The sequence below is a fragment of the Armigeres subalbatus genome, chromosome 2 (genome assembly GCF_024139115.2).
Source record: "Armigeres subalbatus isolate Guangzhou_Male chromosome 2, GZ_Asu_2, whole genome shotgun sequence".
NCBI classification, from domain to species: Eukaryota; Metazoa; Arthropoda; class Insecta; order Diptera; family Culicidae; genus Armigeres; species Armigeres subalbatus.
The window spans coordinates 378,466,058-378,573,757 of NC_085140.1; the positions used below are offsets into that span (position 1 = coordinate 378,466,058).

The window sequence follows — 107,700 nt, forward strand, 5'->3', positions numbered from 1 at the left end:
ATGATAGGCAAAGGCATAAGGGTCTTGTATAGACATGCTGGGTTGATTTTGGTTTGATACCAGGCGTAGTTGACCTTGTAGACCAATTGATCTAAAATTCAGAACAATTTGGAAAACCTAGAACATCTGCTTCAAACTTATTTGGACGGCACATAATAAGCAAGGACTTTAGGGCCCTCAGGGACATGCTGGGTTGATTTGATCGGTAAATTTCACTAATTTTGAATTTTATAAATCGAAATTTTGTACGCCGAGTTTAGAACGATGATCCCTCAGTAGTTGCTACACTCTAGTATGTGCCCTTTCTTATATATTGGACAGATGAGGCCATCCAACCAGCCCAGCCAGTAGGCAGCTCTTCACCCTCTCATATTTTTTTAAATCATGTGCTGAATCGGGTCTCCAGTAGCTGACCGATTCTCGGTCCGGTCTAGGATGTTTTCGAGTTGGAAACATTATCGACTCCCTGGGCATATATGCTGTAGTGTATCCGTTGTACTTGCCACACAAGGTACATACTCATGCAATGGCGGGCATAGAAAAGCTTTCAACTAATAACTGAGGAAATGCTAATAGAATACTAAACACCATTGAAGAAGAAGAAGAATAAGAAGAATGTGCTGAATCTATTATTGATGTAGCTGCTCACTTCCAAGTTAGACCGGGACCTCGTCTTTCCAAGCAGCTTCATTGTTTTTCAGCTCATTTAGAGCTGTTTTTACATCATCCAGCGTTGGTGGTACCACAGCTTGACCGTCGCCGACTATGTCCATCCTGCTCCTTAATACACCTTCGTTTACACCGTTCAACAAATTTTCAAAGTGCTCCTTCCACCTGACTGCCAACATAGTCTTGTCTGTCCGCAAATTTCCTTCTAGGTCGTTGACGCCACCAGATCCGTTGGCATCTCCAATCCGCTTGTCCAGCTTCTGTAGGTACTGTTCAGCAACCCCTTCAACTGCCAAACGTTGGATTTTGAAACGTATCGTTCTATTATAATTATTTCGTGAATTCGTAACATTAGATAGTCACACCCGATTTTTTTGCAACTACAAGATAGTGATCCGAGTCAATGTTCGGGCCTACATCTAAAACATCCAAGAAATACCGTCCATCAATCAGCACGTGGTCTATCTGTAAGCAACCGCTATTACTATAGTGATTTCCTCATGTGAAGTGATTGTTAGGTAGCGTGAAGGTAAAAGTGAATGTGGAATCCGTAATAAGGCGTGGGCCTCTGTCATCCATCAACCGGCTACGTGGCAATTAAAACTCTCTGCATATTAATGTTTCGTGTCTCATAAGTCCTGAGTTTTATTTTATATTTTTACATAAAACAATCATTTTTGTTACGGTGCTTGAAAGAAAACTTGACAACAGTTTATCAATGGATTCTTCAATGATAAATACTACATCTCCATTCTCATTGAGTTGTTCTACTTCGCTTTAAGAGTTGATGCACATATCACATAACACAGTTTTGCTATCATAATCAAACAATCAAACTAAACACAGCTCGCAGTGTGAGTGAAATACCAACTGCTTCTTTTTTTCCCTAGCTATAATACCAAATGACATCTATTTACTATTATTAATTCAAAGCTACCTCAGTGCCAATATTTTTTTCTGTTTAGAAACATTCTAATTCTAGCAGTGATGACATCAATTCGGAGTTTTTCTGGGATGTTTTTCTGAAGGGAATGTGATTTAGGGATAGTTCTCTATTACATATAACACTATTATGATACGATGCGTGCAAACTATTCAGCTAAAAGCTACCCTTGCAGTATAACAAACCTACTTATATTGACTGATAACAAATAGTGTAGTAGAGGTGTTTTTCTACAAGAATGTACTCAATTTATGATAATCCTATTCTATTTTGCTATCGTGTATGTTAAGGCACAGTAAGGTATTTCATTTTCTATAGTGTCTTTTCTCCTTAATACGCCACTTGAATGGCATATATTCTGTCGGTATATTAAGTAAATTTAAATCAGACAATATTTCTTCTTGTATAGTAAAATCAATTGTAGTAAAATTGTTCTATCAAAAATGATTTTCCTATGGATACAAAATAGTTGATTCATATCTGTTTTTAATCGTCAAAGTCAAAAATAATTATCCCCAGAACAACAACATAAACTTATGACAAACTCATTCTTCAAGATGTCTTTAGTATATAACCCATTGCCCCCAATAGAAGGATTTGCTTCGGTTCTGGTTTGGTGGTTTTGTGTGATTGATTGTATCGTTGTATTCACGTTGCACGTGAGATTAACAGGTTTCTTCTGTTCTACAGTTGGGAACTTTTGTTGCTGGTCAGTATGTTGTAGGCACACCCTAATGCCCACGAGATCTCATGGCCGTCAATTTTTTTGTAAAGCTGAAATTTTATAAGAGAATGATTTGTAAGATTGAACGGATGACTAATAAGAACTGTTGATGTCAGTCTACTTACTTTGAGCGGGGTTTTTGGCTTGAGACCGTATCCTTCTTCCAGAAGTACAGCAATAAACGTAAGATCGACGCACATAAAGGGTTGGTCGGTGTTGGCTTCGGCACATACCTCACGAGAACGGGTAACGAAATGACCCACCGTTGTCTCACCACCCTGAATGGGATCTGAAAGAAAAGAAACAAAGACAATACTATTAGGTCGGAACAAATAAATCATTAGTTTGGTACAAAATAATAAATGAGGGAAAATCTTCAAAGTTATATCTTGTACAAAATTGGCCCATTCTCACTCCTCACAGGGGTCGACATTGGGCCTAATAAAATGAAGTTCAGCGGTGATGATGCCACGATTCAATCGTTCATTAAAAATAATTGCCTACATTACGGCTCTTACCAACTATGTACGGCAAATCAACCAAAGGCTTGGCCCTATCTCACCCCTTTTTAGCATGCATTGCTCGTTGTTACGAAAAACCAGAACCGCAACATTAAATATCCATAAAATTCAATAAAACAACAACAGATTATCGTAACATGATTATTAGGGTGGCTCAAAAAACACTTTTTTAAATTTTTTGATGGGCCGCCCTCTTATTCGGTTCCATTTGATGCCCTGATGCTCTGGACAAAATTTCAGCCAAATCGGTCAACGTTTGGGCGGTGCTAAACTTGTTGGACATCCAAAAACAGTGATTTGCAGTTGAAAGGCACAATTTACGATCAAGAACCATGATACTCATTCAGTTCTTGTAGAATTAAATACAGAATGTTATGCTGAAAATCGCGAGAAGATTAGAGTTTATTACGCAAAGATATTAGCATTTTACTGAAGTGTTGTAGGGTAGAATTTATTTCTTTTCAAAGGTAAAAGAAACGAAATTTGCTCAAACCCCACTTCAAAGAAATGCTAATAACTTAGCCAGGCAAACTCTAATCTTCTCGCGGTTTCCTACATAACATTCTGTATTAAATTATCCAAGATCTGAATGAGTATCATAGTTCTTCATCGTAAGTTGTGTAGTCCAGCTGTAATTTACTGTTTTTGGATGTTTCTGCATATATGTTTGCATATAAACTTCCAACGAGTTTAGCACCGCCCAAACGTTGACCGATTTGGCTGAAATTTTGTCCAAAGCATCAGGACATCAAATAGAACCGAACAAGAGGGCGGCCCATCGAAAAATTGAAAGAAGTTTTTTTCCATAGTAATTTGGGCCACCCCAATGATTATCCAGGTATTCATCGATGTAAAAACTAGTTATGTAATAGATTTGTGGGGCATTACTGACACTATTTTAATACGAGTTCATTCGATCAATAATTTTACATTCATGTTCCAAGCATTATGGTACGAGCACAATTAGTTCTTGGAATTTGTTTTGTGATTTCCTAGACGTGAATTTAAATATAATTTCGAATCGTTTGAAGTTTTCATCAAAATTCGTAACGGTTTCTGAGATATTAGGAGTGGAAACATTTTTCGTTTTTGACCCAATCTTACCCCCTAGGCCCAATGTAATCCCGAACGACGGTAATTTAAATACCTATCTATATTGTCATTATAGCCGCTTAAAATGAAGCTACCCCGTTTGACATCAAGTCGTTTGGCATGATGGCCATTTGCAGTGGCGCCGGGAGTGAGTAGGACAAGTAGGACATGTACTACGCATAAATATTCCGGGATGAGACAGTCAAGGAATTGTCCTACCCATGATTATGGTAAGAACATATCACCTAGGTAACTATTTAGTTGCAATACTGTCTGGTAGGTCTGATTTTCAAAGTCTTAAAAATTTCGTCAAACGTTAGACAGTTTACGGTATGTAGTTTGGGTGTGAAGGCATCGTCTTGAAAGACCAGAAAGACCAGGGAAAGAAATAAAATATTTATCTTGTGTTCGGTGGCTCATGCGCATGTCGCGCGCGGTCGAATAGTTTGCTGTAGCCATCGAGCAAGAGCCATCGAGTAGAGAGTGCTGCGCTTCCGTACGGTCGTCCAAAACGCGAATCTCCTCAGTTTTCATATGCCACCGGGCGTGCATGTTTTACGTTTTAGCTTGTATTAGTGTTGTTTCCCATCCCATGCATCGCTTACCAAAGTGAATCCAGATAAATTATCCTTTGTAACTAAAACGATATCCTATCCCAAGACAATCGTGGAGATGCAGAGGTATACTCGATCTCTAGTAGCAACGAGAGTCGGAAGCTCCCGAAACGTGTACATTGAGAATGGGTAGCTACTCCCAAGCCCCATTCATTGCGTTCTCTGAACAATTTCGCAAGTTCAGTCAATCACGGAGTAGCAACTACGAATTGTGCGGTCATAATGCTCATGCTCATTTTTAGAAGTCCACAGGAAAAAGAAACCTGGAAGAGTTTATTCAAATCTATGGAATCACAATCATCCCTAAGCCCTCATGGAATATGGTTCGCAAGGGGTATGATCTCTTGATATTGAATCCCTAAGGTCCATGAAATTTTTTGAATATTAACCTCAAAGAAATTAGTAATAATTGCTTGAAACCATGAAAGCTTTGCAGTAATTTGTGGGGTCGGCAACAACTGCTGGAAGCTTGTAAAGATTTTCAAAAATCAGAAGCATTCCAGAATGGGCAGTGAGACAAGAAGATCGAAGACAAAAAGGTGAAATGACTAGAGGTCGGATAGGCAAAAGATGGAAGGAACAGAAGTTCGAATGAACAAAATTCAAAAATTCCTAATTTCATGTACATGACTGAGAAAATATTTTCAACAATAATTTTGGAAAAACTTCTAAAGCAAAAAGTAGTAAAAAGGCAGTTCTTTAGCTAATTTAAAGTCAGAGTGCAGCAGTCACCGGGCGAGCAATGTGTGGGTTGTTTTAGTCTTGAATCACGATACAATAAAGTTAAATAATTAGTGCTTGACGGATCGTCGTGCACTTGTAGTACGCGTCGTTTCTATCGAAAAAGCTTGATTCTGTGGTATGTGGAGTACGCAGGGTTTGCAAAAATAACTCTCAATATATAACAAACAACCTCTATGAATCATTATAAGTCATGAAAAACTGAATTGGATAGGCAGACCCACCGAAAAGTTATGATAAAACGCTTCGTCCTCGCTCATTTTCCGTTGAGGATGATATTTTTTTCGCTGTATAAAAAAAGTTGAAATAAATAATCAGAACCAGTGTCCCCCGCAATTGGGGCTGTTTTAAAAGCCCGTATTATGGAGTATAGCTCCCGAATCGTTACAACTTGCAGATTTTCGATATTCAGAGTTAATTTCATGAAAAATTTGCATCGATTTTTCTACACCATGACTGTTGCCTAATTAGTCATTTCTCGTATTTGTCCCACCCACGACTTGGAACGTGGATGCGCCTCTGGCCATTTGGTATAATAGTCGTTTGGCATTATGGTTGTTTGGCATAAAGCAAAGAAAATGATCTTATTTTCAATAATCATATTCTTTGCGAAAGTTAGACTTCTTCATATTTTTAATGAGGAAGGCAAGGCGCATGCTTTAAAAGAAGGCGTCATCAATTATTTTGCCTTGACCAATCACGTAATTTAAAAGAAGAAATGATTTCCTTTTGCATGGCGAATCTAAGTAGGTGTTGAGCGGAAAGGATGTAAAAGAAAAATTATCCGTCATTTTTTTGATGAATTTTCTAGCTTTCCACCTAAATTTAAATTTAAATGATTTTCGTGTCTGTGAAAAGTGAAATCTTAAAAGAAAACTGCAAAATATAACATACCATACGTCACAATTCGATAAAAGGCGAAGATGTGGTACCCGAGGTCGCCGCATCCTAAAGGCCAACGTGTACATATTTGTTTGCCTTTTGCCTACTGTCGGATCTCTACTACCTAATCCGGACATTGAGAAAGCTGCTGCCATCCCAATTCAGCACGGATCTAATGAAGAGCTGCTGACTGACGATCAATGTGGAATGTGTTCAAGATTGAATCGTAGTCATCAAAACTGTTGCATTTAAATCAAGCGATGGCGCACCTTCTTCAGCAATATTTCCAGCAGGGTTGCTGGTGCTATGGATTTGGTTGATCAGCCGTTTGTTTCGAAGGATGCATAAAATCATCGGAAGTCAGTTTGCATTTGGTGAGATCAATCCAATATTATTTTAAATTCTCTGTTGCTATCTTTTTTAACTATGCCATTTAACTGTCATATTCTTGATCTAATCTTTGGTTCTCAATTGATCCTTTTTCTCCAAATTTTTTTTACTGAATGGCTACGGTACCTCATACTCAAGCCGACTCGTAATAATCCAGTCATTTTTTTCTATTGTTCTTTGTTATTATTTGCTTTCATATTCAATACGTCAGGCGTCAGGCCAGGTTTTAGTCCAAATCCGTTTTTTAGATTTTATTTGTTTTTTTATATGCCTAATTCTATTATAATTTTCTGCTTGTTGATATTTTGTAATTAATCCTATTAACAGCTAAGCGTACTTGAGACATGTCCAAAACTAAAGCTATTTTGACTCAACTATTGAGCAATTTCCATTTTTTCCCTTCCTTTCTTTTGTTGCTATATGAAATTTAAAAAATTGAAATTAAGCACTAAATACGTACAGGGGATCGTTTGCTGCTATTGCCGCGGATATTGTGGGAGTCCCAGGTATCCGGTTCACGCTTTAGTTAGCAACGGTGGCTCTTCTCGACCTTCTATTCCCTGAGTAATTAGTACGAATAAGGGCGTCCTTGTGAAATTTTGCTGTACCTGTTATGAACAACTAGTACATCCCATTCCCCACACATTCTGAAGAAATTTTCTTTCTTCAGAAGTAAATCCTTTTTGTAGTACTAGTCTTCATAACAATAAGGGCACCATTACGTAGCATGAGATATGATCAAATTATTCGTAGTACTACTTGATCAACACCCCAGCTGGGTGAGGGATAGAGGATGACACACACACACACACAGGAATGATTTCCTTTTTGCATACCGTGAAGTACCCTAATTTCGCGCACTTAAGATCTGGCAAAGTTAAAACGTTCATTAAAAAACATGTAGTGGCCATTTGGAAACATTTGCTACTGCATCACGTAGTAGAAGGATTCTAGGTTCTCAAAAAATGTTACTTGCAAATTTTGCTGCTATTTAAAAAAACTGGAGTATGAATCCGAGACCGTTGTATGCTCCTTATTTCGCGCAAGAAAATAGGATAGTTCCTAATTTCGCGCAAAAGTGTTCCTAAATTCGTCCATGTTTGGAATTGAATATGAGTAATTCTCGCTGAAACCGGGCCACTATTTGCACGAGGTTCTTAAAAATGCCTAAATTTATATTCTTTCGAAAGCTTTCGGCGAGTATATTAAGGATCCGAGTTGAATTCATCAGAAATATGAACCCCTCGTTAGTTATACACGAAATCATTTTAATGGACCCCTCGATTTTCGTCAATTCTTGACTCACCAGAACTGTCATAACTCCAACATTTCTCAACCGATCATAAAGATCAGCATATCGTTGGAAAGAGGAAGAGTGTATCCTCAATTTGCAATAATAGAAATTCAAGCAGCCATATTGAATTTGGCCGCCATCTTGGATTTCTTTTTGAAAACCATGTTTTCGCCAAGTTCGCAACCAAAGATTTTGAATATTAATACATCGATGGAAAGCTTAGCTTATATTGTATATTCTGTCCAAAAATCTCAGGTGTATGTTTTTTCTATCAAAAGTTATGCACGATTTCCCAAATTATTTTTTGAAGGGCCATCTGACCAACGAACATTATTTTTATGGTTAATATGGTACTACGACGTCAGTTCCTTGATTTTGTACACTATTCTAAGCCAAATATGTTTCAAAAATCAAAAGCATATCTACAACGGTATTTCATTTGAAGGGCTCAAAAGTTTTGAGCATAATGGAGCCGTATTCAAGTTATTGTATTGAATAATTCAAGAATTTTTGTATTGGTAAATCGTACATAACTTTTGATAGAAAAAACATACACCTTAGATTTTCGGACACAATGCACAATATAAGCTAAGCTTTCCATCGATGTATATATATTCAAAATCGGTGGTTGCAAACTTGGCAGAAAAATGGGTTTTAAAAAGAAATTCAAGATGGCGGCCAAATTCAATATGGGTGCATGTATTTTTATTATTGCAAATTGAGGATACACTCTTCCTCTTTCCAACGATATGCCGATCTCTATGATCGGTTGAGAAATGTTGGAGTTATGAAAGTTTTGGTGAGTCAAGAATTAACAAAAATCGAGGGATCCATTGAAATGATTTCGTGTATAACTAACGAGGGGTTCATATTTCTGATGAATTTAACTCGGATTCTTAATATACTCGCCGAAAGCTTTCGAAAGAATATAAATTTAGGCATTTTTAAGAACCTCGTGCAAATAGTGGCCCGGTTTCAGCGAGAATTACTCATATCGTTATTGGTTTGATGAAATATAATCAATTAACCAATAGAGGCATGCATCCATTGTTCAAAATATTCAGATAACGGTATCAGACAGCCGTCAGTGACCCATTCTTTAGTCGAAATGGTATGTGCCTATATTTCGACCCTGGAGCTTTGCTTAGATTTTACTTTATGCATTTTAGTTGACACAAGTCATAATTCCTAAAATATCGTTTGCTTCTGAAATATAAACCATATTTTAAGAAAAAAGGCATTGTATGAGCAATGTTTAGCTGGTGTATAAAAAAAGTTTAAATTTTCGAGACGTCATGAAAGAAAGTCTTAAATTCCGCTATCTCTTACATAGGACATCTTCAAATATGTGTTTTATTCAAGACATCTTCAATGTTACATTATCGAAAAAGCTGCTGTAGTTTTATCTTAAGTTTAGCATCATTTTACACATCGCACATTTTAGCATCATTTTACACATCGGATTTGGTAGCAATTGCAGGCACTGATCTATAAGATTTTTCAAGTCAACATTAGTCGATGTCGGTGGTTATCCGCCTGAAAATTAGATAAAAAGCGTATGGGAATGAACTTTTCCGGTTCTATTCAGTGTAAAACTGTCCTGTGTATTATATTGCTTTTGTTTCATTAGAATGTTGCAAATGAAACTACGCAACAACAATAAACGAAATTAGGCACCATAATTACTCTCATATACCTTATTTCGCTCACAAAGCGAAAGTCTAAATAAACACAAAATACATAAAATTTTACACTTTTCAATAGTAATGCCGAATAAACATATCCAACAGAGCATAATGGATACAAATATTTCCAAAAAGTAGCCAGTTTTGTACAGTAAAATCATTTGTTTACTTGGGTCATGTTCTTCGTCGCTGTGCTAAGCACAAGCAAATATGGCGGTCGATGGGAGGATCAAATTGAAATAATTTTATTTGGTGTACTAAACCAAGTTTGTTTTTCAAATTTTTTCTGGAAAAACATTCAACAACAATGATATTTTGTAATCCTCCAGATTTTTCAATTTTGACTGGTACCTAAAAATTGAAAAAAATAAATGATTTTATAATGTGCGAAATTAGGGCACATCACGGTAGCACCGAGCAAACGAGTGCTTCAGAAGAAAGCATCCACTTTTTTTTCTCTTTATTTAGGTGTTTTTTAATCCTAAAATTAAGTTCAACACCGTACATCATCCACATAAAAGAAGAGAAGAGAAAAGTGAGAAACTTGCTGGATACCTCTTTCCCCAAATTCACCTAGAGAGTGCTGAGCCGCTATTCCCCAGACCAGTAGGCGCCCCGGACGAAGAACCGGGGCGCTGATGGTGGTCGGAGGAAGCACGGCGAGTAGTGAAAGCAAGGAGAAAAGTCTTGCGAACGCTCAGGAGGCTACATCCTGGAGACAAACGCAAGGTAAAAGCGTTGTTTTAACTTTATTTATGTGATTTTTTTTAATTCTAGATTAATAGACAGAAGCTGTACGACCGTAATCAGTTCAAATTCAATTTTATTGGCATATCGGTCTGGATGCTGCTCATATAGAGGTAGGGAGCAGCGTGTGTGGGTGGAATCCGAATGTTATTGCTAGGTTGCGATAAGTGTGAACATGGTTTGAAAGGTGTTGAAGTATGCGAGGGCCATTTGAGAAAAAAATTATTCTTTGCTTATAGGAAGATTTCTTTGACTCTGTAAACCAATCTGATTGCGCTGCTGGAGAAAAGTTAACTCCAAAGCGGATGTCTGTCCCCATCCACTTGAACGTTCAAAATCGAACCATCTCCAATGAGTACTTTGCGTCTCTTGTCACGGTAAGTGAACAGCAACCCCACCCTGGCAGGCGGGCGTAATGGATCTATCCATGGTGGTCTACGCAGTGCAACTCATAGGAAGCGTCGTTACACGCACTCAATTGGGATTCCAAACGGCGAAGCAATACCCCAGTATCGGCAGCACCAGTGAGCAATACAGATGCTTTAATTAGACAGTAAATGTCTTAATCATCCGAAAGATAAAGCCCACAGTTGTGGAAGCCTTAGGGCCGATGTCCACATAGCGGTTTGTTAAGCTGCGTTAACGCCGGGTCCACGCGAGGTATTCAGCATCAAATAGAGTAATGCACAGTACATTGTACGTGCATATGTACGTCAATCTTTGACATGACCCAGACGTTCTATGCTGGTATTCAAGAGCGTGTAGTCGAATCTAACCGGAGGTTTAATCCGAGAAAAAGTGATCGTCGAACATTTGGCCGGATTGATTATCATACGGTTGACGTTGCACCAGTTAGCAAAGGATTCTAACTGACGTTGGAGGAAACAGCAATCGTCGATGGAATGGATTTGCAGGAATATTACCATCAGTATACGATAGGCGGGGAACTACGAGTACGAAATGTACGTCTTTGAGAGATACAGTCCGAGAGATACGAACGGAACCATTCCAATAGAGGTCCATTCATTCTTAACTTCAAATTAGGCAAGTGATCTGTGTATACACTCAGTTTTTATTTCTGCAGCTCGGCAAAATCCGCACAGCCGTGTGCCCAGCAAAATTAAAACTGATATCCCGGCAAAAATGGCGTTTGTTAGCTGGGTTCCGGCAAATTATTTGGTGATTTTCAGCAACTTTGACAGAAATCTCAGTTAAGAAAATTATTTTGAGCTTTTTAGTGGAATGTCTTCACTTGTCATAAGACGAGTTTGTACAATCCCATTTAATTCCACCTCTTAATTGTACCTTGACAGATACGTATTTCGACATCAACAGTAATATCGTCTTCAGTGTCTCGTCCTTGACTCTCGTCTCGAGTCGAGTCAAGTACGAGAAACTGAAGACGATCTTACTGTTGAGGTCGAAATACGTATCTGTCAAGGTACAATTAAGTGATGGAATTAAATGGGATTGTACAAACTCGTCTTATGACAAGAGAAATCTCAGCAAAAAACATGTTTACTGGGGCTCGGCTGTGCGAATCTCGGTAAAAGTTCAGCAAATTGCTGAGATCCCGGTAAAAAAATTAAATGTTATAGATAACGTCAGTTTAGGCTCTTTTTGTCAAGCTGTTCGCGTTGAAAGAGATGAGGAACAGTTATGAATCCACGTTGGGTTTCGGACAGATACTGCTTGCAGTATCCATCCAGAGATTCCATCACGACGAGTTCGAGCAGTCGACCGTAGTTTTGATATTGCACTCAGTGATGTTATTCCTCGATAACTGTTTGCTCACAATTCTTTCATCTTATAATGTTTCAAAAAAAATCGAGACAGTTTTCACTTGAGAAAGTTCCGAATTTCTAAACTCATCCGGCACTTTGTTCCTACATTACCCAGCTCCATACCATTCTGAACAAACTTTTTTGTTTACCCCCAACTGACCATCAGAAATAAGAGAAATATGGAAGAAATTTGTGAATCAAATCACTCCGAAGAACAGCACATGAAGGATACCCATTTATGAATAGAAGTTTCTTCTATCCAAGCTCCTTAACCGACCGACCAAGACGGTCTTCATCGACCCTACTGACAATATCCATCAACGCTATTCAGATACCAACTACCAGCCTTGATAACACGGAAACCCCAAAGTGCTTTCATTACCACCGCCTCGCTATTTCCAGTTCCTGCTTCGACGTTATAGTAATAACAGAGACATGGCTCGACTCCAGAATACTTTCCAGCCAAATGTTTGGTCACGATTACGAAGTATTTCTCGCTTAACTTTTCAAAAGGACCTAAGTAACATTTTTTTCATGAATTAATTTGAATAGCGCAATCAACAGAACAACATGAAAGCTTTTAATTGCAGTATTCAAATTAATTCATGAAAAAAATGTTACTTAGGTCCTTTCGAAAAGTTAAGCGAGATTTCGTTGCGATCGAAATCAACACAACAGCAGGAAGTCTACTGGTGGCGGTGTCTTGATTGCCGTGCGTTCCGGAATCAAAGCAAAACCAGTTGAAAGCGATTCTTGGAGGAGTCTCGAACAAGTCTGGGTATCAATCGAGATGGGTGACCGAAGACTGTTCCTGTGCTCGTTGTATATCCCTCCTGATCTGGTCCGTGACATACAACTCATCGATACTCACTGCCAGTCAGTCTTCGCCGTCTATGAAACGGCCACTCCGTCTGGCGAAGTGCTTGTCCTGGGCGATTTCAACCTGACTGGTGTCTCTTGGAAGCAGTCCCACAGCGGTTTCCTTTACCCTGATCCAGAACATTCGATCCTGCATGCTGGCGCTGTCAACCTTTTGGATAAGTGTATACGACGTTAATGCGAAATTCACGATTTGTAATTCTTGATGTAATTTCCTACAGAATTCAACGTAGTGGGACAGGATATGCGATTACTTTCTCTTCCAACAGGCAAAGTAACCGCATATACGGTCCCATGGATTATTTTCGTAAAAATAAGCAAAAATCATTTTAATAATGCAAGGCATAGTAAAATATACATATTTTTACACCACACTGCGTGAAAAATGTTTGAAAAACATTTCTCGCTTAACTTTTCAAAAGGACCTAAGTAACATTTTTTTCATGAATTAATTCGAATACTGCAATCAAAAGCTTTCATGTTGTTCTGTTGATTGCGCTATTCAAATTAATTCATGAAAAAAATGTTACTTAGGTCCTTTTGAAAAGTTAAGCGAGATTTCAATCAAGCAACGCTGAAGAAAATATTGATTATATTTTAAATGCTCGTTTTCTCGATTTGCTATTTTTTCATATGGGACTGATATGCGGTTATAGGCAGTACAGCTCAGCCACTCTTAGCCAAATAAACGACATTGTGAATGAAAACGGTCGCACTTTGGACCTATCACACTTAATATTTTTTACCGGGATCTCAGCAAAATGGTCAACTTTTACCGAGATTCGCACAGCCGTGCCCCAGCAAACATGATTTTTGCCGAGATATCTGTCAAAATTGCTGAAAATCAGCAAATAATTTGCCGAAAATCAGCTAACAAACATCATTTTTGCCGGAATATCAGTTTTTTATCTTGCTGGCGCACGGCTGTGCGGATTTTTGCCGAGCTGTAGAAATAAAAACTTAGAGTGTATGCTTTGTAAGCAGACAGGACAATGCACCGCTCATCTTGCCAGCACCTTGCGCACTGGACAAAAATGCTGCTCATCACCCCCTACTTATCAGCATCGAATACAGTCATGTACACGACTTCATCGAATGTACTGCGCCCGTGTCATACGATTTTAAGAAAGCCGACCACTTAAGTATTACAGATGTATTATCGAGTATCGATTGGGGAAACGTTCTCAATACCCATGATGTGGATGAAGCTGCTCTAGCCTTCTCACATGTCATGATGTACGTCATCGATAGGCACGTTCCAAAGAGGATTACGAAAACTGAAGACAGTTAAGAGAGCTGCTCTGAGGCAATTTACCAAGTATCGGACACTACCACTGCGAGATCAGTACGTGAGGCTCAACCATGAATACCAGCGTGTCAGTCGTCAGATCTTTTTGCGTTACCAGCACAGCATTGAGCGTAAGTTCAAGCAGCGGCCAAAATCTTTTTGGAGTTACATCAACAAACAGCGCAAAGAATCTGCCATCTTCAATGCAGTACAACGGTGAAACAGCGTCTACCCCATCGGAGCTCTGTGGGCTATTCGCTGAAAAATTTGCTAGTGTCTTTAGCGATGAGCGTATTAGTGCTGACCAAGTTAGACTCGCAGCTAGCAACGTTCCAGTAAGCAACCAAACATTAGGCGTGTTAGATGTCGACGTTGACGCTATATCTAGGGCCGCAACAAAACTCAAGTCGTCCTATAATCCAGGACCAGACGGTATTCCGTCTGCTTTAATCAAAAAAAAAAATTTGGTTTGGTTATCCCTCTTTATCGTATTTTTCATTTGTCACTGTCTAGTGGTGCCCGGTGCACAAGAAAGCAAACGCAACGTAGACAATTACCGAGAAATCACGTCATTAAGCGCCGTTTCTAATTTTTTTTTAATTTTTCACAGAGAGATCGTCAGATATTTTAATTTGTTGAATGTGTTGATTGTTTATTTAGTAGGAACACTACGAAACAACACAATGTTGAGGATGCCTTTCCATCGAACCAACTACATTACGCAAAGTGCCATTTGTGGACTTCAGAGATTGTTTTCTAGCATTGTTCGATTACAACATTTTTATTATTGCTGGATGGTTCAACAACTTGACAGTCAATCTCGAAAACCACGTTGCTTAATGCCCAATCAATTTCAGATAGAAAGAACCCAGATTAATCCACCTAGCAGTGATGATGCCTTTCTCGTGCATTATAAAATATATTGAAATAATCACATTAAAAAGGTCAAAAAAGCTCTTTAGGAGAATAGATCACATTTTTTCAATCATTTTGCATGTTGTTGCATTGATGAAAATGCATTGCCACCATCTTTGAAATAGAAAAAAAAATCGCGTTTGAATTTTTTTTCCAAAACAATGATTTTTCAATAATTCCGAAATGCAATGTCCAATCGGGCCAAACAATGGGACCGCAAACAAAGGGACCGCATTCCCCGTCGAATGCAATTTGTTGCGAGTAAATCGGGTAATGCTAAGTTTCAAAAAGTGTGTCTACAAAATGTGTACACATACATACATACACACATACAGACATCACATCAGCTCGTTGAGCTGAGTCGATCGGTATATACAGTCAAACCTCCATGAGTCGATGTTGAAGGGACCATCGACTCGTGGAAATATCGAGATGTGGAATAAACATTTCTTGGAAAGCTGTTTGATGGGACCATCACAGTAGCCCAGAAAATATTTTTTAATATGCAATAATTTGCTTCCATGAGTCGATATCGAGTCATAGAACATCGACTCATGGAGGTTTGACTACACTAACACTATGGTCCAATGCACCGAATGAACACAATGACGTTTGAGACGGGCGCTGTTTACTAAAAATGAACACTTGCATGAACTCGATGAATGAAAAAGTATTCATTCTTAGTAAACAGCGCCCGTCTCAAACGTCAATGATGAACTCGGTGCATTGGACCATGGGTCTGGAGAAATCATATAGCCTTTTGATACAACTTTGTTGTACGAGAAAGGCAAAAATCACTCGAATAGTACCTATATTGATTCTAACATTTTACTTTTTCACCCACAAGTACCCCATTCATATCCCTTACTTACCTACTAATCCAGTCTCAATGGCTCGATCAAAGAAGTAACTAAACGCCGAAATTTCATGCTGCTTCAGCGTCACCGGTTTCGGATTCAACGTGTGTAGTAACTTCTTGCGTACGAGCGATGCGCATTTCTGGTAATCTACCTCCGGGTTTTCGACCGTTGCCTTGGGATTGTCCTTACCACTGATGTAAAATTGAGCTGTGCCATATCGGAACAATTTATCCTTTACAATGGAATTCACACATTCGCTTACTAGCTTCGTCTCTCCCTCAGCGGCACCGTCGGTGAAAACGGCATGCCGAACGGCCATCAACCCAGCTCCCAGATAACTTGTGGTGAATACGTCGACATACGAATTTACTGTAGGAACTTTGTGCATGAAATTTTTGTAGAGAGGAGTTTGGGAAACGTCCTTTGGAGCGAAAGTGACTTGCGTGCTTCCGCCCCCGAGATCCAAAGCAGCAACCGTATTACGACCGTTGAGTTTTCCCAACAGGAAATTGATTGTAAACCACGAGAAAATTCCCTCGTCAGTTCCGTCCATAATCTCTACTGATTGATCGTTGACTAAGAATCCAGATTTCGCAAACAAATCTCTGCAGGCTTGCAACAGTCCTTCAGCTTGCTCAGGTTTTAGCAATCTAAGCCCAGCCGTGGCTTTCAAAACTAGCGGTGTTGTGGCCATCTTTTCCTTGGGTATCACATTTTTGGCTTCGTTCAGTAGCTTGTCAATTGTGTCTGCACCCTCCTGGGGTTTATCGGCAAAGGCGGATAGTCCTGGCTTTGAATGTTTGTACAATTCGTAATCCAACACCAGTCGTCCGTCCAGATAGCCGCGGTGAAATTCGAATGCCAGGACACGGCTGCCCGTAGAACCGGCATCGATCACGACGGCGTACGTTTTCTCGTGGTAACCGAGCTTTCCAGCGATTGTATCGACGATCGGGTGGAAAGAGTCCGTGTATGCCAGGAATAAGAATATCAGCAGCGAGGCGCTGACTACCAGGCAAAAAAACGAAAACCGTAGATTGTTTGTGACCACCTTAGAATTAGATTTTCGGCGAGATCCAACCGGTGCTTGACTTCGTTCGTTAGCATCTTGCTGCTGGAGCTGAAAGGCGCATGAAAAAAAATAGATTAGAAAACAAAATCTTTGAGGTGAATATAAGATATAAACTGTAAGTTTTCTCTGTGTTTGATTTTTTAATTATGATTTCAACCAATCAGTGAATTCTGTCATTTGACATCAATGGTATCAAGCATGCCAGCGGTGGGGTAATGCTATGTTGTGGCAAAGCATGTATTATATATAGAAAACAATAATAAAACAACAGATATTTAAAAATATATATTTATGCCCTGTCTACTTCCAAATCATGCAAGTCATTGTCTCTTCCGTATCACGAACGTTCGCATGACACAGCATTTGTGGATGTCATCATTCAATTCTTCCTTTTATCAGCGCGCCTAGCTTTACTTAGTAATGATAGATAGGCTTCGCGAGATAAATTTAACCGAGTGAAGCATACGGTTCACTGTATTTCACAGCACACCAATGTATTAGAAATAGATACCAATGTAAGGTAAGATGAAGATTTAAATAATTTTAGAACTTCCCTGTTCACTCTCAAGGACAGCAAATATTTCAGCTTACGCCTTACATCTTTGACGCTATTTAATTTAGCCGCTTCAAGAGGACCATGCACGAAATACTCGAAGATGTTAGAAGGGAGAGTATTGGAATTATGTTGTAAGTTTGTATGAAAATTATTCTGTATTTATTATTCATCATGTATAGTTTGGCGAAGTTCTACCTTTACTGAGTAAAACACCGCTTGGAATAATCGCAGGTTTACCGGTATAAGAAACTGCGTTTAAAGTGACTGCTACGTATGACTATGCTCTTGACATAAATGGCCATATGGTGAAATAGATTAGATAGGTTTGACCTTCAAATGTATCAGAAAGTCGAATATTTTGTCTTGTCCGCCTGATATTCATGTCATTGTCTCATTAGTCTGCATGATGTTTTGATAAACTTAATAAATATTTAACGATTAGAAAAACGTATACAACGGCCTTCAACATTACGCAGTTTATAAATGAACCTCAAATGATAAACTACATCTACATGATATTAGAAAGGTGGTTATGGTTGGTGGTCCCTCACTGCCAGATTTGCCGAACATCGGATCTCTTCGAAGCTTATGAGACATTTTGTTTCATGAAGATATTAGGCGCAAACCCACTACATTTTTATTTTTCTAAAGACAGAAAATCAACGAAGAAAATTTGCTTCGGTGGCATTTATTAATACAGAGACTAAATATGAGCGTCAACCATTTTCGTCACATAAGTGCCGTAAATAGCGGAAGTGACCATGGACCTAAATACCGCACATATCAATCAAACGTAATTTTCATGTTGACCATTCTCAGTTATATCAGATTACATTCTTTAAAATACTTTCCACAAAAATCTTTTGCTAGTGCCAGATAGAAAAATTCCATTTTCAGCATCACTATTTTTGCAAGTTTCAAAAAAAATATGTGTAGTTGTGAGCTGTGAAGCATTGAAAACTGTATTATTGAGAATGACTTATAATTACCAGCTGATACTCAAATCGCTTCATTTGGAGATCAAGAGTTTTCGCCACCGCTAGAGTTGCTCGAATTACCTCTGACCTTGAACCCAGAGGTGGAAGGAAGATACACATACACTCCGTTCTAAATATTCAACAAGCAACCAGAGATAACGCGATTTATCACATTACATTCTTAAATCATTCTGATGATGATGTACAAAGTTTTGTTTTTCTTTGGCACTATCATTTTCGAAGGACAAAACCAAATCGTAACTTCAATCGTTGTATTCCTGTATTTCATGTGCTTCACAAACACATTATCATTTTAAAAGGTACACTCAATATTCTTTTTATACATGATGATATGGCACAAATGTTGGCGGATTTCTTATGAAGAATATGGTTTTCGTTTGCTTAGGTAGATATGAACTACTTTTCTAAACTATTTTCTCTGATTCCGCCACAACCATAACAATACTTGACATTTTGTTCACCTCTTTTGCAAAGTCATTCTTTCTCCCCTTTCTCCTCGCCACCCCCTTCGCAAGAAAAGACTATCACGACGTCGGGCGATGAACACGATTTTGTACTAAAAATCTACCTATATGAAAGCACCGAAAGCACTTACCTTTCGATTTCGTAAATTTTGATTCTGCGAAGGCATTCTCGCTTCTTATAAACTCTTCAAAAACAAAATAGGATAAACATAAAACAACGTTCAAATTAAAACAAATTACTATCACGTCACGGGGTAAACATGAAAATAAAACGGTGGTCCACAAAAACTGCTAATTGATTGTATTATTGCCCAGACCGGCCATCCACACGAACCTCACCGTAGTGATACCACAACAAAACTGATGGTGATGATGGCCAAGAGAAATGTTCATCACTTCCCAGATTAGTTCATCGGTTCATCGTTCATCAGAAAGCTACCCGCATCGGCATCGCATAAAAAGCGCAGGTGTTTGCAGAGTTGCCAAATTCAATTTTTCTGTATCCAGTATTTTGCTGCAAGACTTAGCAAGACCATGCTGAGGGTGGCTGGGTTCGATTCCCGGTGCCGGTCTAGACAATTTTCGGATTGGAAATTGTCTCGAATTCCTTGGGCATAAAAGTATCATCGTGTTAGCCTCATGATATACGTATGCAGAAATGGTAACTTGGCTTAGAAACCTCGCAGTTAATAACTGTGGAAGTGCTAATTGAACACTAAGCTGCGAGGCGGCAATGTCCCAGTGGGGGATGTAATGCCAATGAAGAAGAAGAAGTATTTTGCGCGGCGAGATTTCCAACTACTTTGACATTCAAGAGGTGGAAAACATCGGAACTCATCTAGTATGCTGCGGCTCAATGCAAAATATATAGTAAAAGAATTATTGTCATCTATTTCCATCATCTGCGAAACCAGTTTGCTTTTGGTTTAATTCATTTTCTGAATATAGAATAATCAAAATATAGAATAATCAAAATTCTCTTCATTTTAGGATCGTACGCTGACAGGGAAGGGGGGAGATTTAATCCTTTCCTGGGATCCAAATCTAATCGAGCGTCTGTTCTCCATGTTAGACCAAACAGTATTTGTCTGAGAAATGAGTTAATGTGATTCGTTCAGTTTTCAGTTTTCACTAGCTTTGTTAAATTTATTGCCCCTTGAGAATTTAGTTTAATGATTAGTAATTGATTGGAAAACCCTATTCACCTTTGACCAAGGGGTGGGACGCTGAGCACAATGTGCCATGCACACTTTTTAACTATGTGTTGGAACACTGTTAAACAACAATGAACAATCAATTCACAATGTGGCACACTGAGGCCTTTGACTGGTTTGAGCTAGAGGTCAGCAAAATTTATGTACATACATTTTCTCAATTATTTTGAAAGGTGTCAAAGGATATCACAGAAATCCAAATAAATTATTAAAACTATGATTTCGTTTTGGGTTACAGTTCATGAAAATCTCGTCAATGAAGAGCAATATGAAGATTGATTCAGATTTCCGTCAAAATTCTTAGGACACATGAAGTGTTCTGTAGTTCCTTCACTGACAAAAAACTCCGCATTATATTCATGAGTTCACACATGGATTTTTGCAATGGGGGTAGCGAAATGGATTCCATATTTTCGACACATATTTTCCATGCGCCCGCATGCATTACATGAGTGTTCACACATACTATCCATGTGGGTCATAGCATCCATGTGTGAATTTGTATGCAATTAAGTATGTGTCGACGCATGATATGCATATTTCAAAATACATGGTTTTTTGCCATAAAGTATGTGTCGATTTTCCTTAGTGTTGAGCATTCTTAGGAGACCATTACGATTCGTATTTGAAATTAAACACTAATTTTCATTGCTGGCGTATAACCATAATGAAATATAAGATTATTACATCACAGAACCATTCAGAAGACTTAATTTTATTGAAATCATTCTTATTTTTCACTCACAAATAGAATTTGCGACAACGATCATGAAATTAGTTTGGCGGGACAGTTATGCCGAGAAATAGAGCACTTGTTTTATGGTTTCTACGCATATCAGTCCCGTTCAATGTATGGTTTCGTGAATGACTACTGCGATTGACATATGTCTCCACATGCTTTATGGAAGTGAACCTGCCACGTAGTTGAAGTGATTATATCGCTTAGAATGAGTATTGTACAAATTGCCCCCTTTAAAGATCTTAGAAAAAAAGGCTATTTCAATGTGTGTTGCTCCATAAAATAACAGAATCCGCCATAATGATGAATTTAATCACCGCGAGACAATTATGCGTAGAAATTAAGCAATGGGACAAATAGACTTGATGTTGTTTTCAATGATTTTCCGAACAAAGTTCGAAATCTGTTAGAGTTTTCTAAAAGTATACATAAAAATAGACTGCTCTATGGTGAAAAGTCAAAATCCACAAAAACTAACATGGGGCAACTATGCGTAGAAGGGCAGGGTAGGTATAGGTAGGTTCTCTCTCTCAGGTGGATGGTACGTGGAGGAGACGAATAGACCACAAGTTGCATGAGCTGCTGGGAGAACCATCCATCGTTCACACCGCAAAAATCGGACGACTGCGGTGGACCGGGCACGTAGCCAGAATGTCGGACAGTAACCCGGATTCTCGACAACGATCCGACGGGCACAAGAAGGCAAATTGGACAGCGGGCAAGGTGGATCGATCAGGTGTAAGATGACTTGCGGGTCCTCCGTAAAAACTGCGTGGTTGGCGACGTGTAGCCATGGACCGAGCCGAATGGAGAAGACTCTTTTATACCGCACCGCACAGGCCACTTCGGCCCCAAATCCAATACAACGGAACGGCGATGGAAACGGAAAATTTGACAGAAAATATATGGGCCAACTGTCAAATTTTCCGTTTCCGTTGCCGTTCCGTTGTATTGCGTTTGGGGTTTAGTCTGAATAAATAATAATAATAATAATAATAATAAATAATAACACTATCGCTCAAGGTATCGACTAAAACCCACCCGTCTAAAAAAAGAACTGGGTGTACCTGAATCACTTAACCTGAATTTGGTTTTCCGATTCACGTAAATTTCATCTGAAAATACTAGTGGAAAATATACGAATCCAAGTAAAAATAAGAAGAAGACAAACGACGGTGTTAACTTTGACAGATCCTACAGGACCGAGGGGCGATTCACTGTTATTGAATAGTGAACCGAAAATACGTATATGAAAATAATACATGAAAATACAAATAATAACTCAAAACTCCAAATAATACATCAAAATACAAATAATACATAAAAATACAAATAATGCATAAAAATACAAAAAAAATGCATAAAAATAAGAATAATACATAAAAATGCATCATTACACGCGAAAGACAAAAATCATATATTAATGCAAATAATGCGAAAAAATAGCCACATTACGGATGAATACGTCATTAAATCAATATTCGGATAAAAAACATATCTATTTTCATTTGAATCCGATATTTGTAACACGTTTCGGGGACCTGTCATTTGCACTGCATTCCGGATTATAAAGATAATCTACGACCTTTGATAAACTACGTTTTGAATCAAGAATTTTGTTCCAGCCTTGGTTCCAGCAGAAATCAGAAATGCCCACAATTAAATGCAATGCGACAGGTGAATTATCACCAAGACGTGTTCAAATTTTCAGTGTGTTGCAGAGGAAAACATATAAATATGCACCATATTGGTTCGATGATTGTAGAATAAACAGGGATTCACGTGGATTTCTCGAACCAACCTCCATAGGGATATACGGATCTATGAGATTTTTCACAGAATTTTAATTTATGTGACTTATTCGGTCTAGGTGGTCTATCCACTCATTGTTTTATTTAACGGGACAGTAATCCAAGAAAGTATAATATCAGAGACTAGCCAGTCAATAAAAAAGTATAATATAAGTCGAGTCAAGTACAAGACACTGAAGACGGCCTTACTGTTGAGGTCGAAATACGTATCTGTCAGGATACAATTAAGTGGTGGAATTCAATGGGATTGTTTAAACTCGTCTTATGACAGGTGAAAACATTCCACTAAAAAGCTCAAAATAATTTTCTTATAGTATAATATTAGTTTTATCATTGGGAACAAAGGCGTAGCAATGCCAATCCGGAGACGGCGAATTCTTGGTCCGGTCTAGGATGTTTTCAGGTGGATAACATTCTCGACTCTCTGGGCATAGTGTATATCCATTGTACTTGTCACACAAGATGCATACTCATGCAATGGTGGGCATAGAAAAGCTTTCAATAATAACTGAGAAAATGCTAAAGAATATTGAAATGTAGTTATACAAGAAGAATAAGAAGTTTAATCATTGGAATGTTTCATCCATGTATGTAAATATAATGTATTAAAGATTCGAGGCAATTCATTCAGTAAAATTATATTTTTACAATTAGAAAACAATTTTGGTTTGATGTTCCATAAATTTAATATTGTTTATTTTTTTGCCAGAATATTGCAGATTTGGGAACCATGTAAGAATTCTGTTTTCACGGATAAAACACTATCGCCTGATTAGCGACCGCCTGCCCAACGATGATACGCTTTCGGAACGCACATTATTCCTCTCGAGATTCCTCTATCATCTGGGCTAAGTTACTTTGATTGCTCACCCATATCGTCTAGCAAAACAAGTTGATTCCGATTAAGTTGACTTTCGCATCTATGTTGGCATCGCTTCGAATCCGGTGCTCCTGTTGGAAGGAATCATCAGTAAAATTAGATCTTTCAAAAAGCCTTCGCGTGTTCTTACCTGTCACTGCACCGGTATGTCCGGGTAAGGATCACCTCCGATGGACGTCTCCAGCTTGAAGTAAATGCTGTCAGGATACATTTCTATAAAACCACTGACCAGAGCGGCCGTAGGCGTAGGATCTTTGGCATCCTATTCTGGATTTCATTTTACCTGCACGCATCAGGAGTTTTTGAGGCCATGATTTTCCGATCAACATGCTCCATAGCAGCGAAATCTGCGGAAGTTTGTTTTAGATTTTTAAGCTGGAAGGGAATATTTGTTCAGTGTTTGGTTACCTGAGACAACTTGTAGTACGCAGCAGAAAAGACAACGGTAAAAGCAATATGTACTATTTTTTATGCGATGAACCTGTCTACAGCTGAATAAAACAGAATAAAACTTGTGGAAAATGTCTGTCCACTTCCTAGCGAATTATGTTTAACAAGCCTGACGAATAAATAAACAGCTAATAATGAAAGATCGTAAATAATTTCATAAATAAGGGGTCGTTCAAAAATGATGTCACACGTTTTAGGGGGGGAGGGGGTCTAAGATTTTGTGACAGTACATGTACTAGGTATACAAAAAAGCGAGACAGAGGGGGGGGAGGGGGTCTAGAAATCCCAAAAAGTAGTGGACGTCATATTTGAATCGCCCCTAATATGGTAAATTAAATATCAAAACACTTGTTTCGTTGAAAGTCAAAATCGATGTCAACATGTACGAATATTCGATTTTAATCCGTTGAAGTTAAAAAAATACACTAATACAACATTAATGCACAAAAAATACTTTTATTCAACTTAATGCATTATTACATCTAATACGTAAAAATACACAAAAAATACGAAAATACATCATACAATACGTCAGACTGAATCGAAAATACACAAGTGAATTGCCCCTCGTACAGGACAGCATAGGGAGATCATTTTAAAATGCTTATAATAAATTCTAGACAAAATTTAATTAAAATCTGATTGATGTATGGTACGGAAAAAGTTCCGAACTGTATGATAGATACATTTTTGGAAAATATTCAAAAAATTGAGATAAGCTTCCAGATATGTAATTCAGAACTTTTTCCGTACCGTACATCAATCAGATTTTAATTATATTTTGTCTAGAATTTATTATAAGCATTTTAAAATGATCTCCCTATGCTGTCCTGTAGGATCTGTCAAAGTTAACACCGTCGTGTATCTTCTTCTTATTTTTACTTGGATTCGTCTATATCTATACGTGCTACGTGAAAATTATTCGCAGTGCAAGATAAATATTATCGCTGTCGTCGCTGTCCGGAACATCTTTTGCTGGCGAGGATAGGGCGCTAAATGTCAATGAAGGAAAAATCCATACGATTTGACAGTTTTTTACTCAACATGTTTCGGACAGCAGAACGAAGGGAACCGAAGGGACAATCTTTATCTACCCGCATAATCGCAGACCATAAGTGTGCCATTCGCCATATCATTGTCTACTATAAATAACTTTAGTTCTATGATTTCCATTATCAACCAGAAGAATGATAAACCTACCGTCTCATACACCCAAAAAAATCTGCACGTTGTTTCCACCTGAAAAAGTACGTAGATTCTTTTCCACCTGAAATTCACGTAACCTTTACCTGATTTGTCGATAGAATTTTCATTCTACGTGAAAATCAGGTAAGTTCTACCAGAGTTTTGGATAGAATTCACCGGACACGTAAGTTTCACCTGAATTTTCTGAAGCAGTTGCAGCTACGTGTGCACGTAAAATGTACCTGAAAATTCAGGTGGAAACAACGTTTAGATTATTTGGAGTGTAAGTAATGCTTACCATACGATTTGTTGTTATCTGACTTTTAACCACGTGGGGAATGGGCGGTTAAGTATAATTACCATTTAAAAACTAACATTTTCTCGAACCAAATTGTCAACGTATTACATACTAGATGGTACATGTACAGTCTATTTTATCCCAGCAAAACCTTATGACATGTGGATGATTTATGGTTGGATGATAAATTTATTATTTTTTGGTACTACAACCCTTATTGTTCAGTTTTTAATTGAATTATACAATAAATCAATGGAAATTAAAAGAACATGAAAATGCTGCATTGAGCATAAAAAGAATATAATATGTATATTTATTTATCGAAGAAAATAATATTTTTTACATATTGAAGGTATTATCTATTATGTAGTCATTATAAATGCACTTCTAAACCGAAGCCAGCTCATGCAAAAAGATCGAGTTCTTTTCCATTCCCAAGTGTCGAAAATCTATCGTGAGTAGTGCGCATGATAGCGAATGAATGTATTGCAGATACGTTCAATTCACGAGTTATTACGACATGAAGAAACTGGAGAAATCTCAATTGCTGGCAGTACCTTCCTCGGTTGCCAAATGCATATACGACTTATTGAATTATGAACCATCACGAAATAGGAACTAATCTATGGAAGGAAATCCCAGGGGAAATCTAAAGCATTTGGTGAGTTAATCAGCTTAGGTTCCTCCTGTTGACCATGTTGAGCTCCTCAGGAACCATTTAATTAGACCCGCAACTTGGATTTCTAAAACAAAAGGAGACACTATTTGACCGGATGTCCAATTCCAAAGACAACATGAACCTACCTTTTGTTTATACTGTGGTGGTAATGCACGACGCTCTCATGTATTTCATTCCTTATTTTCCCTGTAATGATGTAGGAAACTCTTGAGTATACCGTGTACCCCCGATAATTTGAACGGTACATCATTCAAATTAACGGGGTTCATTTTTAATTTGAACTTCTGGTTACTCTATTTGCATCAGAAAAACTTGTTTCTGGCTGCTCTCTTTGCTGGTTTGTTTTGATTCTGCATTCCGTTTCACGATGTTCCATTTTTCTTTCCTCGATTCCACGTGTTAAATGACGTTTGAACCAGAGCTTAAAATATTCATCTTCATGAAGCAACTTCAGTCCGAATATTGACAAACATCGCATGAATATTCAAAACATGGAATGAAATAGTTCTTTCGACTACTCCACGAACTCATTCATTCGACTGTCACTGAGTGTGTTTACTATGTGCAGAAAAAACGTAATTAGCATTGTTTATGTTGATGTTTATCGTCGAAAGTGCCTCGCGGATGAAAATCGGATTCAGTTCTATGTGATACATTACTTTACTCATTTGAAACATGTTCAGATTTCAGATAATTTATCAATTTGTAAAATGTGCATAAATATTCAATGACTAATATTCAACTGAATATTGACTGTCCAGAGCCGACTATGAATGTGTCGGAAGTGAACTGACAAATGAAGAAAAATGGACTTCACCAAAAATTTTCGATTATTTTACACTCTGGTTTGAACCATTTTTAATTTGAACGATGTTCAAACGAACGGGGTTCAAATTAAAAAGTGTTCAGATTAAAAGCGGTCATATTACCGGGGGTCCACGGTAGATACCCGAATAAAATGAAATTATACAACGATCTTTCTAGTTATCGTTTTTAGAGTATAGAAAATTATAATTGAATGTTTTATGGAATCATATAAAATACTGTACGTTAATTATACCTTGAATGATATTTACGATAGCCCTTATAATATTTTGGTTTTGGATGATACATTGAATGGGTTGTTAAGTATCGTTACCATTCAAAAACATCGACTTTTGCATGGATTTTTGCAAAGCAATTTTACCATGAATCATTGATTTATCTTCATTTTTGTTTCGTATGATCATTCAGGTTTTGATTATATTCAACAAAGACGATAAATAGTAAGATTCTTCTACGATTCAGCTGTTAATCCGAATTAAACGCTGTACGATAATCTTTTAATTATACGATTAGGGTATTGTAATATGTATAATATTATATTTCAAACTTTAGTAGGATAATGTCTTATTCTTTCCTCAGTAATAAAATTAGCCAGCACGAAAAAGTATCTGTTATATATTTAATTTATTGCCTAATATAGCTATCATAATCATATCAAAACATATTTTGCCACACTCACCGCCATTACCGAGTGCAGGACACTGGATACATAAGCTGCGTTTATACGACCTCTTCCGTACGGATGTCCACTCAACAATTTCACCTGGAAATTATATTAAATAAAAGAATTAATCCACGGCGCTTTCCTTATACACTATGATGTACAAACAAACATGCGTTTAGGTTCAGCCACTTTCGCGACTTTCGTTTTAAGATTTGTTTTATTTGCTCCCACGTCTCGTTCGTGATACTAAAGCCCTGAACCAAGCCCTGAACGCACAATGTAAGGGAATGGCAGAATTTGGGGTAATAACAGAATTCGACCGTTAGTTAAGCCCCAAACACAATGTCAGCGGAATGGCAACGGAAACGGCAAATTCGACAGTTAGCCCATATATTTTCTGTCAAATATGCCGTTTCCGTTGCCGTTCCGCTGACATTGTGTTTGGAGCTTTAGTCTGTCAAATTCTACTGTTTTCGTCACCGTTATTTTACATTGCGTTCAATACTTGAAGATCATGATCAGAACGGAGGAAGGCACAAGCGAGGGCACAAGGCATAACATCTAGAGACCAATCATTACCAACTAACATCGGTCCAATATTTGAATGGTTTTTGCGATTGGCCCCGCCGCAATGCGGCATCACACCGGATACTTCGCGATGGGGGTCTTAGTGTATGCATCAGGATTCTGGCACCCTGGCACGGTCTGTCAGAATACCGTTCTATTATTGGAACGACGTTAGGTTTTAACTTTTACACCCCAAAGACCACATACATTGAAGGACGGCCAGCACAGAAGATTATTACCTTCGGAAGCATATCACTTGGCCCAAGGTTGACCCCGATTAGCTGAATCCAGTAGAAAAGGCGGAGAAGCGTACAACCGGCGCTCGATCACGGCGCTTCCCCGTGTAGCGTATGGGAGGAAATGGATGATTCTAGAAACAAACAGAAATGGGAGAAACAAGAATAGATTCATTTAGCATTTAATATAATTATGTTTTGACTTACATGCATTTGAGATCACCACCAACTTGAGGAAAAACTATTTATAATGATATTTATAAAGTCTGCCCGACCAACTGCCGACAGAATTGACACTTCAACGTGCTTCAACACTGAAAATGAAAACACTTCTTTTTCTGCAGTCGGGTGTGGAAAGCTACCCAAATTATATCATGTATGATTTTTTTCTTATGAGAATATTTTTGATTTCTCATTCCAGGTATCTTTATTATAAGATGTACAATCTGTCAATAATTTGGTATGATCAGGGCGGTAAAAAACTTAATCATATGATTGCACATGTATCGTACAGCTAATGATGATTACAAGCGGAATAGAATACTTATAATATGAAATATTCAGCATACGATTTATTTCTATGCGGGATCAACTTAATCCTATTCAGGTTATTGTGCAAATATTTTGAAATAATAAAGTTCGCAATGTGTGCGTGAGATATTCAACCATATACAACGATATGATAAGCACATGCTGCGAAAGCACCATGCGGGTGATGGTCAGAAAACAATTGTCTATGGTTTGGAATACCAAGAAGGAAATTAAATAATTATTTTCTAACATCATATTGTAACGTAATTATAATTACGACCCAGTGTTGTATAGTTTTTTATCGTAATGTTTACAAAGTAGCATACGATATTAGTGTAAGAGAACTGTACCACATTTGTTACCGATAAACCATGTGTCATATTTATGGTTGGTACAATATTGCCTGATTTTCTCAAAATTACACGCGGCGAACCCTTCATGAAAGGTACCGCCGCGCTTTCTGCACCCCGTTTACTTGATTCTTATGGGTGAATAGCATTGCGGCGTATCGTTTGGCGCGGCCGTACCTTTCGACAGTCATTCGCCGCGTGAAGTTTTGTGCAAGTACCCATTTGGGAACACTACAAACGCCGCGCAGTGTATCATATCCAGAAAATCTGACAATACCATGGTTGGTTTTGAATTATGCGGGTAGTATTGCTGTTTGCATTGAAACTTTTCGTTTCGTCGTTGAAGACAATGACATTTGTCTCCAGCGACTGCTTCCCCGATAAACCTTTTATACATGTTTTTCACTCATACATGAATAATACTGTCAAAACTTGCATTTGACAATGAAAAATTCAGCTAAAAGCTCTTTTTGTCATCGGTGCACTCACACAAACAATCGACATTAATTGTCAAAAATCAGGGTTACCAACTTTATAACTTTCCCCTTGTCGCCGAGTCTTGCGCTGAGTGCTCGGCGCGGAAAGCCAAAGGTGGGAATAAAATTTTGGGATTTATGCGCAATAACTAAAATATCTTTTGTTCCGACCTCAACATGTTGATTAGATATTTATATTCTATGTTATGGCACCACTGTCTCGGAAACGAAAATCCGCATCGAAGCAAGCATCCCCTAAAAAGCTCTTAGCAGTCTGTCACTTTCGTACTTTTTCACACACACCGAAAACTCCATCCAACAGTTCTCCGCAACCAGTCAAGCAGGCAACACATCGTGCGAAAGAGCTCAGTTCGGAACCTCGGCTCAAGAGTTTGAAGAAGCAGAATAGTCCGGTTCATTATCAATCGCTTGGCTAGCTCAGAGCAGTAGAAAAAAAAGGGAAAACTGTCGGCTGATTTCTGGCCGACAAGGATTGGAAAACGACTGTGTTTTTTTACGTTCGGGTTCTTATCATCAACAGTCTTGTCTTCTTGACTGCCGTCGACGTCGCGCGAGGAACTAGCCAGCCTCAGGGGTATATTTTATAAAAGCGGTCAGCTGGCACCAAACTGATCTCATTTGCTGGGCTGGAATTGTCCCGTTTGGAGGTGTCGATTGAAAATCAAAGTGAAGCGAAAAGTGAAAAGATCGTTCCGGTCAATAGCTATTGTTGAAGTGCTGGAAGAATTGTCGAAGAAGTGAGAAATCAGTTTTGGCCAGCATGGAAAAAGTAAACGGAAGTGCAGAGAGAGAAGTTCGAGTATGGTGCGATGGATGGTGAGTGTTTCCTGATGACTATATTGTTCGGCTTAGAATTAAGTACAAATTTATTGATTTTTTCAAGGTCTTTGACACGGAACTTTCCGGGTTAGTTCGTTTAAAAAGGGCGTGTTCAGTAGTAGATTCGTCATTGACTCTTAAAATAGAACTTAACTGCAAATTAGAGGATCCTAAATTTGTGTTTCTATTTCACCTAATATTCATGCGTTATGGCAGGCATAAAAAATAGATGAAGAATTTTCAGAGAGTGTTGTGAATTGCATCATCAACTGAATATAATGGCACAAACGCGAATCCCGTTGACAAACAACTTTTAAATTGAAAATTTATTGAATGTGGAAAAAAAAGTAATATAGACCTTAGCGTAAGTTACCATCACTGATCGATCAATTAATTGATTTGCAATTATTTGTATTGCAAGTTTGGCACCGACGTTGATGAACTGCGTTAAACAAACCGATCACAAAGTATTGTTGAGGAAAACATTGCAACTGAAACTGGAAGGAAAACTGAAAAATTCCAATTCAGATGAAGGAGATAAATTTCTTTACATTTGAATTCACGTTAAGATACAAACGCACTAGGGATACTGAATAAAAGTGATAATGCTGTATCGTTACAATAATAATGTTTATTGATTTCCACGCTATCGTATATCTGCGGGATGTCTAAATATTATAATCACTTTACTATAGTCTGACGGATAAGTTGACTGCATCTAAAAATTCTTTCTTAAAAATTCTGATGAAGGAAGGAATGTCAAAGAAAAAAAAAGAAATGCAAAACAAGAGTCATGCGGCGGCTTGAACATTTTAAGGTGATGGTAGCGTTTGGTTTAAAAACAACTTGTTGCCAAAACAATCCGCCACACTATACTAAATATGAGCAAAAAACAATGATTCATTCATCCGTCTGCTGGTTCGATGGATGTATTTAAATCGTTATGCAGCGAGTGGATCGAACGATGATAGACTTTCGTAAATTACAGGCATTTGAAGCCGTCAATTAATCTGCAAGACCATTGAACTGGAAATTTCTCTTTAAGCTTTGAATTATGTCAATATCAGCGAGTAAAATCTAAAAAAAATACTTGTAAATGTTTATATCATGTGGAATCTTCATGTTTTTTATTCTCTACTGGAACCGCCTTTCACAACTTGTACACTGCCGCCTGTTCATTAAGAGCTTCCAAAGCTAACAAAAGTGAGGTGTCTGGAAAGTGGATGTGACAATCCAAGAAAAAAATCCAGGCAACTATTTTATAGACTAGACTGGAATTTGAGCTCAGCTGTCTTCAGTATGTTCCTGTTCCTACCTTCCAATCGTGCTACCGCTGAGTCACGGAAGGCCCCATTTGATACTTCTACAGCAACGAAAGGAAGGCGCCTATTATGTGTAGAACAATCTACTCCCGCGTGTCCTACGTATACGTGGTATTTGTAGAAACTCGACCGTCTCGTTCCACGCGGCCCTATCCGATAGCATATGAGCATGCGCCAACATTGTTGTATATGTTCCTATAATCAAACTCTCCCTGTTTCATTTGTGTACCCGGCTCGGTGCCGGCAGCTACAGCTTCTTCCCGCAATGCACTATAACAGCCAGTCAAGTAAGCACGCGCTCGTATCGTATGATTCCGTTTTCGCCTATCAGCGAGCTGCATTTTACTGCTGTATGGTGGATGGAATTGTCGCGGCCGTTTAGTTATAGGATGCGACGTTGAATGGATTGAAAAAGGTGCGCCCGGCGGGATGTGCTAAAATTTAAACTAAGGTGACAAATGCATAAACATTAACAATTTTAATAAAAAAAAAATTATCGTTAGGTTGAAATAAGAATCACATGTCAAAAATTGATTATTATAATATAGATATTGAATATTTGCGGTCAAAGTGTCCCAAGTATGTGAAAGGACAATTATACCATTTGCATTGGCTTCTAATTAGCAAACATTGTGCATTCACACAAGTGCATTCATTCATATATTCAATGAATAATTGACTGTCGAAATCAGATATATCTACGCAAAGAATCATCTAGAATGTCACGTTGCTGCTAAATTGGAATTTAGCAATCAATTTGCATGGAAGCGAAAATTTATGTTCTGAATTAAATTAAAGCTACGGTGATAAACATTTCACTTTGCATTCAGAAACTAGACACGACTCGATTCAAAGCTACAGTGAATCCTTCATTATTCAATATTGCAGGGAACATCGAAATGAAGGAAAATTTCAAAATTAGTTCGGATAACCTAATTAGAGTAGCACGGATGTAAATCGAATAAGAGTATTACTACCGGTCATTTGTTCTAAAGCCGCGTAGCTAGATGTCTTTTAGTGCAAGCTCATTTGGCCTATATGCCTTTTTTAACACGAACAGTTCTTTCCAGCATGGCGTAAGTGTGAATGCACATCAAATTGGTATCGATAGCGTATTAGAACGTAAATGAGAATACGGGTGATATCGATCAAGTTGGATATTTCCCATCATTTCTTGCTCAACTGGTCCCCAAACATTGTAGTTGAATTGGACATCATGATTCTATTCCTCAAGCTACAATTGAGTGACTATAACGCAACAACATCACGCAATGATGTGCATTTTGATTAATTAAACACCGTATTGTTATTATTGCTTGAGTTAAATACGTCAAGGTATTATGTTAATAAATAATAAATTAATAAATAAGTGTGAACTACAGACGAACTCTTTTGCGCAACGAAACCAAATTCATTAGAAATAACGCTGAAACTTGCTCGACAAATTGTGTACTCCTCATAATAACTTTCAATTTGAAACAAGAGCAAATAAGGTAGTTAGTAGCACATGCAGGAAGAACGAGAAGGAATTTACTACCAATGAGGATTTACCTATTCGTCGTCATCGCGGCGCCTCGTCAGCTCGTTGATATGGACAGATCATGTTTTGTGTGTGTTGAACGTACCGGTCATGGTCACGTTGCATTTGATTGCGCTGATGCACATTGTGCTTTGTTTTTGTTTTTCGTTCCTTACTGCAAACCTATATTTTTTACAATTGGTAAATGTGTTTCTGCTTTGATTGAACATAAGTTTTATTTTTATTTCGAAATGCTATTCATACAAAGTGTAGCTGAGACAAAGAACTATAGTTTGTTGACTGCTTCATATAAGTTGAGATGATCATTTCCTGACTCATTGATTTAATTCAGTTATTCTGCATATGTTGACGGCAGCAATTCCCGCAAGGGACGCAATTCCCGTCATATATGAACCGGTGCCAGCGAAAGTGGTACATAAACCATTTTTGTCGATTTTGTGTTTTTTACACCAACGGCTTCTATTACCAAAGATCTGGTAAGGGAATGACGAAAAAGTGATTTTTGACAATCAAATCTGGAGATATGCACTTTTTAATTTCTGGTATATTGCACAATGGCAATTTCGTTGACAGGAAAAGTGGTACATGTACAGTTCTACCCACTAAAATCAGCTTTTTGAAAAGAAAATTTAACAACAAAGATGTTCCCGCAACAGATTTTAACTCTATTTTAAATTTCAAAATGGTTTACTACCGTTTAAAATAATTTTATAAATGAACATGTACCACTTTTTCTGGCAACGATTTTCGGTTTCTGTTGCATTTTGTTCCCATTAATAGTGGTACAAGTGCATTTTGTTCAAACAAACTTGAAATTTGTCAAGAAAATTCGCATATTTCTCATTATTACCTTTAGGCACACCAGTCCACACTGTACCAACAGTTCATTGCAAAAAATAGCTAATTCGAATTTTATTTTTGAGGTTTTTGGAAAAATGCGTCTCCTGTAAAATTTACTCAATGTAACATGTACCACTTTCGCTGGCACCGGTTCATATAAAACAATGTAAAGACATTCTTTGGCAGACACACCGTATCATGCTCTAAGTTTAGCGACGCTAGAGTAAGCCCGACCGGGCGATCCGATGCAACGCTATAGTGGAATTTGATCATTCATTGTTAATAGAGAGAAGATCTTTTCGAGCAGCACCATTGGACTTATCCCTGTGCTTAACGTTTATTACTCGGGCACACTACAATTAAAATATTTAAAAAAATCTTAAACTGGAATTACTTACATTCTTCACTGGGACATTGCCGCCTCAGTGCTTAGTGTTCATTCAGCACTTCCATAATTATTAACCGCGAGATTTCTAAGCTAAGCTACCATTTTTGCATTCGTATATCATGAGGCTAACACGATGATACATTAATTCCCAGGGAATTCGAGACAGTTTCCAAACCGAAAATTGCCTAGATCGGCACCAGGAATTAAACCCAGCCACCCTTAGTATGGTATTGCTTTATGGCCGCGCATCTTGCCACTAGGCTAAGGAGGACCCCCTACAATTAAAATACTTGGTTTTAAGTCCATGCTTAGTATATGTAGGTTTGTAGAATATGGTCAAATAATAATTTTTGCTTCCAAATAGTTTTTTCCTCTAATTGTTATTCTTTTACGGGAGATAATCGTGTCACGTGGACGCTTCTACTTTAGTCGATGAAAACATGCGAGGTTCTCTACCTTCGTATAGCGGTGAAATTATCTACTCCTTTGCAGGACAGATTGCAGCAGGAATTTGTAAACATACTATGTCATGAACAGTGCTGCGAAATGAAGTGAATGTCAGCTGACAGCCGCCTAGGTGAAGTTTTATTATCACTCCCCACTGTGACACGACATAACCGCGTATCACAAAGCCACACAGTGAACTGCATTTTCGGCTCAACAAACAACATTGGTTCACTGTGGGCATCGGCCTTTAGTAAGCCTTGAGTAAGCCAAGCTACCATTAGTAGCTTTTTTTTTCAAGCTGCGTGCACGCCGCGTCCCTGCAAGGTACCCAGCATCAAATGTTCTTCTTCTTCAATTACTCTACATTTCAACTGGAGCTTGACATTCTTTTCCACTTAGTATTCTATAAGCATTTTCTGAGTTATTTGAAAGCTTTTCTATGCTCGCCGTTGCATGAGTATGTATCTCGACATTGCACTTTTTCTGCAGCAGGTTTGTGCCTTTACTGTAAATGTCGAATAATCGTGAAAAAACGGTATGGTGTGTTGTGAGGGAAAATCACTTTTTAGTCACTTTTTAGTTGGGCTTCCGCTGGTTGGGGTAATCATAAAGGGTTCTATGACACTAACCCGAATGTCACTGCCCCGAATGTCACTACCCCGAACGCCAGTACCCCGAAAGGTCACTACCCCGAATATTCCACTACCCCGAATGACCACTACCCCGAATACCCCACTACCCAGAAAGGCCATTACCCCGAAAATCATATAAATATATTACGCAATAATTTTAATTATTACTTTTGTATATGCTAACAATTATCCTAATATTTGAGCCGGGAATGCTCGGGATAATGCGAAAGTGCGAATGCCAGAGACCAACAAAGAGAATGAAAGCAAATCTGGCTTCACGACCTTCACGAGAAATTTGTGAAAACGTGATGTGACTTTCAGTATAAGCAATTCTTTCTTTTTCTTTAATACATGTCCTGTCTATGGAACGGATATTAATATCTTCAGCAACAATTAATGTTAATGCGCTAAATACAATACACGCACTTACCCGGGACAAAGCGAGAGAGTAAATTACTTTTTTCTTTCAAATTATGCCCTTGCCCGGAATATGATGGGAGAGTAAATGTCACCTTCTTGTAAAGCGCGTGCTTGCCCAGAATAATGCGAAGGAGTGAATGCCTTCTTCTTTTGAAGCACGCATCTGCCTGGAAAAAGGAGGTAGAATTAATGACACCTTCTTTTAAAGCACGCGCTTGCCTGGAATAATGCGAAAGAATGAATTTCTCCTTTTTTTAAAGCACGCATCTGCCCGGAATAAGATGGGAGAGTAAATGACACCCTTTGAAACACGTGCTTGCCCAGAGACCTGCACATAGGATACGTTTGCATTGCATTTGGCACTTTTCATATGGGAAAGCTGTCAAACGCAACGCAAACGAATCTTATGTGCGAGGCTCTTAATGCGAAACAGTGAACACCTCCTCCTTTTAAACACTCATCTGCCCGAACTAATGCAAAAGAGTAAATGACGCCTTCTTTGAAAGCATCCGCTTCTCCGGAATAATGCTTCCTTCTTTAAAACTAATGCTTCCTTCTTTAAAAGCACGCATCTGCCCGGAATAAAGTGAGGAAGTAAATGACACCTTCTTTAAAAGCACGCACTTGCCCGGAATAATGCGAAAGAGTGAATGCCTCCTTCTTTTAAAGCACGCATTTTCCCGGAATAAGGTGGAAGAGTAAATAACTTCTTTAAAGGAACGCATTTGGCCGGGATGCGGCGAAAAAGTAAATGTTTCCTTCTTTTAAACAACTCGGTAGCCCGGAATAAGACGGGTGAGTAAATGACTCATACTTTATTAATTCTGAATATGTTATTTTTGACTGATTAGTTTCTATTTTCAACTTATTATTGAAACGCAATCTAATAAAGTAATAAAGTGAGCAAGAAAGTGAGCACATGTTTTTTTAAATTTTTGACAAATTCGGGGTAATGGTCCTTCGGGGTAATGATAATTACCTTAAGCAGCTGGGTCGAGATTGTAACAATTAAATTCTTCCAATTATTTGAAACACGTTGGATGTTCTATTAGATTCGGTCACACATTTTATAGTAGCTTCGTATTCTGCCCATGATCCCATAGTTGACGTAACAACCAATCAAAATACATACTGAAAGTGCAATGGTTGATACTGCCGTTGGACGCATAAATGTCACATGTTACATTTTACCATTTTTGAGGTTTTGATGTCTAACGTCATAATTCTATACGTATTTTTGAAATATTTTGTCAAAGCTAAGGTTTTATTCTAGAAAACTCGAAAAAAATCTGAAGTCAATTTGTCACATTTGAACAAATGGACGCATACTTGTCACACTGGGATAAATGGACGCATATTTGTCACACTAAAAAAAGAGATATATCAGATATAAGAGATAACTATCACATAAAAAGACACATAGCACTGCGTGATGTGTCCTGAGGACTGTCCAAAAAATGTACCATGCTTTTAGGGTCATCTACAAACCACGTGGATAGTTTAGAAGGGTGGCTGGTAAGTGTACAAGGTCTTTCCCTACTTTCAGAATTTATATGGACGGTTGTTCATGAAAAAAGGGGGAAGGTATTATATTGTCTAAAACCTCTCCAAGTATATCGTGAACGGCCTATTGGGAGAAGGCGATATGAAACTGGGACATAATTAAAACAGACCCGTAAAAAAGTGATAAAGAGGAACCCTTTAGCAAACTCATTATTTTTGTAAAACTTATAGTCATAATCATTGTAACATGTTATGGCGATAAAATTTATTCAAAGTATGAAACAAGTTCAAAGATTAATCAGAAGCTTCTTGCTTCGTCGGAAGATCACTAAAAAGCGATGTTTCCTCTTCGGTAACAATAGGTTGAACCACTTTCATTAGAGAAGTTTTCTTTCCTTCTTCAATTCCTTGAGGAGCATTTTGCCAACGTACATTTGTATCAAAAGAGGACGAATCTTTTAAAACCAACTTAAATTGCATCGTGAAAAACCACTTGAAGTATTCAAGGTCTTTACTGTTGATGATGTTTCCTTTGAACGTTGAAGATGTAGTGCATGTCCTTGTCCGTGGCAAGGAAACTACGCCACTGCCGCTAAGAACCGGTTGGTCAACTTCTTCAAACACGCACTCTTCCGATTCCGCGCCACTGGATTGTCCGTATCGGTTTAAATATTCCATTTCCGGTTCCACTTCTACCGGCAGCGAAAAATCACACCACAGATATATAATCGTCGCTCACGAAATGTAAAAACAAATTAACAACAACTATCTCTCAGTTCACGATGTGACAAATATGCGTACATTTTTCTCCTGGCCAGTGAATTTCGCGGCATAAGTGTCACATTCGGGTTTTGATTGAAAAAAACGTGGAAAAATAGTTGTTTTTGGCAATGTTTGAGTCCGGCCCAACGAATATGAATATTCTTCCATAGTTTATTGCGTTAGAGTCAATAAAAAAGCGAAATTTAGCGATAATAGCATGAATGCATTTTGAAACTTCAAATGCGTTTTTCTCATTTTTCTCGTTTGTAACATGTGACATTTATGCGTCCGACGGCAGGATACGTCAACTATGAAATCATGGGCCGTATTTTACATATACAGTGCGTACCGCAAATCATAGGGCTGTCCCTTGTAGTTTTATCATTATCTTTTCGCCTACCATTGAAATGTCCTCTACGGTAAAGAGTAACTTGAGGCCAATGCTCATACATTCATTTTTTTTTTCTCTACTTTAACATGCAATAAAGCTCGTAATCCGAATAGGCTATTGGGTCGATAAGAAAAAGAAAGGGAGTAGAAGAGTTGTGACGAGATGAACACAATAACGAGGAAAGCAATGTATGACATAATGGAATTATTTAGAGATTTTGTACTCTTGTGCAGTATTGTTAAATGTCACTGGCATTAATTTGTGTACATATTTTTCTGAGAAGCGTTCCTATAACTTCATCCCAGGGGACATTGCTGTAAGACCGATGCCACAGCAAACGCGCATAGAAGAGAAAATTTTTAATTTTTCTGTATAAGTGCGTGATGAGTACTACATATTCGTTTTTGGAAAATGAGGTATACGTCAACTTTTCAGATTACAGCAGCTTAGTTTCAAGATAAAAACATCACCGTCTGTGCTACCAAATGAAGATCGTACTCTGTATGGTATCCATTTTGAAAATGTCCGTTGTTTGACGACAATAAATATAAAAATAACATCCACAGACATGTTTATAAAATGACCTTTCTATTTTTACCTTTCATTACGTGTCTTTGTCATGTTTCTGCTTTGTTATGTGTCAAACAAAATAAGTAAAAATAGACACCCTACGCTTGAAAGATAAATATGCGGTTAATCTGAAGCTAATGAAACATCGAAACACTTGTATATGCTTCTGTGTATTGATTTGGGTCGGCTGAACAAAGTTTAGCACACTCCCCTGACCTACGTATTAATCACGCAAGAATTCTGAGAATGCGTCATCCAGTCTATATGAAACAACATAGCAGCAGTATATAGTCGAGTAGGACAAACTTGGTCACTGCATTTTGAGCACGAACGCATTTTGCTGTATTTCTTTATTTTCGTTCAGTGAGATGGAATTGAATACTGTTTCCCTATATAAATATTAATGCAAAGTTATCTTACACTGATTTTAATTTGGTACCAGAGCTCAACAATTCGCTCGTATTCCTCATATAACGGTGGCGATATTCCGAATCTTAGAGAAATAGATAAAACTTCCATGATTCCTTTTAATTTTAAATGCTTTGATTTATTAATTCCGATTAATCGATAGAAAGCCGGCCGATGTTTCCCGCAAATCGGTGAACACCTTCAAAACGGCAAATGAATAATCTTAGGCATATTTTGTTGAATTCAGATTAAAATAAATTGCAATACGCAAGTAGCGGTTTTCTCGATATTGACCCGTCTCAACTGTTTAGGATTGTACAAATTTTTACAGATTGCCATACCTTAAACAGCCCCAGTGCAATTCGTATATTTGAACAGATAGGTCGGTAATATTAGGGTCGGTGTACCAATCGTCGCCATACTTAAGAATTCATTTTTTTGTTTAATAAATGAAATGCCTGTGGGTGGTGTTGATATGTCAAACGTAAGGTTTCCCTTCCTGCTTTTTAGAACAAATGTCAAAATTCAAAAATGTCAAATTCGTGATAGTCCCCAAAATTGCGTAATGCATAATAGGAACGCATGTACCAGTTATGGCATTATTCTCAATCTTTGTTCCTATTATGCTGATATGATGTGCCACTTGGTGTATAATGCACTACTGCGACAACTTATGCTATAACTACGGCTGATATATCTACCTTATCCTTCCTAGTGCATTGGGGTCTATTTTGGCCCAGAGATGATTTAAAAACGTTGTAGTTTTGTAATCAAATGAGATAGGGCGTTGAAATTTTCTGACTTTTCCTAACTTTTGGAAATGAAAATTTTGGGGTGATAACCAGCTATCAGCGACCTCTAGGAACGCCACAACAAAAAAAGTGACACATTGTGCATTAGCGGGTCAAAAATGACCCAAATTGGTTTCGCTCCCAAAAGTTCATTTTCGAACCGATTCTCAATCTTTTGGAACCAAATTGAAGGTAAGGAATCCACGGATGTCGCTACGGACAGATTTTTGAACTTTGGCCATTCTGGATCCCAGGAATCGATGTTGAAGGAACATAGATTCTTAGGTCAATTTTGGCGTGATTTCTTACCTCTCGAAGGGTGATTTTGGAAATGCTCATTAATTTGCGTAGCAATAATTCTATTAGAATGTAGCCATTGTCCATTTCCATGGATCAACACAATTCCTGGTTATTTCACGGTCCGGTGTCCCTCCGGAAGATCCGGAACATCCGTAGAAGTGGTCAATTCATTGAACTCATCCTAGAAGAGCGCGGTTTTTTTCAAAGCTTTTAATTATCGAACGCTGAGTAACAAATGATTGTGGTGACCCATTTTGATGGACCTGCGTGGCCACCGGAGGTCCTCCAGAGGATCCGGAACATTCGGTGAAGTGGTCAATTCATGGAACTCATCCTAGAAGAGCGCGGTTTTTTCCAAAGCTTTTAATTATCGAACGCTGAGTAACAAATGATTGTGGTGACCCATTTTGATGGACCTGCGTGGCCACCGGAGGTCCTCCAGAGGATCCGGAACATTCGGTGAAGTGGTCAATTCATGGAACTCATCCTAGAAGAATGCAGTTTTCACAAAACTTTTGATTATCGTAATTTGAGTAACAAATGATTGTGTTTACTCATTTTGGTGGAACTGGGTGGCCACCGGAAGTCCTCCAGTAGATCCGGAACGTCCGTAAAAATGGCCAATTAATGAAACTTATCATAAAAGGGTGCGGTTTTTTCCAAAGCTTTTCCTTATAGTACTTTGATTAACAAATGATTGTGGTGACTCAATTTGGTTGACCTGGGTGGCCACCGAAAGTCCTCCAGTAGATCCGGAACGTCCGTAAAAATGGCCAACTCATGAAACTTATTATAAAAAAGTGCGGTTTTTTCCAAAGCTTTTCCTCATAGTACTTTGAGCAACAAATGATTGTGGGGACCTATTTTGGTGGACCCGGGTGGCCACCGGAGGTGCTCCAGAAGATCCGGAACGTCCGTAAAAATTGTCATTCCATGGAACTCATCCTAGAAGTGCGCTTTTTTTCCAAACTTTTCATTATCGTACTTTGAGTAACAAATGATTGTGGTGACCCAATTTGGTGGACCTGGGTGGCCACCGGAGGTCCTCCAGAGGATCCGGAACATTCGGTGAAGTGGTCAATTCATGGAACTCATCCTAGAAGAATGCAGTTTTCACAAAACTTTTGATTATCGTAATTTGAGTAACAAATGATTGTGTTTACTCATTTTGGTGGAACTGGGTGGCCACCGGAAGTCCTCCAGTAGATCCGGAACGTCCGTAAAAATGGCCAACTCATGAAACTTATTATAAAAAAGTGCGGTTTTTCCAAAGCTTTTCCTCATGGTACTTTGATTAACAAATGATTGTGGTGACTCAATTTGGTGGACCTGGGTGACCACCGAAAGTCCTCCAGTAGATCCGGAACGTCCGTAAAAATGGCCAACTCATGAAACTTATTATAAAAAAATGCGTTTTTTTCCAAAGCTTTTCCTCATAGTACTTTGAGCAACAAATGATTGTGGGGACCTATTTTGGTGGACCCGGGTTGCCACCGGAGGTGCTCCAGAAGATCCGGAACGTCCGTAAAAATTGTCATTCCATGGAACTCATCCTAGAAGTGCGCTTTTTCCAAACTTTTCATTATCGTACTTTGAGTAACAAATGATTGTGGTGACCCAATTTGGTGGACCTGGGTGGCCACCGGAGGTCCTCAGAGGATCCGGAACATTCGGTGAAGTGGTCAATTCATGGAACTCATCCTAGAAGAATGCAGTTTTCACAAAACTTTTGATTATCGTAATTTGAGTAACAAATGATTGTGTTTACTCATTTTGGTGGAACTGGGTGGCCACCGGAAGTCCTCCAGTAGATCTGGAACGTCCGTAAAAATGGCCAATTCATGAAACTTATCATAAAAGGGTGCGGTTTTTTCCAAAGCTTTTCCTTATAGTACTTTGATTAACAAATGATTGTGGTGACTCAATTTGGTGGACCTGGGTGAACACCGAAAGTCCTCCAGTAGATCCGGAACGTCCGTAAAAATGGCCAATTCATGAAACTTATTATAAAAAAGTGCGGTTTTTTCCAAAGCTTTTCCTCATAGTACTTTGAGTAACAAATGATTGTGGTGACCCATTTTGGTGGACCTGGGTGGCCACCGGAGGTCCTCCAGTAGATCCGGAACGTCCGTAAAAATGGCCAATTCATGAAACTTATCATAAAAGGGTGCGGTTTTTTCCAAAGCTTTTCCTTATAGTACTTTGATTAACAAATGATTGTGGTGACTCAATTTGGTTGACCTGGGTGGCCACCGAAAGTCCTCCAGTAGATCCGGAACGTCCGTAAAAATGGCCAACTCATGAAACTTATTATAAAAAAGTGCGGTTTTTTCCAAAGCTTTTCCTCATAGTACTTTGGGCAACAAATGATTGTGGGGACCTATTTTGGTGGACCCGGGTGGCCACCGGAGGTGCTCCAGAAGATCCGGAACGTCCGTAAAAATTGTCATTCCATGGAACTCATCCTAGAAGTGCGCTTTTTTTTCCAAACTTTTCATTATCGTACTTTGAGTAACAAATGATTGTGGTGACCCAATTTGGTGGACCTGGGTGGCCACCGGAGGTCCTCCAGAGGATCCGGAACATTCGGTGAAGTGGTCAATTCATGGAACTCATCCTAGAAGAATGCAGTTTTCACAAAACTTTTGATTATCGTAATTTGAGTAACAAATGATTGTGTTTACTCATTTTGGTGGAACTGGGTGGCCACCGGAAGTCCTCCAGTAGATCCGGAACGTCCGTAAAAATGGCCAATTAATGAAACTTATCATAAAAGGGTGCGGTTTTTTCCAAAGCTTTTCCTTATAGTACTTTGATTAACAAATGATTGTGGTGACTCAATTTGGTGGACCTGGGTGGCCACCGAAAGTCCTCCAGTAGATCCGGAACGTCCGTAAAAATGGCCAACTCATGAAACTTATTATAAAAAAGTGCGTTTTTTTCCAAAGCTTTTCCTCATAGTACTTTGAGCAACAAATGATTGTGGGGACCTATTTTGGTGGATCTGGGTTGCCACCGGAGGTGCTCCAGAAGATCCGGAACGTCCGTAAAAATTGTCATTCCATGGAACTCATCCTAGAAGTGCGCTTTTTTTTCCAAACTTTTCATTATCGTACTTTGAGTAACAAATGATTGTGGTGACCCAATTTGGTGGACCTGGGTGGCCACCGGAGGTCCTCCAGAGGATCCGGAACATTCGGTGAAGTGGTCAATTCATGGAACTCATCCTAGAAGAATGCAGTTTTCACAAAACTTTTGATTATCGTAATTTGAGTAACAAATGATTGTGTTTACTCATTTTGGTGGAACTGGGTGGCCACCGGAAGTCCTCCAGTAGATCCGGAACGTCCGTAAAAATGGCCAATTAATGAAACTTATCATAAAAGGGTGCGGTTTTTCCAAAGCTTTTCCTTATAGTACTTTGATTAACAAATGATTGTGGTGACTCAATTTGGTGGACCTGGGTGAACACCGAAAGTCCTCCAGTAGATCCGGAACGTCCGTAAAAATGGCCAACTCATGAAACTTATTATAAAAAAGTGCGGTTTTTTCCAAAGCTTTTCCTCATAGTACTTTGAGTAACAAATTATTGTGGTGACCCATTTTGGTGGACCTGGGTGGCCACCGGAGGTCCTCCAGTAGATCCGGAACGTCCGTAAAAATGGCCAATTCATGAAACTTATCATAAAAGGGTGCGGTTTTTTCCAAAGCTTTTCCTTATAGTACTTTGAGTAACAAATGATTGTGGTTACTCAATTTGGTGGACCTGGGTGGCCACCGAAAGTCCTCCAGTAGATCCGGAACGTCCGTAAAAATGGCTAACTCATGAAACTTATTATAAAAAAGTGCGGTTTTTTCCAAAGCTTTTCCTTATAGTACTTTGAGTAACAAATGATTGTGGGGACCTATTTTGGTGGACATGGGCGGCCACCGGAGGTGCTCCAGAAGATCCGGAACGTCCGTAAAAATTGTCAATTCATGGAACTCATCCTAGAAGTGCGCTTTTTCCAAACTTTTGATTGTCGTAATTTGAGTAACAAATGATTGTGGTTACTCATTTTGGTGGAACTGGGTGGCCACCGGAGGTCCTCCAGAGGATCCGGAACATTCGGTGAAGTGGTCAATTCATGGAACTCATCCTAGAAGAATGCAGTTTTCACAAAACTTTTGATTATCGTAATTTGAGTAACAAATGATTGTGTTTACTCATTTTGGTGGAACTGGGTGGCCACCGGAAGTCCTCCAGTAGATCTGGAACGTCCGTAAAATGGCCAATTAATGAAACTTATCATAAAAGGGTGCGGTTTTTCCAAAGCTTTTCCTTATAGTACTTTGATTAACAAATGATTGTGGTGACTCAATTTGGTGGACCTGGGTGACCACCGAAAGTCCTCCAGTAGATCCGGAACGTCCGTAAAATGGCCAACTCATGAAACTTATTATGAAAAAGTGCGGGTTTTCCAAAGCTTTTCCTCATAGTACTTTGAGTAACAAATTATTGTGGTGACCCATTTTGGTGGACCTGGGTGGCCACCGGAGGTCCTCCAGTAGATCCGGAACGTCCGTAAAAATGGCCAATTCATGAAACTTATCATAAAAGGGTGCGGTTTTTCCAAAGCTTTTCCTCATAGTACTTTGAGTAACAAATGATTGTGGTGACCCATTTTGGTGGACCTGGGTGGCCACCGGAGGTTCTCCAGTAGATCCGGAACGTCCGTAAAAATGGCCAATTCATGAAAATCATCATAAAAGGGTGCGGTTTTTTCCAAAGCTTTTCCTTATAGTACTTTGAGTAACAAATGATTGTGGGGACCTATTTTGGTGGACCTGGGCGGCCACCGGAGGTGCTCCAGAAGATCCGGAACGTCCGTAAAAATTGTCAATTCATGGAACTCATCCTAGAAGTGCGCTTTTTTTCCAAAGCTTTTCATTATCGTACTTTGAGTAACAAATGATTGTGGTGACCCAATTTGGTGAACCTGGGTGGCTACCGGAGGTCCTCCAATAGATCCGGAACGTCCGTAAAAATTGCCAATTCATGAAACTTATCATAAAAGGGTGCGGTTTTTTCCAAAGCTTTTCCTCATAGTACTTTGTCGAAAGGACATTTGGTCGAAGGAACATTCAGTCGAATGGACATTTGAACGAAAGGACATTTAGTCGAATGGACATTTAGTCGAAAGGAGATTTTGACATTTCTGGTTAAATAATCCATAAGATACATGAATAAACTGGTTGGAGGAATTCAGTGGACATGAGGAATTTCAATCAGCAGCTGAAGAAACGAATAAGGAAGCCAATGAGGATTTTTCATCTGATCTAACAGAAACTTCTGGAGACCTGGTGGATTATTGAAAAATTGAAAACCTTCCGAAGTAGCAAAATATATACTGCCGCTAACCGCAAGTCGAGCACATCTGTATATGGGGCTCGATGTGCTTCGGCACATGGTCTGAAACCAATGATATCAATGTTATTTTGCTAATACTTCATCGCAGTCGGCTTTGGAACATTTCGTTGATTGACATTTTGTCGAATGGAAATGGTTTTTTATTCTTTTCATTGATACTCTTTCTTCCACTCAATATGTATACAATAATTAGTTCAGTATAAAATGGTCTTTGAACCATAATTCGTTAGTTATTGGCCGAAAACTTAATTTCGACCAAATGGTCATATGACCTAATCTGCCATCACACGCATATTCGTCCAATATTTGCTGGAATTTCCGATGTACATGGGACAGTTATGCGTGTAACGGTAGTGGCCATCCACAAAGTACGTCACGCTCCTAGGGGGGAGGGGGGGTTCCGAACAGCGTGACTACTCATACAAAAATTTTAGAGGCCTAATACAAAAAGTGTGACAAAGGGGGGAGGGGGGGGGTCGAAAATCGTCAATTTTTGGGTGACGTACTTCATGGATGTTCCCTAATGTCTATTCGGCGTCATGTGTAATGACGAAACATCATTCGACTACACTTCTTTTGACCAGGTGGTATAGATTCAATGTAGTCGGTTAGAGGGGTTCGCGGAAGTCAATATCCAGTCAAGAATAATATCGCAATATTCACCGTTTTCGTATTATTTATTCTTTTTATCAGCCCATCATTCTTTGGACAATATTGGAAAAATAATTATATGACTTTTAGGAATACCGCAATAAATCATTTATTTTTTTGATTGTTATTGGCTTAAGTTCTTTTTTTCAAATATCCATTCGACGGAACGTCATTAGACTGAATGTACCAAGATTATCAATTCGAAAATCCACTTTCGACCAAACGTCATATAATCAAATGTACGAAGATTCTTTCAGAAAACTGGTTTCGACTAAATGTCAATTCGACGTAGTGTCCTTTCGACCAAACGTCAATCGATCAAATGTCCTACGTCTCTAGTGGATTAAAAATTCATTTTCGACTAAATGTCCCTTCGATCAAACGTCCATTCGACGTAATGTCCTTTCGACCAAATGTCATTCGACTAAATGTTATTCGACGAAATGTCTTTCGACGAAATGGTATAGATTCATGGAATTCATCCTAGAAGTGCGCGTTTTTTTCCAAAGCTTTTCATTATCGTACTTTGAGTAACAAATGATTGTGGTGACCCAATTTGGTGAACCTGGGTGGCCACCGGAGGTCCTCCAGTAGATCCGGAACGTCCGTAAAAATGGTCAATTCATAAAACTTATCATAAAAGGGTGCGGTTTTTTCCAAAGCTTTTCATTATCGAAAACTGAGTAACAAATGATTATGGTGACCCAGTGTGATGGACCTGAGTGGCCACCGGAGTTCCTCCAGAAGATCTGGAACATCCGTAGAATTGGTCAATTCATAAAACTCACCATGAAATAGCTGAATCACCGAACGCTGAGTAATAAATGATTATGATGACCCTTTTTGAAGGACCTGGGTGGCTACCGAGGTCTTCCGGAAGATTTGGAACGTCCGTTAAAGTGGTCAATTCGTGGTGAATGGTGAATATCGATCATGGAAGCAAATTATGCCATACTTGAAAATTTTTTCTGGGTTAATGTGATTGTCCTTTAAAAAAAATAGTGTCATCTTATTTTTTATGAATTGACTATAATTACAGATTTTTTGATCTTGCGGAGTTTCATTCGTGACTACACACGTTCCTGAGAATGGGTTACAACGATCATCCATTACTCAGGATATGAAAATAGGAAAACTATGACAAGTTTCATGAATTGACCGATTTTACAGATGATCTGAATGTACCTGAAGACATACAGTGGGCAATCCATGTGAATTGGTTACGATCATTGGTTTCTAAAATTAGGAAAATAAAAAGGTTTAGAAGAATAGTGTGCTTCATCTTCTTTTTCTATGGAAAACACGCCATTTCTAAGGTGGGTTTTATGAATTGATGATTTTTTTTACGTGTGATACGGACATTCCGAATGGCCTTTAGTTGCTACTCACATCCGTGAGAAAAGGTCACGGCAATAATTTCATGTTCAGAGTACGACAAGGAAATTTAAAAAACAATCATTCGCTACTCAAAGTACTATGAGGAAAAGCTTTGGAAAAAACCGCGCTCTTCTATGATGTATTTCATGAATTGACCACTTTTACGGACGTTCCGGATCTTCTGAAGGACCTTTGGCCATACAGGTCCATCCAAATGGGTCACCACAATCATTTGTTACTTGTAGTTCGATAATGAAAAGCTTTGGAAAAAACCGCGCTATTATATGATAAGTTTCATTAATTGACCATTTTTACGGATGTTCCGGATCTTCCGGAAAACTCCGGTGGCCACCCAGTTCCACCAAAATGAGTAACCACAATCATTTGTTACTCAAATTACGACAATCAAAAGTTTTGTGAAAACTGCATTCTTCTAGGATGAGTTCCATGAATTGACCACTTCACCGAATGTTCCGGATCCTCTGGAGGACCTCCGGTGGCCACGCAGGTCCATCAAAATGGGTCACCACAATCAATGACGCAATGAGAAAACAGAACTGTGCAATAAAAATCCTATTCGACTAAATGCTGATGTCATATTAGAAATTTGGAGACAGTACTCGTCGATAGCAAATCCTTCCGCACGCGATGGCATATGAGCAAGTCAAACCACCTTCCTTTTGCCAGTGGAGATATATCAGCTTCCACACTGATATTCTTCCTCCCCTTCATACAGGAGCTTGGCAGAAGGAAGGTCGTGTGATATGTGCCATCACAAATATTGCCCTCCGCTCGCTTTCAAATCGACTTCTATGAAAACATTCTTCATGCCTGCCGTATCCAAACGGAACTATCAGTTATATACTTTCGCCTTTAAAGCTATCATGAACATGTACGTCCAAGTTTGGAAGATGATATTAGCATTTCCATATCATTCACAATCATTTGTTACTCAGCGTTTGATAATTAAAAGCTTTGGAAAAAACCGCGCTCTTCTAGGATGAGTTCCATGAATTGACCACTTCACCGAATGTTCCGGATCCTCTGGAGGACCTCCGGTGGCCACGCAGGTCCATCAAAATGGGTCACCACAATCATTTGTTACTCAGCGTTCGATAATTAAAAGCTTTGAAAAAACCGCGCTCTTCTAGGATGAGTTCAATGAATTGACCACTTCTACGGATGTTCCGGATCTTCCGGAGGGACACCGGACCGTGAAATAACCAGGAATTGTGTTGATCCATGGAAATGGACAATGGCTACATTCTAATAGAATTATTGCTACGCAAATTAATGAGCATTTCCAAAATCACCCTTCGAGAGGCAAGAAATCACGCCAAAATTGACCTAAGAATCTATGTTCCTTCAACATCGATTCCTGGGATCCAGAATGGCCAAAGTGCAAAAATCTGTCCGTAGCGACATCCGTGGATTCCTTACCTTCAATTTGGTTCCAAAAGATTGAGAATCGGTTCGAAAATGAACTTTTGGGAGCGAAACCAATTTGGGTCATTTTTGACCCGCTAATGCACAATGTGTAACTTTTTTTTAATGCACTAGGAAGGTTATAGTAATATAAACTTATTGAGTCCGTATATTTTTGACACTTAGCCCGGTTGTTTTTGATTGACAGAAAAATGGTCACTCTCATTCACGACAATTTTTTTTGTTCTCTTGTTTCGCAGTGCTGTCCAAAATCTTGATTCCCAGCCATTAAATCAGGTTCAAATATTTATTCGCTGCAGAAAAGAAATCTGATTTTAGTAGGAATTTGGCTTTTGTTCTAGTGTGTTCTATTCTCAGGTCGCATGTGCAAAATAGAGTCGCTCTTTGGTTCCTTTTTGACGTAGAATACGTCTTTCGGGAAAACATAGGGGGGTCATTCTGCAGAATCAAATTTGAGACCATCACGAAAAGTGGTCAGGAAGTATGGGCTAATAACTCAACCATCATCCAACCGATTTTGATGGTTTTTGTATCAATCGATGGATAAACTCTTTAAGATTTTGAATAACAATTAATAACAATTGAATAAAGGCGCTAAACTACTGAAAAATTGGATTTCGTCAGGCACTGTTGAAAACTTGTAATACACAGTTAATTACCAAATTAATCAAATTCGAAAAATGATTAAAGGCAAGAAACCTATAATTACTGTTCTGAGTCGCTGCACTCTAATACGTAATTCTACGTTGATTTTGCGGTCGTGTCTCTGATACAACCTTCTACTTTTTTTTTCGATTAGTACCAAAGTATATCAAACATGCATTTCTTGACGGATATCTAAAGACAATAGCTTTGTCTAGCGTATTGAAGTGAAAATGTAGCAAAAAATGCAGAATTAGCCTTTCTTTTAGCGAAAGAGAGCATCTCTTTTGCACATACGACCTATTCTCCAAGCAATATAGATACATGCCCGTTTCTTTTGGAAAATTATATAAAAAAAAGGTCTGGAGTCTCTTTTTACGCGATTTGTTCTGGCTTGTTTTTAGCATTTGGGTTAAATGAAATGGTTGAACCCACAAAAAAACGACGAAAAATCAGGTAGTATTTAAAATGCTGTGGGAATTGAGGTGGGTCGAGAAATTGATGAAATTCATCCGTGTAAAAAGCGACCCCAGTGTATTGTAATGAATCAATTAGGAAAATAGGATGATATTGAAAGATTGTCATTCTTGCCCACTAAACCTTAGATGTGCTTAGATTGTAGATCGAATGAAACGATTTCAGAAATATTTTCTTTCTACTTGTTATAGGGGGAAAGACGGCTTTGGCAGGTTTTGTTCTATTATTGGCAGGGGGGTTTTTGTCGACCAAATTTCATGAAATTTTCCCACAATATTCTTTGATATGCAAAGAATGTTTAGGCCAAATTTGAGCCTAGTCAGTCATAAAAAAACCCCTGCCAATAATAGAACAAAACCTGCCAAAGCCGTCATTCCCCTATCTGTATTCTTGCTCAGATGTGTGAAATAAATATACTGGCTTAACTGTGATTCACAAACAAGTTTAATTTTTGATTCCTCCTCTTCCTCTTACAGTTATGACATGGTGCACTTTGGACATGCAAATTCGCTCCGTCAGGCAAAAGCACTCGGTCACAAATTGATCGTTGGGATCCACAACGATGCAGACATTTCGAAAAATAAAGGTCCTCCCGTGTTCACCCAGGAAGAAAGGTAAGACCACGCTTGATGAGTTCATCGAATTGTGTATAATACATACCTGGAACTACAAAATTTTCCCACAGATAGATACTAGGAACTTCTTATACATTAAATATGTTATCTTATCTGCCATGTTTGTTTTGCCCTTATTCATAGGATGTTCTATCAATTAAATAGCTAGGAAACCCCAATGCAATTAAATGATAATACCTATGTAGTTAACGCAGTCATATATTTCAAGTGGTTGAATGAAGCGGGATAGTCATAATTTACAAACTTATGACTAGTTAATATATTTCATCCAAAATATCCCCAAAAGAAATGCTATCAAGAATGTCGAAATATGTTATAGGTACATGCTCGTAAACTGAATATAACGCAGGAACTAGGTCGCTCGAATATTGCCTAATCGATACAACGTTCACGATTGTCAGATCGTTTCTAACAATTTCAATTCCGCACCGACATATTCGTGAAATGGTGAAGAGGTTAATGACATTCAAATGATGTCCGCGCTCAATCGTCATACAAGCAAGCCGATCGTACGATTTCTAGTCGTGCTTCATCGAGGCCGGAACGAGTACGTACGAGCGAAATAAGTTCCAAGCGAAACTTGTTCTGTTTTGCTTTGAAAGAGGCTAATGGCCACTTAGCGGCGAGCGTCGTTGGTGCAACGTGCGAGACTGCAAGAATTTAACTAATTCCACGGTGCCAAAGCCATAGAGCAAAAACCCGGTGCCAGAGCTGATAACGAACCCAAACAATACAGAATAAAGGCATCACCACGCCACTCGTAAAGCTCGTAATGTAAATGTAGCAATAGTAAAATGTGCCTCTAATGAACTTTGTAACAGAATCGAATGATTTGCGCGCGCAACATTTGCGCTCTTTATGATCCGATTGAACCCATCGAGGTGCTCTTATCGAAGATCCGTGTTATTGCTGGAGCTCGAGTTGAACTGAATGAAATACGAGGCGAGGTCTTGCGTTATCGCTGGGAAGCCGGCTGCCGGGCCGAACCCAAGCAGATAGGAACTAGACCGCGTGGATTGGACGACGTCAAATTGATAATAATACGTTACAGACGTAATAATCGCATGTTTTCTGCTTGGCTCGATATTGGTACAATGCAATGTGGTATGATCGAGATCAATGGTCCTTATCTTTGTAGAGTCTGGCCAGGGGTTGTGTGTACTTCTGATTCGGACCGGCAAAAATGACCTTGCAATATTCAAAAAAGTAATCCGATTAGATTAGATAGATATGTAATACAGTAATATCCCGATTTTATCATCCCCCCTTCTGGTGAATTTTAGGGTTGTAAAATCGGAGAGTGATAAAAACGGGTCAATACTGTTTGTATTTGTAGTCTGAAGTAGTGATGAGCCGGTAGTGGATGAGAACCTTTATTACACTTTTTTATTCTTCTGAAATATAATTCAAGAAAAAAAGGATATATAACCAAAAAGAATATAGGTTTAAAATGAAGAATCCAAAATATTCAAAAAGTAAGAAATAGGGGAACTGTTCGTTTTTCATCTCACTGAACATATATTCATCTCATCGCAAAACAAAGAAATACAGCACCAATCTCGTCGCTTCTTTTTGCCACGCGTGCTCACTGGTGAGATAAAAAAAACACAAAAATAAGAAACAAACCAAATTCTATTTCATTACTTTGCTTTTGATGGGATGGAAAAAGGAGCTATGGGATGAAGTGCCGAACCGTTCCCCTACTTGGTAGAATAACAAGGCCTCATTTTTTTTACAATTGTTCGATATGGAAATACTTGCATAGGTACTACATTTTTTGTACATTTGTACATTATTCAACGCATATTTGCTATCATCGAATTAATCAAAAATTACAACTACCGAGTCAAGATTCCCTGAAGATGTCTTTGTATACTTCTTCTTCTTCTCATTGACATTACATCCCCCACTGGGACATTACCCCTTGGCTGCTTAGTGTGGATTCAGCACTTCCACAGTTATTAACCGCTAAGTTTTTTAAGCCAAGTTATCATTTTTGCGTTCGTATATCATGAGGCTAACACGATGATACTTTTATGCCCAGGGAAGTCGAGACAATTTCCAAATCGAAAATTGCCTAGACCGGCATCGAGAATCGAACCCAGCAATCCTCAGCATGATCTTGCTTTATAGCCGAGCATCTTACCGCTAGGCTTCATAGGTCTTTGTATACATAAGGTTTCAAATCAATCAAACAGCTTCATCCCTGCCCTTTGGTTCAGAAAGGGTAAGGGCGCGTTCTGCCAACTTGGTCGAGGCAGATTTCAAGTGTGAACAAGTTACTACATGGACGTTCTAAAGTGCCTGAATGAAATGTGTAGCTTGTGAGGAGCCCTTGAAGATGTGATGTTGGATCAGTATCTTGATATTAATCAGAATTTATAATGTAAATTATTGTAATTTTTTTTAATAACACTACTTTATTCCGTTACGTATTTAGTATACTTGTGTTTTAACTTATCAGTATTTTTACTTGATTCGCGATCCTAATTAAAAACTCCGATATAATAATATTCATAGTTTATCGCGTGTAGTCTGAACGTTTTGTTTAAAATTACAAGACCTAATAATGATCCATAATTTGCATCCGCTGAACCATTCTGAACGGCCGTATTGAGAATATCACCTATAACATCTTCTCTGCTTAAATAACAGACGCAAGACGCCTGGATTATCTGATTTTCCTCAATCTCTGGTGCTTGGCTTCCCGGTGGAACTTATATTGAGTATCCTTCGGAAAGAATCTGTGCCCGGGATGGGGGAGTCAATTAAGGCAACATTCGTTTGAACAGTGACTTGTCTTTGTGGGCAAGGACTCGTGCTCGAGCGTCGATTTCGGGAGTCTAGTGGCGCTCTCGCGCGGACCAGCACTATCAACAGGTAGCAGAGACCCTCGCGTGCGTGTTGATGGTGTTGGTTTGCATGGGAGAGCTGTTGGATTCGTCGGGTCGTCGTTTGGGTCTTTATTTGCAGCAGCGTATGGGTAGTTTTGAGACTTTGGTCTTGAAATGATATTCTCAAGCATTTTTCTTACATTATTTCTCCCTCCCCTCGGATATGTTATCTTGCCGCGATGGTTGGGCTTACGCCATTAGCACTGATATGGCAACCAAAGACATATCCTGTCGTGGTGATATCACATGTTGACTATTTTTTGTTTAATGCCGCGTCACATATAATACGGCATTGATGCACTGATTTTACGCATGTGCATGTGATTCAACGGACATCGTATCTTGGAGCCTTGAATGGTGGTGCAGACAGGTAGAGGTCCTTTTCATCAGTGATAATGATCTCTGCTATGCGGCAATACTTTTCTGAAGCGCTCCCTGATGATGATGAGTCGTAGCCACGCTTAAACATAGCTAGGTAGGAATTAACCAGTAGAAAATACCATCAAGACATTAATAGGGAATTGACTCTTGGAATCACTGAAGTTTTATCGAAACTAGGAACGTGGCACCTTTTTATTTTGTTATGTCTCACTTTAACGAGCCATAATTAAATATACCACAAATTAAAACGATGGTATGCAAACAATCTTACATTGGCTTCATTCTCGATATTTTTTCTAATAGATAGGGAATAGGCGTGATGAAGCTGTACTTTGCCACCGAAAAGTGAATCCTATAGCTGACCACGACCCATAAAATTACAGTAATGCTACGCTTGTATGTAAGGCTTTGAGACTATTAGACAACTTAAAGACCATTTCTTCACGTTTGTAACTTTTAAGCGGTGCTTACTTATACGCTTGAACTAGGATACCTTTAGCAACCTTTAGCAATCCCCATACCTTTAGTGACCTTTAGCGATAGAGACAATGAACTGACATCAAAACGTAACATAATCTACAATGAGTATAGAATTGAACTGAATAACGTAGGAAACATAAGATAACTAAGACAGACTGAGTAATAATGACACAGTGCGAAACATTCGAAATAACTATGACTAGATTAACAATAGATCCATAGACATAAAAATCTACCAGCCTATCCTTCCTAAGCCTATCAAAAATTCGAAGCTCAAAAAATGTCTGTAAAATTATTACCTGTTGAATCTTATTCGGAGGCGATTTCGAAGCTTTTGAAGACCAACAGGCCCATAGCAACAGTATTCGGTGTTGTTAAGTTGAGAATTTTTGATGATTGCTGGGCGCACGGTTCTGAAGTGTGGCCTGGTAAATAGACTAAATAGATTCCAAAATAAATTTTAAACGAGTCATATTTATCAAAATCTAGTGCGTTATTATTGTTTCAAAATGCATTTCTATTCGAGTTTTCTCTCTTTGTCATCATATCTACAATAAGACTGACTCTCGCGATAGATTATAAGCTTATTATTTGTTAAGCTTCATTTGTTTGATGGAAACTGCTAATTTAGAAAAAAAAAAATGACTGACTAGTTTTTGTTTGCGTTAACATTGTAGTAGGGATAGTAGTGATGATTGCTGATCTCGATGAAATTGTGAAAAAAATGGTTGTTGATATGAATATGGTGATGTTGTGTGGTTATGCAAGTGTTAGTGAAAGGTTAATACACAAGTTGGTATTGGTGGTATAGACATAGTGACAGAAGAAGCTAGGTAAAAGATAAAGTTGATTTAAATGGGATGGGAACATGGTCGTAGTGAGTATGAAGAATGAAATGCAATATTGAGTGAGGTGCTAGAAGTGGGAATCATTTTATAATTATACTAGAAATAATGTAAAATATTCGGTACATGTCCAATGAAAGCTAGTAGAAATGTCGGTTCTTATATGATATATAACAGCGCTGTTTTGAAGATCGATTCATTGTGTGTGTGTTCATGACTGTAAATAAGATATTTGTGATGACAGGGATAATAGTAATTATGATAGTGATGGTGGTGAAAACGATAATAAGTGATGCTACCGGGATTATTTTATAGAAAACTATTTGAATTAGAGCTAAAATTAGAGTTATTTGAATCAGGCCTTAACAGTGACCATTTGAGCAACGTAGCTTAGAAACGTCTGTTAATGATCAAAAATAGAGGCTCGTAGAAGCAAATTTAATTACCGGATCAACAGGAATAGACCTAGTGTTAAGGTGATTATAGAATGAAGCCAGAAATCGGCCATTTTGTAAACCACGTGCTTTTCCAATATTTTTTTCAAGCGCACGAGATGAAAGAACAATAACGCGTATGGGGCTGAAATAATGGTAGATCGATTGCTTAGTTATGCTGAACAATCATAATTTGAGTTTCGGCACTGTACGAAAACTATTCCGCCAGATTTGGGCTTTTTGAAATGTATGTAGATAAACGTGTGGTGAATTTGAAATTCACCACGGGCTTCATTCTATAATCACCTTAAGTTGGAGTGATGAGTGATAGTTATAATGGTGAAAACGGTGATCAGTTATGTTATTGAAGGGGACTATTTAATAAAACTATTTGGATCAGGCCTAAAACAGTGACCATTTGAGCAACGTGGCTTAGGAACGTCTGTTATTGATCTAAAGTAGAGGCTCATAGAAGCAAATTTAATTACCGTGGGGAATAACAAGGATGGACCCGGAGTAGAGTTTGAGTCGAGAGACTGCCAACGGGTTACATGGAAAAAAAAAAAAAAAAAAAAAAAAATCAATCAAACAGCTTCACAAAATGCAGTTTTCTTTGATCATTGACAGCTTTGAAGATTCAAGTCATTGGGTTTGAAAACAGTCTTTGATTGATAATCGAATCTAATGAATAGGCGGACCATCAAGAGCAAATTATTGTCGTTTTATACTTTCAGGTGATGATGCTAATATTAACCGTTATTTAAAAAAATGGTTGGGCATTCATCATTGCGCATAATAATGATATTTTGCAGTATTTTTATTTATGGATGTGCAACATTCATTGCGCTAATATTTCACCGGTTGGTGATGGCGAAGACAAGATGTTCAATTTCTTTAGAGGGTATTCTTAGTTTCTATTTGGAATTTAATCAAGAAAGTTTCTACGATAACAATAACATAACATATTAATCGTAGATTACAAAAAATGAGATAACCTACTCTATATAAAGCACACAGAAACATATAAAATAAACATTGTTTATTTTCGCTTCTAGATACAAAATGGTCCGAGGCATCAAATGGGTAGACGAAGTCGTGGAAAATGCCCCATATGTGACTACACTAGAAACACTGGATAAATACGACTGCGATTTTTGTGTGCATGGCGGTAAGTAGAATGAGACAGCTTTAGGGCGAGGCATTGAAAAACATGTAGTGCTTATTTGTGAACATTTACTACTGAATCGCAGAGTATAATGATTCTGGTTTCTCAAAAAAATGTTAGCTGCCAATGTTGCTGCTATATATGAAAATGTGTGGCATGAATCTAAGACCATGTTCTTAGTTCATGCACAGTATTATGCAATTTTCTGTGCGGTATTAGGAATCTTCTTCTGAATGTACGCTGTATTAGGCATACTATTCACAAGTCAAATGTCGAACACTATTTTGTCATCATTTTTTATGAGTTGAAGTACAAAACTTATTTTTTCCTTCAAATGTGCTAATATTCATTATTGCGACATAGTTTTCAAGGGTGATTTCTGAAAAAATAATTTTATGTAGCGAATTTATTGCAAATATTACCAAAAAGTAGCCACTGTTGGATAATAAAATCTTTTGTTTACTTATGTTGTTTTCTTCGTCTCACTGCAAGAACATGTAGCGGTCGGTGGGAGAACAGAATTGAAATATTTTTAGTGTACCAAACCAAAAAAGTTCGTTTTCGATTGTTTTTAGTGAAAAACATTCAATGACAACAATATTTTGTAATTCTATCGAATTTTTAGTTGTACGGTATCTAATAAATTTAAAAAAATCATGATGCCCGAAATTAGGCACATTATGGTATTCGTAATCAATTTTTTCATGCTTATTTTTTACAGATGATATAACCCTCACAGCCGAAGGCATTGACACATACCATTTAGTCAAAAGTGCAAAACGCTACAAGTAAGCGCAAACCTAGAGTATTTTAGGACCACTGCATACTTATAACGTGTGTTTCAATTTTTTTCTTCTAGAGAAGTGTCACGAACTGCTGGTGTCTCTACCACGGACTTAGTTGGGAGAATGTTGCTGATGACGCGGAATCATTTCAAACAAGGTGACCAAGAGTATAGCGTCGAGAAAGATGGTAAATATTTTCGTTTACTGTTTCACTTTTTGAGTAATTTCTTCTGTACCTGTTGTCAGCTTTTGTCTAAATTTCCCTTTTTCTGATGCGCTATACTTTCCAATAATCAAAACTAATTATACTTATTCGATGATCAACGCAAGTAACCCATTTCTCGCTCATTTACTAACGTTCGTAGCATAGAAAAACAATCGTAACATTAGACCAGCTTTTGGTTTGCAATGAATCATATAAAAACTTAAATTCATTCACCTAATAGTATATTTGCATTTCGTTTAATTACTTTGTGGTTTGAAAAACTATTTTCGTCATAACTATTGCAAGCAACAGCTATTTTAAATAATATTCTAAGGCAAATGGCTTCTACAGACCTGGTAAAGCTTCTAAAAACCCAAGAAAAAGAAGAAGAAAATATATTGAATGGTGGTAAAGTAGACTTTGATCCTCGTTGAATGAAACTCATTGCACTTGACAAGTCTCGTTGGATAAACGTATTAATCACAAGTTAGAGGTGTCTTACGAAAACCGGAAAGCACATAAGACGGAATACCAAAGACAGAATAAATAAAGACGAAACGACACGAACGGTAGGCGGTCGGACGTCTGATCTGCTGGTTCAAATGTCCTTCTTCCTGCATTACATCCCCCACTGAGACATTGCCGATTCGCTGCTTAGTGTTCATTACTTCTACAGTTATTAACCGCGAGGTTTCCTAAGTCTAGTTACCATTTAGCATTCGTGTATCATGAGGCTAACACGATAATACTTTTATGCCTAGAAGTCGAGACAATTTCCAAACCGCTTTATAGCCGCGTATCTTACCGCTAGGCTAAGAAAGACCTCTTCAAAATTTCCTCCTAAAATAAAACAGCCTAATGCAATTATGCCTTTCTCTTCCATAAGATTATTTAGTGTCAACAGGCAGGGCATATACATTAGAGTGGGGCGCAATTGTATGGAAGAACGAAATCACGTGAGATCAAGGGTTTTCTAAATCGTTTTGAAATCAACTTGGCAAAATATGGGCTCGATTAGTTGCGTCCTCGCTTTCCATTTTAAATTTATATGGAGATTGGTATGGAAAAACGTTTTTTTTTTACATTTTTGCTCTTAGCGGCTTCAATTTATCGTCAATCCCGTGACTCAATACGTTAGCATATAGTCTGAAAGATGCCGAAAGACTTTGCCAAAGAAGGTACATTACTGGAAGGTTGTTCCAGCAACGTACCTTCTTCAGCAAAGTTTTTAGGCATCCTTTCATATACCATTCACGGCAATGTGTCGCTTGGTTTACTATAAACTGAAACCTGCAAAAATATACGTTTTCCTATACTAATTTCCATACAAACTTTAAACGCGATGCGGAAAGCGAGGAAGCAACCAATCGGGCCATAATTCTGCACAGTTGTTTGGGACCCAGAATGATTTCGAAAAATCATTGATTTGAAAAAATGACCATGACGCCTCACTCTAATATACACAACACCCAGTGAACCACTGAAAAAATGCCGCTGACCGTACGGCCGAGAAGCTCACAACCTTCCGTAGCCCAGACCTTTTGTAGCTCAGCAATAAGGTTCTTCTTCTTCTTCTTATTGGCATTACATCCCCACACTGGGACAGAGCCGCCTCGCAGCTTAGTGTTCATTAAGCACTTCTACAGTTATTAACTGCGAGGTTTCTAAGCCAGGTTACCATTTTTGCATTCGTATATCATGAGGCTAACACGATGATACTTTTATGCCCAGGGAAGTCGAGACAATTTCCAATCCGAAAATTGCCTAGACCGACACCGGGAATCGAACCCAGCCACCCTCAGCATGGTCTTGCTTTGTAGCCGCGCATCTTACCGCACGGCTAAGGAGGGCCCCTACTCCCCTACCCTACTCAGCAATAAGGTGTATGGCTTTATTCGAAACATATTCTGAAGGTGATCGAAGTATGGTCTGAGAAGTTTTCGGGTGGGAAATTTACCTTTCTTTTTCGAAGATGCCAAATATTGTACGTTCTTTGGGAAAGTTCACATTAGATAAGTCAAAAAATCGATTGATCGAATATGAATTTTTAAAGGAAAGCTCAATTTTCCCGAATTTTCAAAGCATAGAAATCGAAAACCTGACACCTGTGGAAGTGCTTAAAGAATACTAAGCTGCGAGGCGGGCAATGTTTTTGTTGTGGCGTTAAATAGAAAGTAGAAAAATTCAGAGGGGAGTGCTTTAGAAGAAGGAATCAAATCCCGCTTTTACTAATGAGTAAAATATATCCTCCCTTACCTCAAACAGACGAACAGAAATTCATGTTCCCACCTTTTGTTACATGTATAAAAAGGTCTGCCTTCCGTGTTTCCGCCTTTCATTAGGGTCCCTACAAACCTACAAATTAAGCTTATCTGAATAAGAAACCAAGCTAGAAAAGATGTCCGATATGCGCTTAACGGTAGTAAAAATCATGATGAAAATAAGCAATTGAATTGCAATGAATTTCCTTCCATGGATTGGTATATTGGATGTATCAATTGTGTGACCGTGTAACGAAATGATTGGCTCCGTTTTCAGGTCGCATAGTATGTCTTCTGAATAAGCAGTACCACTGCATTACATATGTTACGCTTGTTTTTTTGTGCTATATTGTTCAACCAACAACTCATGTTCTCACCGGTGAATTTCGTTTGACATTAACAATCCCATAAAAGAAATTGAAGCCATAGATAGTATACTCAAGAAAATTCAAATCAAACTTGAAAACAACACAGGCTCATCCAAACTGGGACAAGACCATTCGGCGAGGAGTCCATGGACCGGTTGTTCACAGTTCCTGCCAACGACGCAAAAGATAATTCAGTTCAGCGACGGTACACCTCCCAAACCAACGGACAAGATTATATACGTTGCCGGTGCTTTCGATCTTTTCCATGTGGGACATTTGGACTTTTTGGAAAAGGTCAAGACTTATGGCGACTACCTGATAGTCGGACTTCACACGGATCCAGTGGTAAATCTGTACAAGGGCGGCAACTATCCAATTATGAATCTGCACGAGCGAGTGCTAAGTGTTCTGGCGTGCAAGTACGTTAATGAAGTGGTGATAGGAGCACCTTACTCTGTCACAAAGGATTTGATGGAACATTTTAACGTGGACTTGGTTTGCCACGGACAAACTCCCATTGCAGCAGATGTTGGGAACATTGACCCGTACGCAGTGCCTAAACAAATGGGAAGGTTCATTCTAATCGATTCGGGTAAGCAACTAGTTATCAAAAACACCGATTCTTCATTACTGAAGTCTTCTGTATTTCACAGGCAACACAATCACGACGGAAGATATTGTTGAGCGAATCATTCGACATCGACTCGAGTTTGAAAACAGAAATTCCAAAAAGGAAAAGAAAGAGATTGAAATTTTTGAGGCTATGCAACGAGTGAAAATTGCGGAGAAAAGCGGTTGACCAGACTAATAAAGAACCCAGTGCATCATCTGCAGCTTCCACGGTTAAAGTGTTTACTCTAAATTGAACGTTACCTTCAGCAAATCGCTTTAACCTAATGTTGAGTTTCAAGGAAACCAAAAACAAAGAGTCCGTGAAGATTAAGCTTTTGAAGAACGTACAGCGCCAGTTAATCTTTCTCAGTCAACACAGCATAATAAGAAAGACGCAGAGTATGCAGGAGTAAAGAATCATATAAGCTAGAAGCAGAACTATACATATTTCAGTGATTGTAATATTTTTTAGTTTAATTGTACATGTTATTTGTTAGATTTATTTCCAATTGTGTATTATTATTTTAAACATACTATTTTTGCAACAAGATTGATAAAAAGAGGTTTTATATTTTTATATCAAAGACAACGCAATTGGGATTAAAAAATGATTATTGTTGATGTGTACTTTCACTTTTCATGAGTTAGAAGTGCTTATATACAAAAATAGAATCTCACACCAACTTAACACTTACGCACTTGAAATAATGGACAGATTCAAACTTTACAGTTGCGATTTATAAAGAAATCAATACGTGAAATATCTTCGTTTATGTTTTCTTTTAGTTAGTGCAACTGATTTGTTTAATTATCGGCGAGATGTTGTATATTTGTAATAATAGGTTTACTTGCTTTCGTTTTGGCGAAAGTGAGTGTATGTACTTTGATTATTGAAAGATGGCGCTTAACCGTTAAAGACGAAAAGAAATAAATATATAAAATAAGTTATGCCCAGATGTAGTTAGATTTTGTCTGATGAACTGATATGGGTAAAAAAGTTTCAAAACAAGGAGCTGTATAACAATCCCCAAGGAATAAAATTTCCTAAGAAAATATATGCACGATCAGAAACATGGCTGTCCAAATTTATGGAAAAACAAATATAAATGAGGCGTGTAATATCTAGTTCTCTTTTAAATATATTTCAAATATCTGTTAGGGCGAGCATTATATTAGACGCTGAAATACTATCTTTACATTACCTACTTATCTATATCTACTTTATTTTATGTTGATAATCTTGAAATTATGATGTTTCCTAGCCCGAACCTACAATAAAAATTTCAAATGCTTATGTACAGATATTCAATATTTTGTTGACTGAACTGAATTTCATTTTTTTGAGAAAACACCATAGGTCAATGTTCTGGAAATTTCAAAATCGACCCTTCTACGCATAATTGTCCCATGTTGGTTTTTTGAGATTTCAAGCGTCTATCACAGAGCGGCATATTCTCATGCATATTTTCCGAAAGCAAGCATCAAAAATAAGGAACTTTGTTCGAAAAATTATTGAAAACAACTTCAAGTCTGTTTGTTCTATTGTTGAATTTCTACGCATAACTGTCTCGCAGGGAAGATTCATCATTATGGAAGAATCTGTAGTATAAACGAGCGATGCTCATAGGGATGGTATTCACTGGTAATTTCTTTCAAGCTTGGCCACTTTCAGTGATGAAAGAAAATCACCACTTTTAAAGATCTTCATCATAAGTGATAGAGCTGTAATCTAACACATTCAACCACGTGGAGGATAGAATTTTAAAAATTAAGCATGAGGTAAGATATGTCGATCATGGTAGTCATTAAAGAAATCGATCACTCAGCGGGACTAATATGCATAAAAATCTGCAAATGTGGGTTAGATTTCTCGGCATAACTGTCCCGCTAAACTAACGTAAATTATATTTTTGCAATTCCTGATCATAATATTTGGTTTAAAGTTCGCATTTGAGTGATAAAACGGCCTACTTTTCCATACCAATGGAATTGGTGCTTTAATGATCATTATGCAACTTAAATGGGTTGCATAAAGTTCATTATAGCACTCATTTGGGTGCTATAATGGAAAACCAGCATTGGAACAATAGTTACATGACCACATTTTGCTCAATTAGCTTGGGTGAGTGTTCAAATTGTGTATTCTCTGTGTCGCGTAATAAATGAAATATGGACATGACATCAAAATTCCCCAAAGACAGATTTATCTATCGCTATATGGTATGTCGAGCATTCAATATGTCACGATAACATGGAATCTGTTTGCTTTCTGCAGCAACATGATTTTTTGGCCAGATTTATCATAAAACGTAAATCAGACAGTACCATTTTGGTCCAGATTTATCATATTAAAGCCCATTTTTCGTCATTGCAAAAAATAGCGTGTGCAACTCGTTGCAAAACTCGATTTTTTCAGCACTCGTAGTATTTATCCAACTCGGCAAGCCTCGTCGGATAAACGTACAACTCGTGCTGAAAAATCATCTTTTTGCAACTAGTTGCACAAACTACTATTTTGCAATTCCTGATCATAATACCTGGTTTACAGTTGGCGTTTGAGTGATAAAACGGCCTACTTTTCCATACCAATGACATGGGTGCTTTAATGAACATTATGCAACTCAAATGGGTTACATAATAGTAGTTTGTTAAAAGATGATTTTTTCAGTACGAATTGTACATTTATCCAACGAAGCTTGCCGAGTTGGATAAATACTACGAGTGCTGAAAAAATCGAGTTTTACAACGAGATGCACACGCTATTTTGCAATGACGAAAAATGAGCTTAAATATGATAAATCTGTACCACAATGGTACAATTTTATTTACTTAACATGACCAATCTTACCAAAAAATCATGTTGCTGCAGAAAACAAACAGATTCCATACTATCGTGCCCCATTGTGTGTTCGACAGACCATAGGGCACTGCACGGACTGCTTTGTCTCTTTTTCGTTGCAAAGAAATTTGAAAACAACAAGGCCTGTAAACGTCAAAACTTATGAGGAACGAAAGAGAAAGAGATGTTTCCGTGCAGTGTCCTATAAAGCGATAGATAAACCTGCTTTTGGAAAATTGGATGTCATGCCCATAACATTATTTCAATTATTACGTGACACAAATGGGCCAAACACAATTGATACGTTTGCGTGCGTTTTGACAGTTTCTCCACGGGGAAACTGTCAAAACGCACGCAAACGTATCCATTGTGTTTGGCCCAAAAGAATACACTATTTGAACACTCACCCAAGCCAATTTAGCTGAATGTGGTCAAGTCTAGACCAACATTTGAAAAAGGCGTAACAGCCAAAATTTATTCCTTCTGATACTTCGTCCACATATACAGCTATATATGTAGACGAAGAATCAGAAGGAATAAATTTTGGCTGTTACGCCCTTTTCAAATGTTGGTCTAGAAGTAATCATTGTTTTAATGCTTGTTTTCCATTAAAGCACCCAAATGTGTGCTGCAATGGATTTTATGCTACCCATTTGAGTTGCATAATGTTCATTAAAGCACCCATGTCATTGGTATGGAAAAGTAGGCCGTTTTATCACTCAAACGCCAACTGTAAACCAGGTATTATGATCAGGAATTACAAAAATAAAGTTTTTTGTTCCCAGAAGCTATTGTGAAAATTTCAACCAGATCCGTCAAGTTTAAGTGGATGCTCAACGAGCATGAAGTTTATATGGGAAAAATTGACTACCTAAATATATGGGAAAATGCATACTTTCCACTTTTTTACCTCTAGTTGGCACTGTGGTCATTCAATCCCGCTCATTAGTGACATTTACTATCTCTACATTATTATGAAGAGGCTCCCGAAAACCGCGAGTGATTTTGCGCGTTGTCGACATCAAGTGCTACCACATGCCCTCGTTGTGCTTCAGCGTACGCAAAAAGGTAAAACCCAATACGTCGGTACAAAATTGTGAGAGTCTACATTATTCAATAGCGCATAGATTTAATAGCTGGATAGATTCTGAAAGATAATTCGGAGAATTGGTCGAGGATATTCCGAAGAATTTACGGAAAAAAATTCAAAGGAATTCCTCAAGAAAAATGAGAAGAACTACATAAGGGAAGAATTTCTTAAGAAAAAATTTGAAGAATTCCTCGATTCTATTTTTGTCCAATGCAGATTATGTTCACATATATTTTCCAATTAGAGCTCTTTTTGTACCTTTCATTAATTATTCTTTTTATATAATTCATATATGTTTATTAATCCTAATCGTGTACATGTTTTAATCTAAAGCTAACTTATTTGACTAAAATCTATCTCTAGCTCGTCATTCAACTTACTTCTTCTTCTTCTTCTTATTGGCATTACATCCCCACACTGGGACAGAGCCGCCTCGCAGCTTAGTGTTCATTAAGCACTTTCACAGTTATTAACTGCGAGGTTTCTAAGCCAGATTACCAATTTTGCATTCGTATATCATGAGGCTAGCACGATGATACTTTTATGCCCAGGGAAGTCGAGACAATTTCCAATCCGAAAATTGCCTAGATCGGCACCGGGAATCGAACCCAGCCACCCTCAGCATGGTCTTGCTTTGTAGCCGCGCGGCTTACCGCACGGCTAAGGAGGGCCCTCAACTTACTTACTACAATCAACTTACTATTCCCTTTCAAAATCATAATGTCATTTAAAATATCCTTGCCTATTCGAGTTCTCAAGTAGGTCAAAATGAGCTTAAGTGCACTGAACAATCTCTCAACGGTGACCTTACAACATGGTATTGCTAATACAGTGTTTGCTAGTTCATACAGTAGTGGATCTTCTAAATTTTGCTTCTTCCAATATTCTAGTGGAGTAGAAACGTTCGGTAGAAAATCTTCTTGATTTGAATTTCCTTGAAACATAACTCGATCTTGAAACTGGACCATACTGACTCTTTTGGGAAATCGTTTAGATCAGATTTCGGAGGACCATATTTATATATATATATTTAATAGAATAGATAGCATGTAAGTTAAGATTTTCACTATACGGTTTCATCGCATCCGTGATACACAGATTAAACGTGTATGCACTACATGGTTGCCCGTCCCAAATCTTTGATGTGGAGCTCTTGCATCTTTCCTTCTGTCTTGACATCAACATCTACTTTGTCTTCATTCTCATCATCTGTTTCCTCCTCACTTTTATTAATCCTTTCCTTAATATTAGTCCTGAAATAAAGTAGACGATAAGCAATCAAAACCAATGTTGTGATATATAGTAACTTCTCCAAAAGCTCATCAAAACCGAAATCATCATAGTCGTTTGCTTGTTCTTCAGAGAGATTTTTTACCGTTCGTTTCATGTTGGCCGCATTATCGACAGTGATAGCATAAGCATTGTCAATATTTTGTCCAAACTGCTCCATCAAATCCTTCGTTTCAGTTGCCAACATATCTGCCGTATGAGATTCGTTCACTTCGATGCAGCCTAAAACACGGATTCGGATTGCACCATCATCAGCAAATTGCGCTGTAGTTCCTAAAAGACTTCGACCATGGCATGTTGCTGCATCCATTTTATAGCAAATCATTCGCCCTTGCAAATCGCTGATTATTCTACGGCGCCTTGCCGCACCAGCTGCTTTTACGAATTTATGAACATTCCGGTAACGCCAAACATACCATCCATTACTCCAATGATATCAGATAATCCTGGGGAATCTAAGCTGCGAAACGATAGTGAGCCAACGGTGACCATTTTGACAATATTTTTTAAATAAGAATTCGTATTTTTAATTCCTTGGAATTTGCCGCTTATTTCTACCGTTTGTTTGAGAGGAGATAGTCCACACTGGAGCGCTTGATCAGGATGTTTCAATTAAACGTGGCGTTTAGAATTTCCGACATGGTTCGCGGCTAGCATTCCGTTTACATTCTGTGCAGAACAAAGACGACAACGAACGGATCCTGCTTCCGCCTCAGAAAAGTACTGCAAAACCTAGTGAATTAAATTTAGTATTTTTTAACTAATTTAGGAAACTAAGTAAAACATCAATTTTGCTTACTTTCTCTGATGAGCTCATTAAAGATTTCCGTTTCCGTTGCGCCTGAGATGATTCCATTTTCTCCTCCATTCTATCACTTCTCCGATTCACAAAAGCTGTCAGAATTGTTTTTTTATGTAATACCTAACTCGTTTGCTGAGATGATAAGATAATATCTTTGATCAACTGAGCAATATAGAAATGATCGAAGAGCTCTAAGATAATATCTCTAAATATGATCAGTATCTTTGCTCATATGATCATATGATGGACGCCGTAGCGTGTGGGCCCCGCCAAGGGCGCCTGGCCTTAGGGGGCGCCAAAATCCAAAATTCCGCTATAGGAAATGATGACAAATTATTCAAAAATTCACTGGTTCAATACAAATTTATTATTATCATTGATACAAATTTAACCTTTTATTACGATTCTCTCGAGGACTACATACATAATCAATCATTATTTGACGTATTTCCGGAAGGCCCTGTTCCGTCAATAACTGATACAGGTTGTTACCGAAAGGTATCACTTTGCGTATGGTGTTGGAATGCAGGGAAATAATTTGTCAAGTTAGTGTCTAATCGTAATTTTAAAACAGGAAAAATGGGTGGCAAAAGAATACGATTATCAAAAATATGTGCTCCAGAGTCTTCGATGAAGAAAGGAATAAAGCGAACAGTCGAGGTACGAGATACTAAAAAATCTACAGCCAACTCGCATCTTTGAAGTTTATTCCATCCCTCGTGAAACTCGGAATTTGATGATAAGTGGTAAATCAGCCCAAATAGTCATTCCGATAGTTTGACGTTCGGGAACGACCTAAGTGGGAATCCAGCTACGTGCGTGTGTGGCGATTGCGCCTTTTCGACGCCTCTCACCAACTGTAGGTGTTATTACCACGAGAACGCCATCTTGCAAATCGGCGTCCTTTTGCTGGTAGTTTTCCGCGTGCCTAAGTGCACCTCCGGAGCGAGGTAATTCACCATTTGGCTGGCCAACGTTTGGTTATTCGTTTCCGGGGTTGACAACTGTTGGCCCCAGTTCTGCGAGACGACTTTTGTGGACCAAAGCTATCCGATCAGCAGACGACTTCCAGTGAGCGGTGCGTAGTGAAGAAGCCGATCGTCCCCGAGCTTGGCAAGACCTGCCAAGTGAGAATCACCGAAGTTGCTAACATTCTGCCCAGAGGTGCCGGGACTTCTCGTATACCTGAAGGTACTTTCTCGCCCGGACCGACGGGCGGTACCACGACACGAACGCCATTTTGGCATACGGAGTCCTGATAACGACAGCTATTGTTCGTCCCAGCTTTTCTCACGTATCGTGCCAACTAACGTCGTGTTATCGGCTTCGGATGTTATCGGTGTTATCGGTCAACGGATGAAAATTCCGGAATTTACCGCGGCCATAAGATCGTCGAGAAGCAACACCTCGTGGACGCCGCCGGGTCATTCGACGACCATTTGACCAACGACCATCAAGTTACACGTCGTGCCAGTACCTAACGCCATCTGCGATAGTGCCACTGCTAACTGACCAAGCCATTGCCACTGCATCTCATCACCGCCCATACCGCTGAATAAACCATAAAGGTACAGTGTAAAGAATGCGCCCACCCCAGAAGCTGCCGTTGGTCAGACCAGCAGCTTGGGGTCTAGGCTAGTCCCTTTCTGGGAACTCCCGGGGTCATAACATTTCAATGTATCAGAACGTCGGCATGCTCCTCTAATTTGGGAATGTCTTTTCATTATTTACTTGATGGAAAAGAAAGTGGAAGGAAAAGGAAGGAACAGGAAATGCAAATGGAAAGGAGCATGAAACAAGCTTCTGGGGAAGGAGCCCCAGATAAGGACTTCAATAAGGCAAAGGCGAAGCGTAAATCAAATGCATATAGTTTTTGTTCGTGACTTAAAAATGCAAACCGTTATCTAATAATAGATGTACGGAACTACTAATAAATTCGTTCATTTTATGCCGACAAACCATGCGATCGCATTTGATCCAGTCTAATCTTTATAAACTGGTAAAGCTTTTAGCGGGAAAGAGCATTTGAAATGAAATGTACCTATGCTGAATATGAGAATATGCATCGAGGGATTTCAGTAACGATGGCTAAATCAGATTAGGGAGAGGGAGATCAGTAACTGACTTTCTTTAAAGTAGAAATTTATTGGTTCATCCAAAACAAACAATGCTATTTTATTTTCCTAATTAAATCCTTTTTTATCGTGAATCCACACACTACTGAATCTATTTAGTTTTTACTTGCATTAGTTTATTAAATCTTTCAGAAAATCGTTAAACTTCAGCGGATTCCAAGAAATGTTCTGGTCTTTTAATAACCCTTACTTTCTACCTATTGGAACATATGCAGGTTATAGAGGCTTTAGGAATTCATAAAGCAAAAATTCATTAGACTCTCCTCGCAAAAAAAAAATAATTCAAATCTGCCTGCTCATTGCACTTTTTTTTTAACATCTGAGTAAGGGGCGCCTAATAAAGGTTTCGCCAAGGGCGCTGGGAGTCCACGCTATACGGCTCTGAAAATGTAATGCCTGCCCAAAACCTATTAGGATACCGTCGTGCGGGGCTTCTTTTGACAAATCAGGGGCTACTTTGGACATTTTAAAACAAGAATTCGGGACCAATTTGCGATTTGGGCGTAACCTATTTTGTAAACAACCATTGGAAGGCGAATTCCTGCTAAAACAAGCATTTCATGAGGAAACCACGGTATGAATCCGGCAGATTAAGCTTTCCTCTACCAGAAAAGGGAATTAGTTTGGGATGAAAACGCTTGCATTCTCCGGAATCCATGAAGCAATGTTTGTTTACAAAATAAGTTACGCCCAAATCGCAAAGCAATCCCGAATTATAATGCAAATTACTATAAAGTTGTCATTTTCGTCAATCGGGTGTCTTGTTGATAGTTGGATGACAACTTTCTGTTTCAAATTTGGTATTTTTTCCGTTTATTTTTCTCAAAAAATCAAAAATCCAAAGTAGCCCCCGGAGTCATAAGAAGCCCCGCACGACGGTACTTTGCTGACAGCGTAGAAGACATGCTGCAAGGTTAGTTATGGTCAACTCGTTCAAGTTCCATGTCATACAAGATGTACTTGTGGATTACTTGGGCTTATTCTACGAGTGGAGTGACGTGAGATTGCTCGAATGGCGTGAGAAGAGTCGTATAGCCCCAGTGAGGCGAGGCACAATAGATTTGTGGTAGTGGTGAAATCAATGTTGGTCATCACTAATGTATGGTTTACATTGAGTAACTAGGGGTTCCATGATGGCTAGCTCGAACAAAAGCAGACAGTGAAGTGATGCCACGGTAATTTACAACCGTCTGTTGCCTTTTTTGTGGACAGGGAACAAGTGCGCTATCTTCCAACAAGACGAAAAAAACTCCTGACTGGCGTATTTTTCAGCGAACAGTCCACTGATGTCCTATAAAGATTGAGACGCAGGAATTCCGTTGAGCACCATGCGTGAAGGTAGACCAGATTCATGGCGTTGTTCCTTTACGTATTTAGGTGAGCTTCCTTTGTAGCCCACACTGATACTGTGAGATGCAACTTTTGGTGGCTCGTTTGTATTTAAGACTGATTAATTTGTTTGTAATCCCGTTTCAGTGACATTAAAAGACAGTGAAATGAAAAAAAATGAAAAGACAGAATCACCGTCTTCGACCACCGAATCGAATCACCGCTTTAGACAACGGGGACAGGACATTCACAAACACCCAATGGACCAGTGGAGGATTTTTCACTTTACGAAAAGTTTAAAGTTGAAACGTTTAAAAAACCCAGATTAATCCACCTAGCGTTGGTGGTGCCTTTCTCGCATTTAGTTGAGACACCAACCTTATATGGGGTTTATATGGTCCGATGTACCATTTTCTTCATAACTTTTAAACGCAATGACCGATCGTTGTAAAATTCAGTAGTGATCAACAAGGCTTTGTCCCCTGTCGAAAGAAACTTGTTGCGAGAAAATCGGTTAAGGATTGCTATACGAAAAGCTGTCTAATGTTTTTTATAGCTTTTGTGCACACACATACACACACACATACACACATACATACACACGGACAGACAGACATGTGCTGTGCTCAGCTCGTCGAGCTGAGTCGATTGGTATATAATACTCTGGGTCTCAGAGGCTTCTATAAAAAGTTCGTTTTCGGAGTGAAATGATAGCCTTTCGGTACAACTTAGGTACAACAACGTTTCAGTTGCTCTATTGATGTCGTCATGATCTAGCATATTATCCCAGTCTAAACTAGATCGCTACGGTGATCGGCTTTTTTGAAGTCATAGAATAATGGTGGGGAGAAGGTATCGACGTTGCGTTCGTGCTCCCCTTGTGGATAATAACCAGAATAGGAGGACAGTAATAAATGGAAGATAGGATATAGTTTGGACATACCTACTAAAATTTTCATCACAAAGTTAAAATCACAGATCAATTTTTGCCATCCGGATTTTATTGTAAACGAAGACTGAATTTTACTAGAATTGCCAGTGAGTTTGACCGACTTTCAAAAAAAAAGTTAAACAGATAGATATTTTCCATCTTCTTAATTGTTATTAAATTTACTAGCGTTATCAAGAATGCGTTCTATAATTAGTTCGAAAGTTGCATACGATCGTAAACAAAATAAAATGAAACAGTTACCCAATTACAACAATTGCTTACTGTAATGCATTAGACGACCATCGCGTCTACTGTCTCAATATCAACCAACAAACACATATCGAACTCATATCTCCAATTTCTTGCAATGCTCAATTTCCTTTTGAAACTAGTTGTAGGGAGCAAAAACCATTTTATTGCTTCAATTACGACACATGTTCACCACATTTCCGACGCTAGCTTCGGAATTACCTTCTGTTAAATTGCAGAATCGTCTTCCATTGTTTATTACTTCATTGCGTCGACGTTGTTGGGCTTACCCATCATCAAAAATGTCTTATTATAGACTGCCAATGTAGTGCCACGAAGCTTTATGCGTCGGCAAGAAGAGAAGTTTCGACCTGCTGATCAGCATATTTCGCATCGTCCGCCGTCATCATTTTATGTCGCAGTGATTATCATTGGTAGACGCTCATCTCATTATCATTGTCATTTTATTATTGTCAATTGGTTTGGCTAGCACATGTGAATACCTATGGAAACTATATGGAAAACGAGAGTGAAAATCCAGCTCGTTAGTTTTTGGCGATGCGCGAAAGCACACTGCTCTGAAGCGTGGTACTCAGTCGTGTTCTAGATTCGGTTGCGATCGCGCGGGTTTTCATTGAAACTTCTCGTAAATGAAATCAACGTTGCATATTACTGTAAAGTTCTAAGTGAGATACAGCGGGACTGCGTGAAGGATATATCCGGGAAAGCATCGACGATTTGGGAAGAATGATTAGTGAATTTATCAACCGTTTTTGTATTCAAATATTATTTGCTCTTTCGACGGCAGTAGATATTTATGGTAATAAGCGAAAACGCTGTTTTTGTGGCTTTTTTCATCGTTATAAAATTGTACGGGACTCCCCCTGGGTTTAGTTTTTGGTGTGAAGAACATTCCCTATGGCAGAAAAGTCAACACGTTAAACAAAAATTGTACAAAACATAGAACGGCAATTTAATAAACTTCTAACGCTTAGTAATTATTGGAACGATTAATTAAGATGTGGTTTTCGCTGAGTAAAAGCTCTTCAGTATTTCTTTTAGCTAGGGGGAAAGACGGCTTTGGCAGGTTTTGTTCTATTATTGGCAGGGGGGTTTTTGTCGACCGAATTTTATGAAATTTGGCCACAATATTCTTTGATATGCAAAGAATGTTTAGGCCAAATTTGAGCCTAGTCACTCATAAAAAACCCCCTGCCAATAATAGAACAAAACCTGCCAAAGCCGTCATTCCCCCTATGAAGATTTTCATTACACCTGCGCCTAATGAGGAAGCGCCATTATCAGTATAATGAAAAAATAAAATAAGAATATTTTCCCATACTAATTTGCATGCAAACTTGAAACGGCTTGTGTTAAATCCAAATGATCTCAAATTTACTGAGGACACTCAGAACATAATACAGAATCAAATGAGCGTTGTAGAGCAAAATCGATTTCTTTAACCACCCTAATATAGATGATCAAAATTGAAAAAAATCATGCAAATTGTACGAAAAACCATTTGAACGAAAAGATTGAGCATCGATCTCTAAGGTATTCCAATTTCATTATAACATTTTCCTCGTAAATAGAAGAAGAAAAGGAATATAAATTAGCAAACATTCAGCTGTCTATTCTTGAGTGATGTGCGTTCGTAAAAATGCCAACTTTGTTTTATATACCTATATAAAACAATAAAATACTCAACAACTATTTGTTTCCAGTGCCTATATAGTTAGTAGTGTTCCATGTATTTAGCCTAGTACTAAGGAATACAGCTAGATAAACAAAAGGGTTGAGACAAGCAAAAAAAAACTATATTCAACTCATCATAACTTTGCTTGAAATAATCGGATTTTGATAAAACCTGGACCATCGAATGTGTATTATGTCAATATTCTACATCTCAGATCGGTCCACGGGGATCGGAAATGTTTCGGGTTTTCCGAAGATATGTTTAAAAAACCCAGATTTCTTCTGGAGCCCGTAGTAGGCCCGAATTCCGCAGATGATGCGCCTTCGTATTTCACGACTAACGTTGTTGTCAGCTGTTAGCAAGGATCCGAGTTAGACGGCTTCCTCGACCACCTCGAAGGTATCCCCGTCTATCGTAACACTGCTTCCCAGGCGGGCCCTGTCGCGCTCTGTTCCGCCCACAAGCATGTACTTTGTCTTTGACGCATTCACCACCAGTCCAACTTTTGTTGCTTCACGTTTCAGGCGGGTGTACAGTTCTGCCACCTTTGCAAATGTTCGGCCGACAATGTCCATGTCATCCGCGAAGCAAATAAATTGACTGGATCTGTTGAAAATCGTACCCCGGCTGTTACACCCGGCTCTCCGCATGACACCTTTCGCGCAATGTTGAACAACAGGCACGAAAGTCCATCACCTTGTCTTAGTCCCCAGCGCGATTCGAACGAACTGGAGTGTTCGCCCGAAATCTTCACACAGTTTTGCACACCATCCACCGTTGCTTTGATCAGTCTGGTAAGCTTCCCAGGGAAGCTGTTCTCGTCCATAATTTTCCATAGCTCTACGCGATCTATACTGTCGTATGCCGCCTTGAAATCAACGAACAGATGGTGCGTTGGGACCTGGTATTCACGGCATCTTTGAAGAATTTGCCGTACAGTAAAGATCTGGTCCGTTGTCGAGCGGCCGTCTACGAAGCCGGCTTGATAACTTCCCACGAACTCGTTCACTAATGGTGACAGACGACGGAAGATGATCTGGGATATCACTTTGTAGGCGGCATTAAGGATGGTGATCGCTCGAAAGTTCTCACACTCCAGTTTGTCGCCTTTCTTGTAGATGGGGCGTATAACCCCTTCCTTCCACTCCTCTGGTAGCTGTTCGGTTTCCCAGATTCTGACTATCAGTTTGTGCAAGCAAGTGGCCAGCTTTTCCGGGCCCATCTTGATGAGCTCAGCTCCGATACCATCCTTACCAGCTGCTTTATTGGTCTTTAGCTGTTGAATGGCATTCTTAACTTCCCTCAAGGTGGGGGCTGGTTGGCTTCCATCGTCCGCTGAACTGACGTAGTCATCTCCTCCGCTGCCTTGACTTTCACTGCCTGTACTCTCAGCGCCATTCAGATGTTCTTCGTAGTGCTGCTTCCACCTTTCGATCACCAGACGTTCGTCCGTCAAGATGCTCCCATCCTTATCCCGGCACATTTCGGCTCGCGGCACAAAGCCTTTGCGGGATACGTTGAGCTTCTGATAGAACTTGCGTGTATCTTGAGAACGGCACAGCTGTTCCATCTCCTCGCACTCCGCTTCTTCCAGGCGGCGTTTCTTCTCCTGAAAAAGGCGGGTCTGTTGTCTCCGCTTCCGTCTATAACGTTCCACGTTCTTCCGGGTACCTTGCTGTAGCGCGACCGCCCGCGCTGCGTCCTTCTCCTCCAGAATCTGTCTGCACTCTTCGTCGAACCAATCGTTCCGTCGACTTCGACCCATATACCCGACGTTGTTCTCCGCTGCGTCGTTAATGGCTGCTTTGACTGTATTCCAGCAGTCCTCAAGAGGGGCCCCATCGAGCTCACCCTCTTCCGGCAACGCTGCCTCGAGATGATGCGCGTATGCAGTGGCGACATCAGGTTGCTTCAGTTGCTCTAGGTCGTACCGCGGCGGTCGTCGGTACCGAACATTGTTGATGATTGAGCTCGAGGTTCAGAATGTTATCGAAACCTGGGGCCTTCATGTCCTTCGATGATTTGATACGAAGTGATGACCTATTTCAGCGACCTTCTCTGCAGGAGTTATCAAGCGATCCTTAGAGCCATTATTTTCTAATGGGATCAAAGGTGGAATGGGCCGACCGAGGCTTGGATTTTAGTATTTTGATCATTTTTCAGAAAGGGTTTGCATAGCCTGGGAGAGTGCGGATCTTGTTCGAGAAATTCTTTTTTTTAGGTCCACCATTCTGGCCTTGATAATTTTGAGGTTCGATTGCAGCGTGCTGAAACTGCCTGCGAGTGACATCCCGCTATCGAATCAAATTTTTGATGAGTGTATCGATTGTTAGGGTGTTGCTTACCTGCCTAGCCGTCGGTACATGTTGGTCATGGGCCACCGATATCGCCTCTTCGATGGAACGCAGCTGCCGATCAATTGCTTCAGGCGTTTCCGGCCGCACCTCGTAGTTGACGTTGGCATCCACGCAGCTTTGGAACCGGCCCCAGTCGACTCGATGGTAATTTCGCCGGGACAGCTGATGCCGATTAACCGAGGAGCCCACTTTCACCACCACCGGATAGTGATCCGAGCTGAGCTCCTGGTAGACGACCGGCTGCGAGACGTGGTTGTTCATGTTCGTGATGTACAAGTCGATTATCGAATGAACACCGGACCGACTCAGCCGAGTGGGGGAATCCGGGCACAGGAACGTTTAGTGGCCTTCCTCCATGTCGTCGCTCCAGATGGTGCCGTTTCGATTGCCGCGTTGCCCAGACTTGATGCTTGGCATACTGACCTTGTCCCCGCGTTAGCTTAACGATGTCCCTCCGAATGGCGGCCGATGATCCATCGCCGACTTTGGCTTGGGTTGGGCAGTACGCCGCGATGAGTGCGATTGTGCCGACATAAGTAGTGATTTCGACTCCGATGGCCTCGATGACACTGAGCTGGAAGCAGACTGGGAGCAGACGACAGTTTATGTTGTAGCGAAGAGCGATGGCCACACCATCTCCCCTGATCGTCTGGTCGAGTCGCACGATGCGAAAGTCTGCGATGTTGACGTTCACCTCCGGTTTTAGGTGCGTTTCGGTGATGAACGCCACGTCTATTTCCTCCTTTTCAAGGAAATCCTTCAGCTCAATTGTTTTGCTCTTTAGCGAGCAAGCGTTCCAGTTGACCAGGCCTACCCTAGCAGCCATCTTAAATGATGAACATGTCAAGAGTAAAGACCTGGTCGAAACGGGTCGAGTGGCGAGCTGCACGAAGATCGACTTTGGCAGTTAATGCACTGCGTGACGTCGCGGTGAACTGGCCGATATCGCTGCCAGTCAACTTCTTCTTCTTCTTCTTCTTCGTTGACATTACATCCCCCACTGGGACATTGCCGCCTCGCAGCTTAGTGTTCATTAAGCACTTCCACAGTTATTAACTGCGAGGTTTCTAAGCCAGGTTACCATTTCTGCATTCGTATATCATGAGGCTAACACGATGATACTTTTATGCCCAGGGAAGTCGAGACAATTTCCAATCCGAAAATTGCCTAGACCGGCACCGGGAATCGAACCCAGCCACCCTCAGCATGGTCTTGCTTTGTAGCCGCGCGTCTTACCGCACGGCTAAGGAGGGCCCCTTCGGCCCCTTGCCAGTCAACGACGGTGTAATTTATAACGCCAACCAGCGTCAGGTCCTTCCAGGTAGTGGAGCCGTCCTCCAGATGGATCAGGTAAAGTTGGTCGCGCTTCTCGCCTTGTCGTGACGAGCGATCTTCTGCACAGCTACTGACTCCAAACCGCAACATTCAAGCTCTGCTTTGAGCTCCTTCTCCTTCATCTCATGGAGCCCTCACAGTAAAGCCTTGAGCGGCTTCGTGCCGGGGTGGTCATGAGTACTCCATGACGGATTGATGATGGTCCTTGTTTGCCGGCATAACTTTCACGCCCTCGCTGCAGAGCCGAAAAGTACATTTCAGCTCCTTAGCAATCAGCTAAGGATCGTCCTACACAAACACGGGCGGGTATTTCTGATTCCTCTCCGGTTGCACTTGCGGCAACTGCGATTGCTGCTTCTTTCTCTTTTTCGGCGGGTTGCCGGCGTCATCAAGCGGCAACGGCGAGAACACGTTGCTCTGAAAAAGCTGCTTGGAGGGTACCCGCGCCTCCAAGAGCAGTGCGCTTAGGCACTTTTCCTGCGACCGAATCGGCCACCGAGTCTTCCATGACGGGTTCGGGAGAAAATAACGCCAACGCGACAAGCCGAAAACGTAAACAACGAACGAACGAGAAAAAAAAACTGCAGAAATGCCGCGATTACAACGTGCCCACACATAATCTACCTATTCCATGATTTCAAAGCCGCATATGATAAAATCGATCGAGACTAGCTATGGCAGCTAATGCACGTATACAAATTTCCGGATGAACTGATACGCTTGGTCAAGGGACGAAAGGCACTGAGGATTACGGCAAGGTGATGGTCTTTCGATTCAATATCGCTTTGGTAATCGGAAGGGCCGGGTTTGTCTCGAGTGGTACGATTTTCACGAAGTCCATTCAGTCCATGATATGTGGCTCATAATTGTGGCAATGTTTCGGTTTGGGAATGCGATGTTGAGAATTGAAGAATTGAAGAATTATTTTGTTTAGCAAATACTATGACAAGCATATGATGCTTATAACACAGACAAACAGACATAACACATTGAACATTCACTCATCAAATTCATCGTCGTTTAAACACTAACGACATCTGTTGATTTCAGTTAGTTGGGCAAATCACGAACCAGATGGCGGTAGTGTGCAAACGTCAAACTAGAGCAAATCCGATGTGCGCGCCACGAGTGATTGATTGGTCAACTAATGATTATTTGAATTGACCAGTAAATAAGCGAACTGTGGAAATTTGATGAGTGTTATGTCTATTTGTCTGTGCATATAATAGCCTATTAAACAGATCCAAACTACAATACACTGGGGTCGCTTTTTACGCGGTTTGTTCTTGCTTGTTTTGCCCTATGGCCATGGGTATAATGAAACATTGAGCCTCACAAAAATCGAAGAAAAGTGATGTGGGTCGAAAAGCTGATGAAATCTATCCACGTTAATGCGTAATATTTTTCGAAAACTGTCCATCTTCCCAGAAATCAGCATCTATTACTATTAAATATTTTGTTATGCTCTACATAATATTTTCTTTTCTAAATGTAGCCCATTCTATTGTCGAAAGCGAATCAACCGGTTCAAGCAATACCAGTCCCTATCGCACGGGACGGGATTCGAAGTCATTCTACAGGATAAGTTGTCCAGGTTTGAGCGAATGTGTTCCCCTGGCGGAATGTCCCCAACTGTTGCTGGAAACGGCCCGTCAATGCTACCGGGGCGACTTTTCGCTTTCCTGCGGGGTCAACGAACTGGAGCCACATGTTTGCTGTCCGCGGATACAGCAGCAGCAGCCGGGGGTATTCGATGACCAAAACACCGATGTCGGATGCGGAAAAAGTATCGTTCAAGGCGACTACTACCACGGACTGGGAGCGTACCCGTTTGTGGCGCGAGTCGGGTTCAAAAGTAAGTAAAGAACTGGGACGGCACATGTGAACATTGTTTTTGTAACGACCAGACATGATTAGCATATGCTTTAATTGAAAACAAAGGAAAGGTCGATTTGGGCATTTAGACCGAACAACGGTGATGGGGGAACTCACGTGCTTATGCAAATTATGCTTAGAATTTACGCGCGCTTAAGTGCCGTTTTCGAACTGTTATTCTCCTATTGTTTGGAACTAGGAAAAATCATTGAACACCTTTTTCATTGTGAACATTATTTAATATTTAAATTAGGTTGACTTTGACTATAGCTATAGCTGACGTTCAATTTATTTATTGTTCAATATATTTGGGTTTCTGAATATTTTTTATTACGTAGTAGGGTATAACTGGTATGTTTTGACCTGAATTACTATCGTATGATGAAAACTTATTGAAATCTAAATTCATTATATGTATATTGTAAATTCTCTTGAGTGTCCAATCAGCCGAATAAAGCCGTAGGATTGCCAATCCGGTCTGGCCTAAAATGTTTTGTCACCTCTCTGGGCATAGTGTATTCATTGTATTCATCAAGACATATGGCTAATGCTATATTGTCGATGACCTGCGATTGTTAACTACATTTGAAAATGTTGCAACACTGTTACAACACTCATTGAATTTACACTGTCAACTGAATGTACACTGTAAACGAAGGTGTGATCGAAAATCTGTAGCATGTTGTGCTCATTTTTTACACAATGTATAACGAAGCGCAAAGAAGCGAGGTTTTGATTCAGGCCTTCCTCACGTTTTCGTATTATTTGAGGTTCTGAAAGCGATTCTCAGGATATTCAGTTTGCAGCAGTGAAGGAAATACCACTTCCGTTTCCGTCACTTTCAATAGAGGAATCGGATGCCGTCAGGAGCAGTGACAGTGAAGCAATTTTCAAAAAAGAGCTAACTGCGGTGGAGGTTGGTACTCGAATTCTGATGGCTTTTCCGCAAACATGGTCTTTGTGTGGTCTTGTTGTGAAGATTTTGTCACGCCTATCTAGAGAGTAGGAGGTTGTGGGTTCGAGTCCCTCCAAGACACGTGGATTCTTTCTCGCAAATTTCATATCAATTTGTCCATTTCGAAACATTTGCTGTGCATATGCGCAGCCAAGATATTTAACAAATATTTTCTGTACACTTAGTTGACATTGTATCTCCGGCTACATATAAAATGAGAATGATAATGTGAACACATTCCTTTTCCATTGCATGTGTATGGTTTCATTTTGTTTAAAGGTTCGTATAGTTGTTATGTTCATACATCATCTGACTTCTGCGAATTTCCAATATGTTTAAGTGGTGATAAGAAAAGAATAACAGAAAATATGATTTTGAACAAAAACACTCATGTGCTCTAATAAGTTTGATAGATCAAGGATTGTAGATCAGGATTCAAGAATTCTATTTCTCTATTTCCGATCAATACGAAATGTACTACCGAATTTTAATCAGGATATTCCTCGACGGACTGAAGATGAACATTCATTTAAAAACATACTGGGATTGAATAACGGGTCCCACCCATCCAGGGCAGGCGAATTGAAATTTGGTGAGAGAATTCCATTGTACATATTATTTATTTGGGGGCAGCAGGGACTATGTACAAGGGCTTGACGATCCCTCTCCAGGCCATATGCGAGTTGTGGTGCCTGCATAGGATGTGGTGGGGTTTGACAGTGGGCCCTGTTAAACTTCTATAAAAAGCTGCATGTTTCCCCAAGTAGGCTCCGCCAAAGCAACCGTGTGCCGCTCAAAGCGCACAAGCCCAAGTCATAGTGTCAGGTGGGAGGCTAAACAGCCCTGACACGACGGCCCTCCGACGAGACAGAAAGTTTGCGCAGGCCCAATAAGCCGCCTTTAAAACAACCGTTACGAACGACATAGAAGATAATACGACTCGATACAAACGGCAACGACCAAGGCGACGAATAAAGAGCAGGATTGGAAGCTTGGAACATGTAACAGCAAGTCGCTAGGCTCCGCAGGTTGCGACAGGATAATCTACGATGAATTACATCCCCGCAACTTCGACGTCGTAGCGCTGCAGGAAATCTGCTGGACAGGACAGAAAGTGTGGAAATGCGGGCATCGAGCGGCTACCTTATACTAAAGCTGTGGCACCACCAACGAGCTAGGCACCGGCTTCATAGTGCTGGGAAAGATGCGCCAACGCGTGATTGGGTAGCAGCCAATCAACGCAAGGATGTGCAAGCTGAAGATAAAAGGTCGATTCTTCAACTATAGCATCATCAACGTGCACAGCCCACACGAAGGGAGACCTGACGACGAGAAAGAAGCGTTCTATCCACAGCTGGAGCAGAAATACGATGGATGCCCACTGCGGGACATCAAAATCGTCATCGGTGACATGAACGCTCAGGTAGGAAGGGAGGAAATGTATAGACCAGTAGGGTGGTTCAAAAAAATCGATTTTGCTTTACAGTGCTCATCTGATTCTTTACCATGTTCTGAGTGTCCTCTGAAAATTTGAGCTCATTTGGATTAAAACTGATTTAGCACAAGCCGTTTCAAGTTTGCATGCAAATTAGTATGGGGAAATTTATTTTTTCATTATAATGTTAATGATGTTTCCCCATTAAGCGCAGTTTAAAAGAAAACCTACATAGCTAAAAGGGATACTCAACAGCTTTCACCCAACGAAAACCGCATGTTGATTAATTGTCCCAATAATTAGTAATCGATTTTAAGACAGGTTGCGAATCTTTCGTCATGATCGTTAAACTTCTTTGAGGGCATCACTGAAATGTGCAGTGCAACATAGTAGCCTGAATTTGTGTGTGCTATCTTTCGCGCCACGAGCAGCAATGTTGCCTGTTGATGAGTTATGCAACTAGCTTCAGGAAACCACGGTATATATTAAATTCGATTACTAATTATTGGATCAATTAATTGAGCCGCGGTTTTCACTGAGTGAAAGCTGTTGAGTATTCCTTTTAGCTAAGTAGGTTTTCTTTTAACATACGCTTGATGGGGAAGCGTCATTAACAGTATAATGAAAAATAAATTTCCATACTAATTTGCATGCAAACTTGAAACGGCTTGTGCTAAATCAGTTTTTATCCAAATCACCTCAACCTTTCGGAGGACACTCAGAACATGATAAAGAATCAGATGAGCGTTGTGGAGCAAAATTATTTTTTTGAACCACCCTAATAGACCAGTCATCGGGTCGGATAGTCTGCATACCGTATCGAACGACAACGGCCAACAATGCATAAACTTTGCAGCCTCCCGCGGATTGGTAGTCCGAAGCACTTTCTTCCCCGCAAGAATATCCACAAGGCCACATAAAAATCACCTAATCAAGTAACGGAAAACCAAATAGACCACGTTCTAATCGCCGGTAAATTCTTCTCCGACATCACGAACGTACGCACTTACCGCAGTGCGAATATTGAATCCGACCACTACCTCGTTGCAGTATGTCTGCGCTCAAAACTCTCGACTACGACTACGCGCAGCAGCTGGAAGTGGCACTCCCAACGGAAGAGCAGCTAGGCGCAGCATCTCTTGAAGATGGCTGGAGAGATATTCGATCCGCCATTGGACGCACCGCAACCGCTACACTTGGCACGGTGGCCCCGGATCAGAGAAACGACTGGTATGACGGCGAATGTAAGCAGTTAGTTGAGGAGAAAAATGCAGCATGGGCGATATTGCTGCAACATCACACGAGGGCGAACGAGGCACGATACAAACGGGCGCGGAACAGACAAAACTCGATTTTTCGGAGGAAAAAGAGCCAGCAGGAAGATCGAGACCGTGAAGAGACGGAGCAACTGTACCGCACTAATAACGCACGAAAGTTCTTTGAGAAGTTAAACCGTTCACGTAAGGGCCACGTGCCACAGCCCGATATGTGTAAAGACATAAACGGGAACCTTCTTACAAACGAGTCTGAGGTGATCCAAAGGTGGCGACGGCACTACGAAAAGCACCGAAATGGCGATGTGGCAGACAACGGTGGCGGTATGGTAATGAACCTAGGAGCACGCGCGCAGGACATCTGACTTCCGGCTCCGAATCTCCAGGAAATCCAGGAGGAGATTGGCTGGCTGAAAACAACAAAGCCCTGGAGTTAACCAACTACCAGGAGAGCTGTTTAAACACGGTGGCGAGGCACTGGCTGCACTGCACTGCACTGGGTAATTCCAAGGTTTGGGAGGATGAGGCTCTGCCGCAGGAGTGGATGGCAGGTGTCGTGTGGCCCATCTACAAAAAGAACGATAAGCTGGATTGTAGCAACTACCGCGCAATCACATAGCTGAACGCCGCCTACAAGGTACTCTCCCAAATTTTATGCCGCCGACTAACACCAATCGCAAGAGGGTTCGTGGGGCAGTACCAGGCGGGATTTATGGACCAGGTGTTCGCCGTACGTCAGGTATTGCAGAAATGACCCAAATACAACGTGCCCACACATCATCTATTTATCGACTCCAAAGCCGCATATGATACAATCGATCGGGGCCAGCTATGGCAGCTTATGCACGAAAACGGATTTCCGGATAAACTGATAAGGTTGGTCATGGCAGGTGATGTGCGTAGTTCGAGTTTCAGGGGCATTCATAAGTCCCTTCGAAACGCACAAAGGGTTACGGCAAGGTGATGGTCTTTCGTGTCTGCTATTCAACATCGTTTTAGAGGGAGTAATACGAAGGGTAGGGATTGATACGAGTGGTACGATTTTCACGAAGTCCGTCCAGTTATTTGAGAGGATGGAAGAAGTCTACATCAGACTGAAAAGCGAAGCTAAACGGATTGGACATCAACACGTCGGAGACGAAGTACATGATAGAAAGAGGCTCAAAAGAGGTCAATGTAAGCCACCCACACGAGTTTCTATCGGTGGTGAAGAAATCGAGGTGGTTGAAGAATTCGTGTACTTGGGCTCATTATTAACCTACGATGACGATACCAGCAGAGAAATTCGGAGACGCATCATGGCAGGAAATCGTACGTACTTTGGACACCGCAAAACGCTTCGATCAAATAGAGTTCGCCGCCGTACCAAACTGACTATCTACAAAAAGCTTATTAGACCGGTAGTTCTCTACGGACACGAGACCTGAATGATGCTCGTGGAGGACCAATGCGCACTGGAAGTCTTCCAAAGGAAAGTGCTGCGTACCATCTATGGTGGGGTGCAGATAAGGGACGGTACGTGGAGGAGGCGAATGAACCACGAGTTGCATCAGCTGTTGGGAGAACCATCCATCGTTCACACCGTGAAAATCGGAAGACTGCGGTGGGCCGGGCACGTAGCCAGAATGTCGGACAGTAATCCGGTGGAAATAGCTCTCGACAACGATCCGACGGGAATAAAAAGGCGAGGTGCGCAGCGGGCAAGGTGGATCGATTAGGTGGAATACGATTTTCGGACCTTCCGCAGACTGCGTGGTTGGCCACTCCGGCCTTAGTCTGAATAAAAAAAAATGTACGCATACATTGAAGTAAGGGATGAATATTGAAATGCATTAAAAACAACCGAGCCAACAATGAAATTTTCTTTGGAATTTTTGAATATATTCATCTAATCCATGCTGTACGCTCAATTTTGAGAGTGACTGTATAAACAGGATCAAATTGTTTGTCAGATATGATCAGTGCTATAGATAACTCGCTACAATAGATGATAGTCATCATCTGAAAGCGATTATCAGGATTTCGGGATTCAGGGCAGTTCAAAGGAATTTCAAGTGGATATTTAATTTCGCAGCCGTGGGAGTTGAAACTGCCGGCGGTCCGATTAACTCATTATTGCAGCCACCTGCTCGAACGAAGCTAGAACATATATGATTATGTCACTCTCCGATTTTGTCTACCCCCGATTTTATCACGATTTCGACCCGGTTTTATCATGTCAACAATGATTTTCATGAAATAACTTTCACCGCCTGTACTGCCCTTGATCGCATATCAGTCCCATCGATTGTGGGCAGTGTAGTTTATTATGAATGACTTCTGAGTACCTGTGAAGGATTCTGTAAGCATTTTTGACAAGAAATAACGGGTACCGTTCACGCATTTTGCCTTTCCAAGGCATAAACTGATTCATATTTGTGAAATGAATTAAAAAATTGAAAATATTTTTTTTTCGATTTTGTCACATGCCCTGTTTTATCACTGTTTTATTCACCAGTGGAATCCGGGCACCAAAGGCATCCGGGAAATTATTTACTCAAATCCCGGATATCTCGATCTTTCATAGACAAGTATTATTAAAAAAAACCAAATAACTTGTGAAGTTTAAAAAAATAACTTCTTGAACTGCACTTCGGATTTGTACTTACAAGAAATCTTAAACATGCGTAAAATAAATGATATTTTGTAAGAACTCTCGCACTATACAATCATAAAACTCCGAGAAGAATAATACTCATTGGATCTATATAATAGTCATGGTAAGTACTGCAAATAAGATTCCGATAGTGGCTATTTGCGTATTAAATATGTGACAATTTTCGAACTAATAGACCTTTATCGGAAATTCTCCGGAATTTTCACTGGATATTCTATCATGCCACAGAAAATCGTATGCACGAGAATTTTAATCAAATTTAGCATAGTATAGCATTAGTTACGGTGTACTTCGTAGATTCGACAGTAGTGACACCACTGCTATTCTTTTGAAATCTCCATTCAGATTACTATCAGAAATCAACGTGGGTGTAGTAGTCCTTGATTTCAATCTAGGACAAAAATCACAAAAGCATGAGGATTACTACTCCTGGCCACGCTCATCTTCACCGTAACTTGGAAAGAAAATGTTGATGTAGTATTTACTTTATGAGAGGCCCCCGACTCAACGACACCATAATTACCATAAATCAAAGACAAATGCCTTGCAAAACTAATTCTGAAAAGATTAAAAATAAATCTCTTCATGCAATTTGATTTCACTGTAAGTGCGGTATCGCAAATTTCCAATGAAAATGTTGAATAAAGGCGTATGTCGTAAATGCATTAAATTATTGAATGAGCTATTATACTCCTACTAAATTGTAACGACGAGAGAAATTACAGATTAGTCGGTGACAGATTCTAAACAGCGGCGCATATCACTAAACAATCAAACCTTTGTATTCATTCTATTTTATTCTCGCTTTAACGTTTTGCAACATGTGTTTGATTTAACACAAATGCTAATAATTATTATTTGATACTTTTTTATCAGATACCAAATCGGGGTCATTTATTTACCCTTGCTCTGGATCCATCATCGCCCGGCAGATCATCCTAACTTCAGCACACTGTGCGCTAGCCAAAGCCGATAGCCATCGATTGTAAGTACAAACAGCTCATATATGTAGTTATAAATGTCATTACCAACTTGCGCAAGACCATGATAAAAGTTGGTATAATTGTAGCGATTCAGTCATATGGAAAATTTGCAATCATTGCTACCATTTCAAGGTTGAAGCAATGCATGTTTTCCAGTGTTTGCATTATCTATGCGGGGGCGTATCCAATCCAGTAAACTGATGTCATCATAATAAATGCTCTACACTGCTTTTAGCCACTAATGGCGATTTCAATTCCAGATCATCCGTCCGAATTGGGGACTACGACACACGCACCGATCCCGATTGCGGAAATACCGGATTTTGTGCACCGGCTGCCATCAACCATGCCGTTAGTCAGATCGTAGTTCATCCGGATTATGTGGACGGCCAGTACCACCATGACATTGCACTGTTGGTGCTCAAAACACCGATCAATTATACGGGTAACATGAATTGAACATTTAAAAGTCAACAATTTTCGTTTCGTTTTGTTCCGGGTTCTAAATTGAAGCGGAATTCGGAACTTTGCCGAACATACCGAGGCAATGACCGTGAAAACGCATATTGTATAATGTACCAAACGCCCTTTATTTTATAATTATAGGGCTCCGCTAGCTATTACAGATGTGCTAAACAGATCTATTTTATGGTCTTTGCATGATGATACACAAAGCCAAAGAATTAATTAGAATTGTAAAATATATATCTCCATATTAGGGTAAAGAACGATCTCAAATAGGTAGGTCTATTATTTTAAAAAAATGGAAAAACGGCTTTGTCAGTGGGTCGGTCAATTGGTCTTAAAAAAAACATCTTGGTTATTGGACAATACATGCCAAAGCCTCCATTTCCAGTATGTACAAAAAATTCTTCGAATCTTAAGCATTTTTAGTATCGAGTCAAAAACGAATATACCTACCTAAAAAAAATATTAATTATCAAAGCTGCTCTACCTTGTAGAGTGATACTGATTTCTAGGATGACAGTGGATTATGTTTCGTCCCAAGCCGTCTCAAACCTCTTTCCTCTACATATACAGACATGAACTCGACTTGTCTAGTTGAGTTGTTTGGTATGTAAAACTATGGGACTCCTACCAAAAAGTTCCAAAGGGACTCCTAGGGAACATCCATAAATTACATAACGCTTAGAGGGGGAGGGCAACAATTACTGTACGAGAAATGAAACTAATGACTTCTGGGTTATAATAGATTATTAAGCAATAAAATTATCATCAAAAACTTTGTTTTCGGTCCTTGCTTCTGTTTATCATTTTTTACTTTTCGTCTAACACTTCATTTGTAGTGGCTGCACAACCCGTCTGTTTGCACAGACGTCGACAGGACTTAACCGTGAACAGGCGCGTTCAAATCATCGGATGGGGAAAGCTATCGACCAGTGGGTCCAAATCACCGGAGCTGCAATCGCTAGAAGTTCCCTTGACGTCATGGGACCAATGCGTAAGAGCATACTCGGCCACGGGCGCCCTGCAATCGACCAAGTCCATCGAGGGTGAGTGGATGTGCGCTGGCGGTGAAGGTCGCGATGCATGCCTCGGCTTTGGGGGAGCCCCACTCATCATAAAAGAACGCGGCCGGTATGCCCAGATAGGAATCATGTCATTTGGAGCGGAAACGTGCGGTGCACTCAACATGCCAAGCGTGTACACCTCGATTGCGCACTACGCGCACTGGATTGAGTCTAACTCGCCGACGACCTTTGTGTGAAATAGGTAATCGCCCTAATCGGGCAGGAAAAGTCAATTAGATAGTCATAATGTTATTTTACATGGTATTTTAGTTATAATTCATGAGAAAAATATGTTACAATAAAGTGCTAATCTCACAATCACTTCATCAGGTATCGTGCTATGCACATGAACCATAGGCATATATAATTATTTGCATAAATGTGAGATATCACTACCAATTCGTTATTTTTTCAATTTGTTTCTCGAGTACACGAACAACGAAGAAAAAAATGCATTTTGTCGAATTTGTTTTATTCACCTTGTTGATGCAAGCTTGGTATTATTTTGGCGCACTTTTTTGATGAAATGTGACAGCTGCTAGGTACGTAAGACGCAATGAATAACACCTGGCGCCATCAAACGATGTATTGCCAAAGTCAGTACCATAACATACTTTGATTTACACAGGTTTTATTGAAATACTGGCTGACCCGTCTTTGTCCCGTCTAATAAAAACAGTCTTATTCGTAAGGAAGTGATATATTGTATAAACGATACTAAATCTTATTTTATATAAATCATGATTTATATAAATTATCTTAAAGAAATTTATTATTTTCTTTTAAATGGTCTTAGTTTAACATATTCAGATTTTACGTATGCATTTCAATCATTTATTCTTACCAAAAAAATTGCAAAAAGAATACAATCTAACTCAAATCACAGTCTTCAAACCCATTCTCATTACCATCATTTTCGATGAGTGGATCCTTATCGTCGCGATGTTGTTTGAATTTGAGATATAGTACATATGCTCCAATCATTCCCATGGTTAAACTGAACAGAACGCCGAATGTAATCATTCCATTTCTTACTGAATTATCCTCCGACGGTGGTTCCTTCCATTCATCCACCTTGGCAAAATACCAATCACTGAAACTGTCCGGGCCGGACAAGGATACCGCCTGTGCTCTAACTGCGTATTCACCAATCGATAGGTTTCGGAAGAGGTATTCGTAGCCCGCTCGTTCATGCTGTAATCTCGTTATGCATGCCACACGTGATTGGCGGCTTCGCTGAGTGCGACCGTTGAGTAACTTGATCTCTACATTGAACGCCACGACTGCTCCATTGCTCGCTTCTGGTTCTGAGAAGCTTATTAGAATACTATACGGTTCCAGAATACTGTTGATAGTTGCATCCTTGATAACGTCCAAAGTCAACGGTTTGAGCACGAGTGAAGGATCAGTTCGTTCTGAATATATGCTATAAGCGCTACAGTAGCTGTTGTCTGCGGCGCTGCATGCGAATAGTTGAAACGTGTAATACGTATATGGACGTAAGTTGGTAACTGTATATTCTATACCACCGGCAAAGAAATCGTTGGAGTAGATTCGATTCCTAAAAGTTTCCGTATCACGTCTTACACGATTACTCTGTATCGGTGGATCATAAATTTGATCATCATTCAGAAAAGCATACATCATACTTTGAAACTCGTTGGATGGTTTTGTTACTTGAACCTGAATCGGCTCCTGAGGTACATTGCGCTTTTTTCGAGAATAGAAATCCGTCTCAGAGTCGGAGTACTCGGGAACATCTAGTAGTACGCTGTTAACGGAACAGCACATTTCAGCGGTACATTCTTCAACCATTTCTGGTTCTTTTTCAGCTTCACGTGGATGGAGACAATAGTCTCGCTGATCCAATAGTTTCCGGTCATCAGGTTGAATGAATACATCCACGTGATATCGGCGAACAAGATTCTCTTCCGATTTGAGGATCTTCCAGGAGAATGTGATAGAACTCTCTGTTTTTCTTATGGTAAATACTCTTAACGGAGGAGTAGGTCTCGCAATGTGCGTTTTGAAATAATGAACTATGGATTGACCAATTCTTCTATGCGTCACGTTGTGAAGACTATCAGTGAGGTAGGTTTTTATGTAGTAAGCATATCGTGTAAACGGTTTCAATCCAGTCAAATTGTAAGCAAGAAAATCTCTATGACTGTAATCTGTTTCGTTTATATGAACAAACTTAGATTGCCAACTGTACTCGGAGCAAACATCTCGGCCATCATAAGGAGATCGTGGTGTCTCTGATGGAGTGAAGAAAATAATGTAACCCATCAGTTGTTGACTAGAGGCCGTATTAAACCTTGTCCAATAAATAGTGACATTTCTACTGGATTGCACTTCAGCTTTCACTGTTATACTAACTACATTGCAGGACTGCATGAATCCATTAGAATCAGCGTTGATTAAATCATTGGAGTCATTGTAATCTGTCATCTTTCTCAGTACTTCTATGTGCGAAATACAGAGCAGAGGATTATACACAAAGTACATACTCCCAGTAATCAGTTTCAGCGACATTGGGTAATCTCCATAATTCCACAACTTTTGAAGATTCGCATTTTCGTATATCATCATTGCATATTTTCCGTGACCTAACTCCAACTGGCCATGAATGATTTCTAAGCTCTCCAGAAATTCTAGTGACGGTAATGTGTTCGAACGATAAACCTTCAAATAACCCATTATCTCCTGTATTCTTCCCAAAGATTTGCGCAATTCTTCAACCAATTGCGGGTGATCTTCACTCATCCTTATTTGTAACGTCCCATTTATGATTGTACAGCCTTCCAAGCGTTCGGCATCTACCAGATACATTATTTGCGAGCCATCGCATATTTTGGGACATTGATGATGGCATGGGTAGCACGTGTGATTGGAGAAATCTACATCGACTCTTTCCACGTTGGTGGCACTGAAACCAGCAGGGCACTCATTCAGGCATTGCCCTTTGTATAGCAGTCCTCCCCGATCGACGCATTTCGACTTGGTTATGCAACGCATAGTATCCTGATACAGCACTCTGAAACAGTGATAATAATAGTTACCGGTGTGTATTGGAACCAGACGAGATGCTTTGCATCTAGTTCTTTTTCCGATTATAAATGTATTATCTCTACTGGCCAAAACAAAAATGCCAGATGGAAGATTTAAAATATTCAAATATAAATAAAATTACAAACTTTAAAAAAATATTAAATAGAAATGTAATTTTTTTACATAAACACATTAGAATTTACAATTCTGATGTGCAAGCTGAGGATTAAAGGCCGTTTTTTCAACTATAGCATCATCAACGTGCATTGCCCACACGAAGGGAGACCCGACGACGAGAAAGAAGCGTTCTACGCACAGCTGGAGCAGACATACGATGGATGCCCACTGCGGGACGTTAAAATCGTCATCGGTGACATGAACGCACAGGTAAGAAGGAGGAAATGTATAGACGGGTCATTAGACCGGATAGTCTACACACCGTATCGAATGACAACGGCCAACGATGCATAAACTTCGCAGCCTCCCGCGGAATGGTAGTCCGAAGCACCTTCTTTCCCCGCAAAAATATCCACAAGGCCACATGGAGATCACCTAACCAAGAAACGGAAAACCAAATCGACCACGTTCTAATCGACGGTAAATTCTTCTCCGACATCACGAACGTCCGCACTTACCGCAGTGCGAATATTGAATCCGACCACTACCTCGTTGCAGTATGCCTGCGCTCAAAACTCTCGACGGTGTACAACACGCGTCGAAGTCGGACGCCGCGGCTTAACATTGGGCGGCTACAAGATGGTAGACTAGCCCAAGAATACGCGCAGCAGCTGGAAGTGGCACTTCCAACGGAAGAGCAGCTAGGCGCAGCGTCTCTTGAACATGGCTGGAGAGATATTCGATCCGCCATTGGTAGCACCGCAACCGCTGCACTTGGCACGGTGCCCCGGATCAGAGAAACGACTGGTATGACGGCGAATGTGAGCAGTTAGTGGAAGAGAAGAATGCAGCATGGGCGAGATTGCTGCAACACCGCACGAGGGCGAACGAGGCACGATACAAACGGGCGCGGAACAGACAAAACTCGATTTTCCGGAGGAAAAAGCGCCAGCAGGAAGATCGAGACCGTGAAGAGACGGAGGAACTGTACCGCGCTAATAACGCACGAAAGTTCTATGAGAAGTTGAACCGTTCACGTAAGGGCCACGTGCCACAGCCTGATATGTGTAAGGACATAAACGGGAACCTTCTTACGAACGAGCGTGAGGTGATCCAAAGGTGGCGGCAGCACTACGAAGAACACCTGAATGGCGATGTGGCAGACGAAGATGGCGGTATGGTGATGGACCTGGGAGAACGCGCGCAGGACATAATTCTACCGGCTCCGGATCTCCAGGAAATCCAGGAGGAGATTGGCCGGCTGAAGAACAACAAAGCCCCTGGGGTTGACCAACTACCAGGAGAGCTATTTAAACACGGTGGTGAGGCACTGGCTAGAGCGCTGCACTGGGTCATTACCAAGATTTGGGAGGAGGAAGTTTTGCCGCAGGAGTGGATGGAAGGTGTCGTGTCCCATCTACAAAAAGGGCGATAAGCTGGATTGTAGCAACTACCGCGCAATCACATTGCTGAACGCCGCCTACAAGGTACTCTCCCAAATTTTATGCCGTCGACTAGCACCAACTGCAAGGGAGTTCGTGGGGCAGTACCAGGCGGGTTTTATGGGCGAACGCTCCACCACGGACCAGGTGTTCGCCATTCGCCAAGTACTGCAGAAATGCCGCGAATACAACGTGCCCACACATCATCTATTCATCGACTTCAAAGCCGCATATGATACAATCGATCGGGACCACCTATGGCAGCTAATGCACGAACACGGTTTTCCGGATAAACTGACACGGTTGATCAAAGCGACGATGGATCGGGTGATGTGCGTAGTTCGAGTTTCAGGGGCATTCTCGAGTCCCTTCGAAACCCGCAGAGGGTTACGGCAAGGTGATGGTCTTTCGTGTTTGCTATTCAACATCGCTTTGGAAGGGGTAATACGAAGAGCAGGGATTAACACGAGTGGTACAATTTTCAATAAGTCCGTCCAGCTATTTGGTTTCGTCGACGACATAGATATTATGGCACGTAACTTTGAGAAGATGGAGGAAGCCTACATCAGACTGAAGAGGGAAGCTAAGCGGATCGGACTAGTCATAAACACGTCGAAGACGAAGTACATGATAGGAAGAGGTTCAAGAGAAGACAATGTGAGCCACCCACCGCGAGTTTGCATCGGTGGTGACGAAATCGAGGTGGTAGAAGAATTTGTGTACTTGGGCTCACTGGTGACTGCCGAAAATGACACCAGCAGAGAAATTCGGAGACGCATAGTGGCTGGAAATCGTACGTACTTTGGACTCCGCAAGACGCTCCGATCGAACAGAGTTCGCCGCCGTACCAAACTGACAAACTACAAAACGCTAATTAGACCGGTAGTCCTCTACGGACACGAGACCTGGACGATGCTCGTGGAGGACCAACGCGCACTTGGAGTTTTCGAAAGGAAAGTGCTGCGTACCATCTATGGTGGGGTGCAGATGGCGGACGGTACGTGGAGGAGGCGAATGAACCACGAATTGCATCAGCTGTTGGGAGAACCATCCATCGTTCACACCGCGAAAATCGGACGACTGCGATGGGCCGGGCACGTAGCCAGAATGTCGGACAGTAACCCGGTGAAAATGGTTCTCGACAACGATCCGACGGGCACAAGAAGGCGAGGTGCGCAGCGGGCAAGGTGGATCGATCAGGTGGAAGATGACTTGCGGACCCTCCGTAGACTGCGTGGTTGGCGACGTGTAGCCATGGACCGAGCCGAATGGAGAAGACTCTTATATACCGCACAGGCCACTTCGGCCTTAGTCTGATTAAATAATAATAATTAGAATTTACAATGTTCTGAAAACTCAGATGTGAATCATGTGGAAGATTTTGATTTGAAAAATGTATTGGAGGTAACCACTTTCCCTTCGATGGGACTCGAACCCACGACCCTCAGTACGCTAGACTGGTGCTTTAACCAACTAAGCTACGAAGGACCTCCGTCGGCCTTTTCGCAACTTAGCGGCTACTGAATGAGCCCGAGATTCCCAAATTGGACGCATAGTCAAATCACTCACAATCCATTTGTCAAGCCAACCCTTCCACATGTGTATAGTACACGTTCACATTAGAGGAGCGTGAGTATTTAGAATGTCTGGCGGCTACACACATTCTTCATCAGCAATTGTACTGATCAAGTGAGGTTATGGGTGCTATTTGCCAGTTAAAGCGCCAGTCTTAAGGTCTTCGGTTCGAGTCCCATCGAATGGAAAGTGGTTACCTACAATACATTTTTCAAATCAATATATCATCAATATTCACATCTGAGTTTTCAGAACATTGTAAATTAATGTCCAAGTTTAAAACCCGGAACATAGGCAATTAACTTCGATTGAACATTAAAATTTCCAACAAACCAAAAATTTTCTATTGAAATAAAAAATGAATGTTTCATGTTTCAAGATTAGTCCACAAAATAAATATACTAGTTTTACAAAAAATAACAAAATTTCCATACATAACACTTTGAGTATCATTGTTAAAAAAACACTGCTCCTTCTGTTGTTTTACATTCTGTTCGGCCAAATGCAAACTATAACGAAACTCGAAATGTAATGTCTATTTTATTAACCTTCCTAGTGCATTGGGGTCCATTTCGACCCAAGCACACCCAAAACAACGATGTAACTTTGTAACGCAACGAGATAAAAATCTTTAAAATTACAGACATTTCCTAGCTATTAGAAACTAAGATTCCCTGAGAAAATCAACTTCCAGCGACATCTAGGAGAGGCGCCACAAAAAAAAGTGACACTTTGTGCATTAGAGTCCACTTGGTTGTTGGTCAAACTTTTAATTCATAACTTGGAGAGAAATAGGAGGGAGGGGCATATAATATATTTCATTTGGTTTCTCCCTTCAGAGAGCGAACAATGGCACTTAAAACTAGGCTAATTAGCCAAGGCAAGTTTAATAGCTTCGCCCCATCCCAGGAAAATCAACAATGGAGTGATATAAACTTCTTAGCATAGTCACTCCCATCGTATGTTCATTCTTATTATATCATTTGCTTATGATGATATTCCTAAACTGCATTCCCTACCCGCTATCAAATTCCTTGTCATCTATGAGGGCGTCGGTGAGTCGCTGGCCTCACGTTAATTAGATGTCATATCATCATTTCTTTCCCTTCCCTAGTAACGAAGAAGATGGGCGTGGCCAGCAATGGTAGCTTTCATGCTTTATCATTTTGGACCCCCAATTGGGTTGCTATCAAATCCCAAACTCCGTTACAACGGAACGCAACGCAACTTGGACCCAAGGTCACGATCGCAAAAATTCAATATTCAACCGATTTTCGATCTTTAGGCACCAAACGAAAGCTGCACGTTCCTAGAACAAGCTAATGTGATGATTCATCCAAATTGTCCTCTCTAGTCTCCTGGGAACCTGAACTAAAGAGGTACTGTTTGAGCTTCTCAATTTGGGACCTAATTTTCGAGTTTCGTGTTATTAAACATAAAATTGCTTGCAAATATGTGCTTTGATGATCCCAACTGAATTTGCTAACTTGTATACGCCATATTTCTAGGCAACTTTATCCCTCGAGCGGTTAACGAAAAGCCCTCTGGAAGATCCAGAGCATCCGTAAAAGTGGCCAATTCTAAACGTTCATCCCAGAGCTTCGCGATTTTTTCGTAACCATTCATTCTGGCGAATTGTGGGTGCAATCTATAGTGAATGTCTTCTGTGACCTCCAAATGCCCCAGAAATGGTTCTCCGGAGGATCCAAAACATCCGCAAAATGGCCAATTCCAAAAGTTCATCCCAAAGCTACGTGATTTTTTCGTAGCAATCCATCTTGACGAATTATGGGTGCAATCAAAAGTTAAATTATTTTGTGACCTCCAAATGTCCCAGGAACAATCTTCCGGAAGATACGGAAGAGTACCCAGTTCCAAAAGTGCATCTCAGAATTTCGCTACGCTATTTTTTCGAAACCATTTATTCTGTTACATTGTGGGTGCAATCAATAGTGAATTTATTCTGTGACCGCCAAATGACCCAGAAACGATCCTTCGGAAGATCCAGAACATCCGTAAAATGGCCAATTCCAAAAATTCATCCCAGAGCTTTGTGTTTTTGTCGTAGCCATCTATTCTGGCGAATTGTGGGAGCAAACACTAGAGAAAGTCATTTGTGGCCTACAAATGTCCCAGAAACAGTCCTTCGGAAGATCTGGAACATTACTGGATGAACTTCCGAAGGGATTACCGGAGGAGTTGCTGGATGAACTTCCGGATAAAGTTCTGGAAGATGAACTTTTGGAATTGGCCCCTTTCACGGATGTTCCGGAGGACCGTTTGAAGGGGCATTTGGAGGTCACAGAAGACTTTCATTATTGATTGCATCCATAATTCGCCAGAATGAATGGTTACGAAAAAATCGTGAAGCTGCGGGATAAACTTTTGGAATTGGCCATTTTATGGATGTTCCGGATCTTTGAAAGGACCGTTTCTGAAGCATTTGGAGGTAACAGAAGATTTTAATTATTAATTGCAACCATAATACAAAACAATCGCAAAGCTCTGGGGCGAACTTTAGGAATTGGCCATTTTTTCGGATGTTTCGGATCTTCCGAAGGACCGTGTCTGGGACATTTGGAGGTCGCAGAAGTCTTTCATTATTGGTTGCACCCACAATTTGGTTGTAAATGGTTTCGAAAAAATCGCGAAGCTCTAGGACAAACTTTTAGAATAGGCCACTTTTACGGATGTTCCGGATTTTCTAGAGGGCTTTCCGATGAGCGCTCGAGGGATAAAATTGCCCAGAAATGGCGTATACAAGATAGCAAATACAGTTGGCATCATCAGAGCACATATTTGCAAGCAATTTTATGTTTCATAACACGAAACTCGAAAATTAAGCTCAAACAGTACCTCTTTAGTACAAGTTTCTCAAGAGGTCAATTGGATTAATCATCGAACGGTCTTATTCTAGAAACCTACAGCTTTCGTTTGGTGCCTAAAGAACGAAACCCAGTTGAAATTTGAGTTTTTGTGATCATGATGAAATCTTGGGTCCAAATGGACCCCAATGCACAATGTGTATCTTTTTTCTAATGCATTAGGGAGGTTAAAATCATTTTCTTCTTCTAAATACCTTTTAAAGAATACCATTTCCCACCAATAAATCAAAATAAGCAGTATAAGTTATTGCAAAATAGTCTACAGAAAAGGTTAAAATAAATTGTCTACAAAAAAAACAGATTAATCCACCTGGCGGCGATGATGCCTTTCTCGTGTCTCATAAAATCATCACATTATAATGGACAAAAAAGCACTTTAAGGGATTAGATCGTATTTTTCTCTATAGTTTTGCATGTTGTTGCATTAATTAATATGCATTGCCACCATTATTCTGGAAAAAAATTGACGTACTTTATGGATCTTCCCCTTCTAGCGTACTTTCAAGAGATTATGACGATAAAGGCATTGGGCCAGGAGAGTTGATTCCAGGCGTCTGATGATGAAATCTTCTATTCTTTTAAATCAACATTGAAAAAAATAACAGTTCAGAATGTCAATATCTTCTTCTTCATCTTCTTCATTGGCATTACATCCCCCACTGGGACATTGCCGCCTCGTAGCTTAGTGTTCATTAAGCTCTTCCACAGTTATTAACTGCGAGGTTTCTAAGTCAAGACAAAATTTTCAAAACGACTTATCTGCTTTTGTAAACAAAGATTCAAACGTCGATTTGACGAACCTGATAGTTCTCCCACGCAAACCAACACCATCAACAGGTAGCGGGAACCTTCACCTACCTATTGGTGGTGTTGGTTTGCGTGGGAGAGCAATCAGATTCGTCAAATCGTTGTTTGAATCTTTGTTTACAAAAGCAGATAAGTCGTTTTGAAAATTTTGTCTTGAAGTCAAATTACCATTTCTGCATTCCTATATCATGAGGCTAACACGATGATACTTTTATGCCCAGTGAAGTCGAGACAATTTCCAAACCAAAAATTTGCCTAGACCGGCACCGGGAATCGAACCCAGCCACCTCAGCATGGTCTTGCGTTGTAGCCGTGCATCTTGCCGCACGGCTAAGGAGGGCCCAAGAATGTCAATATGTCGTTAATAAAAAACTTAATTAGGTTTCGCAATATTAATGGACTAATTTTTAATAATAAAATCAATCGTCCACCACAATTGATAGGTCTTTGGTTCGCCGGCTCATACAAGTAATATTGGAACTCTTAAACCATGAAGTAAACGAATTCCGAATTGATCTAACAATATATTTTTATAACAGTTCAAGATATATTTAAAGTGACTCTTCATTTCTTTATTCTTTTTCACTTTTTAATTCGATTCGATCAATAAATCCAAAATTACACAATCCAGCTCCTAATAAATCAGCCGAAAGCTTCAAACTTCAAATCAAATGCGCCAGCTTATGTAACAAGCGATTGAGCTGAAATTTTGAAAGATTGATTTTCTCATCAAAAGACACAATCCTGGGAGGTGCCCCGACAACATTTTTTTCTCCCATACTAAGCTTGGACAGTCTATTATCTACACCTAGTTTTGTAAATTGTGTGTCTGCACGTTAAAATGATTCGGTATTCCAATTTATGGACATCTTTAAGGAGTCATTTTAGACCATCCTCTCTTATAGCATTGTAAGTATCAAAAGAAAAAGAACGAAGAACATGTAAAGTTGTCTATAATCAGGGTAGAAATATACCTATTCTTAATTAAATTGTGGTGTGTAAACTGTCCATTTTACCACTAATACCTACACATATTTCTATAAATAAAAATAATATTCCTAAAAACTGTGTTCAACAAAATTTCAGATCTACAAAAGCGATTTGCATAGAAGATAACCGTTTACTCACTTTTCACCCGGACATTTCGTCACACAGCGTTTTCCATCCTTCGGTCCCCAGCAGACGCGACACCCCGTATCCTTCCGGTTCTCACAACCACCCAGACACAGCTCGTGGCATTTGATTTTTCCTGAAGAATATTTTATTTGCTCGTTCAAATCATTCGCATATCCTTCATGCTTGATTCCGAAGTGCTTCGTGCGTGTTTCATGCTTTTCTGTGCTCTGTGATCTTGGGCAAGAGTTCCCCTGGTGGTACCTGTGAAATCGTAGCCCGTATGGAACCGTTGACAGCTCATATTACTCCAGCAGTAGGGCTGAGTGCACCCGTGGCATATGTTCGTTTTGTTGCATATGATGGATTTGTCTGGTTTATCAAAAGAGTTCAGATCAAGCGATACGTTCGACCTGTGCGTTATGTTAGACCAAGCTATCTAAAGAGGAATTGGATTTGCTTTATGCTGTAATATACTTTCGGATAATGGTCTGCATTAATAGTACTAACCGTATCAGTGTAGCAAAGTTTCGGGCAGTGCTGTACAAACACGAATCCGTCCTGAATGGCTATTAGATTCTTCAAACCAATCTATTGGATGATAATTGCTGAGCCTTATTCTCTAAGTTCTTTCAAAATATAATATTTCTACAAACCTCATCTAGATCGGGCAAATCGTAGAAAATCAGCGCATAGTTTCCGATGAGTGTTCTTCCACGAATTACCATCAAGTTCGGGAACAAATCCCGCAACGATCTGAGGTTATACACGTGGAAAAACAGCACAAATCCAGTCACTTCCCTAGAGCCGCAAGAAACACAATAAATTGAGGAGTCTTCGTAAAATAAGCATTCATCGGTGTGGATTTAATTGAGTTAATTGATATATTTCTCTGTTTTCGACAACTGCTTGGTATCTAGGTTATAGAATAGATGGAGCTTTTGTTCCTGTCATGATTGCTGAATGCACATAATGCGGGCTACGTCTAAATCTTTGTTACACATTATTAACACAAAACTCAGTATGTATGTAAAAACGCAATAATTTAGTCTAAACATATGCGTCATTTTCTTTCGGGTGTTTTAAGATCAGTATATCTTTCATAAAAAAAATAAATGAACAAATAAGTAGACTAAAATTATCAAATGGTACAAGTATGTATAAACAATATTAGGTATCACATTCAAACTTAAGAATAATATGATTATTTTGAGAAAAATCTTTACAATAGGAGAAAAGAGAGAATACGTATTGATGGAATCGAGGTTATTACAGGACTATTTTTAATCTCGTATGCATTGCTAATGAATTAGAACTAAGTATGGAATTCATGTATTTTTCAAGTCTTTCATAATTGAAATGTCTTGCCTGGAAAACTTATTTGATTTATCCTAGCGAAATCATGTCTGCTAAAATCCTGAACAAAACCTTCGATTTCTTTGTTAAATATACAGGTCTCTACAAAGTGGGATCAATTACCTTAACTTGGGCATACTGTACTTTGTGAACTCCTCGTGAGGAACTCGTTCGATCAGCACGAGCTGCAAGAATCCCGTGATCACGGTACAGTTTTCGATCAAGTACAAACGAGCGAGATTATTCCGAATGTCCACGTTGTGACAGAAGCGTTCGTCCTCATCACTGTAGTCATCAACAGCGTTCTGATCTTCGGCCATTACCCACTCTGTGTCACTTCGAGATCTTTTTGGAATTACCAGTGGTATCGTGAGCAAAACGATCACATGCACGTGTAGCCACAATTTCGTCATTATAAACTGTCTTCACTTTCTCTCTTTCCTTCAAGCTAATTGCATCTGGACCAGTTACTTCGTGTATAACACTTGATTCGTTTTGATTATTCAATCACGTTTGCTTCAGGATGCGTATCACATCTTTTATAGGTTGGCTTATGGTTTACTATAAACTCTACAGAATCTGTACAATTTATTGTTTTTACAGTGGGCGAATTGATATATGAATCTTCCGTAATAGTGAACCTGAACAGTGCTCAATCGATCATCGCAACGAGATAGTTACCGGAGAACTGTACAATGCACTGACGACGGGCAGATGCTATAGGTGATGTTGTCTGCTGTGCAGATATGATGTAGTACCTACAACCTCTACACATGTCAAGACGCCCTCTCGAGCGCGAACAGCGGAGCAAGAATCGAGAAGCAATTATACACACATTAAATTGCTTCACCCCTGGGCATCAGCCGTAATTCAATTAAACTGGTCGCACTCCTGTTGGATGGCTGTGTAAGAAAGTGTAGACGCCGTCGTCGTACACTGGTACTTCAGTTGGACTGAACTGGAAAAGGTGTGAGAATGATTGACGGGGTTGATTGTTTCTAATTTTAAGAATTCATTTTGTGTTTATTTTGTTCAACATATGTGTTTCGGGTATTTTGAATTTAGTGCAAGAATACTGCATATATTATTTCTGGCAGAAACGTAAGACTGCAGGCGCAAAATATTGAATACCAAACTTACGCTAATGATGATACGAACATTTATCAAACAACACCTTAGTCAAATTTTAACACAACATTGGGTTTTTCACATAAATTGAGTGGCATCAGCACCCTTAGACATTTTACAAATTATCAAACCTTCACATTGTTTCACGGTTCTGTCCATGTTAAAGCAGAGCCGGATAAGGCCCTAGCAAGATCGATAGTACCTATATGAGGATGAAAACCGACACATCAAGCACAGACAAACAGACGTAACACTAGAGAAATTACCATCGACCATCACTTCAACGATCAATTTGAATTTGATTGATTGCGAGTTTCACAACTAGAGGCGCTAGCGTCGTAATCCTTCGAGTTTGACATTTCACTCCAGCGCCTTCTGGTGACAATGTCTTACGAAACATTGTTTCGTGTAACATGCTCGCAAGATGGTGGTAGAGAAGTTGGGCTATGGATTTTTCAGAAAAATGTTCAAGCTGTTACGTCTGTTTGTCTGTGCATCAAGTTTGGGTGCATTCGAACATATGGAATTTCCAAATGATTGTTATTATGGGTAATTTTTATGCTAAACAACAATCTTTTTGATGAAAAGAAAATTATGTTTTCTTTATATGCATTACATTATACAAATAAGCAAATAAGTAGTCTGAAATCCAAGTGTCGTTATTACTCCAACATACATTGGAATACGAAAATTATGTTAAGTTTTTAGTGGAATGTATTTACTTGTCATAAGACTTATTGTTGAGGTCGAAATACGTATCTGACTAAAGGTACAATAAAGTAGTGGAATTGAATGGAATTATACATTGGAAGCTGATAGAGCGCTTATTCAACCGAAAATAGTCTTGACCTTAACAGAACTAGCTTATTCAGCTTTTCTCCTTGACTGGTATTTTTATTACTGCGACCATTTTTTTGATCTATTGTAATATATTCCCTTGTTTTTTCTAGCTATGTCTTCATGCGTATGCGTATCGCTATTTGAAGTGAGCGCCATTGTTCGACAAACAGTTTCTCCCTAACACGGCTCAGCATTTTGAATGAAATGCACCACCGAATATTTATTTGTTCTGCCAACCTCAAGTGGTTCTATAAGCCCCTTGGTGAGGAGCTTCTTCTACCGCAAGGATAGAAGAATGTTTTTTATAAAACTTAGCAGCTTGGTAACAACAGTAATATGAACATATGCGGGGCAATATGAGCCACCCTCAATTTGATCTTATTTACAAGTTCTATCATGTAAAAGTTATATGATCTTCAAGAGAATACTCTACATATGCCTCAACGTGAAAACCGCATTTAAATTCAATTCAAATATGAAAATACACTTGGAAATGTAAATTTTCGCTACATAGGCAGAATTATTATGAGATTTGAAGTTCATAAATAAGGTTTTGACACAAAACTGATTAAAATACAGGTCAAAACTGCATCACAATCAAAAGATCTATTATAATTGAATATTGTGCACACATGTTTGCAGTGATACAAATCTGAATTTATTATAAAACATTTCCAAAATCACTCTCTATGGGGAAATATGGACATACATGTACAGAGCAAGATATTAGGCCTTAATATGCGAACAAGTTCAAATTCCAGTTGCCGAATACAAGAATATTGCCTACGCCTACTATGTTAGATTTTCATAAGTGTATGTTAGTCTGTTTGATTAACTTTAGGAGGCATAACTTGCAGCATGTACGCAAAAAGCTGAGTAAAGCATTTGTCTGTAAACATGTCTCTAATAACTCATTACAGATCATGATTGAAAGCGAAGCGACAACCAACGTCCATCTCACTCAACTACGACTCGCTAATGATGGACGCGGCATGCCAAGGCGATCGATGCGTGTGGTCGAGACTGGTCGGCCGCTACTGACTGACGACGACACTTCTGTGGCTGGTCGGCCGCTATGTACTGACTATCGCAGAATCCACGATGGCATCCGTAGGTGGCGACACCAGGGCTGGTAGCGATGAATGCCGTTCAAAATAGTGACTTTAGTGACCAACGATGACGAAAAAAGTGACCGAATAGTGACTTTTAATTCCAGAAACGGTGACCAAATAGTGACTTCTGTATGAAATTTTGAACCGGGTATGGAGCAACAAATTGCATTAGCATTGTTTAGGTCTAATTTGTAGATCGCAAACTAGTGTGTAATTGTTGAAATACTTATCTAGAATGAATAATATAATTGATTAATGAAAAGGCAAAAACAACAAAAGCATGAGGATTACTGCTACTGGCCACGCCCATCTTCATCATAAGGAGGGAGAGGATGGAAGCAAGAGGCTAGTGATTGCGACACTCTCATAAGTACATCGGAGTTAGATATAGAGGATGGTAATCGTTGGATCAGCAAGAAGCTAGCAGTGTGGTACCTCATATTTCGTAACACACCACCCGGCGTCATGGGAACGGGTAGTTAGTTACAAGTTGTGTCACAAAATTATTTTGATGATTACAACAACTTTTTTTTTGTTTAATATGAGCTCAAGGTTTTCTGTACAACAGCCAACGAATGATGTAAAATGATCTAATTGATTCCTAGACGGTGAACTATTTGGACTAACAAATCTTATAAATCTTTGGTAGGACCATTTGTTTGACCAGAGATGAGCCAGCCAAGGGCTGAAAACCTCTTAAATAAAGACGATAATAATAATTTGTTTAAAAAATATAAAATAAATAAAATAATGCCTGAAAAATAGGATTTTACCTGGTTTTACTGGTTTTACTATGGTTTAATAACAAATTTAAATGAAGTTTTTAGATTTTAAACTCTGAATTTGGAATTCTGAGGAAAATTTCGAAAATCCAATAAAACCATGATCTCTTATTAGCAATCCAGCTATTCTAATGAACTTTAAATTTCTAAACGGCAGAATTTGGTATTTAGGTTGATTAAAAATGTTTGACTTAAAAAATCTCTTAAATCTAATTAGTTTTTTGTTTTATTTTAGATTAAAAAAATCCGACCTATTTATTCACGTCCACACTAGTTTTGTGGGTATCTATTCTTAATAAATATATTAATAATTAATAAATATAATATAATTAATAAACAAAATCTTGTTATAAAAATTTGATATTTCTGAAATAATTTCAATCAAAAGTTTTGAATTTAAAGCAACTAAAAGTTTTAAATTTAGTGGCTTGTGCCAGTGCCGTTCGATAACTGCAACGTATTTTAGATGTCAAACGGCTGCCAATCGACGTCAGATGCACTAAAAGTGAATCTGATTGGGCAGCGCAATGCAGCTGTCATAGAGGTTGACTTTTTTTTTAAGATTAGCGGTCCGATAACTGCAAAAATGTTCCAACTATCGAATTGCAATTAAAAAGCATTTCAGTTAAATGACTTGCAGTTATCGAACGTCTACTGTTATTTAGCAATCATAAACGGATTTAACAACCATTTGATAATCATAATGGACTTTCTGTCATCGACATTCTTGTCGTTTATTACTCTCCCTGACGTTGAGATACATCAAACATCATTGTCATGTGATGAAACTGAGGCTGTTCACTATCTTTGTCAACGGAGGGTATTAACGCGCACCAACAGACGTGGTTCTGGTTCCGCTACTCCTCAATTCTTTAATTGATGTTAAACTTTCGCATTTTAATCAATTCCATTCGTGATGAAAAAGATCATAGTTGATGTGAATCGGAAACAACCTCACGATATTCACAACACACTTGGAACTTTTTTGATGCTTATTTCCCAAATTTAATATACTGCGATCAGATTAACGTTTGATTTGTGTTTCCTGTTTATGTGGACTGTGAGGCGGTCACCGTTCGGGTGCATGACCTCCCTCCACCGATGAGTGATTCCTCCATAGCAGATTACAGTTAAATAAAAAAAATTTTGAACTTTTTTACAACAGGCAATGCAAAAATAGTGACTTTAGTGACCATTTTCCAAAAAATAGTGACTTTAGTGACTTTTGGATGCAAATAGTGACTTTTTAGTGACTAGGCTCAAAATAGTGACCAAGTCACTAAAAAGTGACTCGCTACCAGGCCTGCGACACTATCTGGCAGTTACCAGATCTGAGCGCGAGACAGACCCCAGTGCTATCGAAAGTGATCCATTTAAATAGAAATAGCAGTAAGAAAAGAAAACTTCCATCAGAGCCGGTAGTGCTTTGTGGCCTACCTTGGCGGTCTAAGAGAACTAGAATAAGAAGTGAATATGTTTTTTTATGATGAATAATTGTTCATTCGAAAGTTCTTTCTTTTTAAAGAAGGAAGAGCTGATGTATCCTGTAACGTACAGTTCGATACTTACACTTTAGCGTGTAAGTGAATTGACAGGTCTGCGCTGCGCGCAACACTGTCTGAGTTCTCGTTAATCAATAAACGAACCGACAGGTTCTTTCTAATCGATCACTCGACCTGAACACATCGTATTTTTATTAGCTCCCGCGAATACCCCCAAGTCTCGGTACATTTCGGTAGTGGTTTTACCGGACTTATTAGATATAATGATAAAATTTATTTTTTGTAGAGTATGGCAAGGTAAAATATTTTTCAGCATTGTTCCTTATGCGAAACACACTTTCTATAAAACGTGTAATCTCGTCGAGCAATCTGAAACTTAAACATTTTCAGTAATATAGTGAAAGTATCATAAGTAATGTAGGCGATGTTGTACTAACTGCGTTGAAACAAATAAATTTGGTCGAAAATTAGACATTCTAACATGAACTTGCAAATGGGGCAAGATGGGTCAGCACATACTGGAGGGCATAGTTCATATTCAAAACATATTTTCCATTGGTGATGAAATCATTTTAAAGGTTACTTTTGAGCATAATGATGTTAATTTGTTAATTAAATATGTATAAATTTTGTCATTACACGGACGGCTTGTTTTCATAAGAAATTGCAGACATTCTTAAAATGTAGACCCATTTCTTCATCCGAAGCTTAAAAATCTTTTTTTATTCAATAAAATCATTGACAATAAACCTATCTATCTGTGTGTAATTAAATATTGTGAATAAAAACAATATTGATTGCAGAATTTAAAGGTGACCCATCTTGCCCCGCTGTTTGACCCATCTTACCTTGGTCGGACAGAAAAATAGACTTCTACTTTAATGACTCGAAAAGAAACAAAACGTGGATTTTTTGTTACTTCATACCCCAGGCTTACAGATTATGAGCTATTTTTAGAGATCCACGTTGAAAAGTTGAATTA

The 107,700-nt window shown here is 39.5% G+C and overlaps 4 protein-coding genes and 3 long non-coding RNA genes across 13 annotated transcripts; 3 read left to right on the forward strand and 4 right to left on the reverse strand.

Moving 5' to 3' along the window:
• Positions 1–1,283: 1,283 nt before the first annotated feature.
• LOC134213125 (ectonucleoside triphosphate diphosphohydrolase 5) lies at positions 1,284–19,483 on the reverse strand. 2 transcript variants are annotated; one of them, XM_062691752.1, is made up of 4 exons: positions 19,250–19,483; positions 16,041–17,148; positions 2,462–2,625; positions 1,284–2,386 (listed from the first exon to the last, which is right to left on the reverse strand). In XM_062691752.1, the coding sequence occupies exons 1-4, from the start codon at positions 19,283–19,285 to the stop codon at positions 2,297–2,299; spliced, it is 1,398 nt and encodes a 465-aa protein (XP_062547736.1). In that variant the 5' UTR covers positions 19,286–19,483; the 3' UTR covers positions 1,284–2,296. The 2 variants fall into 2 exon arrangements, with proteins under 2 accessions (XP_062547736.1, XP_062547735.1); XM_062691751.1 differs by lacking the exon at positions 19,250–19,483 and adding an exon at positions 18,646–19,120.
• A 4,105-nt stretch (positions 19,484–23,588) lies between these two features.
• Positions 23,589–24,340, reverse strand: LOC134217286 (uncharacterized). Its single transcript, XR_009980978.1, has 3 exons — positions 24,171–24,340; positions 23,893–24,109; positions 23,589–23,833 (listed from the first exon to the last, which is right to left on the reverse strand). It is a non-coding gene; the product is annotated as an uncharacterized LOC134217286 (long non-coding RNA).
• Positions 24,341–27,796: 3,456 nt separating this feature from the next.
• LOC134217287 (uncharacterized) lies at positions 27,797–28,982 on the reverse strand. Its single transcript, XR_009980980.1, has 3 exons — positions 28,874–28,982; positions 28,670–28,800; positions 27,797–27,962 (listed from the first exon to the last, which is right to left on the reverse strand). It is a non-coding gene; the product is annotated as an uncharacterized LOC134217287 (long non-coding RNA).
• Positions 28,983–30,337: 1,355 nt separating this feature from the next.
• Positions 30,338–63,554, forward strand: LOC134213126 (ethanolamine-phosphate cytidylyltransferase). Of its 3 annotated transcripts, none has more exons than XM_062691753.1 (7): positions 30,338–30,860; positions 51,657–51,794; positions 57,905–58,017; positions 58,736–58,802; positions 58,874–58,986; positions 61,680–62,225; positions 62,287–63,554. In XM_062691753.1, exons 1-7 carry the CDS (start codon positions 30,805–30,807, stop codon positions 62,430–62,432), a joined length of 1,179 nt encoding a protein of 392 aa, XP_062547737.1. In that variant the 5' UTR covers positions 30,338–30,804; the 3' UTR covers positions 62,433–63,554. The 3 variants fall into 3 exon arrangements, with proteins under 3 accessions (XP_062547737.1, XP_062547738.1, XP_062547739.1); XM_062691754.1 differs by having other exon boundaries at positions 61,740–62,225; XM_062691755.1 differs by having other exon boundaries at positions 58,874–58,956; positions 61,740–62,225.
• Positions 55,853–57,438, forward strand: LOC134213127 (uncharacterized). Its single transcript, XR_009979408.1, has 2 exons — positions 55,853–56,891; positions 57,162–57,438. It is a non-coding gene; the product is annotated as an uncharacterized LOC134213127 (long non-coding RNA).
• An 8,012-nt stretch (positions 63,555–71,566) lies between the features above and the next one.
• LOC134217288 (venom protease) lies at positions 71,567–89,359 on the forward strand. 3 transcript variants are annotated; one of them, XM_062696046.1, is made up of 5 exons: positions 71,567–71,778; positions 79,794–80,153; positions 87,370–87,478; positions 87,737–87,921; positions 88,784–89,359. In XM_062696046.1, exons 1-5 carry the CDS (start codon positions 71,730–71,732, stop codon positions 89,203–89,205), a joined length of 1,125 nt encoding a protein of 374 aa, XP_062552030.1. In that variant the 5' UTR covers positions 71,567–71,729; the 3' UTR covers positions 89,206–89,359. The 3 variants fall into 3 exon arrangements, with proteins under 3 accessions (XP_062552030.1, XP_062552031.1, XP_062552029.1); XM_062696047.1 differs by having other exon boundaries at positions 71,567–71,739; XM_062696045.1 differs by lacking the exon at positions 71,567–71,778 and adding an exon at positions 73,531–73,730.
• Positions 89,360–89,804: 445 nt separating this feature from the next.
• Positions 89,805–104,759, reverse strand: LOC134213128 (insulin receptor-like). Of its 2 annotated transcripts, XM_062691757.1 has the most exons (7): positions 102,495–104,759; positions 101,478–102,312; positions 100,655–100,799; positions 100,509–100,589; positions 100,263–100,437; positions 100,014–100,134; positions 89,805–92,045 (listed from the first exon to the last, which is right to left on the reverse strand). In XM_062691757.1, the coding sequence occupies exons 2-7, from the start codon at positions 101,765–101,767 to the stop codon at positions 89,879–89,881; spliced, it is 2,979 nt and encodes a 992-aa protein (XP_062547741.1). In that variant the 5' UTR covers positions 101,768–102,312; positions 102,495–104,759; the 3' UTR covers positions 89,805–89,878. The 2 variants fall into 2 exon arrangements, with proteins under 2 accessions (XP_062547741.1, XP_062547740.1); XM_062691756.1 differs by having other exon boundaries at positions 101,478–104,759.
• Positions 104,760–107,700: the final 2,941 nt, after the last annotated feature.

Bases quoted from the DNA above. Each gene is read 5' to 3' on its own strand.
- LOC134217288 (XM_062696045.1), top strand. From the start codon at position 73,658: ATGATTAGTGAATTTATCAACCGTTTTTGTATTCAAATATTATTTGCT. The intron at 87,479-87,736 runs GTAAGTACAAAC...TTTCAATTCCAG, and splicing joins AAAGCCGATAGCCATCGATT to ATCATCCGTCCGAATTGGGG. The intron at 87,922-88,783 runs GTAACATGAATT...CTTCATTTGTAG, and splicing joins AACACCGATCAATTATACGG to TGGCTGCACAACCCGTCTGT.
- LOC134213126 (XM_062691753.1), top strand. From the start codon at position 30,805: ATGGAAAAAGTAAACGGAAGTGCAGAGAGAGAAGTTCGAGTATGGTGC. The intron at 58,987-61,679 runs GTAAATATTTTC...ATCCCATAAAAG, and splicing joins GTATAGCGTCGAGAAAGATG to AAATTGAAGCCATAGATAGT. The intron at 62,226-62,286 runs GTAAGCAACTAG...TGTATTTCACAG, and splicing joins GTTCATTCTAATCGATTCGG to GCAACACAATCACGACGGAA.
- LOC134213125 (XM_062691751.1), bottom strand. From the start codon at position 18,753: ATGTGTATCTTCCTTCCACCTCTGGGTTCAAGGTCAGAGGTAATTCGA. The intron at 17,149-18,645 runs GTAATTATAAGT...TGCGCCTTTCAG, and splicing joins AGCGATTTGAGTATCAGCTG to CTCCAGCAGCAAGATGCTAA. The intron at 2,387-2,461 runs GTAAGTAGACTG...ATAAAATTTCAG, and splicing joins AGCCAAAAACCCCGCTCAAA to CTTTACAAAAAAATTGACGG.
- LOC134213128 (XM_062691757.1), bottom strand. From the start codon at position 101,767: ATGACGAAATTGTGGCTACACGTGCATGTGATCGTTTTGCTCACGATA. The intron at 100,800-101,477 runs GTAATTGATCCC...TTGCGGCTCTAG, and splicing joins TACAGTATGCCCAAGTTAAG to GGAAGTGACTGGATTTGTGC. The intron at 92,046-100,013 runs GTGAGTAAACGG...TCACTGTTTCAG, and splicing joins ACGAAATGTCCGGGTGAAAA to AGTGCTGTATCAGGATACTA.